The 108,052-nt window shown below is 45.3% G+C and overlaps 1 protein-coding gene across 1 annotated transcript; it reads left to right on the top strand.

The window, feature by feature from the left end:
* The first annotated feature begins 21,058 nt into the window (after positions 1-21,058).
* GABARAPL2 (GABA type A receptor associated protein like 2) lies at positions 21,059-105,590 on the top strand. Its single transcript, XM_078671440.1, has 4 exons — positions 21,059-21,208; positions 36,883-36,938; positions 98,583-98,755; positions 104,985-105,590. Exons 1-4 carry the CDS (start codon positions 21,175-21,177, stop codon positions 105,088-105,090), a joined length of 369 nt encoding a protein of 122 aa, XP_078527566.1. The 5' UTR covers positions 21,059-21,174; the 3' UTR covers positions 105,091-105,590.
* The last annotated feature ends 2,462 nt before the right edge of the window (positions 105,591-108,052 follow it).

The raw sequence follows: 108,052 nt of genomic DNA, 5'->3' as shown, positions 1-108,052 counted from the left end.
CAAAGCAGACGTCGAAGGCTGGATGGTGCCTGTTTGCACAGGGTGGTCACTCCTTGACCACAAGGGAGATTCTTCAGTCTTCTACGTTGAGTAGGATGTCGAAGGGTCCAGAGTTTCGTTTCTTATGTTTCATCAGGATAATCTGAAGTGCATTGGCACTGCTCCCACTCTTATTCGAATCTGGGGGGCTGGATTACCTGCTAGGTCCCCTCCTATGGGTGGGACCCAGGAAGTGGGTGGATACACCCCCTTCCTTTGATCCTGGCCGCGCTGGGACGGGGGCTGGAGTGCCCCAGAACCGGTTTGGCCGGATTATGCAAGGGGCAGCCTTGTGCTCCCCATGCAGTGTCTGGTTTCTTTCAAACCTCCCTGCTACAATCCACTATCTCCTGTCTGAGGGGGTGTAACACCACCCTGCGACAGGAAACCCTTTGTCCAGGCCCCCTTGGCTGAGTTTCGGTCAGCTGCAGGGGGTCAGACCTGTGTCTGTGGCAGAAGCATCCATTTTGTGGATGTGAGGCTCTTTTAAAATTAACCCCATTTCAGCAAAGTAACATGTCTTCTCCCTCTAGAGGGGTGGAATGCTATCCCCGTCGCCAGAACTGGCGAGGGGATAGTATTCCAAATCGTATGACACCTTACACGACATGTTTTGATAAAGCCAAACCCAAGTTGCTATATAACCGCGAGGATTATAATGAACTTAATAGTATATGGTATGGCATTATCCTGAAACAGCTTAGGGATTTGTTCCCGACCGCTGCAGACAGGCTCAGCTCATGCTAGAGCTCCATCTCACATTAAACCACGCACTCTGCCTCCAGGATTGATGAGGCCTTCCATAGGAGTGGCTCACAGGTTTATATGTGTCCAGATATAGGTTTAGATATAGGTATACTATATCTAAGCAAGAGGTGATTACACCACCTTGCCCCAGCTGAGTGATCAGCCAGTTGTGTCAATTTAAGAACCAGCCAGGGGTGGCAAAAGATATGCTGCAGCCCCGGGTAGGCCTTGGTGGCACCTATGCGCCAAGTGCACCTATAGTGCAGGGTACAGGGGCTGACAAGGAGTCCATTTCCAATTATGGTATGTACTTAGGGTACATGGAATCCATTTTACAGAGAGAGCAGATAGCCTGGGGCCCTGATTAGCAGGGAACCAGGCCAACTAAGTAAAAAACCAACTAAACACAAGGCAAAACATTTGGGGTAACCATAGTCAGGTAGCCACCTTCCTACAACCCCTAAATCTAGTCAGGTGGCAAATGGCTTTTGGCAACCACAGAACATGACACATCTGATACCCCCAGGAATTGTGGTAACGGGTCTAGATGCCTTTCGCTCAGTCACTCGTACTCTCTCAGAGAGATCTACAAGAAAGGGTGCGTTTTAAATATTTATTGAACCATTGTGATTCTTATGTAAAATACATGCGCTGCAATGGTCAATAGAAGCAGATAAAAGTGATTAGCAGTATAAGGACAGTGCACAGAATAAATAATTCCAGCATCTTGCTAAAACAATATATATGTGCAAGTATATATATATTATTTTTTTTTTTATTGAAAATTCATAGTTATACAATATACACTAGAAATAGCGATATATACAAATGTAGAAATAAATATACATAATACATAATATATAGGCAGGAGCAATTGATGTAGACATTATACAAAGAAGAACAGGGATAAAAAGAGTGGTGGGCATACCAAGATCAGAAATTTGAAGGACATTATGAGGCCCCACACCTCGACAACCTCCATGTAGCCACTGGCGCCCAGATCCGTAGCCCCATGTCTCTGGATTTAACTCCCTTTAAAGCATACAATTCTGACTCGATGTTGTGGATCCCTAACATCCTACAGATCCACATTTGGAAGGTTGGGGCCTCAACATCCTTCCAGCCAGCAGCAATTAATATTCTTAAAACAGCTGCTGATATAAAAACGAGCGCCTCCATCTCTGTGTTTAGACCCAGTTTAGCATCACAACCGATTATTAAAAGTGTCGGGGATAGGTCTATTCTGACATCTAGCAGCCCCTCTAAAAAAGCTTCAATTTCCTTTTTGATGGGTCCCAGTTTCCCACAGCTACAAAACATGTGCACGACATCAGCTGGCCCGTTCCCACACCTAGGGCAGTTGTTGTCCGCCCTCTTACCCCAATCAAATAATTTCGCCGGTGTGTAGTATAAATTAAAAAGGGTCTTAAAATGCTGCGCTCTTAGGTTTGTGGATCGCAGGAACCTTTTATCCATTAGAATAGCTCTATCCAAATCAATATCTGGATCCCCCAGTTTTGAGGCCCAAGCTGTCTCTGTCTTAACCATGTCATCGGGGAGCACTTCCAAGAATAGCCTGTATATTTCCCTAATTCTACAGCCACCCCCCTTCATGTAATCCAGTAGTGCACATCCTTTGGACATATTTATGCAGAGTCTTTTCGATTTTATTGTATTTACCAACTGTATGTACTTGAACTCTTGACACCCTTGCAATGAATACCTTGACCTCAACAGTTCGAGGGGCCTACATACATCCTTTACCATTACTTGACCCAGTGTGGTGATTCCCTGTCTTTCCCAGTGTCTCCATGGGCCATCAATGCTTAGATGCAGGAATAGTCCTGAATTCCAAAGTAGGGTGTTTTGATTATACCTTGGAATGTTAAAATTTTTCTGTACAGAAGACCATAGCCCCCAGATATCTTCCAATATTTTATACGCTGATGCCTTAAAGTAGCGTTTATCGAATTTCCTCAGCAATACCCCATATGCTTCACTCCCAAGGGCCAGCTGAAAAATAGAAGGGATATCCTCCTGGCTGTATTTAGGGTCATCTGGAAAACAGAGTATAGCCATTTCTGTAAGAAGACAAGACCAGTTATAAAACCTGAGATTAGGTATTCCCAACCCACCCCTTTCCTGAGGAAGAGACATGCGTTTACTTGATCTCCTCACCTTGCCGTATTGCCAGACGAAGTTCATAAAAATAGCTTCCATTTCTATTTTTAAATTCCATATATGTGCAAGTATATAAGAACTGTGTATAGCATACACCTACTATGCGTTCCCTAATCTAGTTGTGTAGGGTATGTGTGTGTTCTGCCAAGAATCACCTATTGGATGATCCACCCCCATTACCTGAAGGGAAAGTATGTAAGCCCCCATCTTGATCACAGGTTGGACATCCGTCCTCCCAGAGGGAACAACAATCAGCTGGGCTGAGATTTTAGCATACAGCAACCTCGCAATGACAGCAAGTGCTCCTCTGCCCAAACCCGGAAATGCTTGTTTATTTCTAACCCAAAGTATCCTTGCTACAGAGTCAAGACCTCAGCCAGAAAGACATTGTTTATGATATATTGATAGCTGCGTCACCTCATGGACGAATAACAAACAACCACATTTGCACAATGTATCTTCAGACCTTGTACAAAGTGTTCAAGGTGTTGTGATAGTGTTCTTACAAGGTGGAATGTTTAAGCAATGTAGTTTCAGAGAAACTAATGCTGCACTGTCACGCACACAGTGGGGCAAAAGATATTGTGTGGAAGACAAGGCAACTTAAGAAACGTGTAAATATTAAAATGGTAGTGTTTCTACCCGGGCCTAACCGCTACATGACAATTCCCCAGTGCCTGACTCCATGTCCTTGTGTGGACAATTTAAACACCAAGAATCTTAAGCTTCAGGAAGGTTTGGACCTATTTACTGAGATTCATATCTTGCCTCAGGCTGTGACAGTTTACCAGCCTGAATGATGCATCCTACAGGTAGTTTGGAGGCTACCTAGTTGCAAGCCACAGAATATATACAAAGAGAACTCAGAAAAGCTAAGGCTGAAAGGGCCATACTATTGTAGCTGTTAAAACAGTGAAAGATTACAACCTTCCAGTTCCTCCAGTAACAGTTAGTAATACCTTTGGCACAGTTGCTCCCCATAGATAGCCCTCCCAATATTGATAGAGCATCTTCTAGTGTCCCCCATGTGGTGCCAAACACTACAGGAAAGCATATGATACCGCCTGAAAAATACGGGGGTGATCCTAAATAATTTGTATTCCTTCTTGCACAGTGCCAATTACATTTTATACATAACCCTTTGCAGTTTTCTACAGGTGTAGCTATGGGTTCATTTATTCTATCTTATTTGTCTGAAAATGCCTTGTGCTGAGATACACCATTGATCCTAAAGAATGATCCTTGGGGGCATGGATTGGGGAGTCAAGATGACAGTCGCACACTGAGTGCTCCGGGCCCCTCCATCATCCATCACCATCAGCCACTTCACATCAAAGTTTCCCTCACTTCAATTTGCTCCTGAGAGGCATCCTACCCTCCTGAAGCTGCACCTATGCCAGCTAACGCCAACCAAGGTCTGCTGATGAAGAGCGAAGCAGAGAGAGTCCAGATCACCTCAAAATGGCAGCTCCTGCTTGGTACTGATCTCCCATCCAGAGCCGACCTGCTGACTAGAGTGGATGTCACGCATGACCTAGAGCTGAGAGTACGGCTGGTGGTCCAGCTGGGTGCTGAGATCCAGGGCCGTAGCCACGGGAGCCTAGCAGGACCGGGCCAGCCTTTATTTTCTGCCTGCCCCCCTAAAATTCAAGATTCTAAGACAATTATTTATAGTTGCCTTGTGGGGTTTTTTCAGGCGCAGACTAACGCTACAGTGCATGGGCCCCCTACCTGCACAGGAATTAAACAACATGTTACATCCCTCTCTCTGACCTGGTACAAAAAAGCAGAAGTCTGTCTTTTCTTCGTGTGTGTTCTCAGCGTGCAGAAGCAGACAGTAGCTGCACAGCTCATGCTTGCTGATTGTTAAGCCTGAGCCCTGTCACCACACACTGTGAGGTGGGTTACTTGCACTCTCATCCTGGTCACACCTTCAGAGTTCCTGTCAGACTGTCAAGGATTGTGTTAATTGTTGGGAAGTGTAGATGGCTGTGGGCCTTTTCTCCCAGACTAAGGAGATTCTCCCAACCACCAACACTGATTACTCCTGCTTATGTGTGTTTACCTGTCAAAGTCTGGCTTAAGCGCCCAGCAAGTGTTAGTAGTGATGCAATGACTATATGGATTAGAAAGAAGCAGAGCAAGAGAGATAAAAAAGGAAGAAAGAGGAAGAATGGGCTGAGAATAAAAATGAGTGGAAGAAAGAGGAAGAATGGGCTGAGAATAAAAATGAGTGGAAGAGGAAAGAACTATGGGGTCTATTAGGATGGCGGTCAGAAAATCACCCAGACTGTCATGGTAGCGGGAAAACTCCGCCCGCTAGGACCACGGCATAACCGGCGGTCCAATTAGCATGCTCCACAGTCGAAATCTGACTGCGGCCGTCTGATTGCGGCAGTTAACATTTCGGCAGTTACTGCTGCCAGCCGCACTGCTGCAATGTCCAAAAAAGCATGTCCAGCATAGCCCTGCACTGCGTGGCAGGCACTGCACAGTGCCTGCCACCTGGTACAGGGACATGTAGGGGGGTACCATGGGTACCCCTCCAGTGCACCCACACCCCCCAAACACATTGAGGCCCCGCAATGGGCCCCCGGAGACATCCTCCGCATGCCATTCCATGGCTGTTCCACAGCCTCGGAAAGGCTGGCTACCGCCGGCATCATAATCATGCTGGCGGAGCCTGGCCCTGCATCGGCCCCATTTTAGCGGTCCAGCTCCGCCCGCCAGGCAAGCGGGCGGACTGCTACCGGTGGAAAATCTCACCGCCACGGTCATCACCGCCATGCTAATGAGACCGGTGGTTTTCTGGGTTGCGATCGCGGGCAGATGACCACTGCCGGCCCAGCGGTTGCCACCGGAGGCAGTCATCCGACCGCCATCCTAATAGACCCCTATGAGCTGAGTGAATGAAGAAAAGGAGAGACAAACTGAGCAGAGATGGTGGCCAGGCTGTGGAGAGAGAGGTAAACAGTAACTCCGACAAGGAGAACTTTAACGCCTTTGAAGTACCTCCTTGATTCTCAACAAGGGGAGTCAGAAACAGGCAGTTTGAAAGAAAAAGCCTAGTTTGGATGGGGTGAGGTAGACATATGACATGCTTTTACTGTAATGCGCTTTACACACAGCTGTCAAGGTTGGAAGAGGAGTGAAAGTAAAGTGTGCTCCAGCCTAGGCACAGTTTAGACCAGGATGTGAAAAAACCTCTGGTTGGCATGTTACAGAGGCTGACACAAAACTGTTTGTCCCTGCAGTGTACTGGTGCAGGTTACTGCAGCACACAGCAGCTAGAGGTGATGAAATGGCATGCACTTACAGTGCACGTTACTTCAGCGGGAGGCAGCAATTACTTGATATGCAGGAGCGAAGGCATAGCATGTTCTGACAGTGTTAAACACTTTGATTCAGTTCCTAGCTCTGCACTACACAGGTGACAAAGCAGGCGTTGATGACACACAGGTCCCTTTGCCTAGTCCATTTCATCAGCAGCGCTAGTACCGTAGCTCCAAGGCAAATCTTTTATGATCCAACTATCCACACTCAAATGTTCTCTTAAACACACAACAACTTCTACATGTTTATAGATATAAAAAAAGGGGCAGGTTCAGTTCAGAATGACGTGGCTCGCAGGTAGGGTGAGGCAGGGGGTCACGCAGGGAGGGAGGGTTTAATAAAAAAAAATTTAATTTAAATAATTAAACTTACCTTTCTGCCAGCCGGGTCCCTCGTCTTCTCTGCTCCTGCTCTCTTGCCTCCGGCTGGAACAGGAAGCATGCAGCCAGGCTCCCTCCCCTAAGCCAATCATAACGCAGCATCATGATTGGTCGGGACACCGCATAGCCAGGGGCTTATGGGGAGGCCATGTTCTCCATGGAGAAGGTCAGAGTGTGCATGACTGGGTTGGGCGGCCCCACAGTGCCGACCAAACAGTCTTTGAACCCTGAGGAGTGGGCACACTACTCCTCCTCTGCCTTGGTTGCAGAGCAGCCCCGCCCACCCTCCCACCCACAACCAAACCTAAAATGGTGGGGCGGTTCTCCTCTGCCCTAGTGGAGGAGCTGCCTCTGGACAACTGGGGCAGTGGTGCTGGGGCCAGAGCTGTGAGCAGTCATCAGGACCCCAGTTATCCATTTTATTGATCCCACAATGAGTAAGGAGGTGCTGGTTCCATGCTTGCATTAGTTTCCATGTTACACTTGCTGCACGTTGAGCTACTTCACATAGGCTGATGCCAGAAAACAGTGCACAGGCTCCTGATCATCATACAGTGATGCACCTCTCAATAGACTACAACCGTCTGTACATCTATTAGGCTAACAGCTCTCACTCCTGTCACATTAACACCAGAAGTCCAGACCCATTTTAACTAATAAACAAACTTCCAAGGCATCCCTTGCGAAGTGAGAACTTCCTCATTGGTCGGACATCCTGCAGGTCTACATAGAAAAAGATGATTTTTTTAAAGTTAACTTCAGGGCATGAGCGTTCTTAATCTATGCCATGATGTCTCTTTTTATGTTACCAAAGCTCTTCTATCTCGCCCCTTTTTCTTTGTCTCCTTCTCTACCTAATTGTACATTTTCCTCTTGCTGTCTCAGCTGTCACTACCACACTTGTGTACCTCGCTTCTATCAATTTGCCTCTTTCTACCCTACTTCTCTATTCCTCTTTCACAAACTCACCTCTCTACCACACTTGGTGCCTTTCTCTACATTCTAACTTTCTATCCCATCACTGCTTCATCTCTCCCAGAACCTCACGACTCTGTTTCCATCTCACCTCCCTTTAACTCTATTCTGTCAATACTGCCTCTCCCAAGCTGTAATCTCTCTTCAACTCACCTTTCTGACATTTTCTCTCTCCATCTCGCTATATTCCTCACCTATCTCGATCTATCAGCCTTCTTTCTCTACCTCGCCACACTCTACCTCGGATGTATGACATTACAACGCATGCTTTTACATCGCATGCCTTTACAACGCAAGTATTACAACGCAGTCCATTACAACGCATAGTGCTTTGGGGTGCTGGATAGTGAATAGTTTAATTTACTATTCCAACTCTAGTCCCCGTGGACACTAGGGAAGGTTATTAGATAGTAAATTAACCTATTCCCTATCCTAGAGCGCCCCCCAGAGCAATGCGTTGTAATAGTTTGCGTTGTAATGGTTGCGTTGTAAAGGCTTTGCGATGTAAAAGTTGCGTTGTAAAGGTTGTTTACCCTCTACCTCACCTCTACCTCATTTCTCTCTCTATCTCACTTTTTTTTATGTTGTCAGACCTTATGTGATCAAAAACAAAAAAAGCTTTCAGGTGTACTACTGAATCCAGCATTTGTTCGGCCATATGTTGTGTGTTCCCACTGAAAAGCGCGTCTGTATTGTACTTTTTGCCTTGTGTCAAAGCTTATGCTCCATACAAGTAGGATTGAATTGGTTGTGGAGGCAAGCTAACAGTCAAGACCCAAGGCCTGATCTGTTTATTATGAAACATGTTTTATTAAGACAGTAGGACTGCCATATTTTTTTGTTGTGAAAAGCATATGATAAAGCCAATATGCATGTACGGGTAGGTTGTTATTGATCTGTAATAAAGCCTGAAGAGCGGTATTTTGTTTTCATGAAATCTTACCTATTACTGTAGTGCCTAAAGGTATTTTTTGGTAACCCCTCTGAAAAAAACAGAGATAGAAGGTGTGCACTGTGATAGTCCTTGTTAGGCCTTCTCAGGAGAGATGGTATTTGTCTTTCCCAATTGTAATTTTGTATTGATTTGTAATTTTATAACTGTATGCCTGATGATTACCTTGTAGGAAAGCTTATTCTCAAAAACGTCGGCCTGAGTTTGGTATGGTGAAGGCCTTATTGGTTCATTTGAGAAAGTTGTGTCCAGTGCCATAGATCTGATCTGTTTTTTATGAATAGGTATAACAAAGGCTGTAGGCTTGGCTAATTTATTTTGAAAAACAGATATTAAAGGAGTGGATTGTTATCGCACTGTGATATAGGCTGTAAACAGATTTTTTGTTTCAAGAAATCACACATTACTATAGGAAGCAAGGATTTTGGTCTTTGTCACCCACATCAGAAAAAAAATGAACGTAGAAGAGGTATAATGTGATACCCTCTTTTAAAAGGGCCTAAAAAGGTTATGTATTGTTTTGCATACTTCATGCATGATGGTTGCCAGCTTATGCGCACTTCCATATACCTTTGTTTCCTATGGTGTCAAGACAATGGCAAAGAATATAAGCCATATTGTTTCACTGGGAAATGTTATATCGGGTTCGATTGTTTTGATATATTTATTATGAAAAGTACTGGTAAAAACCAGTAGGCCGGATGTTTTGTGAAAAGCATGTGATAAGGCAGTAGATAAGAGTGGATTAGTATTGCACTATTTGAAAGCCAAAAATTTGGTCAAATAAAATCCGACAGATAACCTTAGTAGGCAAAGGTTTTGGTGTTTTGACCAACTTGAAAAAAAAACTGCGGATGGAAGATTTGTGTATAATAATCCATTTTGGGACCTCTTAGAGGGGATTTTATAATACCTGTGTACATATTTTTTATTTTGTTATGGTATACCTAATGTTTGCCTTGTGGGAAAGCGTATGCTCAATACAATAAGTCTGAGTTGGTTATGGTGACAACCCAGAGATTAAAGCTATTGACTTGATTGTTTCTTTGGAAGAGGTACTTAAGATGCCATCTGATTTTTCTGGTATGTTCATTATGAAATGTTTGAATAAAAGCAGTGGGCCTGATTTATTTGTTATATAACAAATATTAAAGCCAATAGACTTTTACGGGTGGAGTGTTATTGCATGGACTTAAAACATTTTATTACATGAAGTCTCACCAACTGCAATTGCAGGGAAGGGCTTTGCTGTTGATTAACCCCTTTGCCAAACCCTTGGGTGTTGGGGAAGATTTGCACTGCAATACTTCATGCTAACATTTCTTGGAAAGACCGGACCGGTTTCTTTGTCTGCCAGATTATTGTAAATAAAAACCTGAATAAAAGTCATATCTATACATACATAAATATAAATGTTCATATGTGAATGGGTTTGAGTCATCCCTCTTCTTTCATTAGTCTGTGTGAGTGTTATTTATACTCTGCTTCTATATACGACTCAGGGGTGTAACACGGGGGCCTCAGCGTAGGGAGACGGCTGCAAGCAAGCCTCTTCAGTCTTTGCAAATAAAATGGTGCTCCTGCGTGGCGCGCACGGCCTCCCCAAGTCAGTCACCTAAATTAAACTGTGCGTGCACGCCACAGTGACTGCCTCTAAGCCTCTCTTCATTAATTATGGTGCCGTGCGCACGGCCTGCCTGAGCCTTTTAATAAATTAAATAGTTGGTTCGCAGTACGCCCGGTCCTGCTCTTCATAATTAAACGGTGAGTGGGCGTGGTGGCGCGCAGTTGTTTATGCTTCTGCGCAGTGCCGCGGTCTTCAGAGCGGGGCTGGTGACTAATGCCTGCCATTGTCATGCACCTTGTAATTAAAAGTGTGTGTGACTTGTACTAGTACCGACTGAGAAGGGTGCGGCCGCCGTGCCAGGATGATTTAATTATGCTAGAGTGCTAGACCCTGCTTGGTGGCTAGCCTCGCCCAGTCATCTGCTGCCCGCTCACCTCCGAAGCTACAGGCCAGGCATAAAGGTGAGTGACTATGTGTGTGTCCGAGGAGGCAACCCGCCTTGTGTTGTACAAAAGTGGCTCTATAAAATAACCAGCGAATGGGGTGTGCAAACATACAACCTGCCCTGGGGTGTGCAACAAATGTATTACTAAACCGTTCATCCTGTGTACAAACACAACATTATACAGTCTCAAAAACAAAATGTGCACAGATGGAACCTGGCGCTGCAAACAGCGCACATGTGACTACAGTACAAACACGGCATTATAAAGCAGCGAAACGCTAGAGGCAAATTCCTGGCACTAACATGCATTAGAGATAGCTGTGGGCTTTTACCACTGGGTCTCTTAGAGAATGACACCTCACGTCCATACACAGGGGCTAAACACAGCACGTTTCTGGGTTCTCCGCACAACGTGTTTGCTATTTGACTCCAAACTTCTGCAGCTTGTGTTGAGGAAATTAAACATCCCCTTGTGCTGTATAAAACATAGCTGCCAAGTGGCATTGGCACCATGTCGTGTCCATTCATAGCTTTTATCCAACAACACTTTGCATGCTGGCATGTTTAACCTCTTACTTAGATGGTCATAGCACAACTACCAGAATGCAAGGCGCTGTTGCCTTAAAATCCAGGCCTGGCTGGCGGTGTTCCACTTGACGATAGAGCCATTTCGAGGCAATGGTGAATCTGTAATTTAGAAGGCGTGTCTATACTCTTAGTAAATTGTAAATACCGCCAGTGTTGACACACTGAGGTCTGAGGCCTCTGTTTGTTATGAAGTAAGGCCCAGTCTGGTGGTTCAGGTCAGTCCTTGTGAGGAAAGCTGCAGGAGTGAGGACAGGTACCTTCTTTGTAATTGGCTTTATACAGTGCATAATACCCCTGATGAGGCGTCAAAGCACTTTTCGGCGAGTAGCGCACTACTCCAGAACCCAAAGAGGATTAATGGTGAATTAGTATCAAGGATACTAAATTAATTTGAGCGGGGACATGTTGTAATTTCATAGTGGCCCTGTTTTGTCTGGGCTATGTGAAGGGAGCACCTCTCCCCTAGTCCGGGACCTAGAGACAGCTGGTGCTCAGGTTTACCGTACCAGCAGACTTCCCTTCTCCCCCAGCAGTCTTCCAGGCGCTACTCACGAGTTGCTGATCCTCCCCGGCAGTCTGTCCGGCAATTCATGAGGTCTCCCTGTTTCAGACGCTTTCTTCCTACAGCCACCCTAGGTGTTGCTCAGCCAGAAACAATCTACTGAAAAGTGCCCTGATCTCGGTGCCCATGTCGTATCTTAGCACCCTCCCAATTTCAACCTGTGCTAATAAAAATCTCCCAGACAATGCTCTAAGGTGTTTTTGAAGGCATACCCATCAATATCCTCCCAGAGAGGTCCTGACTCCCAGGTCTACCTGAAGCAGCATAAATCTCCTATGCAGTGCTCCTAGTTGTTCCACCACAGTAGAGATATCGCAGACAGTGGTCCCAGGTCTCCCTGGCTCAGCAACAGCAGTAGCATCCAACACTGGTCCAGTAGCATCCTAGACAGTGCATCAGGACTTTCTGATCCAGCAGCTGTCTCACAGCAATGGCACCGGATCTGCCTGTTCCAGCCGCAGTCCCAGCAGCAATATCCAAGCAGAATACCAGATAGTGAGACTAGGCCCAAGTCCAGCAGCAGACTCCCACAAAGTGCCCAGGTCTCCCTGCTCGACCAACAGTCTCACAGAAAGTGTCACTCAGGTCTTCTTGAGCCAGCAGCAGTCTCCAAGAGTTAATTACTCCCATTGCCCCTATAGTCCAGCAGTCTGGGAGACCATGCTTCCATGACTCCCTGACCCAGAACACCCTCACTGAACAGTATCTTCACAGGTTTCCTTCATTCTTCTGATCATTGGAGGAGATGAGGCCTAACTGCCAGAGCTGCTGAGTTTGGATCTGAGGAACGATGTTTGCGTCACAGCGTCAGCTTAGCATTCTGTGATTCCAGGCAAATCACTTGATTCCCCTGGACCTAAAAAATGAATCTGGCCTTCTGAAGTGTAATCTGCTGGTCACAGAAACCACTCTAAAGCCATTGGGCTAACTTTGCTTTACTTATAAGCCAATAGGCCTCATCTATGCAAGAGCTATTGGCTTGGCCAATATGTTTTAGCCATGTTGTACACTAGCGTGGCTTCTAATCAGCATGGATAAAAGTTAGTAGGGTAAAGGAGAGTGGCATGTAGTTTCATGGAGTGACATAAAGTGGAGTGGTGTAGAGTGGAAGGGTGCAGGGTGGACTAGAGTTGAATGGAGTAGAGTATTGTAGAGTGGCATGGAGCACAGTAGATTGACATCCAGTAGAGTGGTATAGAGTGGAATATTGTCAGAGAGTAGAATTGCACAGATTGGAGTAGAGTGTTGTAGGGTCGAGTGGCATAGAGTGTGATAGAGTGGAGTGGCATAGAAAAGAGTAGAGTTTATTGTGTTGTAGAATAGAGTGAAGTGCCATGAAATAGCATGAAGGGAGTTGTGTTGAGTGTCGTAGAGTGGAGTAGTGTTTATAGAGTGTTGTAGAGTGAAGTGACAAAGAGTGGAGTAGAGTTTAATGGAGTAGAACGTCATAGAGTGGAGTATTGCAAAGTGTAGTGTTGTAGAGTGGCCTAGAATGAGATGGCGGAAAAGTACACTGGTACAGATTTGATGGATGTAGAGCTCAGTGGCGTAGAGTACAGTGGCGTAGAGTAGAGTACAGTGGTGTAGAGTATAGTGGCATACAGTAGATTGTTTCAGAGTAGAGTGGAGTGGTGCAGACTAGATTAGAGTGGCATGGAGTGATGCGGAGTGTAGTGGCTTAGTGGAGAGGTGTAGAGTGCATTGGCATAGAGGTGGGTAGTGCAGAGTAGCATGCGGTGGCATAGCATTCAATGGCGTAGAGTGTAGTCTTGCAGAGTAGAGTGTTGTGTCATAGACTGCAATGGCATAGAGTGCAGGGTTGTAGAGTGCTGTGATGTAGAGTAGACTGGTGCAGAGAGGAGTAGCGTAGAGTACAGTGGTGAAGAGTAGAAAAGAGTGGCGTAGAATACTGTGACAGAGTGCTATGGTGTAGAGTGGTGTAGCATTTAGTGGGGTAGAGTTTAGTGGTATAGAGTGCAGTCCTGCAGTGTAGTTGGCGCAGAGTGCAGTGCCGTACTGCATTCGTTTTTACTAATGTGATGTTGAGTGCATTGGCGTAGAGTGCCGTGGTTTAGAGTACAGTGGCGTTGAGTAGAGTGGCGCAGCATAGAGTGCAGTGGCGTAGAGTAGAGTGGAGTCGAGTACAATGGCATACAGTGCAGTGGTGTAGAGTAGAAGAATAGAGTGGAGTGGAGTGGTGCAGGGTAGAGTGTAGTAGAGTAGAGGCTTAGAGCAGAGTGGCATAAAGTAGAGTGGATTAGAGTGGTGAAGCGTTGCAGTGACATAGATTAGATAGTTTCAGAGGAGTGAAGTGGCGTGGGGTATTGCAGCGTAAAGTGGTATAGAGAGGAGTATCATAGAGTGGAGTTATGCAGAGTAGAGTGGCCCATACTGGAGTGGTGTAGAGTGGAGTTGTGCAGAGTAGAGTGAGGTAGAGTGCACTGGCATAGAGTAGAGTGGCTTAGAGTAGAGAGACGTAGAGAAGCGGAGTGAAGTGGGATAGAGTGCAGTGGGGCACAGTAGATTAGAAATGCTTGAGCCTTCAAAAATGAAATTGTTAGTTTAAACTGGTTTGATTATTATATTGTGCTGTAGTTGTTGTTAATCACTTGCTCTGAAATATATGTGCCTTTATGCACACACCAAACGGGGAATTGTTTGACTAACCTGGCTTCATTTTTGCATACTGCTGGACTTGTTTTAACCATGCACTTTGAAAGTATTTTCACCTTGTTGCAAGAAGTTTGATTGTTTTACAAAACATGCTTGATTTTTGTATATTGCTGGACTGGCGATTGCTTTATTTTGCACTTTGAAAGTATTTGCACTTTTTCTTTTGCTTTACTAACTACAGTTTGTATAGATTGTCATTAGGTACTTGCTGATATGGTTTGTTTTTATTCTACATGCAGTGTTAGTTGTGGTGTTGCTTGCACTTGTCTGTAATATGTGTACCTTAAATCTTGTATTTAGCATTGTTTACACTACAGAAATGATGAAATGAAAACAAACATCTGCATCAATGTTCTGAAGCATCCAAACAGTTTTCTTCCTCAGCCTTGTTTCCCTACCTGTTTTGCAGTGCTTACTAATAAAGACATTATGATTGAAATTGCTTAGTCAGTTCACGTTCTTATCAGAGGCGCAACTAGAGTGGAATTTTGGGGGGGGGGCTAAGAAAAAATTTCGGTTAGGGCTGAAACTTTAGGCAATTGGCAGAGTCGAGCTGCAGGGGCTCTTAGAAGGGGTGAAACAACAACAAAGCACCATTAACATGCACAAGGTCTTTTAAAGACCTGTGAAGTGCTCGGGTGCGGCTGTGAGCGGCCCGGGAAGTGTCTCATCCCGGGCTGCCACACATGACGGGTGGGTCTGAAGCCCTTTGAGGCCAATGAGTGTTGCGCGCCTGGTTCTTATCATGCACAACCCTTGACTGTCGCTAGTGTGTGGCATGTAGATAATTCACCAGTCTATTTCTCTTGACTTTCGCAGGATACTGAGTTATAGCTTGCGTACTTCTCATGTATATTTTCAGTTGAGTTTTTATGGAATGTCAGGTTTGGGTTGGTCTTTCAAAGTTTCAAGGTATTGTCAATTCTATTTCAAACCCTTCATAGTTGTTCTTTGTTCTTCAGCCATAGGCCGTTCCTGAGACAATAGGATCACTCCTTGGCATTGGTCTGATTGCTCCCCCAGTTAAAAAATCTGCTTTTGACAGTATTGTTACAAATGGCATAGCTTGTATATAAGAGTGTTTCCCACTTTCTCATTAGAACTTCGAGAAAGACAATATAGAGGCATTTAATTTAAATGTTGGAGGTTTCAAATCAAAATATGCTAGATTTTTTCTGGGTGGTAGGGCAAAGTGGTAGATGGTGGGCTGCGCCGCCGGGGGTGGGAGGGGCCCCCTCCATGTGCTTTGCAGGGGGTCCCCCTCAAGTTTCGTTATGCCACTGCCACAACTATAGGACAATGGGTTAGCCCACTTCAGCCATTTGCTCTCTTGCTCTGTGGGACATAGCATTTAACTGATCACAATTGCACATTTGCCTGAAAATGTGTGTGCTTTAATGCCAGGGCTTGTCAGCCAGTTATTTAGTTTTCCATTTTCGCCTTTAATGGTCCCCATTTTATTTCTTTCCTTCTCTGTTTTCTTAGAGCATACTACAGTCCCTTAAACATTGCAAATGAGCCACTTGCTTGAGGATCTGCAGTGCACCACATCCCACACGGCCATTTTATCTTAACCAGATGATCATCATGGACTGGCATTGTCCATAGTGTATCAATGTATCACCATTCCAAGATGGACAACACATTGGTTCTAAATGTGGGAGCCATGCTGGAACTTTAACGAAAGATAAACTATGCACAATGCCATTTACAGAAAGCCACCTGCTGCTTTGTTTAATTTTGTTAGTTATTGTAAGCATATTTCTGCATGGTTTCGGCAGCAGCATGTTTTCTTTTTAGGTCTTGTCTATTAATTCCGCAAGGGATAATAGGCGAGAGTATTGAGGCCAAACCAAGGTCTGAAACCATTGCGGATTTCGGACAGTTTGTGTGGTGCACTCGGGCGGAACGCACGTCCACATCAAAGCCATCAGCCTCCCTCCCACAGGCATCTGAAGCTTCCCCTAGTGTGCGCTCGGCCTCAGGCATTTCTCCTCCCCCCTAATTATTCACCCCTGCTGTTGCTGCCCACGGCCATACTTTCACTTTCACGGCCTCCAGGCCGTGTCTCTTTCAACACCCTCCCAGTGTACTTTTATTTTTATTTTTGATCGTCCTGTAAAGGCTTCTGCTCCCCCTCACCAGGCTCTCAATGCTTGGTTCACGTTTGGCTACAATGCCCCTTGTGCGTTCACATTACGTTTTAGTGACTTGTTTTGGCATTTCCTACGGGCCAACACAGCCTCACAAACACACTGTACATCATCTTTAACAATGCTTGCGTACGAGTATGTTGCCCTCCGAGCCAGCATTGTTAAAGATGAAGTTTGGATTATGGGTGAGGATGTCTTGGCCATGTACATCCTTTGCGCAAAAGTAAAACATAAAAAATTAGCATGAATCCCGGCACTCGTCCATTAAGCTGCATTTTCCACCTTTTAGCGATCCAACCAGCCCGCTTCCTTCGTCTCTTCGTGTAATATCTCTCTTTCCGTCAATCCATCCCCTCTCTCTCTTCTTCTCTTCTCTCCTCCCTTTATAAGCCTTTCTCTCCACCTTCACTCTCCCGCCTTCTCCATTGAAGCCTCCCTGAGCCTGTTGCTATTAACCTCGGTGAAGGTGAGAGCGGCTTCAGCGGCGCTCCCAGGTTTTTAAGCCGCTCCAAGGCTCCAGCCAACAGGGAAATAACATTTCAACTGCCACTGTCCCAGAACATATCCCCACCCTAGGGCAGTATATTTCAGAAGCAATCCGGTGCTTGCCTTTGGTGTCCGCATCAAGTACCAATGTCACCCCTCCACCCCTGCTCCACCCAGCAGAAAGTCACCCCGCCTCCCCGTCTCACCCTGCATAAGGCGTCGCTTTGCCACCCAGGCTCAAAACAAATTGCGCTCTGTTGTGTCAGGCCCCAGAATCAATTACACCCCCTGGCCCGGCAGTGAGGGTCCCCCTACCGCGGATCTGCTCATTTCCACATCAAGCGTGCAACAGGCCGGTTGCAAATCAGAGCAATATGAAGTGATCGGCTCCCGTCTGTCCGCTGGGCGTAAATCAGGCCGACCCTTCAGGGCAGTGATTCACGCCGCTTGATCTTCCTTTCCCTGGGCACACTTGTGTGTTCTTTACTGCCCTTCTGTTGACACTGCCTGTCTCCGGTTGTCACAAACTGTTAACTCTGACCGTGACCCATTAAACGATTTCCCAGATTTTTAATCTCTGCACGGGTTTAAACCAGGAAATATGCGGCATGCGGTGTGTGTCATTATTACAACATATGGACTGCTCTCTAAAACAGGCCCCAAAAACCTAATTTTAGAAAGAAAATAATCCATTCCCCCTGGCTTCTAACAGTTTCACTATGGTGCCACTAATATTTATATATATACGCTCCCTTCAATGTCTTGCATTGAAAAGTATACTTTCTGCCCTAAACACTCTACACTGAGCACAGCGATCAATGACAACCGTTCTGCACTCAAGCGTCGCATTCTAACATAGAATCCGTATTTAGACAATCCACTTTTCTCTAAATATGAATTTGTAAGTAACGTTCTCCATCCTACCTTTCCTCTTTCCATATTCACTTTTGCCTACTCTCCTGCCCTCACAGTCCCTTTAAAGTTCGAGAAGTATCAGGGAAAGAGAAATATGCTGTAGAATTTTAAATGTTCAAGGCACTGTAGTAATTCCTGACTGCCACCTATAAAGTTGCACGAAGTCCCAAAATGATGACTAGCGGACATATTGAACTCGTGTTCCCAGTGATACCTGCACCGGGTTCAAAGGTTATCAACATTTGACATCCCTTGGTAACTATCCAGCCAGACTTTGTCTTGCATTTTTATGTATTGGAAAGGATAGTTATTTGAAGCATTTCTTTCCTCCCCTGCGGCTGCTTCCTTGTGTTGCATCTTCGGGCAGTGATCCATATCTACACATCCAAACACCCAGATGAGCCACCTGTCAGCCCCTGCCCTGAGTGTCTGGGCTGCAGACCTCAAGCATGGATTGTAATTACAGTAGAAGAAGCTGCAGCGCCGAAGCAAGCTCCTGCTAACGTGACATAGGTCTCAGTATCATTTACATTTGATATTGCTAGGGCCACTGCAATTATGCGGCAGGAGAGGGCCAAGTTATGCGGCATGGGTGAGTAAATTATGCGACAAGAAAAGCAAATTAAACTGCATCATGTGACACATTTTGTAATTATATTACTTCATTATTTTGTCATTTTCAAACTTGTTAACATTGTCTGGGCATTGGTTGCACCTCATTAGTACCAGTTCAAAACACAACTATAGCAATAAGCAACAAAAATGTAACTAGTCTACCTTTGCAAAGGGCCTTCAACTGCGTGACAATGCAGTTCAATGCATTTTTAGTAAGTTTGGAACCGTGTGAGCTACAAACCTTTTTTTGTTAATCTGCTGAATGTGGCAGATGATGGATTATGTGGCAAATGTGGCAAATTTAGAGTTATACAAAAAACGCTGTGGCCGCACTTCACATAATTCTAGTAGCCCTGGTAAGGCATGGGTGCATCCCCCTTCCAACTCCACCCTCCAACTCCACCCTCCAACTCCAAATCCACCTTCCAATTCCACCCTCCAACTCCACCCTCCAACTCCAAATCCACCCTCCAACTCCACCCTCCAACTCCAAATCCACCCTGCAACTCCAAATCCACCCTCCAACTCCAAATCCACCCTCCAACTCCAAATCCACCCTCCAACTCCACCCTCCAACTCCACCCTCCAACTCCACCCTCCAAATCCACCCTCCAACTCCACCCTCCAACTCCACCCTCCAACTCCACCCTCCAAATCCACCCTCCAAATCCACCCTCCAAATCCACCCTCCAAATCCACCCTCCAAATCCACCCTCCAAATCCACCCTTCGCTGTTCTGCATGGACTTCTTTTCTAAATGCCACCCTCACTTCACCACCACGACGAACCTACAAGCCGGAGGCCCAGCCCCCTCCCCCGGAATGGCTTTGAGGATAAACACAGCCCTGCGTGCCTGCCAGTTTCAGCACGCTAAGGTGTTTGAACACAGTCTACGGGTTCTCACAATCAGTGGAAATGACGATCAGATTAGGGGCCGTAAGAGGGATGTTTGTTTTCGGTGTTTGCCTGGCGCTCGTACAAAGGTCATTTCATTGTGGATGTGCCGGTGGTAGGGCCTGATCGCATTCGGTCTTTAAAGGTCTTTCCACACCTCTCAACCCACCTTGTTCCCCAAACCCCAGTGCGCTGCCCTTCCTACAACTCTCCTCCAAACCTCACCACGCTTCTCTTTCGTCCCTCACACACCCACTTACCCACCAGACATTATCGCAACAAACTAGTTTGCCCACAGTTCTGCTCCATGCTCCAACACAATGAATCCCCAAACTCTACTGAGTCTCACCACACCTCTCCTCCATGTCTCAACATATTGTCCCCCTGCCTCTTTCAGACCTTAACATATGCTTCACCACCGTCGCTCACTACACTGTTGTGTTCACTCTTCGCTACACTATTTCTCAAGCCCACTTGCCTCACCTTTCTTCTATTCTTCTACTTCTCTCATCTTTCCTCAGTCCTGCTGCGTTTCTCACCTTTCCTCAATCCTCCCTACTTTTTCTCTTCTCACCCTTCTCACATTCTTCTACTTCTCTCACCTTTCCTCAGTCTTCCTGCTTGTCTCACCTTTCTTCTATTCTTTTAATTCTCTCTTCTTTCATCAGTGCTCCTGGTGTCTCACCTTTCTTCTGTTCCTCTACTTCTTTCAATTTTCCACAATCCTCCGGTTTGTCTCACCCTATCATCCCCAGGTGTTATTGAATGCTTAATGAATTGGATTGATGGTTACTTAGGATTGATGGATTGATGGTTACTTAGCACCAGTTTACCTAGAGCTAAGCTTTTCACTTTATCGAGTGTTGCGAGACGTTGCTGTGTGTGTGGCTCTCTGTGTGTGTGCGTGTGGATGCAAATGCAATAGGTATCGCATTTGCGAGAGATTAAGCTATTGGCATTGTAAATGACAATGCCATTTATTTATGTTTTCAAAACCAACACATAAATAAAAAAAATTGTCATTTACAATGCTAATAGCTCTAACTTTTACAAAGGCGAAACCGTTGCATTGTAAATGCTTGTTTCTACTTGTTTTGTTATGTTGCATCACTTCTGGGACCTGCGCCCCCCCCCCCCTCCCCCCCAAATATATCATCCTGGCTACGGGCCTGCATGTATTTATTTATATTATCGACAGGCACAACATACCAGGGCGTGTGTTTGTATATTTTAACAATAACATTGGTCTTCAGAAATCTAGGCTAAAAATCTATTCCGTTGTTAGCCCCATCCCTTTTGGAGTTAATACCAGACTAAAATCAAATTAAAATACCAGACTAAAATCAAATTAAAAGATTGCCGTAGTCTACTACTTTTGGGCTCGGCCCCAGTTGACCACGCCCTCCTTCGTCCTTGCATTCGCTTTTCCATCCCTTCGCTTTCTGTTTCCGTGGCCACGCCCACTCTAAGCCGCACCCACTGGCGCAGTGGATAGCGTTGGGACAGGCGAGGCACCGCCCCGGCTGGCTACTGCTGGCAGTGACGCGGCGGAAGCCCGCCCCCTCCGCTTCAGCTGACGTCAGAGGAAGCAGGGCCCGTCTGTGTTGTTGTTGTCGTCGTCGCTGTCAGAGCCAGAACAGCTGCGGTTTCTCGCTGTCCCACCCGCACCATGAAGTGGATGTTTAAGGAGGACCACTCTCTCGGTGAGACGCGAGGGCATGACGAGGCAGCGCACGAGAGGGGGCGAGGGAGGGGAAGGCTGCTGAACGGACAGGTGTCTGGGGTCAGGGACGTGTAGGAAGTAACAGAGAAATTGTCTGTTTTTTTTAATTTTTTTTATTCGGGTCTGACAGAGGACCATTGTAGTGACAGTCAGCCCGGGAGTCTGACAGATTGTCGAGTGTGGGGTTAACGGTGGGGTTTACCGGGGTCAGATGAGAAGGTGATAGGCGCATCTGTGGGGGCCGTCGGGTATTTTTGCCGGATTCTCATTTAAATAGCTGTGGGACAAGCACTTGTTTACCAGGCCCATTTGGGGAGCGGACAAACGCTTATTTGAAAATGTGCCCAGGCAGAACGGCTCTATGGATATTCTCCGACAGCCATGTGAAGAACTTGATGGACACCTTGTATTATGAAGACCCACTGGGTCTGTCTCTCGGGAGGCAAAGAACACATAGGTTCAGACAATACAACTGAGTTATTGCACAGATCACTTACAGGCTCCGATATCGCAAACAAGCACAGACATTTCTTGAGCCACACACATAGAAATTAGCAGATCTTTTGTATCCTGGTACTTGTTGTTCTGGATAACCGGGCACGTAGAACAACTTAAAGAATGCAAAGAAAAAAAATCTTGATTGGGTATAGTGACCTTCTGGTGCTTGAGAGCAGCTTGCAGTAAGCGAACTAGAAAGTCAGTCAGCTGATAGTGTCACAACAACACCGGATAAATAACACCATTCGAAATAGATCACGTGAAACCAAAAGTACTTGTAAGTCCTTCAGTCTGTCCTCTGGCCAGGGTCTTTTGGGGGTAGTAATGGCACCAACTCCGCTCAACAGGAGGCTTGCACGCCGTCTTCCATTATAAGCATGTGGAGCCCGTCTACTTCTTTCTTGCACAGTGACTGCAATAAACATCGCTTGCATATCAGGCTGAAGCGGATATTTCCACTCCTTCAGTCGCTGCCCTTCCCATAGGTCTGCCCAACTCTTGACATACAGGCCCGCGGCCTACATGAGTGCAGTCCGTGGAAGACGCTTGGCCTCTGGTGCACTCATACCGTTACCGATCCCACTGATAAAGGATTGAAGTGTGATTGGTACTGGGGTACAGTAAAATGTCACTGAATGTCTTAAGACCCACGGGCCTGCAGCCTGGTGAAAAGTGGTGTAAGCAGAGGGCTCATTAGTATTCGGACGGGGGGATTATTGTATTTGACGGAGCTCTGATCCTAAAACAGACAGAACTACATGGAGATGGTAAAGAGGAAATACATTAGCTGCTGACATGAATAAGTTATGTCCAGCCTGGCCACGCCACTAAGCGAATCTGCCCCTTAAAGCCACCGCACATGCTGTCTCGCCTATATGGCCCGAGTTCGATTTGCGTGATAAATGTCAGACTCACAGCGATGATGATATACATTGAACCTCTACAATGGGTAAAGAGACTATAGCAACATTTAACCTCTCCTAGTCTAACCCGAGATACGCTATACTTGGCAGGGATGAACAAATACATGTTCTTAAGGTGAATGACTTGTCTGTTGGAAAGTTGGGTGTTCCACAGGGTCAACGTGTTGGCAGGCTCATCTAGATAATTGACTGCAGTATACTGAAGATGAGGAGTAATGCTAAGATTAATCTATGGTGGTGACATATTGGTCCATAGGGGTTCACAGCAGGACTGAAAAACCCACGTGAAGGGGTCTGACTGGCTTCTAGTGGTGAGATCTAATAAATGACATGCATTAAGTATTACCAAAGGGGACTAGGGGAGCTTATAGAATGAGATTGGGGCACTGAATGCCTTGGTTATGAGAAGGGTTGTTTGTGGCTTTCAAGACACAACCTTATTTATATCTTGGCGGTAAGGATATTCAGTTGGAACTGTGACAGAGTATCCTTACCACCAAGATAATTGTGCGCCCATCCAAGTTAAATGTGTGCCGACCATTGGTATAACCACGGCGAAGCCTACTCCATCTCCAGGATTTTATCACACAAAATCACGGTGGCAGGGAATATTGTGCTGCACCACTATCAGTGTTATACAAAAAATATTCAGAAAAAAACTAGTTATGGCTTCCCGAAGAGTCTAGCAAAATGCCCACCTCTAAAGACCAGCCACCATAAATAGTCTGAAATACACATCCAAACACAAAGGTAAGAGAGGCACAAATGCAAGGACAACTGAAGAACAATCCTTGGACCGAATTCCTGGGACAGAAAAGAATCACAATAACAGGGACAGCTTTCATAATTCCATTCAATGCCGTAATGAATTCTTTATTCGTAATTTATGCAACACAGCCAACGCGATACGGGCTTCTTCAGGGCACAAACTGCGTTCCCAGAAGCAAAAAATTCAAAAGATTCTACAGGGTATTCGCCCAGGTTAAAAGGTGAAGCTTGGTATGAAGTGCTGAATTTAGTTTTATTTATAGTCCACGCTTTGTCGCAGCGTAAGAGGATCCCAAAAACAATGGAGCTTCACGCTAAGTAGAGTCGAGAACCAAAGTGCTTCTAGTGTTGCGCTATTCTCCGGGACTATTTCTATCTAAGCTGGACTATTGCAATGCCCTATTTCTGGGAATTGACAAATGTCGTCTGCAAAAACTACAGTCTCTACAAAATGCCTCATCAAGACTTCTACTGGGTATCCCTAGAGGACAGCCAACCTCGGCTGGCATTAAATCATTGCATTGGCTTCCCATCAAACAACGCATTGAATTTAAAACCCTAAGCCTCGTACAGTACAATTTATGGTGGGGGTGCCGAGGACCTACAAGATCTTTACTCGTTATATGTTTCTCCCTGCAATCTTAGGTCAGCCAGTCTTGGTTTTATTAAAGCCACAAAGATCAGGAGGGCGAGATGGGGGGGGGGGGTAAAGCAATAACACTTTGCGGCGAAGCTTTGGAAGAGTCGGCCGCTCCCCATGAAGCTCCAACCTAACCTTCAGCTCTTCAGGAGTCGTCTTAAAACCTGGCTTTTCACAGTCATATAGGCCGTCACTATAATGATTCCTTTTCATCCACATGTCACAGCGCCAAGACGCCTCGGCAATCGAGCGCTTAACAAGCATATAAACATAAACATTAACGGCCGATAAGACTCCTAAAGCATCTTTTTCGAAGTAATGGTTACTGGTTACACCCATCCGATGGCCCGACAGAGTAAGCCCCTTCAGAAGCTTACCTATATGTTGACTCACCAAATTTAGATGGGCAGGCATACAGGTCAGTTTTAACTGCCCGTCACCGCTAGCAAAACCCTGGCGGTAAGGGGCAGTGAAAACAGTCTAATGCTCCCCCACAATGGGAGATAAATCCCAGGCAAGAAAGGGGGGCGGGCATTATTTTTTTCTTTCAAAATTAAAATCCCACTTCACTGTCTTCTTTTTTGAAAAGAAAAAAAAATGTTTGACAGATGCCTCTGTCATGTTAACAGGACTGTGCGTCAAACTTAAATCAGCATTGACAGGAACTATTGTGTCTGCAGCTCTTGCCAGTGCTTTAAAATGACAGCTGGCTTGGCAGTGATTTCTAAATTTGGCAAATGAGAACTCCTTCAATGCAACGGAGTAATTTAAACTCCGTCCGTCAATAAATAAATGAGGCCCTTAATCTGGTGCGACAGAGGCTAACATAATTGGGTGCTGTCTGCAGTGATTTAGAATTCACAAATCTAGTTTGCAAGGTTTAGAATATTACCATGAAACCAGAAACATATTTACAACCATTCACTCTTTCAAAGAATGATGCAACAAAAAATATGCTTCCACAAGTTTGCTAGCTTCAACTAAAACAAACCCTCCTCACCATATTGACTTTTGGTATTCTCCATCAGTGGCAATATATACACATTGTCTGTACCGGATGAAAATATCAAAGAACAAAACATACTCCACATATTCACCCTTCAAGGTACGCAGCCTACACATTTGTCTACCTTCAAAAGACCCCTTTCACTTGCCAGTGTCTAAAAACAGAGGTGCCTCCGATCTAATTAATATAAAAAGTTTTTTTAAGTTTTATAACATTCGTCTTCATGATAAGCTTGAGAGGCAAAAGTTCGTTCGAGTTTAGGGTATAGAATCTTTTACCTAACATGATATCCATGCCCATAATTTAAAATATGTAAATATTTATTTATTTAAGTCTTTTTTGTTCTCTGTCACTGGAATGATTTCCTCAGCCAGTATCTTAACAGGGGGCAATGTCAGTGATTGATAACAAAAAACATTGTGCACATTTCACAAGAGCCAGGTTTAGGGCCAATGTGTGGGATACATTTGCAGTGTAGCAAATCGTAGCTAGAGAAGATCACAGTCGCGAGATTAAATAGCAGCGTCCTCAACCTCCTTCATGAAATACAGATGGCCCCCTGCGTGTGTTGTGCCAGAACAGTCTCAAAAGAGGATATGAGGTGCTATATAATGTTACCTTGGATCATATGCATAAGACCTTTCACTGCCTATAAATGGATAACCCTGTTCATGTTTGACACTCAAGAATATTTTGAGATAAACTTCCACCATACAAACGACATTTATCCAGAATGCTATCCAAATATGGAAATGCACTCCTTCCCTAACAGGACATCTCATAATAGAGCTGTGATGCCCATCATTTGTTTGGAAGTAGGCATGTAAGTTTAGAGAAGCGAGGCCTGGTTTCGTGAATTTTACTACCAGTAAGATTTCCGTGTCAATATAATTATTTGCATGGGTTTAAAGTCCCATTGTAAAGGTTAATGGGTAGTTTAGAATCTTGCATGTACTCCATATCTAATTTTGTGCTGTGCAGAAGTATCCAATTTATTGATTTATTTTGAAGGTTTTATATAGCGCGAACAAGACCCTTGCGGGTATCGGTGCGCTTTACAATGTAGATATAGAAGACACATAGGCCTATGGTGCATAACATGTAGTTCCATACAAATCGAGAGGTGTATAATCACAAAAATATAGAAGATAAGTAGGCATATAGTAAAAAACATAGTTCCATACAAATCAAGAATCGTATAGTCACAGTAACCTTGGCTCAAGTGAATTTAGTAATGAGAAGAGATTTCACTTCTTTTTTGAAAGATGCAGTAGAGTCATTCAGTCTAGATTTTGGGGGCAAAGCATTCCAGATCCTGGGTGCCATCCCAGAGAAGGCTCGGTTGTAGGTTTTCTTCTTCATGAATCTATGTAGTTTCAGTAAAAGGTTATTGGCACTTCGGGACGCTCTGTTGCCACAGGAAGGCACCAGTTTCTGTGCCAGATAGCTGTGAGTGTTGTGATCAATGGCTTTGTGCGTAATGCATGCGATTTTTAGTTGGATTCTGGCTTCGAAAGGTAACCAGTTAAGGGCTCTTAGATCAGGGGATATGTGGGAGTTTCTTTTGGAGCCAATTATAAGTCTAGCTGCTGCGTTGATTGAAGCTCTTAGAGGAGTCGTTGAGGATCTGGGGAGGCCGCAGAGAGAGACACTCCCATATTCCACTCTTGAGATAACTAGTGCCTGTACCGCAAGTTTGAAGTCCTTTTCAGGCAGGAAAGGTTTTTAGTTTTCGCAATGTATTCATCTGAATATTTTCTCCTTTTGTTTAGTTGCTGATGTGATTCTGCATATTTAGATTTCTGTCCAGGTTACACCCAGAGATTTCGTTGAATCGACGATAAGAGGTTGTCAATTGAAGAGAAACTGAAATTATAGTGGATTTTGAAATCTTGAGGCGTAAAGGAGATAAGAAAATAATTAGAAGGTCAGTTTAGAATGTGCAAATCGGGAAGGGTTACACTGTTATTAAAAGAGGCAAATGTAGTGTTTCAGATTGTAAATTAACAGTCGTCAAGAATCAGAGCTCTGCTTTACAACTCCAGTCTCTGATACAGGCCTTACACAATCATAGAAAATCTACCCTGGCTCTATTAAGAGCTACAAAACAGTCTCTCAATAACATATGAAGTCCTGCATAGCATCATTACAGATACGTTTTTCCAGCGTTCTGAAGTGAGCCAGTTCCATGCGTGGGCCGCTCATCTGGTCCTGGTATGGAGGAGTCACGGGCAGGCCTGTCCTGCAAAGCAATTCAAAGTGTGCATGCTGAGGATGCTTTTTTTTATTCTTTTTGGCGTTTAATCATTGCCCTGGCCACAAAAGATTTTGATTATTTTATTTTATGGCGGATTGTGTGCTAGATGTTAGTCTGTAAGTGTTGTAGCTGGTGTTGAACGTGGTGCAGATTGGGAAAGTGGTGAAGTTCTCAGAAATTGATATGATGCTCTCATACTTTCATTATTTTTAGTCCGGCTCTTGCACGTGGTACCCTTTTCACAAGTGTCTGATGAGTGTTGGGAAGAAGGGTGTTGTCACCATTTAAGCGAGGGCCAAGGCTAGAATGGTTGATCTGAAATCTGCTTCTTTAAAGTGTGGCTTCACTTTGTGGAGTAGAAAATGTAGTGCGATGCCTTCTGGTTTTTCTTGACAGCTCTGTGTTCTGAGGAAAATGCTGTTGTCACTGATAAACCTGCATGAATTTTCCATAAGTGGTAGTTAGAAACTACCCAGTTTCATTCGGGCAAACTAGTAACGAGAGAAGTTGTTTGGTTCTGTTTGTAATGATGATGAGAATTTTTTTGTGAAAATCTTTTTTTTAATCTGATTTCTGGCTTTGTCAATTGTTTGATAATTGTTTTTTTATTGTGTTGCATTTGTTAGTGTCCTAATGTATTGTGGGTTATGGGGCTTGTTGATGCAATGTTTGACAGCTTTGAATAATGCTCTAACTTTGATGCCTCATTGATAGTGGACATCTTTTGCTCTGGAAATCAAGGGTTGGAGCCTGGAAGTTATTTTTTTTTCTACATGGAAAAGACCTCTTGGAGTAAGGGAGGTTGTTTGCCACAGAACATCTAGTCTATAGACCCTTCATATGCTGTCTTTGGGTTCTTTTGATTACCATGGCACACATGCTATTTGGCTTTAGAAAATGAGACTGTGGTCTTCAACACTTGGCACTGTGAAACCATCCAGTTACTGGACCAATTTAAAGGATGCTTTCCTTAAACCTCTAGCCGCAGCCTTGCTTGCTTCCGCCAGCATCCTCATGGCCTGCTTTCCCTACAGCTGCTCAACCTGTAGCTCACATACCCTTCTAACTCCGTACTACCACTCCGAGATTCTGCCCTTCAGATGCAGTGGCCCAGCATTACCTTTATTTGGTGTTTTTATGATGTGCTAACAAGCTCTCATACACTTTAGCTCGCTATGCAAGAAAAAATTCAGGCAAAAACTGCGTATGGTTTTATTCAAATGTAGACTAGTATATGAATGTCAATGACACTTTGATACCATGTTTGCATTAGGCCAGACGCGGAGCTGCGCCCAATAAAACTAAACTTCAGACTCATGATCCCCTATATGTACCCTCTTGTATTAGGATGTACTGATTTAGGTTTCTGCAGATACTTTTTCAATGGCTTGCAAAATGGGCTCACATTAGATCAGTGGGCATTCCGCCCACCTTTGCATTAGTTAAGTAATTTATTGATAGTTGTTGATTCACGTGTTTGCAAATGTGCTGTTTAGCGTTTCTCATATTGGTTAGAAAAAAATGTCCCAGCATGAGAAGGGAGGTAACCACACAACATCTTACCTATTGATGTCATCCTTTATTAAGTCCATAAAGCATATACACTTATGTATACCCATGTCACAACACTACAGACATAATTATTGTAACCCACAGGCAACTTGGTGCTCCAATGTGCAATACATCAATCTTCCATAAACTCCAATGCATTTCTCAGTACCCATTCCTTTTTAGTACAGTGTTAATAACTTGCTGTAGTTTTTCACAACAGAGGGTTTTGCTCTTACAGGGTAAAACAACAGAAGCACCAACAAACATAAAGTACTTTGCTCTCTGTCAGAACCCTGTTCAGCGGGCAATAGGGCAAGCAGGGGCTGGTGGGCCAAACCGAGGTGGTTCGGCCGTTTACTCCTGCTGTCCTGGGGCCCACCCAACTATGGATTCCTTTCAATTGGGTCAAGCACCTCCTTCTGCACCGGATTCTGAATTGGTAATGTAGCACGAGCAGTCAATGCTCCCTCTGAGGAAAGTGTAGATACAGATTTGTGAACAAGGCACATAACTCAACATGCACGTAGTGCCCACAGTAAATCAATGTCCAGTCGAATACTTATTTTGTATAAAAGAATATTTGAATTCCAATTCTACACATGCATAGTTACGACTTTCAATAACACAAGTCCCTTTGAGGTAGGCACCCTAGTAGATTTCAGTTCACTCACCGAGGGACTTAGTTCCCATTTAATTGGTGTGCTGTTATGTTCCACTCACGTACGGCAACATCCAGGCACTGTAAACTACTGAGCAAGTTAGCGGGCTTCCCCCTCTTAGAATCGGTCAATAAGATGTAGTCACTTAGAGTCAAGTAGGGTTGCAATTACCAAGGGCAGTATATCCCCCAGCGCTTGGTAGGCCCAGTTCTCTGCTGACTCGTTCCGGCGGTGAGAACCCTGGCTGTGGTACAGTGCCGTCCTGGTCCAGATCGACAAAGTCTGGCTGCACACAAGTTCAGGGGCCAGCTTTCTCTTTCTCTCCTGAGCCATACTTACCAGTGTCCTGACGATCGGAGTTGCTCTGGCTCCAACTGCATGGAGTAAGTCTTATTCCTCCTTCCTTGGGGTTGGGGGCTCTCTCCTTGTCCTGGTGGGGCTCTGACCGTGTCTCCTCAGTACTCCTCAGACACAAAGCCTCCATCGTCTTGGTTGTAGCAGCAATTTAGGGTAACGGGCAACAACCCAGACCTCCGACCAGTGTTTCGAGTCAACCCCCCACCCAGGCATACAGTGTCTCTCCCACGAACCTCACTGTCTGGTCATGCTGGCCTCAGGTCACCTCCTCTGCGGCCCCTCCTGGCACACGTGGTCACAGCAACATCCCACACTCGGGGGATGGCCTGATCGATGCAATACAGTTTCTTGGCACACAGCGGCCCCTCCTGGCTTACGGGGTCCCCACTTCAACAGCATTGCACGATCGAGGCAGCACTGCTTTTGTGACCTGCGTCCCCGCCTGGCATATGTGGACGCTAAAGTTTAAAGCGCAGCGCACGTGCAACGGCCCAAACAGTGCGGCACAGTTCTTGACAGGCCGGTATGTGTAACAACATTTGGCCCATACACAAACAAATTCAAAGGCATAATTTTGAAAAATTGGCATTTGATTTCAAATCACGAAGTCCCAATGCCCAAACCATTGTTCGCACTCAAAAAGAATAAGAGTGTAGGTCAATACATAGTCCGCGCGGACATTGGAATCAGCCAGGCCAAATCAGACCTCCGCAAGTTGTGGAAATTCAAACCTATTGAAGGCCACCACAAATGTGGCTCTTGTGTATCCTGTGCCAGCACGATAGAAGGGGTTACCTTTGAATTCAACAATCTGAAATGGTCCCATAAAGAACATACTAATTGCAAAACATGCAACGTAGTGTATGCCATAACATGCCCATGCCCAAAGTTGTATATTGGGAAGACCACCCAAAAAATCAATCGACGAGTGGCACAACACCGTTCTCGGATTAGACATAAAGTGCTGACCGCCCCAATGGTACAGCACTTCGTGGAATGTAAACATACTGAAAAAGATTTCAAATGGACAGTTTTGTCCGTGATCATACCGCCTCCCCGTGGAGGAAATATTGATGCCATGCTTTTAAAAAAAAGAGGCGTATTTAATCCTCAAGTTCAACTGTGTGACAAACGGGTTGAATGAAATATCTGAATTTCAGAGAGTAAGTCACTGAGTCCACTGTACGCACCACCGCAAAACGTAATCATTAGGAGTGCCTCCACAACATCACCTAAATGCCTGAGCCCATAGGAATCCAGCTCCCACACTCATTCACACTACAAATCCCAATAGTCTTCATTACCCCGGAGCAATAACAGCTCACTTCCGGGTCACGGCGGGACTCGATAGAGAAGGCGCGAGCACTCGGAAGCCGGCAGTCCGGCAGTGCGAGGGAGATACCGATAGATCTCCACATGGAAAGTAAGGTGAGGAATGCATCCCCCCGCTTCATATTCCACTCTTGCCCCTCTGAAATACAGGGACTAAAATCGTTACGCCGCTATGTTTAACTCCACAGGCGTCAGCGTCCCGCAATTAAAGAATGAAAGACGGACCCGCACCGGGAGAGATCCCTCCGCCGAGATTTTAAGTAAGCATCCATACTATTGCCCTGAGTTTAAAGATATGAGGCCACAAGCCTCTTGCAGACCAAAAAATTCTAAAAATTCATCCGTTTTCTTTAATACCACTAGACACTTGTGAAACAAAGAATAATAAGGGCCACTGAATCCAAACAGGGAGCGACGATATTAATATCAAGTAAGTGCCTACAACAGCTTAATGGCTCCCATATGCAGACCGCAGTCAATAATTCAAATGCTATAAGACTAGTCGTCCTTTTTTACATCCCATCCAGGCACCCCTACTGACAGAAAGAAAAAGACGCAACGCGCAAGAAAAATCCCAGAGAGTGTTAATTCCACAGACCAAGGTAACTTCTCCCGTCACACATCTCAAGTTCCTATCTAGAAAGGTTTCATCAAAAGATAAAAGGAGCAGTGCTTAAAATATTCCCAATTTCACCCTGTAGGTACCCAGCCCAGCCCTGAAGAAGAACCCGGTCAACACAGACAAGGGTTCAGAAACGCGTCGGCTGTTCCAAGGAAAATACACCTTGGCTGGCTTTGGAAATGAACTCCACTATACACACTAGGGCTTGTTAAGTCTGACTTTAACTCCCAAGCAACCAGCTATAAGTCACGATTATACATTGAGACAAACAAATAAGCCCACTGTGATAAGCTAAAAACCAGGACCACATTGAGACCACACTCTGGTGTACCCTTTTTTAAATTGGTTGTCTAAATAATGTGTTTATTATTAATTTGCTTCTTGATTTGTCGTTAAAATTGATGTAATGTTTGTTTAGACTGTTGTCTTCTATGTATAGGTGTGTTAAAACCTGTGACGTACAATTGATGTATGAATGTAAACAAATAACAAGGAATTGTATGAATTAATACATGTGTTTTGTGAATTAAAAAAAACAAAACCTGATGGCTGCTATGAAATAATAAACAGTCCATTTTGAAATTCGACCCCAGGTACTTGCTAGTTTTTATAACAGTTCTTGGTATACGGCAGCCCCTCCTAGCATATTAGGTCACCGAAGTTCACAAATCAGTACACGGGCAACAGCTGATCAGTGAGGCACAGTTCCTCGCACCTCGCTCAGGAGTCCCTCATGTCTGGACTCCTCTCTGGATCTTGCTCCCTCCAACACGCTCCTCTCCCTCACGGGCACACAAGTCTTTGTGAGCAGGCAGGTACCTGTGGTCCAGATTCCAGGGCAAATGATGTTGGTTTCAGTGGGTGATGACCCCTCAGCCAGTAGAGAGACTAGGCCTCTTGTCCCGATCAAAGGCAGAAGTTTTGCAGAGTTTCCCTTATTCATGCAGCTCGGCTAGCTGCTCGGCAGAAGACAAAGTATGGGGTCTCAGACTTCTTTTCCAGATACCAACTGTTATTTAGGGTCTGACCCTTTAAAGTTCAATGTTGGGGTTCTGCTTCTTTGAAATTGACATCACTTCCTTTCATCCTTCCCTCTGAAAAATGTTGACTCCGAGGCTGATGAACACAGAAAAGGATTCATGGGAGAGACCTGAATTCGCACCTGGATATCAGCCACAGAGATCTGTGCATCAGAGGTTCATCCCGGGACCTCAGTCCTACCTTTTATGATTCCCGTCTCATCTCCCACTTCCAGAGATGTGTCCAGGCCCCTCTCCTTGTGAACTATCACTCAATCAAAGAGCCATTTGAAATGCGTAGGGAGAACCTAGCTCCCCCTCATCCAGTGTTTGTTTCACCCAGCTTACAGGAATTCAGCAATATACTATTCTGTCTGGGGGAGATTCCTCTATTCGTCACGTTTTCACCAAGCAAGCCTGTGCTTCCCAAAATGGAACCTATGGCCCTCCTTGCAGTGTACCAGTGCAGGCATTTCTGCACTCAGCATACATTCACAGCACACTCCACTGTTTAGTATTGTTGTGCCCATGTCACCACCAGCACATACACTCCGTTGGCGCACTCTGTCCAATAATACAGTCTTTCTGTACTGATGTTGATGTTGAAAGTATTTGTAAAGCGCACTGTGACCAAGCGGTTTCCTGGCGCTGTACTGCACCATAGTGTCAATTTATACACCATCTGCCAGTGCGCACACATTTACCATTTGCCCACTGTTCCGCACTACACTCTCTGTGTAGTGTATTTCCTGCGTGCTCACATGCACTCATCACAATTTCACTTCTCACACACTTCTACATCCACCTAGTGTAGGCCAAGGGTGAGTTAAAAACATAGCAGTTAAAGTTTTAAAAAAGGTGAGTGAGCCGGTAGGCCTCACTTCAACGACACCGGGTAAAAAGAACCTGGCCACTACTTTTAATCATCACACAGTATGCTGTCACCACCACACTGGTGCTGTTTAACTTCTGGTGAAGACAGTAGCCTTCCACCAATATGAGGGTAGTGCTTTGGATGCCCTTCCTGGTGCAACAAGACCACAGTCCTTGAGATAGGCTTGTGTCATGGAGCACACAAATGATCTGTGTTTGCCTCTGAAAACAAAATCAGCAATATGGATCCAGACAACAAAACAGTTGGGCACTCAGCAGGGGTACATGTCTTTATCATGCAGAGGACTTTTCTGTCCCAACATCCTCCCAAAATCCAACTGATAAAAACAAAAAAGTGATCGGTGGAATACTGTACTCTAAGCTGCATTCCAGGATATTGGTTTTGCTCACTATGCCACACCAAACAGGGAGTAATCTCAAGCAAATCATCCTAGCGCTGGCTCTGCCATGAACATCCCAGCTGGAACTGCCAGGTCATGTCTCCTCAGTTTTGTGTCAGAAACAGGGGCGGCTCCTATGGAATAGCGAGGAGTATCACCCCACTGGCTCAGAGCCAGCAAGTGAAAAATAAAACAATATTTTACTATCCTTTTATTTTTCACTTGCCGGCTCTGAGCCAGCGTATGCAGGGAGGGCGGTGGCGAGGGAAGAGGAGGGCTATGTGCACGTCTAAATGCACGTCTAAGTGTATGTGTGTTTGGCCGACCATCTCAGGCCAGCAAAACACACATGCACCTTTTGGTTTCTCCAACCCGGCTGCATTGAGCAGCTGGCCTGGAGAAACTCCACAGACTCCTTGACTTGTACGGAGCGTCTTCTCAGCCTGCTCAGGCCAATCCCCATGCTGCTCTCATAGAAGAGCAGCGCAGGGATTGCACAGGGAGTATGTGAAGCTGTCCCAGTGCCTGCTGGGACAAGGAAGTTCACAGAGGTGCGATGCAACGCTGGAGGTGGGTGGAAGGTTAACCTCTTCGGTGCTCAGGATGGCCCCCAGCCGGCACAGAATACACAGACAATTTTAACAATAATCAAAAGGGGAGAAAAAGCGCAACAATTAGACAGAAAAATAGAAGCAGTACAGTACAAGCAAAATCAACAGAAGTAATACAGTGCAAGCAATGCTAACCTACGGCCAACCACCGGCCACCAGGGATGAGGCGCAGGTGGAAGCCTGCGGGTGGAGGAAGGCCTCGAACTAGCAGCCGTGCACAGGGAGCACGGGCACAACAGGTGGTGCTGTTGCGGCGTTGGGAGCGACCTGCCTGAAGCAGGGTCAAGGGTCACTTTCTCACACCTCTTCTATTTGAATCATTTGCTGTCATTCATCTTCCACCTCTGAAATTGCTTAGGTTTCCATTTAACGGGGACCTTGCATGGCAGTTTGGGTAAGACTGTTCCTATTGGAGCAGAACCAGATCTCTCTTGCATATGGGCCGTCTATGGAGTAGCAAGATCAATGGACTGAAATGCGGCTGCATAACTCTGTGGCTGAGATGAATGCAAGCCTTCCACCCATCATTGTCTTGCTTTTTAAAAGCCTAGGCATATCGCAGAAGTTTTGCATTAGTATCAGGACCTAACTGCCACCATAAAGCAATCTCCTACTGTAGGCCCAGTATTTGGGTAAATACTTCGAACGGAAAAAAATAGACAGTATCACATACACAGACTTCACATACACAGACTATTACCTGCGAAGCTGTTCAGTTCTGTCTTGTCACTTCAGTGGCAACATACAGTATGAAGACACTCTATTGTTGCTGCCTGATTTGAAGATCAGATTTAAGATGACTTTTTTTTCTCATTTGACTGAATTTCCAGCGACAAGTGTGGGTAACTCAAATTAAATATCTATGTTTAAAATGAAAAAATAAATGTTAAAATATTTATCTGCTATCGGGAACGAGCATTTGTTTGTGTTTTCACCAGGAAACTATTTTACTCTCCAACTTTTCAAATACAAGATTGAACGTCTCCTAAATCAAAATCTTATCAAGATCTAATATCCCATGCATAATTGTACATGCTTTTATCGATCTAGCATCCATGTATATGTATTTTAGTGCAGACTTGGCCCAAGGGCATTAGAGCACTTTACTTTACAGAAGATCAGATTAAGGTTTTTTTAGTCACGGGGAGATAAAGTGACTTGCCCAGAATCACAGGACTCGAACCTGACTCTGCAGATAGGAAGTCGGCAGCTCTAGCCATTGGGCCACATCGTCTCCCCATATGACTACATGCCAAGAATAAGTTCTGACGAAGGAGCTATGTATGGAAGCCTATAAATCACCTAAGATACTCTACACTCCATCTTGCTTTCTGCAGGGCTCTCTTTAAGAAGCCAGGATCCCAGACACGATCACCTATAAATAACCAGCCTCATCAAATGATACCCATTCCAATTGCACTGGGTTACAGCTTTAAACACCCAGCAACCAATAGCGCCGTAACCCTCTTTTTAAAATATTCACCTAAAGCTGAACCAGGTGTGAGCATGATACATTTTCTTGTGCCTAGGTCTCGGTATGCTCAAATTGACCCAGCAACAGTATAAACTCTTTAAAGGGTCGATGCTGCACCAAAGCAATTCTAGACAACGCCTTGTACACCATTTTGTAGGGTGTGCTTAATAGAAACATCAAACATAGATAATTTCTAGAAGAGGCGAGGAGAATGTCACTTTTCCGAGGTGTAAAAAATGCAAACAATTTCCCTGCTAATGGAGACCAAGCTACTGAAAAGACATGTACATCTGTAGGGATCACACAATGAAGAACGTAAAAGTATTATTTTTAGAGACATAGCACATTATACAGATTTGTAGGAGCTAGACTTTAGAGGGTATATAGGCCTTTTTTGAACGCTTAGGTACACATATTCAGTCTGAAAACCTATGCACAATATAGAACTGTTAGGAAGCTTGCATCATTGTCCATGTGTTGAGTGCGCTAAGCCCATTGTATAACTTCTTAAACAATGCATATCTTAATCGTTGCAAAATAAATAATTGAAATGTAAAGCTGTTGCTTACATCTGTCCGCAGATAATTGCTACACAGTTGACAATGTATCAGTGCAGTTGGGATGTGGAGTTCTTTTTTTATGTGTCATTGCATTTCTTTACAGAACACCGATGTGTAGAATCTGCAAAAATTAGAGCGAAGTATCCAGACCGAGTTCCGGTGAGTTGAAACCGTCGCTTCAAATTTTGTTTTTGAGTTTAAGCTATTGAAAACGTGAAATTGCACATTGCAACATTGTTTGAGATCGCTGTAAATGTGCTTCAGTCTATGTTTGTGAATGTAAAATGATGGTCCTCAGCAGTTGTCAGTAACAGGACATGAAAGCTTCCTTGCACTGCCTTTCGCTTAGGCTCTCACTTTCAAAATGTTAATGGCCTCAACACGTTAACAACAATCACTGTCATTTCAACAGGTCTGGAATTAGCTGCCAATTTTGGGAGTTTGTCAGTGCTTGTTTGGTCATGGTTGTTGTAAAGCTCTATTGTTGGCGGAGCTGGCAGCAATAAAAGGAAAAAAATGGCTAACAGCAAAACAATGTTTTGATCTCAGAAAACTCACATTGCATAGTTGTTACTGACACTGAAGGGAACTCCTTTGTGCGTATGTGCTTCTTGTGAAAAAACGGAGGGCTGTCCCTCACAGACTGCCCGATGGTGGGGTGGGTGGAAGAAAAATGTGTATGACTCTACAACAGATCAGTGGATGAAGAGGGATGTTATATATATCCATATATCCTCCTCCAAAGAGAACTGCAGGCACTCGCCGGGTTAGGTAAAGAATCAATTTGTCCTGCAAGCAAATGTTTTAGCCAGGTTACGTTTCTCAGTGCTTGCTTCGTTAAAAACATACAATTCAAATCATGTCATTTAAATCTGGCACGCTGTGCTCCCATTGGACAATTACATATAGACACAGAAGAGGGCATCGTCCAAGTCAATTACTTTATCTTCGCCCACCATATTAGCATGCCTGTTAGTCTTGTGCGTCTCCTTACAGGGCTGATTTTAAAAGATCCTTATGTTACCCCTTCTCCAGCCGCAGATGCATTTGCATGGAATCCTTCAGCGCATAGTTGCAAAATTTGGGTTCAGTAACCGCATATCCTTGGATTTTGTAATCTCCGGCATTCAAGCCAGCAAAGTACGTGCCTAATCCCTCCTACTGCGGTAGTAGTGGTAGCATTCAATTAAATACGCTCATAAGTTCCACCAAGCAGCAGCACCCGCCTCAATGATTTTGGCAGCTTGGAGGAACTTGTGGAATATGAATATATATATATATATATATATATATTTTTTTCTCAAGGTTAAGACGCCGCACTCAGGAATTGTCAATAACTATCTTTATTTGGCAAACTCCACAAACAGTCTGGTGTGACAGACTGTTTGTGGAGTTTGCCAAATAAAGAGAGTTATTGACAATTCCTGAGTGCGGCGTCTTAACCTTGAGAAAAAAAGATTTTGGACCTGTGGTTGGTCCCTCGCACGCACCCGCTGCAGAGCGCTCCAGCGCTAACCGCCATGGGTGGGTGGGTGGGTGGGTGGGTGGGGGGGGGGGGGGTGGTGTGTGTGTGTGTGTGTGTGTGTGTGTGTGTGTGTTTTTTTAACTTTTAAAGAACAAGGGGACCCAGCGGGTAGCTATGGACCATGGGTAGCAGTTACATTTAAGGAGACATAGGTCCTAAGCAAAATTTCGATAATCAATGTAGTATAGACCACAATAAGCTCTATATATTACTTTTCCTTGTCCAGCCGGACAGGGAAATTTTAATAGTTAAATTAATAACAATCTTATTTACAATACTACACAGCAACAAATCATTGCAGTACAGCACACTCCTGTGCCATACCATGGAGAGCAAGAAGGAAGAATAAGATGATAGAAAAGGGTGTATCAAGCAAAAGAAAGAGTGAACAGGTCACTATTTTGAGTCAAACTAAATCTTTTTAGTGTATCCTGAAGTGGCGCATACAACAATAAAATGTACAATGAATTTATTTATTTATTTGCATACTTGTATGGCGCTGGGAATCGACTCCCGAAGGAGTATCTCCGCGCCTTTGGCAGCATCTGAGAGATAGAAATGACTAGTCATGATTTCTTGAATACCCACAGGGACATCTAATAATTAAAGAAAAATGTTTTAAGCTTTTTCCTAAAGGAAATTGTTCCCTACATACTCTAATTTCCTTCGGGAGTTGGTTCCACAACTTAGGGCCAGCTACTGATAAGGCCCTCCCCCCCTTTCTTGCCTTCATGGCCCTGGGAACACATAACAATTCCTGATCTCCCGATCTCAGAGATCTAGATGGAACGTAAGGAATGAATTTTTCAGTTAGGTAACCACGACCTTTTCCAATGAGGCATTTGTGGATGACACAACAAATCTTGAACATCACCCTCTGTTTCACTGGAAGCCAATGAAGTTTAGTCAGCAGCGGTTTTGAGGGGGTACGAGCCGGGACATTTAGAACTAATCGTGCAGCAGTGTTTTGCACAACCTGCAATCTGGCAAAGATCCCCTCGTTGGCAGCTAGCATCAAACCGTTGCAATAGTCCAGCCTGCTCAACACTAGCGACTGGACCAATGTTTTCCTGGTGGTATCAGGTAACAGGGGGAATACTCTCCGGAGAAGCCCAATAACATGGAAACATGAGCTTACCACTTGATTAGTTTGTTGTTTTAGGGCAAGCTCCTGGTCCAGTTTTACTCCCAGATCTTTTACCACCACTTTGGGCTCAGGGACGGGGCCAAGGTCTTGGGGCCACCAGTCCGGAGTCCACAGGCGTTTGGCTTCCCCAAAAAACATAACCTCAGTCTTAGAGACGTTACACTGAAGGAAGTTTGCTGCCATCCAACGTGCCACTTCCTTCATCCCCCGGGCAAAGGAATCACGCACTTCAGGAGTCATGGTTTTAAAAGGGAAGAGGAGTTGGGTATCATCCGCATATGATACTGGAATGAACCCATGGGACCTCATGATGTTAGCTAGGGGTGCCACGTAGATGTTAAACAACGTGGGGCTCAAACAAGAGCCCTGTGGCACCCCCTTCGAGATCGCCACCTCCTCTGACTGGTATGGTCCCAAGATGACTCTTTGAGTGCGTTTGATGAAAAAACTCCTTAGCCAGGCCAGGGCCTTGCCTTCCAGACCGATGTCAACTAGTCTGGAGGTCATGATGTCATGCGACACAGTGTCAAACGCCGCTGACAAATCTAAAAGTGCCAGGACAACGGAGTAACCCTTGTCCTGTAACATCTGAAGATTGTCAGCGACGGACAGCAAGTTTGTATGCCCACTCAAAGGAGTCGACGTTTCGATCCCGCACTCAAATTAACCTTAGGGAAATTGTTAATTCAGATGGCAGCTATCCGGTAGCCCGACATTTTAAACTGGTACACGAAAAGAATCTAAACGATCTCAGTTATTACATTATTGATGCCGTACCTAAAAGCATAAGGGGAGGTAACAGAGAGAGACAACTCAGGCAGCTAGAGTGCAGGTATATCCTACTATTGGACACAAGGATCCCAAATGGGATGAACACAGGGGAGGACCTATACAACTTCTTGTAAGTGTCAATCTGGAAAGTTCAGAATACATGCATTAATGCAGACATCTGACAGTTACCATCTCTATGCATTCGCATTCGAGTGAACTTGCTGGGATATCTTGATTGTGTAAACCTCTGAGGCGGAAGCCGGAGGACTTGTATTTTAAAATTGTTGTTGTTGCTGAAACTTTTAAAATTTCTCCACTCACTTCACGGGCACTGTGCACCTCGCCGAGCAGTCCCCCGCAGGCCCCCTGACACAGCGGATATTATCGCTGAAACAGGGATTCCCCCTCTTCGCAGTCACTAGGCGGAGACACGCCCACACAGGAGGCCACGCCCACCCGACAGCCTACTTAAGCGCCGAAGTAAACGCGCGACGGTAGATTGTGTAAACCTCTGAGGCGGAAGCCGGAGGACTTGTATTTTAAAATTGTTGTTGTTGCTGAAACTTTTAAAATTTCTCCACTCACTTCACGGGCACTGTGCACCTCGCCGAGCAGTCCCCCGCAGACCCCCTGACACAGCGGATATTATCGCTGAAACAGGGATTCCCCCTCTTCGCAGTCGCTAGGCGGAGACACGCCCACACAGGAGGCCACGCCCACCCGACAGCCTACTTAAGCGCCGAAGTAAACGCGCGACGGTAGATTGTGTAAACCTCTGAGGCGGAAGCCGGAGGACTTGTATTTTAAAATTGTTGTTGTTGCTGAAACTTTTAAAATTTCTCCACTCACTTCACGGGCACTGTGCACCTCGCCGAGCAGTCCCCCGCAGACCCCCTGACACAGCGGATATTATCGCTGAAACAGGGATTCCCCCTCTTCGCAGTCACTAGGCGGAGACACGCCCACACAGGAGGCCACGCCCACCCGACAGCCTACTTAAGCGCCGAAGTAAACGCGCGACGGTAGATTGTGTAAACCTCTGAGGCGGAAGCCGGAGGACTTGTATTTTAAAATTGTTGTTGTTGCTGAAACTTTTAAAATTTCTCCACTCACTTCACGGGCACTGTGCACCTCGCCGAGCAGTCCCCCGCAGACCCCCTGACACAGCGGATATTATCGCTGAAACAGGGATTCCCCCTCTTCGCAGTCACTAGGCGGAGACACGCCCACACAGGAGGCCACGCCCCCATCACCCCATAAATGTGCCAGTCATGCAAGCGCAGCGGACGAGCGCAGCGGGAGCGCCGTTTGCGCGCCGAAGGCGCGCCTAAGGCAAGCCCGTCTGCGCCCGTCCGCGCACGACCGGGCTCAGGGCCAGACCCTTTGTCGGATCTGGCTCTTACAAGGGTAAGCTATTCCCGCCGAGACATACTCAGTCTGAGACCTTCTAATAATAGCACCTGTAATTACGTACACGATTTGGAAAGACCTTTTACGAGCTGCACTATATGCTACCCAGCTCAGCTACAACTCCCTAAACCCCCAGTCTCCCCCCCAGGTCTAAAACTAGCCGCATTAAACTGCAGGTCCTTACCCATGCATGCCCTGCTTATTAATCATCTTATAGCAGACCATGCTTTGGATATTCTGTTTCTTACAGAAACGTGGATTACCGACCACTCGGATGCGGATATAGTCATAGCCCTTCCTCCGGCTTTCTCATTCAGTCTCAACCCCGCCCCACTGGCAGAGGTGGTGGACTAGCCATCATTTACCGGGACTACTTTTTGTGCAGAGCCAACGATGCCCACATCTTGGATGCTGAAAGCTGCCTGTTCACCATCCAGCTAGCCCCGACAAGTTCGCTGTCTGGTCTACTGATTTATCGTCCACCGGGCCACTATGGCCCGTTTGCGGTATCTCTCCTTGATGCCATATCATCTTTAGCCCATCTTACCTCTAACTTCTCTATTTTAGGAGACCTGAATATACATTTTGACGATCCTCTAGACACAGGCGCAGTTGATTTGATCAATGACCTGGCAGCCTATGACATCCACCTGACCAATTCCGGAGCCTCACACAATAAGGGACATCTACTAGATCCAGTGTTCACTAATATCTACTCTCTGGTTACTAAAGAGGCCCTCCCCCTCCCATGGACGGACCACTTTATGGTCACCTTTCATCTACCAGGGTTATTCAGGAAACCACATAAACTAGCAACATATACCAGGGACAGAACATGGGCCAGACTCTCGGCGGAAGACTGGACTAGAACCCTTAACTCTTCAACTCCTACCCTTCCGGCTGATTCTGATATTGCCGACAAACAATTTAGGACATGGATCTCCACCTCTCTCGATTCCATCCTCCCTTTAAAAAATCGTGAGGAAAAAAATGGGAAAATGGGCTCTGCCCCCTGGTATACCCCCGAACTCAGATCTCTCCGCAAAGAGTGCAAAAGAGCAGAGAGATTGTGGAGAAAGGACTGGCTTCATGCCAGTAAGGAGGCCTATCGCAGGTCGGTGAGAGTCTATAAATCTACTTTAAAGCTCGCTAAAGCCACTCATTATGATGCCAGAATAAAAAACTCTACCAACTCGGCGAGAGAATCATATCTCATCGCCAAAGAATTGCTTAAAATCCCAGTTCCTCCCTCTTCGGACCCACCCCTGGTGGACAGAAGCAACGAACTGGCTTTGTATTTTAATTCCAAAATCACACGAATACTAGCCTCCCTTCCACCTCCTAGTCCATCTCTCAACACGGACAATGAGGCGACTACCAATATTATGGGTAATAGCCTACATCCTCAATTACTCACATTCAGAGCAATATCTTTGGATGAAGTAGTCTCAACATTGGCCAAGATGAAAAGCGGCTCTCCTCTTGACCCGGCCCCTGTCAGATTTCTAAAAACAGTGTCCTCTACCATAGCTCCTACTATCATGGAACTTATCAACATCTCCCTATCACAAGGTTGTGTCCCCCCGAGTTGGAAGAGCGCTGTTGTTAAGGCCCTTATCAAAAAACCACATTTGGATCCTGCAGACATGGCCAACTACAGACCGATTTCGCTTCTCCCTTGCATCAGCAAGATGGCCGAGAAACTGGTCAATGGGCAATTATCCCAATACCTTGAAACTAACAATCTCCTGCGCCGATCACAAACGGGATTCCGCCCTGGCCATGGTACGGACACCGCACTCCTCACTGTCATCGAGGAGGCAAGGTGCATTCTGGATTCAGGAGGGTCAGTGGCGGTGATCCTCCTGGACCTCAGTGCAGCCTTTGATACGGTGGACCACCGTGTGCTTCTCCATCGGCTGGCGAGGGCAGGAGTCGCGGGTAAGGCGCTTGCTTGGATAGACTCCTTTCTATCAGGCCGCTCATTCCAGGTGTGGGACGGCAGTTCACACTCTGCCCCTCTTCCACTCTCAAGCGGAGTCCCTCAGGGGTCTTCGCTTAGTCCCACCCTGTTCAATGTGTATATGGCCCCATTGGAAGACGTCATTGCCCCCTATGGAATAAAAACAGTGAGTTATGCGGATGACACGCAACTCGTCGTTTCACTATCTCACCTTGACAACCATCCAGAGAACTTATTGAACTGCCTCCAGGACATTCATCTCTGGATGTGCGAGTCATCGCTGAAGCTCAATGGAGCAAAAACTGAAATAATGCTTATGGGCAAGAAAAGGACATCCATTCCCTCGTCGGTCTGGCCAGACGTTTTCGGTGAGGTACCTACCCCGAAAAAAGAAATTAAGACACTGGGAATCTGGCTGGAACCAGAACTGACCATGAAGACCCAAGCAGCCAAAACAGCAGGCATCTGTTTTGGACTCATGCGATCCATACGTAAGATCCTTCCACTTCTTCCCCCTGTATCAAGGAAATTACTGGTCCAAGGCCTTATCCTTGCCCGGTTGGACTACAGCAATGCCATTTACCTCGGCGCGCCTGAATACACCATGGCTAAACTACAACGGACACAAAATGCGGCGGCGCGGCTCATCATGGGCCTTCCTTCCAGAGCCCCAGCCAGTCCAGCCCTCAAAGCCCTACATTGGCTCCCAGTACGTCAGAGGGTGGAATTTAAGGCTATGTGCACCGCCCATAAACTCATCAACGGTGTAGGCCCTGCCGTTATGGAAGACATGGTCACCCCCTATAAAGCCCCTAGACGTCTGCGCTCAGATAACGAACGCCTGGCCATTGTCCCCAGATTCAGAAAAGTACGCACCGGTGGTCGACGCTTTGCGGTAAAAGCGTCCTCAGGATGGAATTCACTCCCCCGCAGCCTCCGTCTGGAACCCTGCTACCCACTCTTTCGTAAAAGACTGAAAACCTTCCTTTTCCCCAAATAGTACCCACTACAGTATCCCCTCCTCTTCGGTCTACACTAATTTAACAGCGCGGGGATGCCTTCGGGTCACCAGGCGCTTTACAAATCGCTAAATAATAATAATAAATAATGTGGACATATGAGTAAGACAGTGGTTCTTTTGGGGCCTTAAACTTGTATGGGTATCTGCACCCCCAATTATTAGAGCTTAAAGCTATCCTCATGGTTCAGTCTCTGAAAACACCAGATTATGCCTAATGGATGGTAGCATTGATAGGCATAACACTAAATAGAACCATTGTAAATGGGGTGTAATAATTATTACAGCTTAAAGCTATCCTCAAAGTTCAGTCTCTGAAAACACCAGATTATGCTTAATGGATGGTAGCATTGATAGGTATAACACTAAATAGAACCATTGTAAATGGGGTGTTAAGTTCTATAATGAGGGATATGCCATCATGCGAAGTATTGATGAGTTTAGATCACTAATCAGTATTATCAATTCGAATCTGACAGTGCAGCTTTTGTATATTTTTGTATATATTTGTATATAGTATTGGGTCTGGTATTTAGACCAAGAGAAAACTGAATACTAACATATACTCAATTAAGATTATGGTTAGAATTCAACACTTGCACTTTGACTATTTGCACAATGCCTTCAGTACCTGGGAATGTAACATTTATGCAATGAATTTCAACACTGCATCCGCTATTGCAGCTTTTTTTATACATCACTTTTAAGAATTTTGTATATTATATATGAATTTTACCTTGGAAATCTGATATGTATTTTAATATCTTTTTATCCAAGACTGTTTACACTTTGCACCATTTTTTGCACTTAATTGAATTCATTAGCACTAGCACTTTAATCTTGCGAGCAAGGTTTACGTTGGGCGCAATATGAGAAAAGAGGACGTAATGTAGGAAGCCTGCAACATTCTGTTGTATTAGTTGACAGGATAATTGACATGAATAGAGTATGTTTACCTATGACAATTAGTAATCGGTCCAAAAACTGTCTTTCATTGCTGCTATTTATGTTTTAATATGTTGTGGTTACATATATAAGTATTCAGCTTATTTATATTTACATGAGATGCAACTTTGCATGATCATAATACTGTCATTATGCTGGCCTCACATTTAGTATGTCTTTTAGCTCTATGCGCCGGGTAACGTCCTCGAATGGGCATTCACACTATTTAAACACATCCATTGGTTTCGGATGGTCATGTGAACAAGGCTGCAGTGACGCAGCCGAAACGCGTCATGCTGGAGACTATGGAGGAATAAAGCACTTTATATTTACAACTTCTCGCGCATTGTGGTCTGTACCTGGGAAAGCGGTACTCTATGTGCTGTGGTTCAGGACTGGTTGGATATATATATGTATGTATGTTTGTGTGTGTGTGTGTGTATGTGTATGTATATGTATGTGTGTATATATATGTAATGTAATGGTGTCTTGTAAAGCGCCTGAATCACCCCACATGGGGTATCTCCGCGCTGTAGACCGCTGGGGAACCCGTCCTGGCTTTCCCTGTGAGATGGTCCCTACTGGGTATCTCCACGGTGAAACCAGGCATCCCCGGCGTATGTGGGGGGCCGTTGTGGAGATGAGGCAAGCTAATGCCCAGAGTTGTCGAGTGTGATCCCTGGTTAGAGTAGGCACCGAGGCGAGAATTATCGAGTCCGCTGACCCTGGTCCATGACCCTGCCGCGTCGGAAATTGAACCCTGGTCCCGGGCCGTCCTCTGCTTCCGGGTCTGCCGCCTCTAACCAGTGAGCCACACCACTCCATATGTATGTATGTATATGGTTTCCCAGAAAACGGGTCGCACTCCTCGTAGGTTGTTTACTTCATTCTTTATTTTTCATTAAAGCATTATTTTCAGGCTTGACATGAGACGAAAAAGAAAACCTACGCGTTTCGGCATTACCTAATGCCTTGCTCACGGTAACATCTTACCTATAGATTTTTGAATTCAGATGACATCATTTCCTACATGCCCACTGAGCCATCTGGCATTCTGGGACATGTAGTTTGCTCACGTAAATGACCAAACCTCTGTCTAACATTGTTTTACTAAAGTCGTGGCATGAAACTTGATCTGTTTACATCAGTATTTACACAATATATTTCACTAGTCTTTGTATGTTCATTATTTACATATGTTACAGTCTCTCCGGATTTTCAATTTGCGTAACACTTCAGGGCATTACATTTCGACAGTCGTTCTTGTTTGTGCTGTCACTGCTCCCAATTTAAATCAGATTCAATTTTCTTATGCATGGTATTGCCTCCCAAGTTTAAAGAGATAGTTACTTATGATTTTATAGTGATTTCTTAGTGATTTTTAAAACCGGTCTGCGTTTTATTTATTTGCACCAATTTGCGATGATTATGTATTCTAATATACTTTTTCAACACAGATTTCAATCAATTTGATTCGGAAAGTGCCGATTTTTGATCCCGTTACAGCAGTGCCCACTGAGTATTTCCATCCATGTTTTTTGTTCAACAAAGCTTCAACAAAAAACATGGATGGAAATACTCGTGTGTGAGCATGCAGTTAAACCTACTCGGATTAACTTTTGTTTCGAACTTGTGTATGGTGCTTAGGGGGTGCTATACAGGGAGTGCGAAGGTAAATCCGCGCGTATCAAATCAATTCGGTATTTGTGAAGTTGAAACTACTGACTCCTACGGGTCTAATGGCGTTGGGGGCGTAAGCTGAGCCGCTGACGGACTCTGGGTAAAGTCGCTGAATGACCCCTATCCGTCTGAAAGTGCGGTGTACGGAAATTAAGTGAGGTATTGCCTAGAGTATCATGCTGTTAAATTGAGCTGCTGCTAGACTCTGGGATGAAACCGTGAGCCTTAACTGTGTGTGCTATGCTGTGAAGTCATGTGCTCTGGGTGCTGTGCCACACCTGTCCAACTTGTATATGGTGCTTAGGTGGTGTTGTACTGGGAGTGCAAAGGTAAATCAATACAGTATTCGTAAAGTGCAAACCACTCAACCCTATGGGTGAATAGAGTCAGTGATCAAAGCGAGAGCTCTGTGCTGCAAAGTCGGGTGGTCTGGCCACTGCGACACAGCTGTGTGGAGAATACATTTTGGCGAGTGTCCGGGAGTTGCCGTTACCTGGCCCTAAAATAGCGGGCCTAAGTTGTAAGTTATAGTGTGGCTCTAAAAAAAGCCCTTGTGTTCATTAGTTGGAGCTACATATAAGTGCGGATGAACAGCTCCAAGTTATTCAGGAAAACTTGATTTCCCTGATCTCTGAAGTGGACTCCATCACTTCTGTAGATATCAGCCATATCAAAATGTATGCTGTTGTTGTAGATTGACCCCATTTTGTAGTCTCTGAGGTATGCAGACAGCTTTGTTGACTTTCTTCCTAGATTTTTCAATCTGAGGACAAAATTGTTTGGACCATTTCCACTTCTGTCTTTGGCATATATTGGAATATACAAAGACAGTTTGAGGCAAAAGTAACATCAATTGTCCAAAGGTGTCCTTCATAAGCATTTCCAAACCTACCCCAGTCAATGTGCCTAGGTCATTTCCACCACAGTGTACAATCATGAGGTCAGGGTGTTGGAGGTGCAAACAGGTTTTGACCGAAGGCAATAATTGGTGCTACTTCAATCCTCTCTGTGCAAACCATATAATGTCCACATGTTGTAAACCTATGTCTAAGTCAATAAGTCTCTGTTCTGCATACCTCTTGCACCAGGAAATATAGCTATGTCCTACGATCCACACTAGCATTTTGAAGGTATGGCTGGAAGGTATGGGAAGATGTCTGTAGCTCATGCAGTTCCTTCGTAGAATAGGAGATATGTTTAAAGATGGGGAACTACTTTTTTTTGCCATACAAAATGATACCTGATTGGGAGATGAAAAACATTGTTTTTTAAAAGTAGGGTGCACATTCGTTTTGTGGAAATGCATCTTTGTGATTGGTTCAGAAAATGCAGTTTCAACGTGGAGTACATATCATAGGATAAAATGTGCTCAACTCAACCACACCTGCTACTTGCATTTGGAAGGCACTGTTGGAACTTAAAACAATTGTGAATTTTTAACCTGCACTTGCCGTTAAATATTCAAGAAAATGTTGCATAAAAATATCGTTGAGTTTAAAAAAAATTGATCACCTTTTAACCTGCACGTGGTGTAGAATGTTCTAAAAAGTGTGTTGATAGAATACGTTGCACTGCTGACTTTGTGTCGTTGAATATGAAAAAAACTGTTTATATGGAAAATTAAAAAGAAACGAATAGAGAAGTTTTGAAACGTAAAAGAATCAATGAAGTATTCTAATATGTTCTTTACATGTAATTATGTGTGGATGAGCAAAATTATAGAAACAACAGCAGCAGGAAGAGGAAGAAGCAGGGAGTGGGGGGACGGGGGAGATGGGCACAATGGCACACATGTACAATCAAGTCCAGCACAAGTATAGACAAACAATGGCCAAAATGAAACACACCAACAAGGAGCATAAGTCACACAACCCCGCAACATCGCACCACTGAACGAGCATAGAAGTGAAAACCACGCTGCATTCATACAGAATGTGTGCAAAGGCCGGTTGTGGGATGTCTGAGACCGTGGTCATAATGGATGAGATGCCCAGCACGTGGCACATGGACGGGTTCACTGTGGTACGTTGCGAAAAAGCTGCTCCTCCCTCCCAGGAGCCCCCACACTTTTATACGGTGCGCTGTTGTATCCAGTGCACTCCGACACACCATTGTAATGCCTATTCTGGCTTGTACTACGGTATTCGAACTACACCATGAGAGTGCCGTTTGGTGATGGTGTATGCCACTTTACAACATCGTCTGCTGCGGCCCTTGTGGCAGGCCTCACCAGATCACAGAGACGCACTTCCTGCACACGGACATGTCCAAGACACCCCGTTTCCCTTGCGGATAGAGACACCCCTGCGCTGACCTGTGTACGCTGGAGCAGCACACGTGTGTTGTGCTTGCAGGAGGATGCGTGCGTAGCTACATGTCCAGGGTCACTGCCAATGCTGAGGTGACATGGTAACGTCTGCTAAAGACAGCACACTGTGATGTTGCAGGACCCGTGCCTATCCTGCTAACACAATGACCACAGGGACACACTTACTCAGACGCATGTTTGGGGGGCGTTGGTGGTCCTGGGGTTGTTGCGATGAGTCTTGTGACTCCCATGGGTATCCCTGTATCGTGCTGTTTGACTCTATGGCACCTGTGGGTGTTCTGGTGTGGCTCTTGGCTGTGTTTCCTTCATGCTGCAGGTAGTCATCCTGCTTAACACCAGCAGAAAGCAGGTGTAAAATTCCTGGTGGTAACTTGGGTTATCGCCGGAATTAATTTTGCATTGCAGTTGTGAAAGTTGTGATGTCATTTTTTCGTGTGCAGAACAATATACAAACTGGGCCGTGTATCCGGTCAAGATACAGCACCTGACGCACTATCCCTAATCAAAATAAATACAATTAAATTCCTTCATTGATTTTGTGTGTACACTGTAAGTGCAGGCACTACCTCAGTGCAATTCAATACAGGATTTTAGTATTTAGAACAAATCACAACGGTGCACCTTCTATCTTTTTGCACGGGCACAGCTACTCTGCATTTAATTATCAGCACTTTAATGCATCTAAAGTTGAGAGAAATCTAACACAGTATTCAGAAGTTGGTGCAAACTGCAGAGATCACCAGTATTCCTGCTATAAATGCTTCAAAATTTAACACCATGGTGGATCCCAGCAAATAACAGTAATATGAAAAAGAAAGAGTCACCCTATAGTTAAGAAAACAACCGAAAAGATTAATACTTTTTTTTGGTCAAACTTAATTTTTTTATAAAACATAAACTTTTTTAATTTAATTTTTTTATTAATATATACAAAAAAGAAACCAATAAACACAATTTAACAAACATAATAGAAAAAACAAGGTGGAAGACTCCTGTGGGGACCATGGATGTCGACGACAGAGCCTGAAAAATAAAGCACAAAATAAGGACGTGTGTAATGCGCATATCAAAGGACTGAGAGAGAGAAACAGAGAAGGAAAAACAAGCCAGAGAGAAAGAGCGGGAAGGAAAGAAAGGGAGTGAGAAAGGGAGAAGGGAGAGAGAGATAGAAGGAAATGAAGGAAGAGGGAGAGAGAGACTGTCGCCTCTGCGCATCCTTGAGCAAATAATTACCTGGTACCGGCGGAGTGTGCAGAAGTGGGCAGACTGCACATGCCTGTCAAAACCCAGCTGATCTCAAATGTGTTGCTGAGTCCTGAATGGCGGAGACCACATCAGATTCTGTGCGGGTTTTATAGATGTCGCTGAGTCCTGAGTGGCGGAGACCACTCTGGCTTCTCCGCGGCCCGGCAGATCTCACACATGTCGCTGAGTCGTCAATGGCGGAGACCACCTCAGGGTTTGGTGTCACTAAGCCTGTGGAACACAAGTTCGTGGCACATGGTGGTGGGTCCTGATGGCCACATGAGTTTGGGGTGGCACTAACCCTATGCATATGAAGTCCCCGCCAAGGGGATGGTAGGCCGCTGACGGCCATATAGCTGAGGGTGTGACTAACCTTCTGCGCAACTTTTCATGGACTCTTTATGGTTGAGAACCGTGGAGCATTCGCCAGCTAGTCAGAACCGGCAATAAAGGATGTGACGTTGTGACGTTGTCGATCTATTATATTTGCGTGGTCACATGGCCTGTGCCGGATGGGTGTGGTGTGTGTGCAAACCTGCCCTCAGGGAGTGGCAGATTTTGAGAACTAGACCACTGACCTGCACACCAACAGCGAGTACGCCTGCGGCAGGTAGCTATGTGGGGCCAACGTCGGAACGTAATCAGAGTAGTGTGGCGTACGACAGAACAGGGCAGGGATAGACACAATAACGCGGACGGCTTGTTGTACTGCGTCTGGGAGTTGAGCGGACGGCCGCAGCTGTCCCTCTGCAAGCCTGGGTGCGAACTGTTCATAACTCACAGTACATAAGTATTGAAAAAACATTTTGTGATTCAGTCCGTCAGCTGGCACCTGTCTGAGTCATTTGTGAAAAGATATCTGAGTTATTTCTGTGAGTGATACCCCTTTATGCTCCCTCTCCCCACATTACCAACATACCCCCAACAACCTTCTTGGGCCCGGAAGTGTCCCTGTGCGGGTGGAGAAAGAAGAATCTTAGTCATGTATAGATTTACATATCAAAAAAATTATTTAAAGAAAAGAACAACATAAAGACTGAAGGGAACTTGGTGCTGTGGTTGCTGCCACGAAGTTGAGGTCACTGAAGCTCAGGACACCGTTACACATGTGGGATTGGTTTGTGTTAAATAGGGTTAGTAGTACCAGAAGCATTGAGACTGTATGAGCCTGTGATGATGGTTGATGTGGACGGTTCGCACTGGAAGCAATGTGTCTTTCCTACTGGACTGCGTCATGTGGAATCTGGACTGTATCTGAATTGTGAGGCCTGCTGACCGTAGTGTAGGCCAGAGATAGCGATGAGGAAGGGCCCACAGGCATGTGCATACGTTGGTGGCCCCATCGGCCTATGTAGTGCAGGTTCAGTGGCACCACTTGTCGGCAGACTTCAATCTGTAAATACTCCTCACTAATCGAAGGGAGTGAGGTGCTGTGGTCGCTACCACGAAGTTGGGGTCGGTGCAATTCAGGACTGAGGACACAGTTACACATGTGGGATCAGCTTATGTTAAAGAGGGTTAGTGGGACTACTTGTCGCTGGCCTTGCATATCGAAATATGCCTCACTGATCGAAGGGAGTGAGGTGCTGTGGTCGCTGCCACGGACTTGGGGTCAGTGCGATTCAGGACTCAGCACACAGTTCCACATGTGGTATCGGCTTGTGTTGAACAAAGTTATTGGCACTAAGTGTCACCGTCGTTGCATATGAAATATGCCTCACTGATCGAAGGGAGTCTGGTCCTGTGGTCGCTGCAACGGACTTGGGGTCACTGCCATTTAGGACTCAGGACACAGTTACACATGTGGGATCGGCTTGTGTTGAACAGATTTAGTGGCAGCACATGTAGCCAGCCTTCCATAAGGCAATATGCCTTACTGATTAAAGGGAGTCTGCCTCTGTAGTTGTCTCACGGAGTTGGGGGTCACTGTTATTCAGGACTCAGGACACAGTTAAACATGTGGGATCTGCTTGTGTTGAAGACGGTTATTGGCACCATGTGTCGACTGTCTTCCACAGTGTAGGTCAGAGGTAGCGGTGAGCAAGGACCTATAACCATGTGCATACGTTGGTGGCCCCACCGGTCTGCGTAGTACAGGTTCAGTGGCACCACGTGTCGCTGGCCTTCCATATGCAAATATCATTCAGTGATTGAAGGGAGTCTAGTGCTGGGGTCGCTGCCATTCAGGACTCAGGACACAGTTACACTTGTGGGATCGGCTTGTGTTGAAGACAGTTAGTGGCACCATGTGTCGACGGTCTTCCACAGTGTAGGTCAGAGGTAGCGGTGAGCAAGGGCCCATGGCCATGTGCATACGTTGGTGGCCCCACCGTCCTGCATAGTACAGGTTCAGTGGCACCACGTGTCGCAGGCCTTCCATATGCAAATATCCTTCACTGATTGAAGGGAGTCTGATGCTGTGGTCGCTGCCACGAATTTCGGGTCGCTGCCATTCAGGACTCGGCAACCAGTTACACATGTGGGATCGGCTTGCGTTGAACAGGGTTAGTTGGCACCACGTGTCGCCGGTCTTCTACAGTGTAGACCAGAGGCAGCGGTCAGCAAAGGCTCACAGACAGGTGACGTTGACTTGAGCTGCACAGATTGGGAGCATTTGGTCTTCTTAACCCATTATAGTCTCTTACACAATTTGCGTCGCTACTAATCTTGAATTGTGAACAGTGTAACCCCAGTGTAGGGCACATAGCGTTGAGTTGAGCTGCACAGTTAGTGGCACCTGGAGCATTCAGCGTGTGCGCACCCTGTGATGATATGTGGTCCCAGCGGGCCGCACTGGGAGCAATGTCTTGCCTTGAAAACGCCATGTGGAGATGACTTATGGTGCAGTGAGTTAGTAGCAGTTGAAGCACACAGCGTGTGCGCATCCTGCGATGATGCGTAGTCCCGGCGGGCCGCACTGGGAGCAACGTGTCTTGCAAACTGGACTGCGTCATGTGGAATCGCCACTGCATCTGAATTGTGAGCCCTGCTGTACGTAGTGTAGATCGAAGGCAATAGTTAGCATAGACATCGAGGAATGCTTTGTCACTTCTTCTTAATAAAATCCGAGGACATAGAGTACAATTCTCTGTGTAATTAATAAATCAAGGCTGAATTCAAGTTGTGAACCCTGCTGTCCGCAGTGTAGATCGAAGGCAGTAGTCAGTACAGACATAAGTCTGCGATGCTGTGGTGCTGGGTTCGCAGGGGGCTTGTGTGGAGGAGGCCCGCGATCATGGTGGCAGCCACGTGCCAGGTGAGGGCCGCCGCTCTAGCAGACTCGTTGTTCTTCCCAGAAGTGAACCACGCCCAGGGTCTGGACTATTTATTCATACTCCTACGCTGGAGTTGCGTACGTTGGATCAGCCCACTCCGCTTCCGCTTCCAGGGGGGGACAACACAGCTACATGACCGAGATCTTCTCCACTGCCTGAGGTAACATGGTTGTGTCCACTGTGCACTACACTACAAGTATCAATAGTATATCTTCACATGGAGAGGTTTGTGATTTGCATAGTGAGGTGTGTTCAGCACATCAGCGTTACACTTGGCATTATGTGCATTATTATTGATGGGTGACTTGCATTCTTCATATATAGGTGGTTGCCACATCTCCTAACATTCAGCTATTGTGCGGCCGAGGGGCCATGGTATTTTGGGACGGTCCGTTGTCCTGTTTTGCGCTGCCTCTGTGGTAGTAGTGGGGGGAGGTTTTGGTGGTGGTGGTGGCGGCGCTGGGTGTTGTGGTCTTGTTGGGTGTTGGAGCTGCATGATCAGTAGCTCTATCTCGTGTTGGTCTTTAGATGTGGTTTATGCACAGTCACACCCCTCACCCACCCACACAGACACTCAGGCACCCATACAGATTCTCAGACAAGGAGTCAATAGCCCATATAGATCCTCATTTAGCTGCTAACCAAACCATGCAACCTCTTTCACACCATTTGACAACCTAAACTGTGTGAATGTCCGTATCAGTCGCTAACACATGCATTAAGTAAGACACAATTAATAACTCACTTATACAGTCAGTCACACACCTACTTAATCATGCATCCTGACTCTTATACACCCATTCATTCTTCAATATACCTTGGCGTGTATATATATATATATATATATATATATATATATATATATATGTGTATATATATAAAATATTTTGATTTTATAGAAGCACATAGTGACGGGATAATGTCATCAGTGATGTCATTTGAGATGTCAAAAGTCCCTGAAACCTATGTTTTTTTTCTGTGAATTTTCAGTGAATTTCGAAGGTTTTTTAAATGCTAATTCCTAACTAGAACGTCTGTAAAACCAGGTTTTTATGTTACCTAGCCAACTCGTGGGCGGTCCGAGATGGGGCCATCGGTAGCTCCCGGTCGCGGTGGCGCCGGCGCTCGGCCAAAAAGAGGTCTGCCTCCAGAACGTCTTCTTCGAGGCCTGCTCAGAAGAGGAGAGTGGTGAGGTCATCGGAATCGGAGTATTCACGTACCTACTCACCTTCTAGGCCCAGGACTCCTCCACCTCCACCGCTGCCTCCAAGGATGCCTCCTCCGCAGCTTCCTCCTCCCCCAGCGACTATTCCTCCTCCGCCTCCCCCTCTGCCTCTTCCACCGCCTCCTACACCGCCCCTACCTCCTCTTCCACCTCCTCCCTGACCCCTACAACCTCGGCCTTAGGTTCCGGCTCCAATTCCTCCGCTTCCGCCTCCTCTAAGACCGGTGGCTCCAGTGAGTCCCAGGAGATCTAGATCAAGGTCTAGAGGAAGGGATCGCACTCGCAGAAGACACCTCTCCTCCACAAGGTCCCGTCACCGCCATCGGAGGGACAGGTCGCGGTCCCGTTACACAGGCTCCTCGAGTGACCGGAGGTATTCTCCAACATTATCGGATTCCACTCCGACCAGTGTCACCTGTGGACGACATTGTGACATTTCAGGAGGTGCTGCTGAGGGGGGCAGCGAAGTTAAGGATCACATTGACGGTACCCACATCATCTACCTCTGTGATCTTTGAGACTTTGCACAAAAGGCATCTCTCTCGCCCGTTGTTGCCCTTGGTGCCAGGACTCGAGGAACCGGCCATGGAGCTGTTTCTGACCCCGGCTTCGGTGAAGTCTGCTCCATCTCAGCTGCAAAAGAAGTACAGGCCCGGATTCTGATCCGGCGATCTTGAGGTCCGATCCAGTACCGGATTTTATCCTTGTGACAGCAGCTAAAAAACAGCATGCTACTGCCCCGTCTTTTAAGGTGCCTCCGAACAAGGAGAGCCGTCGGATGGATTCAGCTGGACGAAGGTTTGCGGTACGGCTGCCACATCAGTGAAAGCGGCGAGTGCATCGGCGCTCTTGGGTCGCTATGACCGCGCATTATGGGAGTCTCTGCAACAGTTTCTCGAGCTCCTCCCGAGGGATAGGAAGGAAGACTTCCAGGAGATATTGAACGAGGGCATGATGGTCTCCAATCAAGTCATCCGCTCTGCGGTGGACGCCTCTCTCCTGGCGGCTCATGGTTATTGCCATGGCATTAATTTAAGACGCCATTCCTGGTTGCGCCTTACCTCTCTCAAACCGGAGGCGCAGCAGAGAGTCGCAAATTTGCCGTTCTCTGGATCGACGCTCTTCGGGACGCATGCGGATGAGGAGATGGCCCGCATGAAGGCGGAAGTGGAGACATTGAAGGCAGTTGGTTTGGAGAAACCAAAGGAACAACAGAAATCCTTCCGCCCATTCCAGAGGAGATATGGGTCCCAGAAGCGAGGACCAGGTCGTTAGGCTGGCCAGCAGCAACAACAACAGCAGCAGCAGTACCAACGGCAGCCTTTCCAGAAACGTCAGAGGGGCAGAGGCGGCCAGCAGTCCTCCTCGGCGAACAAGGGCCCGGCTGGGTCTAAGCCCTGAGGTGCTACTTCCCCCTCGTCCTTTACCCGCTCCGGTGGGGGGAAGCATACAAAATTACCTGGCAGAGTGGAGAAAAATTGCTCGGGACAAGTGGGTGCTGAATATTGTTTGCAATGGATACAGTCTTCGTTTTGTCAGCCCTCCTCCAGCAATTCCACCAGTTCGCTCGCAGTTCCAGCTGTGCGAGCTCCAAGCGGAGGCCGATACCCTGTTAAGAAAAAGGGCGATAGAAGAATTCCCTCTGTCTCAAAGGGGAAAGGGTCTTTACTCAAGGTTCTTCCTGGTGCGCAAGAAGGACAAGAACGAGTTCAGGCCCATTCTGGATTTGCGACAAGCAAACAAATGGATTCGCAGGGAGAAATTTCGCATACTGTCTTTGCACCAGATTTATCCTCAGCTACAAAGAGGAGACTGGCTTTGCGCAATAGATCTACAGGATGCGTACTTACATGTGCCCATTGCACGGAAACACCAGAAGTTCCTGCGCTTCCTAGTCTGCACCAATCACTATCAGTACACCGTACTACCGTTTGGACTGAAGTCTGCACCCAGGACTTTTTCAAAGTGCATGGCAGTGGTGGCAGCGCACCTGAGAAAGAACAAGGTGTTTGTCTACCCGTACCTGGACGATTGGTTGATCAAAGCCTCCACCTTCCAGGAAGCGCACTTGCACTTCAACAGGACGGCCGTTCTGTTGAACCAACTGGGGTTGCACATAAACATGTCCAAGTCTGTTCCGACTCCTGTCCAGTACCTACAGTACTTGGGAGCCTCCATCGATACTCTTTGAGCAAGCGTGTCTCCTTCGGAGGGGCGACGCTTATCGATCCTTCGGAAGGCTCAGGCTCTCATAGCTGTTCCATCTGCGACAGTGAAGACGGTGTCTTCTGTACTGGGGTTGATGGCCTCTTGCATCTTCCTCACGCCACACGCACGTTTCCACATGAGGCCGCTGCAGGAATGTCTGGAGGATCAGTGGGACTAGAAGCGGGGGAGCTGGGACGACAGGATCCGGCTGTCCCTTCACGCTCAACAGTCCCTGAGATGGTGGTGCTTGGCAGAGAATCTCCTCAAAGGGGTTCCATTCCACAAGGACATTCCCATTCAGACTATGGTCACGGATGCTTCTCTTCACGGCTGGGGTGCGCATTCAGACCATCTACAGATCCAGGGAAAGTGGTCCCCGGCGGAATCCACGTATCACATCAATTTCCTGGAACTCAGAGCTGTTCACTTGGCACTGAAGGCCTTTCATCCGTCCTTCCAGACATACTCCTTGCATGTACAGACGGACAATACAACCACAATGTATTACCTCAACAAGCAGGGGGGCTCGAGATTGCACACACTGTCACAAGAAGCGCAGGCGATCTGGCACTGGCTGCTAGCCAGAGGACTCACGATAACGGCTACCCATCTGCTAGGTGTGCAGAATGCTCAGGCGGACGCACTCAGCAGGCTGATGCAAGAAAACCACGAGTGGGTTCTAAACGATGAAGTGATAGGAAACATCTTCGACAGGTGGGGCACTCCGGACGTAGATCTGTTTCCCACCGCCGAAAACAGAAAATGCCGAGACTTCGCCTCGAGGTATTACCAACCGGGGACTCTGGGGAACGCGCTATGGATCAGCTGGTCGAACAGCTTTCTGTACGCTTTTTCACCCATTCCCCTGATTCCGGCGGTACTCATCAAGCTGTCTCAGTCCAGAGCACGGATGATCCTCATTGCTCTGGAGTGGCCCCGTCAGTGGTGGTTCACGGACCCGCTTCACTGGTCTCTTCTACCCCACCTGCGGCTGCCGTGTCAGCCGGACCTTCTCACGAAGTTCGGGGGGCAGATGGTACACCCCAACCTCTCATCGCTGAGCTTGGCGGCATGGCTCCTGAGATAGTGCAATATGGACACCTGAATCTCCCTGATGATTGCATGAATATACTCAAGGAGGCTAAGAGACCTTCCACCAGGTCTTCCTATGCCTACAAGTGGAAGAGGTTCTGTATCTGGTGCACTTCCAAGGACTATGATCCGACGACCTGCAAGGAAGGTGTCATTCTTCCATACCTTTTGCATTTGGCTCAGTCTGGCCTTAATTTTCATTCTATTAAGGTTCACCTCGCAGCATTAACTGCGTATAGGAAATGCCCTTCACAGACATCCTTCTTCCAGATCCCTGTGATTAAAGATTTTTTGGAAGGATTGAAGAAAGTGTTTCCTCCTGTTCGGCGTCCTTCGCCTTCATGGGAGCTAAATGTGGTGCTGTCCAGGTTGATGAAGGAACCTTACGAACCTATTCATAAGGCTTCACTGCGGCACTTATCGTGAAGGCGGTTTATCTCTGGCCATTGCATCGGCCCGCAGGGTGAGTGAAATTCAGGCATTGTGTTGCCAAGAACCTTATACTGTATTTCATGCTGCTAAGGTTGTGATGCGTACTCACCCTAAGTTCCTTTCTAAGGTGATTTCTAATTTCCATGTCAATCAGACTATAACTTTACCTACATTTTTTCAGAATCCTTCCACTCCAGCGGAAAGGTCTCTGCATTCCCTGGATGTCAGAAGGGTGTTTAAATTCTACTTGGATAAGACCAAGGACATTCGTAGGTCAGACCAATTGTTTGTCAATTATGGGTCGGTCAGGACTGGTCTTGCCACCTCGAAACATCTCAAGGTGGATTGTGTCCTGTATCCAGTTTTGTTATCAAAAAGCTAACAAGACCTTAGAGGGTAATCTTAAGGCTCATTCTACCAGGGGCAAAGCAAAGACAACGGCTTTGCTACGTAATGTTCCCATTGCAGATATCTGCAGGGCTGCCACTTGGAAGTCGGTCCATACCTTTGCTAAGCACTACTGTCTGGACTCTGATGCTAGAGCAGATGCTCAGGTTGGGCAGGCTTCGTTGAGGAATCTGTTTGCACAGTAGTGGTGTTGTCTTTTTCCTCCACCGCCGGATTGGTTGTTGGGATGGGCTTGCCATTCTATTCACTAGATTATGACTATACACAGAGATCCCTTACTACAGAAGGAGTAGTTTCTTACCTGTAACTCCAGTTCTGTAGTAGGGGTATCTCTGTTATAGTCGTAAGCGCCCGCCCTCCTCCCCGGTGGAGAAAATGATGATGTACTGTATGCTACAGGCCTTGCTTTATACACCTTCTAAAGGAACTGAAAGTAAAAGGACTTTGGCTGTGCATCCTGGGATACCGAGGGTCTCTGGAGAGTTCCTTAAAGGCACGGTATCCCTTTTCCAGACACATAATGGCAGCCTATGGGGGCTTGTCTGTCCAACCCTTCCTCTCTATTATTTCAAGGATTTTGGTGAAGGGAAGTTTCTCTATGGGTGAAACTTGGCAATATGTGTAAAATTTGATTTTATTTGGCTATCCTTTTCACTTTAAGTTGAAGTATTGGCCAGTGTAGCCTTGTGATTATAGAGGCTGCATTATTTGTCTTTAAATTCTCTCTTAAGTGTCTATGCAGGACTGCAAAGAAGACCGTTTAAGAGATTATTTTTGATTGCTCCGGGGTCCCCGCACATGGGCGGGACTATTCACTAGATTATGACTATACACAGAGATACCCCTACTACAGAACTGGAGTTACAGGTAACAAACTACTCCTTCTGTATTGGAATATTTTAAGGATAGCAAAGCTATGGCTCATTCCTTGTGCTTGCTTTCTTCCTCCTACCAGTTCCACCAACAATATCTGAAGTTCACAGGATATTCAAAAGGTTTTGCCTATCTTCGAGGAAGCCTTTGCAACCCGTTCAGCCTTTTAGGGACTCCACAGATAGCTGTAGGGGAAGAGGTCACCAACAGCCGCAGAAGTCTTCTTGCTCTTTCTTGCCTAGTGCCGCTGCCACCAAATCCCTTTAGTTTTTCCCTCCATCAGCTAATTTGGCCGGTTGAACCCCACACCCAGCACTATCTACTCCTCTGCCGCTTTATTACATCAGACTAGCCTGATGCAACAAAGTGGCAGAGGAGTAGATCCTTCAAATAGTTTGACAAGGCTATGCCCTTCCATTTTTGTGCACCTTTTTGTTCCTCCAGGTTTGCTTAAACAACAGCCCAGATCATGCTGATAGTCTGTCCCAAGAGGTGATTATGCTGCTTGCTAAGGAAGCACTCGAAATTTCATCTCGGGTGAAGAGGGATCTGGGTTGCTATTACAGGTGCTTCCTGGGACCCAAGACGGATAAGGACTTGAGATTCATCTTGGACCTCAGGTTCTATTTTTTATTGAGATTTTATATTTCATGACACTGATCAGTTCAACACCAAGAATCATTACATTCTAGAATTACAATAGTGTGTATCTATTATCATTCGAGAAATCACTTCCAGGGGGATAGAAGAAAACAGAAGTTATCACACATGACATGTTTCAGCGGATCAACAAGGCATATTAATCATCCCAAGGGTTCTCTCATGCCCAGTGTCTGCTTTGGTGCTAGGATATGTAGTAACTCTGTCGGGTGTGTCAAGTTTAGTCGGAGATCCTGGTGTGCTTCATTCGTATTCCCCTGTAGTGTACCATCGCTTGTTGCCCTACTTGTGTGTTCCCAGTGTGATATCATCGGAAACTGAACCTCTAATGTGTGGGGGATAACCATTAACCGTGGGGGTGAACTGGGGAAAAACTGCTGCGGAGTTGTTGGTATGATATGTTTGATTGTGGTTACAGTCTACGGTGCTATATCAAATATGTGGGGGGAGCAGGAGGATGCGGTCCTATGCGTTTCGTGGGGATCTGGAGCTGTTTCGCTGCGGTGATTTAGATGTTGGTGTCCAATCATACGTTTTCTTCTACCTGTCTCTGGGGGCATACAGGTGGAGCCTGTGATTGGGTGGACGTCTATGAGGATGGTTGTGTAGTTTTGTGAGTGAATCAGTGCATCAGTTGTGCCCATTCTAGGGAGATTGGGTGTTTCCGCATTCCCCTCACCTCCTCCTCCTCCCACAGTACCTCCTCTTCTGCCGCACCCCATTTCTTCATGGCCCCTATCCAGGCTGCCTCGGGGGGGGGGGGGGGGTCCTCCCGGGGCACGCCAATGCATGGCGATCCCTCTTTTTGCAAAGAGAATGGATAAGGAAGCGAAGCGGCATTGTACCTTCTTGGTTTTCCGATTGCGGAAAATGCCGAGGGTGCTGGCTTCCCACGAGGATAAGGTCAGAATATTTATTTATTTATTTTTATTTATTTTATTTATTTATTTATTTAGTTTATAGAGCGCGACAGATGCCCAAAAAGGGCTTCCCGGCGCTAAACAGAGATTTGAACTGGAGGGACAGAAAGGTTTAGAATGGGAAACCAAAAGCACTTATTAAAAAGCCAGGTTTTAATGGCTTTGCGAAAGTGTAGGTACCTATTTTCAAGACGGAGGGTTTGGGGAAGGGAATTCCAGATCTTTGGGCCTAGGTAGGAAAAAGATCTTCCTCCCATCCTGGCCCGTTGCATTTTAGGGACACAGAAGAGACCTTGGGAGGCGGATCTCAAGTCTCGGGCAGGCATGTAAGTATGCACAAGGCTCAGAAGGTATTTGGGAGCAGTGCCCCACTTTATCCTGTGCATGAGGCTGAGAGTCTTAAATTTAACCCTGTTGTCAATTCTAAGCCAATGAAGTGCCTATAAGTGGCTGGACATACGGTCTCTCCTGTTGCATTTACAGAGCAGCCTCGCTGCCGCGTTCTGTACCAGTTGGAGACGCCTTGTGACTGCCTGGGATGCCCCCAAATAGAGGACATTCCCATAGTCCAGGCGGGAAGTGACTAGTGAATTGACAACTGAATTTTGGGTGTCTCCAGGGAGCAGCCATATAATTTTTTTGAGCCATCTCAGGATCGTAAAACAGGTGGCTGAAAGAACGTTCACCTGGGGCTCCATGGTTAGGTCTCTATCAATGATGAAACCCAGATTGCGGACCTGTTGCGATGGAGTTGGCAGGGGGCCCATTTCAAGTGGCCAGTGTCTGGGGTTCCAGAGGTTTTGGTCAGGACCTACTATCAGAACCTCAGTTTTACTGCCATTTAGTATGAGTATATTTTTGTTCATCCAGGAGGAGATGTTCCTAATATTGGTCGTCTCCTGAAGTGTGTGATGTACCCGGTCCCAATATTGGTGGATTATCGGGCAGTCCCAGAACATTTGTTTAAAACCCACTTCGAGAGTTTGGCACCTTGGGCAGGCAAAGTGTGTGTCAGGAAAGAATCGGTGGAGACGTTGTGGGGTGAGGTATGCCCTATGGAGTATGTTGAATTGGATGTTGATAAAACGTCCATTTCTGGAAACTTTTTTGGGGTACTCTAGGGCTTTTTCCCATTCTGTGTCGTTGAACACTCGTCCTACTTCCTCTTCCCAAGCTTGTCGTAAGGAGTCTAGTGGAATTAATTCTCGAATAGCCTTGTACAACCATGTCACCAAGTGTCTGCCTACCCCTATATGTAGTATGGTGTGTATTACCGGATGTGTTGGAGGTTCCTCCGCGCTTAGATCCCAGAATGGACGGCTACTATCCAGTATCTGCCGATGTAGTAGGAACTGCCCTGGGGGGAGGTCATATAGATCTGTCAGTTGGGCATATGTTAGTAACTGTCCGTCTTCGAACAAAGGTTCTATCTCTGTGGTATCATGATTGGTCCAAACCTGAAGGGCGCTGGTGGTGTAATATTTGTCACTGCGAGGGAGTCCTGCCAATGGGAGTAAGGGGGGAGTACAGGGGTTTCACCCTGGACATGTGAAGTATTTTCAGAGTACACTTGCACGATATGGTCACCTGTAGGGGGTGTGTACGGAGGGGTTTGGTACCTGGTAGAAGTAATCTTCGAATGTCCAGGGTGGGCATCTGTCCCCCTTCAGTGATGGTTTCTCCCGTGTATCGTTCTGCAGTCCAGTACGACAACCACTGGAGTTGCGCCGCAAAGAAGTATGCTTCAAATGACGGGGCTCCCAGTCCTCCTTGGGTTGTTGGCAAGTAAAGTGTGGTCAGGGCTACTCTGTCTTCCTCCTCCCCAGATCAAGGTGGTCAGGAAGTGTCTAGTTCGCGAAAAAATGAACGCAGTGGTATCACTGGAAGGTTGGTGAAGTGGTAAAGGAGCCGATGGACCATTATCATCTTTGCAAGAGCTACTCGCCCGATTGGAGCTAGAGGTAATGTCTTCCAAAATTGTACAGACGCACGCAAGCTCTCCAAGACCTTGCGGTGATTTCCATTGTACAGATCCGTGGGGGAGTGGAACAATTGTACACCTAGTTGCGACGGCACTCCAGGTGAGCGTGTGGGTTCCCACCGATATGTCATGTGGGGCCAGGTGTGGGCTCAGTGGAAATATTGTGGATTCATCCCAATTGACCTTAAGGCCCGAGGCCGCCGCGAAGTTATTCAGTGCCGACCAGATGAGGGTGAGGTCACTTGTGATATCTCTGACATAAATCAGAAGATCGTCTGCGTATAGTGACACTCAGTGCATTGTGTCTGCTATTGGTATACCCCAACCCTCGCCATCCTGTCGTAGCCTGATCGCCAGGGGTTCTATTGATAGGCCAAATAAGAGGGGGGATAAAGGGGACCCCTGCCTAGTCCCTCTTTCCACTGGGAAGGGGGCGGAGATATATTTACCTATCCTCACTCGAGATGTTAGGCCCTTGTAGAGAAGTTTTGTGTACTTCCTCAGGGTGGGTCCCACATTAAACCTGCCAAGTACGACCACAGCAAGGTATCGAAAGCTTTTTCGAGGTCTAATATCAGGCATGCCGCATTCGGGAAACGCGTTTTCGCCCCGTCTTGGACGTGAAACAATCTGTGTATGTTCTGTGAGGTATTATGTCTCGGGACGAATCCACATTGGTCCGGGTGTAGCAATGGCGACAGAACCTGGGTATATCGGTCCGCTAAAACTTTTCCTAGTATTTTACAGTCTGCATTTAGCAGCATTATTGGTCTCTATGAGGCTGGGAGAGTGGGGTCCCTATGTGGTTTGGGGAATGTCACTAGGATGGACTCTCAAAGGGAGCCAGAAGCTCCCTTCTGTTTAGCGCACCCTCGTACATTGTGACCGCTCTGGGGACAAGGTGGACAGAGAATGTACTGTAATATTCGAGCAGGAAACCGTCCATTCTTGGTGCTTTCTTGCGTGCTAGTTCCTTGATGGCTTGGGTGACCTCTGGGGCTTTGATCTTAGCCTCTAACCATTTTTTGTCAGCTCACGGTATGCAGGGAATTCGTAGCGGGCTGAGGAACCGAGTGATATCATGTGGATCAGTTTGTGCCAGGGGGCGGTATATATTAGAGTAAAATTTAAGGTAAATGTGTAGGATCTCTATTTGCGAGTGTCTAGGGGTCCCTGTGTGGTCGCGAACATCTGTGATCGGTTTGACATCTACGTCTTGTTTGGCGAACCACGCTAACAGTGTGCCTTCTTTGTGTACACTAGCGGCGTAGGCCCTGAAGTTGTATTTGCGCTGGTCTTTCAATGCTTCCATAAGGGAGGTTTTGGCTGCTGCTATGTGGTCGGGGTTGGCTTCGGCAACGTCGCTTTGTTTTGTTAGGGCCGCTAGTGCCTCCTCTGAATTTTTTTGTGTTCTTTCAAGTATCCTACGCACTCCCACTATTTGTTGTATGCAGTGCCCCCTAGCTGCGACTTTAAACCCGTCCCATTCTATAAGCCTGGAGTCCGTCGTGTCTGATTTAAGAGCAAAGTGTTCCTGCAGATAGTCTCCGTGCTCCTGACGAAACACCTGATCTGTAAGACAGTCCTGTGGCAATTTCCAGGTGGGCACTGGGCGGTGTGGGGGCTTCCATCTAATTGTCAGTGTGTGTGCGTCATGGGGGCTTCCACCTAATTGTCAGTGTGTGTGCGTCATGGTCTGAGAGTAACCTACCCAGATAATCGGAATGTTGCACTCCCGGGAGAATGGTTGTGGAACAAAGGAATCTATCTAGGCTTACCCGTCGGTTGTGTGGGATGGAGTGGAAGGAGTATATTCTAGAGTCAGGATTCCTTTCTCGCTATGGGTCTGCCAATTTCCAGTGTTTTACCCAGGTTTGATATTGGGCTGACTGTTTGGATACCGGTGAGTGTGTCGGTGGGGATGGGACCTATCCAGGCGAACGTCTAGGACGCAATTGAAGTCACCCCCTAGGAGCCATGGGGCTGTGGTGTGAATGGTAAGTACCCCTGTAAGGCGCTTCCAATATTGATCTTGGTCTATGTTAGGGGCATATCTGCTGCCTAGTAGGATGAACTGGCCCTCCTGTATTCCCTCCAACAGGGCATAGCGGCCTTCCTTATCTATGATTCGTGTCTGTTCTTTAAATTGGATCCCAGGCCTGAGCCAGATTAGAGTACCCCTGGCAAATGCTGAGTATGTAGTGGCACATACAATTCCGCGCCATTTCCTGCATAAACGTTCTACTTCACTGTTAAATGCATCTCCTGAAGTAGAGCTACCTGTGCATGTTGTTTTTTTATACAAGCATAGACGGCATAGCGCTTGTGAGCGGTGTGCCTGCCTCTGACATTTAGTGTGATGACTTTTATATCTGTGTTGTGGCTTTATTGGACATTATATGCAGTGAATGTGGTCAGTCTTCACTCATGTGTTGCCCCGCCATCTCTCTCCGATTTCCTCCCCCACCAATATCAATTGCCCAGTTAGGACTTGTAATCTCATGAGTTTGCTCCGCTACGGGTATTGGGGGAACCTGAAACAAAGGGTAGTTAAACTTGGATATTAGGAACAATTCCCAACTGAGGGGACATATCGCCAGGGACGATGTGTCCAAACTGTACATAATGTACTGTCTTTAAATCGCTGTTTGCAGGGGGTGGTTGCGCGGTTGCGCCCATCTTCGGCATTCTGGCCGCCTGCTTGATGTTGCTGAGTCAGTGTTGCCAGAAAAAGCTTCCTGCCCCACTGGGCATACATCATGATCCAGTTCAGTGTGCTGTGTCATGTCTCTCCTGACTTCTGAACTCAGTGCTTCGCGGTTTCGAGGTCCCGTTCTTGTGTCGGAGATTTGTGCCGACATGTACAATGTGGAAAAGTAAATTTTGCCATGTTCTGTGTCCCTACGTGTTCCCCATCTTATGTTATATGTGCATGATTAATATGCATATGTATTCCCTTATGATCGATTAAAGACGCAATTCTAGTTGTGTCCAACTCTAGTATGCCAGTTTCCAGTTCTCGTGAAAGCTACGAGTATTAGGCCTATGTAAACCTATGTTGCCACGTTTCACAGTGTGCACGTTACTTCAGTAAAAGTCCCCGTTTCTAGGCCTCAAAAGGGCCCGGACACCAGATTCAGCTCCTGTCTCCTGAACCCTCGCTGAGGAGCGATACAGCCCCCACCTGCATCCCTGACCCTTCACTTACTTTCATGCCTCGCAGTGCCCGGCTCGGCCTGGCTCTGCCTGCCAGTCTGCCAAGAGTATGTTATGATTCTAGTTATCAGTCCAGCCCTCCTTCTCTGCATTCCTAAGCTACTGAATCACATCAATAGTTTCAGTCATCGTCTAGCCTTTACGTCTCCATGTAAGAGAAATACTGTATTAATGGTCATTTAATATTCCTCAGCACGCACTACATGTAGAATAATGCATGCACCAGTCTTAGTGTCTGTTAGCCTTTGCCCTGATAACTTTTGGATTCTATCAACATGTTCTCTAAACATCAGATACTAGATAGTGTTTAGGTACATGTCGCTCTGACACTCCAGACTTTCGTCTCCTCTTCTAGTGTAGAAGTCATAGCCCCCAGTTCCTCCTAGTAACACGTCATTGCCAGCTTGCGCGCACCACTAGGTCAGAGGTCCTGTTGTATAACTCCTATATATCCCTATATCGTGTTAAGTTAGCATAGGTACGTTTGAGATTTAAACGCCATTTTTCCTTTCTTGCAACTTCTGCACACGACCCTCATTTGTTGACTTAGCTTTCAACCTAGTAGTTTGCCGTGGTGAATGTGAGAATAATATGTTATTGCTCTGATATCTGCTTTGTTTAATAAAACATGTCTGCACGGAGAGTGCTGAAGTTTCAGGAGCAACACGATATGGAATTGTTATGAGGTCTGATCTCCACGCCTTCATAGTCATAACACAAGTGCAGCCTTTGCCAACTTGGGCTTGAGGCGGGATTGATATTGCTTTGCACGAGAATTGTTAACACACTTGATGCGGTGCACATGCAGAGAGAGCTGGTGTATGCTGATGTGATTCCTTCATGCTAGGACACTAAGGTATGGGCCCGCCCTAAAACAACCCAAAGAGACCTTCTTAGATAATAATATAATATATGTGTTAGGGAGGGTGAGATATAAGTGTTGTTAACTCTTATTCATTACAGCATGTTAACATGCTGTCACCATTCGCTTTTTATGTCTTAGTAACTATGCTGATAATTTTGCTACTGATAATAAGTATACTTGTATTATCAAAGATACTGCGCCTGAGAAGATGGCATTAGTAAATAAACATTTCAAATGCACATGTGTCTTCTTTACTCCATGTTCTGGTTTGTAATGATAATATAACGAAAGAGTGTTCATGAGTCCCACGTACCCTGAGGTACTGTAAGTTCATGTTCTGGTTTGTCTAAACATTGGGTATTTGATATGTCCAATGAGACACTGTAGCTAGCTCGGTAAGGGGTGAGTTGGTTGCTAAGGTAAGTTTTGGGACATCCTAATTTGCCGAGGTTCCACTCCTCTGTGCACAGTTCTGTGTGAGTACAGAAACCCTGCAACATGGCGCCCAACGGTTTCGGTGGTCTTATATCATGACACTCGAGTAGTTTATCGTTCATGCCTTAACCCCTTCACGTCCGTTTCCGGAAAACGGGGTGTCGGTGAAACCTACCTATTTTTTGAAATAGGTCTTTATTCAAGCTTGATTCTTTCTTAAACGGTTTCTTTGAATTACTACCCAGTTGTGCTACAAAGTATTCTTTGTGTTTTCTTGTTTCCAATTCTGTAATGGCGGCAGCGGTGGCTATTGCGCAGCATAGTCGCGTAGCGGTACGCAACCATCTTCAGACGTACCAAGTCCCAGTAGATGGGATGGCTGTGATTTTCGTGGTATGTGCAGATCCGGCGTTTCCTTACGAGTTGTTTTACTCTTGGGTTACGTTTCCGGCTGTGGACGCTAATTCTGGTTTGTTCCACTCCTACACCGCCTCGGATGTCCCGGCTGAATATACGCCGTACAGGGCATTGGAAATACCTATTGATCATTGGCAGCATCGAGTTTGGTTTGATGGCGCCCTCCCCCACTCTATGTCCCCTGCGAGGTTAGGCCCACTCTCAATTCCAGGTACTAATTGGCCTGCGTTGGGTGGCTTTACCCCGCACCCGAATCACGGGGCTTGCACCCTGGCAGAAATTCGCAGGCTGCATGTAGTTTCCATTTCCGTGATTCGTGCTTTAGTGCAATACATCGGTCGACATCTTCCTGGTGGTCCCCAGGGGGGTGCGGCCGCTCCCCTGGAACGAGGCGGAATGCGTCTCAATCCAGTGATGGTAAATTCGGTTTTTGGTGCGCGTCCGGTTGACAACGATGACTTCCCATTCTGGCTAGCAGAGAAGTTTGATCAACTGGAGGCGGTTTTTCCGAATTCTACTCCTGCTGATAAACATAGAATGTTGACGATTACTCTACCGAAGGATATTACTCCTGAACTTGCTGACTGTGACAGCTGGGGAAAAACATTTGCGGCAGTTTATACAAGGTGCTTCGGCACCCCGTCTATGACTGCCCTGCCTGAAATCGTTAGACGTGTTCAGAATGATCACGGTCCAGAGGCAGCGGTTGAATTGGGTATGCGCCTGTGTGGTTCTTTTGAGATTGTAAGTGATCTCATTCTCTCCAATGTTAAAGGAGATGCAGTTAACTTTCAGGTGTCGAATGCTTTGGCTGCTCTGCCCGATGCCGACAAACCCCGCCAGTTAGCAAAGATTGTGGTGGCCGCTTATAAAACGATTGGCCGCACAAGTAGAGGTCTGAAATATTTTCCAGTGAAGGAGAAAAGACAACCACAGGGACAATCTGCAGTGACAGATGTCCAGCCCAAGTCCAAAAAACAGAATTGGCCTAAAAAACAGACACAGGGGAAGCAGACAACGCAGACTCAGGGTACTTTTCCTGCAATACAGGCTCCTGCGCCACCCGAAAAAGTTTATGATTTGCGCGACCGCGCGATGATTAAATCGCCTGATCGTTTTCAGGGTTCTGATCAACGCTCTCCTCGTTCCTTTCAGGACACATCGGCCCCGAAGACCGGTGGAGGAGGAGGGGGTGGACGTGGACGTGGTGGCCAACAAGGACGTGGCCAGTCCCGCCAGACGGACGGCGCAGTGAAGCAGGAGGATTCTACGCCTAGGCGTCCGCAGTTTGCGAAAAAGAAAGTCGCAGCCTTAACAGCGCATCGATATGCCACAGATAGTGAGAACGCGGCTTCGGAATCTGACGTGGGCTCTGACCTTGCTGGACAGCGCGGCGGAGATAACCATAGTCAGAGAGGCGCTGCGTCCACTACTGAGGGTGACAGCGACTGATGTTTACGTTGTGATAGAAACAGCGGATACGAGACTTGCTCCCCCTGAAAGACTATATGAAATTGTCCTGTTAATTGAAGGTGACATACAGCGTACCGTTAAAGGTGTATTTTGGGAGAATCTGTCTTCTACATATGATATTTTACTTTCGGAGGCTGACTGGCCCCCACCTTTTGTGCTCGCGGCGCCGCGAGGGGAGGAGGTAATCCTACCCAGTTTCGCGAACACTGTCTCGAAAGAGCATGCGCAGCATTTTGCAGAAGAGTGGGCTCGGGCTCTCGCGCCGGCTCTGTACCGTAACCAATGTGGTTGGGATAAATTGTCGCCTTGCCACGAAATTCCGTTGCGGTCTCAGCCGCAGCCTCAACCTCAATATCCCATTCGGCGTGAAGCAAAATCTTCCGTCGCGGAAATCCTTGAACAATTGGAATATCAGGGAGTTATTGAAACGTGTGTGTCACCGATGAATAATCCCCTTTTTACTGTGAATAAACCTGACGGATCATATCGTTTGGTTTTGGATTACCGGCATTTGAACTCGCATTGCCGTAACTGTGCAGTACAGAATACCCACGGCTCTGCCCTAGTGGATAGTCTCGTGCGTAAGCGTTTCAAGACAACGCTTGACATATCCAATGGTTTTTATGCCCACAGATTGGACAGCTTTAGCTCCCAATGGACCAGTTTTACAAGCGCTGGAGTCCAAAAGCAATTCCGGCGTCTTCCAATGGGCTACAAGAATAGTCCTGGTGTATTTACCGCTCGAATTGTCTCTATTCTGGAGGCACTCGACCCTGATGCTTTTTCGTATGTGGATGACATATATCTCACAGACGACGATATTTGGGAGCATCTGTGTCGTGTAAATTCTCTAGTTTGCAATTTCGCTGACATGGGTTACAAATTCAACTTTGCAAAATCGCACATTGCTGAACACACAGTGTTGTTTTTGGGCTATGAGCTCAACAATGAAGGTAGAGGTTTGGCTCCTCACTTCTTGGAGAAGTGCGCACAATTGCGCGCACCAACAACTCTGAAAAAATTACAATCCTTACTGGGCTTTTTGAATTTCGGCAGAACTTACATTCCGGAATATGCCCAGCGTATCAAGCCTTTGTATGCTTTGATACAACCAACTTTCTCAAAATCATGCTGGCTGCCTGAGCATTCAGCCATTTTGCAATCCTTGCAGGCTGATCTGCTCGCTTCTAAATATTTACTGACTCGTGATAACCACACCAACCTGGTCATAAGAATAATTCCTGGGACGGTGGGTTTCACCTACCTCACTTTTAATGAAGGTGACACAGTACCTATTGCTTACAAGTCACACTTGTACACCTCGGCTGAGATGCGGTTTCCCACCATAGAAAAGGTTTTAACTGCTGTACAGATGGCAATTCTAAAAGAACGTGCTCTGTCACAGGGGAAGCGCATGCTAGTGGTAACACCCTGTCCTCATTTAGAGGCAGTCACGAAAGCCAGTGTACCAAATTCGAAGGCTTTGCACCCTCGGTGGATTCAGTGGGCTGCGTCATTGTCATCCGCAGATGTCATGTTTATTTTTGACGCTTCCTTACGGTCGCAGGAGTACTTGCAGTATGAATTCGTTCACCCTGCTCCTCTGGCGATGCGACCTTTGGAGGACTTCCATTGCATCATTTACACTGATGGGTCGGCGCAGGTTGCGCATGGCTCTAAACATGCCTTCGTTTCCGCATGCGCCATTGTGGTCGGTGCTATGTTGAATGATGAGTTCATTTCCAGGGAGGTACACACGTTGCCCCTGGGCGATTGCACCGCACAATTGGCAGAGCTTCGTGCTCTCTTACTAGCTTTGGAGTACGCAGATCCAAGTGTTACTACTCTAATTGTAAGTGATTCTTACTACTGTGTCCAGTCTTACAATGAAAACTTGTTCTTTTGGATTCAAAATGACTTTCATGATTCCAAGGGTAGCACAATAAAACATAAAATGATCTGGGTTCGAGTGGCAGAGCTTAAGGCTATGTTGCCACTCGTTTATGTGATTCATACTCTCGGTCATCAGCGCGTGGGAGTTCACGCTGTTGGCAACTCGCTTGCTGATGAAGCAGCGAAATCAGCAGTATCTACATACTTAGTTGCAGCAGTTACTAGGTCTAAAACCAAGATTGATAGCGACATCTTGGCAGCGATTGCTGCCTCTGAGAAGGGAAGTAAACATCCTTCGGGATTCCCTTCGAAGTATAAATACCACTTAAGTCCCGAAAAGGTTCCTTTTGTGACAATTCCTGATGTTGGGGAACGGCTGATTCCCAACTCGGATCGCAGAACAGACTTGATTACAGCGGCTCATGAAGGTGTGGCGTCTGCGCATGCGGGCGTCTCAGCCACTGTAACGCAACTACAACATCGTTTCTGGTGGCGGGGACTGTACAAACAGACGCGTGATTATGTCCTTCTATGTGACATATGCCAGCAGATTAAACCTTCAACTGCTACGCGTCCGCCTCAGACTCAGTTGTACATTTCTAATAAACCACTAGGCTGTGTTTATTTAGATCACTGCGGTCCATTTTCATCTGATACTGCGTATAAATACATCTTAGTAGCAGTTGACTCATGCACACGCTTTGTGTGGTTATGGCCACATCGCAGCGCTGATTCCCGGACTGTCATCAGAGATTTGCGTATCTTTATAGGGATTTTTGCCTGTGGTACCTTCCATTCGGATCAGGGTCCGGCTTTCGCCTCTAAGGCGTATAAGGATGCCATGACTTCGATGGGGGTCCAAGTCAAGTTTTCGTCACCCTACAGACCCGAGGGTAATAGTGTAGTTGAACGAATGAACCGTGATTTAAAGCAATCTTTGACAGCCCGAGTTATAGGCACTGGCAGAAATTGGCTGGCTCACCTCTATGGCGTGCAGCGTGCTCTTAATAATCTCCCTAGGAGGTCTCTGGGTGGGCGGACCCCATACGAAATGCTCTTTGGCATCAAGATGTTCGTCCCTGACCTTGACGGTCTAGACTCGGTGGTTCGCGCCACTTCCTTTGACGCAGATGAACATTGCAATGTTTTACAGAATCTACAAAAGACGAGAGACACTCTTGCAAAGGAACATTTGCCCTCCACGTCGGATGATGCGTTGCAGATCCCGGTAGTTGGCTGGCTACCCCAAGTTGGAGAACTGGTTCGAGAGAAGATCGACAACAAGAAAGAGTTTGGTCCTTCCTATCGAGCTCCGGTCCCAGTGCTTGGAGTGAAGGGCACAAGAACAGTCATTTTACCACCACTTCCAGGTCGTAAGGAAAACAGGTTTATTTCTATTGACAATGTCAAGATACACAGAGTGGCCGATTCTTCTTAGCATGACACCGGCTGTTTCCTGTCCTTCCATTGTGAGAAATTCAATTATGCCCACTGATTCTAATAATGAACCTGAGGTGGCCATCGAATTACCTGCTGTTTCCAGTCCATTATTGAATAATTTACCAGGAACTAACCTTGATGAGACAGACTATACATACCCCACTGATTTGTCCATGCCTGACCTGCAAGCTCGTTTAGCCACGGAATCCAGATTTTCATTTGACTCTGCTTCCCTTGCCTCGAAAAAACCCTCTAAAATTGCATTATATGCTAGCCTGTTTAAAAAACATTTTTTGATACCTCCTTGGATATACATTTGGCTGGTCCTTTTTTCAATTTACCTTTTTATGTCAATTGGTTTTGTGTTTTATTTTTTTCGGATTATGAATGGACACTATGTCGAGGAGAGAACTTGCATTACTCATTTGAATGGAACTTTGGCCCCACTTTCCTCTTCACATTCTACACACAGATTAAAAAGAGACTTGACTTTGGTTAACATCACAGCGTGGCCTGTTCTGGATGGAATCGCGTGGGATGCAGTTCGTTTTCAGATTCATGGCCCAACGGAAGTCGTTAATGTCCCTAATGTACTAAGAGTTAATATGGGGGATGTGGTGAAACAAAACATTCGTTCTGATGATTGGGATGTTAATGCTGTGGAAAGTTTGTTTTCTGATTTGAAATATTATGCTGCTTTTGATGCTGAGGATTTATATTTAGAATCTGCTAATTATGGTGAATTGTTCTGTTACCAACATTATGGCAATCACTTCTTACACAAGACATCTTCCCGAAGGGATGCGGTTAATTTTACTCAGTGGGAACATTGCCCAGCACCAACACAAGGGAGTTCAGAAACGTTTCTTAAAAAGTATACTTATTTCACTGACTTTAATCAGTCCAATCCCGAGTCCTTTTATTTTAAATTTCACAAACAGCCACTGTCCAAGGTTCGACTTACAAATACAAAATTGTTATATTCAAAGGCCTTCCTGGATCAATTAGTTACTGGAGGGTATGAGTTATGGAAGGATACCATAGACCTTAAATCAGTTTGGGGCTCAAGGGCCTGGCAGGTACAAGGCACTGAGGCTTTGCACCGTGCATGTCTCATCCCAAATCATATGTGGTTTTTAAATGAAACCATTTCCCAGACCACGTGCTTTGGATTGGCCACATCTAAAAGGTTAAACACCCCGTCTTTCCCGGAGTTGGAGGAATATGAGAATTGGAGTAATTTTACTAAATTGTCCATTAGAGAAATACAGGCTCTGCTTCTGAATTCCTCCTTTAACATTTCCAGTATGAATCCCAAGGGTTGGCTGCTTTGGCACCGTGGTGCTGATTCTTGCCAAAAGAGATTTTTAAATATAACTGACGGTTTTAAGACTGTTAGATCTGATCCCCGTTTTGATTTGAGTCATACTGTCACCTCTTACTCTGTGGGCAAGTTGTGTCAAGCTTGGCTGAAACATTCAACTTTAACTGCGGTTAAGTATCACCTTTCCAAACTGAATGCAGACGTGGATTTGAATGATTTCATTAAGGGCCCAGCTAGTGGCAGGTCGAAACGCTGGTTATATGGTGTTTACAATGAAATTTGGAAACTCTCACAGATTGAGGCTGCTTCACGCCTTAGGGCTATTGATCAGGCAAATCTTGAGAAAGTGCTTGCAGTGGTTGACAATAGCATTAACGTGCTTTCCTCTAGAATTTACACATTAGATAATATTGTGTCGTCTGTTGTTGATATTGTGCATGACGAAGTGTCTGTATTATACCATGGTCAAAATCAATTACGTTCAATCATGCAGTTTGCATGGACACTACAGACTCTAAAAATGGGTAAAGTTCCCTGGGGATACATGAACGTTTCCTCTTTATTTGCACCATTTAATTTGACAGACAAACAACGCTTGCTTTCAATGCGTGATGCTTCCTTTTCTATGCTCCATATTGAAAGATTGGAATCTTTACCTTTTTCTGTGGCAGAGACCACTGCTGCTACGTGGCTTATCCACGGTTTAATAACGCTGCCTTTTGCTTTATATAAGTTTTCAAATTGTATGAAATATGTGCCAATAGGTCGTTTTGAACCCTTAGGTAGCGGTTTTCTTCATGAGGTCTGGTCACTCCCATACACATACAGATGTTTCAAGGATGAACAAGAAGTTTATCTAACAGGGGATGAGTGTACTGAGACGCCAGATCATTCTTTAATGTGTAGACACATACAGTTACACGGTTCATGTAACAGGGACAGACCGAATATGGCTTGCGTTTTACAGGGCACGCCAGTTCCTGCTATCATCCCCACGTTTAAATTGTTAGAGAATGGTAGTTATTTGATGCTCAATAATGAAAACTGCTGTGGTTTAATTAAAGGTATAGCTTTCATAGTAACGGTTAGTGAGCGAGTTATTTGCTGCAGAAATGTTCTTTATCCTCCCACACGTGAACATAGGGAGTCTTCCATTTGGCCACAGATACCGACCTTGGGAGCAGAATTCAGCGGCATGGCTAGAATAAGAGCTCTATTGTCCCAGAAAGAGGTGGCCTTGAGCTCGGCCCGTGAAACTTTCGTGCTTCACATTGCTAACACCCGCACGGAGGTCCAGGCTCTTTTAAACACTGATTTGCCCTTGCATTTCGGAGCCATGGTCCGTTCAATCTTTAACGCATCCTCCACAACGGGCCTAGCACATTTTTTTAAAGTTGTTAGCGGTGGTCTCGTGACTTCCTTTGAGAAGATTTTTGGAGTCATCCCTGCTTTCTTCCATTCTATTTTTTCATCCTTGTTTGGAGGGTTCCCGTTTTTGCTTGCATTAGCGGCTGGCGCATTGGTGGTTTTCTGCCTTTTTAAATATGGATGCCCTTCCTGTGCAAGACCACGCACAGCTACTACTGACGCGGTTTCGCAACCGCATGCTTGATTACTATGGCACACTGCCGTTAGCGACTCTAAGCACGGCGTTTGGATTATCTTTTCGGTTCTCCTATTTCACCTGTGTCCAGCCTGTATTTCACTGTCTGACCTGTGATTTCCTTTGGGCCATTGATTTGTGTCTCTGCGGACCAGCATCTTCTGACGTCGATTTTGATCAACTGATGAGTCCTATCATTGCTCACGAGTTGGTTTGTTCTGACGAAAGGATTATGGCCTTGGCGGTGGCACATGGACTAATGGGTCCCTGGGATGTGTTGTCGGCAGCGCAAAATTTCTTGGAACGAAGTTTTCTTGAAAACCCACCGAGCTGTCCTCTGATGGTTATAGAGGATCCGGTGCTGGAAGATCACGTATGTTCCTTTCATCTTTTAAACTGGATGGCTGAACTGTTTTCGGATGAGGACAGTGACTTCCTCCTTGAGGCTGTTGCAGCTTACTTTTCGTATACGGTCTTATCTTAGACACTGCCTCAAATTGACATGCTGACTGATAGCATTTCCTTGATTTTATTGACTTTTGGTCAAGAGATGTTATTTTTTGCTTGCCTATTGGCTTGAGCCACAGTATATTTGTGAGCTAATTTTTTTAGCATTAATTTTTATATTCCTGCTCGTTTATAAATGGATTCTGCTCTCATGTGATGGCACTTCTGTTACCTTATTTAGTCCGTTCTCGGATCATGGGGGGGTGTTGTATAACTCCTATATATCCCTATATCGTGTTAAGTTAGCATAGGTACGTTTGAGATTTAAACGCCATTTTTCCTTTCTTGCAACTTCTGCACACGACCCTCATTTGTTGACTTAGCTTTCAACCTAGTAGTTTGCCGTGGTGAATGTGAGAATAATATGTTATTGCTCTGATATCTGCTTTGTTTAATAAAACATGTCTGCACGGAGAGTGCTGAAGTTTCAGGAGCAACACGATATGGAATTGTTATGAGGTCTGATCTCCACGCCTTCATAGTCATAACACAAGTGCAGCCTTTGCCAACTTGGGCTTGAGGCGGGATTGATATTGCTTTGCACGAGAATTGTTAACACACTTGATGCGGTGCACATGCAGAGAGAGCTGGTGTATGCTGATGTGATTCCTTCATGCTAGGACACTAAGGTATGGGCCCGCCCTAAAACAACCCAAAGAGACCTTCTTAGATAATAATATAATATATGTGTTAGGGAGGGTGAGATATAAGTGTTGTTAACTCTTATTCATTACAGCATGTTAACATGCTGTCACCATTCGCTTTTTATGTCTTAGTAACTATGCTGATAATTTTGCTACTGATAATAAGTATACTTGTATTATCAAAGATACTGCGCCTGAGAAGACGGCATTAGTAAATAAACATTTCAAATGCACATGTGTCTTCTTTACTCCATGTTCTGGTTTGTAATGATAATATAACGAAAGAGTGTTCATGAGTCCCACGTACCCTGAGGTACTGTAAGTTCATGTTCTGGTTTGTCTAAACATTGGGTATTTGATATGTCCAATGAGACACTGTAGCTAGCTCGGTAAGGGGTGAGTTGGTTGCTAAGGTAAGTTTTGGGACATCCTAATTTGCCGAGGTTCCACTCCTCTGTGCACAGTTCTGTGTGAGTACAGAAACCCTGCAACAGTCCCGGCTCCTTAGGTAGCCCCCTCCATGTTTCCGCCCCATTCATGACACTTCTGTTACGTTTACATCACATGTCTATGTACACGCCTCTTGTTACACCTACTTTCTGCCTTATCTTTCGCGACTGCTACAAACCCCGCCCACTGCTACGCCTACTGTATGTACTGCAATGCAATTGTTCAACTATATATACTAATGTACTGTTATTAAAAGTTATCCCTTATGCTCCTGATCCTGCCCCCGGCAGCTGCCATCCTATTCCCGTGCAGGTTGTCCTGTTCCTGTCCTTTATGCTGTATTAAAACCTGCAAACTCCAGCTACCTCGAATCTTGACTCTTATTTATTTGAGCTATCTGTTATTAGTATATCTTGTCAAAAATAGCACAGGTATTTAATTATTTATTTACCACATAATGGCGCCCGAATAGGGACTTGCCCTTTCCCCACGCGCCGGAGAAGCCACGCCAGCCCCCTGACCCTCTGCAGCCGTGACGGAACCATACCGTGCACGCGCAGATATTTCTGCTTCAAGTATCCCTCAGGCCCACGGAGGAGACGGAGGTTGCGGTCCAGCATCCAGACGAGGCGGTGGAGGAACGCGGCGAGTCCCGACCAGAGCCCAAGCCGAGAGTCCAAGGTCCGAGGTATCCGGAGGCCCACCCGTAACTGAAGTCCGAAGTTCGTAGTCCGTCGTCGTAGCAGTCCAGTCCGAGGCCTTCCGTTCTTGCTGCCCGGTGAGTACCGTTGCTGGGGTAGTATCTAGACAGGGTCAATTAATTTGTCTCTGGTCCGTGGGTTTGGGTACGCAAATCCAACACGAAGTGTCCACCTAGGTGGATGCGGGTCCTGACGTGTCTTTTTATGAGACCGGTATGTTTCGTACTGTTTCAGCAGTGCATCTAGTAATTCTAGTAAGTTCTGTTCTCGAGAAATTCATGTGTTTCTGTTTTCAAGTATTACAGGTAATGTTTCTGTCCGAACTGTTATTTTAAATGTCATTTCAATGTGTTTTCAATGTCGTGGTATGAGTGATCAGTCTCAAGTCATTATTGTGTTCATTGTGTATTGTACTGTGTCCAGATCCCAGCTTACGTCATGCCTCTGTTCTCCAAGTTACGTCAGTTAAGAACTAGAAAAGGTCTGCTCGAGGAAGCAGTTCCTGTCCCGCCTAGGGACAGTCCAGGTCATTTTATGTATCATAAGCATGGCATAAGTGCCATATTATATCTAGACTTATGGGTCGAGTACACTAAGGAATTAGAAGAGAAATATAGATGGCCTGTATCAGGCACATGGGATGCCGAGTGCATCATGCGAGTAGAAGAAGTATTATGGAAAAAGAAAGCCAGACAGTCACAGAAAGATGCCATCGAGTTATGGCGCAAAGAATCTCATAAAAGAACCGAAAAAGAAATCAGAAGGTCAGAATTAAGTAGAGAATCCTCAGAAAGAGCCCAAGAAAGGGAATTAATTGAAATAGGTGAACGAGTTAAAACCGAACAGTCAGACAGACAGAGGAATGCCCTTATTAAGGGTATGTACCCTCTTCTTGCCGAGGGTTTGCCAAAAGCAACCCCGGAGGCATCCAGTAATTTTCCGCCACCATTACTTCCGACCAAGCTACGTCACAAACCGACCGCAGCTGATATTTTTCTCTCGTCCTACTTGGACGACACAGTCCCCGAATATGCAAATCCTGCTCCGCCAGTTCCTGTAAATAATGTAATTCTTGCTCCTCCAGCCACCGGGGCACCTGTTACGGTACCCCCGGTCCAGCCTACATTACAAGTTCCCGCTACATCCGTCACTCTGCCAGCACGAAGAGTATCAGTCGACGATTCCGGTTTAGGGGCTGCGGGAGGAGGTCCCCCGGGAACCCCGCCGCCACACAAACGCGTAACATCAGTCGAGTTACATGAACGTGCGTTACAGCGCACGCCCAAACATCAGTCTGTTGCAGATATCAGACGAGCTCTTACTGAATGCTGTTATGATCCAGTCCCAGGTGAGGATAATATGGTTATATATTCCTTGCGTGTAAGACAGGTGACCGGGTATTTGGACACCCTACCGAATATGAAAGAAGATCTAGACAGAATGTATCGTTTCATCCGTACAGGAGAAGATCCAGAAAGTATTGGTGAAGTCATGTCTCTCAGGAAAGCTGAGACCCAGCTTATGTTATTAAAGTTTCTAATCAATTGTTTAATAAGGGAACAAGATTCCCCGACTAAAGATCCGACCGAAATGAAAGTTCTGACAAGGTGGAGTGATAATATAGCCGAGGGTAAACACAGGACCATCAGTAGTATAGAGAGTATGTACAAGAAAATACGTAAAGAAATAATAAGGTTACACGAACAACGCAAAGAAGCACTAGTAAGCGAGAAAGAAGACGACTCTCCTACCGAAGAGGTAGATGACGAGAATACCGCCAGAATAGCGTATGTAGGTAAATCTAGATTTCCAGACCGACATTCACGCCTAGAACACAAGAAAGTCTTTCATCTTCCAGCACCAGAACAAGGTTCTCTAGAACAAGTATTTCAAGCTACCGATCACATTCTGAAATTACGAATCGGTTATAGTGAATTAAGTACCATGCATGAACAAGAACTAGCCCGATCAGCAGTCCGATGGGCTACTGATTCTACCACTTTTCCAGACGAAATAGTGGCACAAATGTTTCTGAAACTGCCCCCAGCCGAGCAGCGACTGGTGGGTAAGTATATGATCCAGCACCTCATCATTCTGTATGAGGGTCAGCATTCTGATCCAGGTCCGTTACATGATGTTCTGAACGAGTTACTCCAGTATAAATGGAAAGGTTTAGGTACTGATTTAATTAGTATCATTCTAGAACAGCGCCACAAATATAGAACGTTCCTGAACCCGCACTTTGTTCATGTCTCACCCCCAGAAAATAAACCATTCTACATAGACAGACAGAACCCGTTACGAGAGGTACACCCAGTTAGGACAGCGGGTGGTGAAATGCAACGAGTATTTGTTTACACCCCGATTACAAAGATGGAACTCTTAGAGATGAAAAAGTTAATTCCCTGTCACGACAAAGATCCAGCAGGGTTCCATCGAGAATTAAAAGACATGCTCCGTATGGGAGAATACACGTATCCAGATATCATTAAAATGTTAAAGGTCCTGTTGCCCGCAGGGGTATATGAAAAACTCAAGGAAAAAGAATGGGAGGTGGGAGAGAAAAAGATAGATTGGGCAGCTCTAGAAGCTGAAGATAAAATACGAGTACCAGGTACCGGTCTAGGAGACAAATGTAAAGAATTGCCCGAACTGTTAATACAAGTTTTGCCAAGATTACTAGCCACGAAAAAGGAAGACTGGGATGCAATCTCAGCCTGTAAACAGAAACCAGACGAAGATACTAGTGATTTTTATTCTAGATTCGAGAAATGCTTTATCATCAACAGTGGTTTGAAGACGAGTAGTGAGTCATACCCTCATCTTTTTGTTACTAAACTAGTCGAGAATTCAAGTCCACAAGTTAAAAATAGAGTTTTGAAAGTCGAGAGTACCTGGCAAGCTAATACTCCGTCCCAAATGTTACAGATGCTCCAGTATCACCAGAATAGAATCAGGGAAGAACAAGAACACGAAAGGAAACGTATGAAAGACACGAAAATGAAAGTATTAGTTGCACAATCTGTTCCTCAAGACAGTCAGAAGAGGGGTCCGAATCAAGCCAGTCATCCTGCAGTTCCTGTTAAAGGGACCTGCAATTATTGTAAACAGCCAGGTCATTTTATAAACGAATGTGCAGTTCTGAAACATAACATAGCTACTGGTAAGACTAAAGAAAGACCACGTCCGCCTAGACAAGAACAAGTTTCACAGACTTCTCAGTTACCACAGAATGCACCACAGACAGTTACAGTACCGCAGCCTATAGCTGCAACACAGCATGTTACACAGCAGATGTACCAGTATGCACAGTCCGAGTATCCAGAGTACCAGCAGTATTCATGAAACAGCCTAGAGAGGGAGGTAGGCTTGCCTCTCATCGAGATACCTGTAGATCAAGAGGGTCCCTATGTTCACAGTCAAGTATTAGGGAAAGACAGAAAGTTTCTGATTGATACAGGGGCAAGTAGGACTACTATCAGTCATGACGAGGTTCCAGGGGCTCCGCTCTCAGGCTCTAGAAATGTTTCCCTTGGATTTTCAGGAAAGCCAATAGTTAACGAGATTTCCAAACCAGTTTCTCTAGAAGTAGGTCCATTGTCCCGAACTACTGATTTATTACTTACGAAGTCATGTCCAGAAAATTTGTTAGGCATTAAGACATTGAAAGAATTAGGTGCAGTAATTTGCTGCTCTCCAGAAGGAATACGTTTGTTTTTACGTGACTTCAAGGGTCACTATGTATTACGTGATTTTGATCCAAGATTATTGAACGTCCCCCAGCATCTATGGGCACAAGGTCCAACTGATGTTGGTTTTATGCAAATCACACCCCACCGTGTGACTCTAAAGCCAGGTGTAGTGTTACCACGAATCAGGCAGTACAGATTGCCACCTGAGGCTGTAGCAGCCTTATCCAAAATTATTGATGAGCTCATTGTTCAAGGAGTGGTTGTGGAAACTGACTCCAATATATGTAATTCTCCTATCATTCCAGTCATGAAACGTACTGATCCAAATGCACCTCCAGTATATTGATTAGTGATTGACCTTCGAGAACTTAATAAATGTATCATACCCCAGTATCCGGTAGTCCCAGATATCTCATCCCTACTGACAGCCATTGATTCCGAAGCCACGTTTTTCACTGTCATAGACCTCAAGAACGCATTTTTCAGTGTCCCCATTCATCCAGACAGCCAGTTCCTTTTCGGATTCTGTTTAAATGGAAGGAGCTATAAATTCACACGAGCTCCTCAAGGTTTCACAGAAAGTCCTAGTATTTACAGTCAAGCACTCAAGAGACAACTAGACAATATTCACATGCCAACTGACACTGCCCTGCTCCAGTATGTCGATGATCTACTGATCACAGCCCGTTCTGAACGTGACTGCGAGCGTGCGTCACTTACAGTTCTGTATTTCCTAGCCGAGATGGGGCACAAGGTGTCCCCTTCGAAGCTTCAATTCTGTGTCCAGCAAGTGATCTATTTAGGCCACTTACTGTCCAAGAGGGGTAGGCAGTTGACACCTGACCGTATCCAGTTAATAGCGAGTCTTCCTCAGCCCAAGACCCAGAAGGAGGTACGAGCTTTTATTGGCCTCACTTCTTATTGCAGACAATGGATTCCTCAGTATGCATTTCTAGCCAAGCCACTGATACAGTTAACGACACAGGAGGCAGCCGTATCGACTGTTCTCCCTTGGACATCTGAACATACACTTAGTTTTAATGAGTTAAAGAAAGCCTTATGTCAAGCACCTGTTCTAGCTACACCGAACTACAGTAAGCCTTTTACACTTTTTGTCACAGAACGCGAAGGTACAGCATTATCTGTTCTCACACAAGATCAAGCAGGACAATACAAGCCTTGTGCTTATTTTTCGAGCACATTAGATCCAGTAGCCCAGGCTCTGCCTGCGTGCCTCAAGTCAGTTGCAGCCACAGCTCTAGCTATCAGACAAAGTGATTCCATAGTGATAGGACATTCCCTGACAGTACAAGTTCCACACTCCGTGGAGGTTCTTTTACACCGAACACAGACTCAGCACTTGACAATTGCACGTTTAACAGGTTATGAATTGACACTGTTCCAGCCACACATAGAAATCAGACGCTGCAACGTTTTAAATCCTGCTACACTGTTACCGTCAGTTACTTCAAATCCTGCCACACATGACTGTGTGGAAGTTGTTAACACCATGACAAAGCCAAGACAAGACCTGACAGATATTCCGTTACCAGATCCTGACCTGACACTTTATGTGGATGGTTCATGTATGAGAAAAAGTACAGGAGAACTAGTAGCCGCGTATGCAGTGACTACTGACACTGAAGTTATAGAGACACACCGTATTGACACCCTGTCCGCTCAAGCAGCAGAGCTAGTTGCTCTGACCCAAGCCTGCATACGTGCCAAGAACCTGAAAGTTAACATTTACACAGATTCACGTTATGCATTCGGAGTCGTACACGACTTTGGAGTGCTCTGGCAAGAGAGAGGTTTTATGACTTCTCATGGAACCAAGATTCAGCATGGTCTCCTCATTCAGGCTCTGTTAGAAGCAATACATTTACCGACAGCTATCGCTATCATGAAGTGCAAAGCACATACGAAAGTCACTGACATCATTTCCCAAGGTAACGATCTAGCAGATCGAACAGCCAAGCTCACAGCCCAGACTCCAGACATTCCAGGTAACGCAACACAGACACACACTCCAGATCCGACTACATGTATGACAGTTAAGGACCCCACTCAAGATGTCATAGATATCCAGTTACATGCCACTCCCGATGAAATAAAGAAATGGTCCGAACAAGGAGGGGTCCAGACAGATCAGGGATGGTTGACGAAGGGAAAAGCCACATGGTTTCTCCCCGACTCAATGGTTCAAGTCATTATTAATACCGCACATAGTCCTGCACATTTAGGAGAAAAAGCCATGTTAGACAGTATCCAGAACATTTGGTTCAACAAGCATTTACGAGCTGCAGCCAAGCAGAAAGTCCGTACCTGTATGATATGTTGTCAATTCAATCCAGGTAAAAGTGTCCCGGTGGAACAAGGGGGATTCCAGCCTCCTGACCACCCTTTTGAGGTCCTCCAAATGGATTATATTCAGATGGAGCGATGTCGAGGTTTCAAGTATGTCCTTGTAGTTGTATGCGCTTTGTCCAGGTGGACAGAGGCATATCCAGTCCCAGATTACACAGCCGCGACCACTGCCAAGCAGCTGGTTCGTGAATTTTTCCCTCGTTATGGACTCCCTAGGGTCGTGTATTCAGACAACGGCCAGCCATTCTCATCAGAGTTAATGAAGCATGTGTCCCTTCTGTTAGGGTACCAGTGGAAGTTTCATTGTGTACGCCATCCTGAAGCAGCAGGTCTCGTAGAGAGACATAACCAGACCCTGAAAATCCGCATCGCCAAAGTCTGTAAAGAGAAAGGTGTAGACTGGCTAGTAGCTCTGCCAGTCGCCCTATTTTTTATGCGCATGGTCGCACATTCCAGATCAGGTCTGTCCCCTTATGAGGTCGTATTCGGCCGCCCCCCGAACATGTGGGGTACACCTAGACCCCGAAGTATTACCGATGTTTCCAGTAATATGCTGACAGATTACCTAGCTTCCTTGATGTCTGCCCTACACTCTTGTCGTTCACAGGTTGCCGCTGCATTTCCAGACAATACTGAAGTCAAACCGCATGAGGTCATTCCAGGCGACCTAGTCCTTGTGAGGAATTTTGATCGTTCAAGTCCGCTGGAGCCCCGCTGGAAACTGCCTCAACTTGTCCTTCTGACCACCCGTACGGCCGTGAAGTTGGAGGGCCGTAAGGGATGGGTCCATCTGTCTCACGTCAAGAAGTTTCATGGACTCCGAGAAAAGACTTTTGCCAAGAACATTTTTAAGGACTGCCAGAACTTTAAAAATTGCCCTATTCTCAAGGACTGTCCCGCTACAAACTTTGATTCCAAGCCTCCCCTGTTAGAGGAAACTCCGCAGCAGGAGTATAAACAGAAGCTCCGGTCTAGTAAAATAAGTCAGCCAGTTTAATTGTCTAAGTCCCCCTCGGGTGAAACGGTTAGACAGGTTTCTGACATGTATGAGATAGACCCCCACAGTGAGAGAGTTAGTCAAAACTCCATCAGATGTATCGTTATTCTATGTTTTCTTCTATTTCTGAGTTTGATGGTTACCTGCACAAGTTATGCATTGCATTTATGTTTTCCAATTTCTCATGTAAATAAGTTTTCTAATGCTACAGTAGAGCACACATTTAGTGATCTGCCTCCTCACGAGCTATCCTATCGTCTTGCTATGAGAAATAATACGTTCATCAGAATGCTACACTATTCACACCAGACCAGCAATGCCACTAATTGTTGGGTGTGTGGTCGACTCCCCCCTTTCCAGACACCAAAGGGAGTTCTGCCACTCTTTCCTTATCCGTTTTCACATAATGGTTCGTGTGGAGCATGGTCCATGTTAACGTCATCCTCAACTGATATGTCCCTTCTGAACAGTACATGTTTTCCAGACAGGCAAGGTCTTTCCCATAGAACAGGGTTAGATCTAGAAAATGAAGTTTATAATTTAGGTAATTATTCTTCGAATTTTATGGTCCTGAATGTTCAGTCTGATACTACTCCAGATTTGCCTGCTATTTCAGTACTACCAGTCAAAGGCGAATTATGTGTCCGAAAGAATGGTTCCGCACATGTAGGACATAGTGAGTGTACTACTATTGTCGAGTATAGTGACAGTGGGAAATCTATTTTCAAAGCCTCACGTCATTCATATTTTGTTTGTGGTCAGACCGCATATGTTCGTCTGCCCCTCGATTGGGATGGAACCTGTTACATTGCCTTCCTACTGCCACCAGTTTTCCTAGCCCCATCTGATTATCACAGAAACACACATCTAGTACACATTAGACATAGAAGGGAGATCGAGTCCCCGATTGTCGATCAAACTGAAACTACTCTAGAACAGTATACAGACTTTAATAAAGGATTCTTCTTCTTTATAGGCCCCATCCAGAATAGTAAGTTAATACGTAGGTTAACCAGAACTCTTGAAGCAGTAGTGAATGAGACTACTTCTGCTCTAGGTAACTTAACCGAAGAGCAATCTGCTATGAGATTTGTCGTGCTCCAAAATCGTCTCGTTCTTGACGTCATACTGGCCGATAGAGGAGGAGCATGTAGAGTCATCGGATCTAGTTGCTGCATTTTCATTCCTAATAACGCGCCGTCTGTTTATTCAGCTATAACCAGACTTCATAAAATTGCCCATCAGATACACCAGAATCCAGGCACCTGGACATGGTCCGGTTGGCTCTGGAGTATTATTTCTGCCTGGGGATGGAAAGTATTGTCATTCCTAGGTATAGCAGTAATGATCGTTTTCAGTTGCTGCCTCTGTTTACAATGTGGCCCTGCGATTTGCGGCATTTGTGCTACATCCTGTATTCCAAGTCCTGGTCCTAAGTCCCGTTCCAAGACAATTCGAGACGAGCAAATGATGCTATATGAAATGATAGATGGTATCATGAATATTGATGTTTCCTGATGAAAACGTAGTGACAAGGAGGGAATGTGGAAAAGTAAATTTTGCCATGTTCTGTGTCCCTACGTGTTCCCCATCTTATGTTATATGTGCATGATTAATATGCATATGTATTCCCTTATGATCGATTAAAGACGCAATTCTAGTTGTGTCCAACTCTAGTATGCCAGTTTCCAGTTCTCGTGAAAGCTACGAGTATTAGGCCTATGTAAACCTATGTTGCCACGTTTCACAGTGTGCACGTTACTTCAGTAAAAGTCCCCGTTTCTAGGCCTCAAAAGGGCCCGGACACCAGATTCAGCTCCTGTCTCCTGAACCCTCGCTGAGGAGCGATACAGCCCCCACCTGCATCCCTGACCCTTCACTTACTTTCATGCCTCGCAGTGCCCGGCTCGGCCTGGCTCTGCCTGCCAGTCTGCCAAGAGTATGTTATGATTCTAGTTATCAGTCCAGCCCTCCTTCTCTGCATTCCTAAGCTACTGAATCACATCAATAGTTTCAGTCATCGTCTAGCCTTTACGTCTCCATGTAAGAGAAATACTGTATTAATGGTCATTTAATATTCCTCAGCACGCACTACATGTAGAATAATGCATGCACCAGTCTTAGTGTCTGTTAGCCTTTGCCCTGATAACTTTTGGATTCTATCAACATGTTCTCTAAACATCAGATACTAGATAGTGTTTAGGTACATGTCGCTCTGACACTCCAGACTTTCGTCTCCTCTTCTAGTGTAGAAGTCATAGCCCCCAGTTCCTCCTAGTAACACGTCATTGCCAGCTTGCGCGCACCACTAGGTCAGAGGTCCCGGCTCCTTAGGTAGCCCCCTCCATGTTTCCGCCCCATTCATGACACTTCTGTTACGTTTACATCACATGTCTATGTACACGCCTCTTGTTACACCTACTTTCTGCCTTATCTTTCGCGACTGCTACAAACCCCGCCCACTGCTACGCCTACTGTATGTACTGCAATGCAATTGTTCAACTATATATACTAATGTACTGTTATTAAAAGTTATCCCTTATGCTCCTGATCCTGCCCCCGGCAGCTGCCATCCTATTCCCGTGCAGGTTGTCCTGTTCCTGTCCTTTATGCTGTATTAAAACCTGCAAACTCCAGCTACCTCGAATCTTGACTCTTATTTATTTGAGCTATCTGTTATTAGTATATCTTGTCAAAAATAGCACAGGTATTTAATTATTTATTTACCACAACAGTATGCTGGTGTGGCGGTTTCGCTGTCAGTCGGGGTTTATATTCGCGTATCTGCTGTTTGTGGGATGACTATTGGGGGCGTGACAGAGCCTTCACTGGAAGAGCGGGAATCGCTTACTACTTCTTCTGACGTGAACAGGTGGGGGGCTCCCTCTACATCCAGGTTTTCCTCCGTCGATCTCCTTGCAGCCGCCGCTTGCAGTGCTCTCCTTTCTTTCTGCTATGATTTGTTTGTGTTCCGGGGAGCGTTGCGTGAGGGACTCTGGGCGTGAGTTCATCTGTGTAAGGGTGATTTTCTTGTGCTGACTTCTTTGGCTGCCCGTGGGTCGGTGACCTTGCATGTTACTGCGAGCGTCTGGTCCTGAAAGCTGTTGCTCCACCCAATCGTTTGCTTCCACTGGTTCTGTGAAGAAATGTGCAACTCCGTCATGTAGGATTTTCAAACGGGCCGTTAAAAGGAGAGCATACTGTACGTTCTTTTGTCGTAGTGTTCGCTTGACTGCTAAGAAGGTGGCTCTTTGTTGCTGCACAGCACGAGAGTAGTCTGGGAACAGCATTACTTTTTTATCCTCCACTTGGAGCGTCCCCCTTTATCTGGCTGCTCTGAAAATAGTGTCTCTGTCCTGATAGTGAAGCAGTTTCAGAAGAAATGGTCACGGTGGTGACTTCCGGGCAGGTACTCGATGCTACTTTATATGGAAAAGTATGGAGTCCAATCCGCTGTTCGGGTGAATGTCTTGATTCACGTTTCCATGTGACTGATAGGGTTAGTTCCTTCCGATCCTTTGGGCAGATTTAAGATACGGATGTTACTCCGTCGAGCACGGCCTTCCAAATCGTCCGTTTTGCTCTCCAGGGACTGTACCCTTAGTTGTAGATCTTTTATGGCGTCTTGATGCGTCTGTATTTTGGGCTCCACCGTTTGAAGTGTCTTCTTGCCCTGTTTAACTTGGTCCGCTAGTTTCCGATGGTCATCCCTGAGGATATTTAGGTAAGTGGCCAATTCTCCGAATTTGTTTTCTATGGTAACCCTGGAGTGTTCAATCACCGCGAGGACTTTGTCCAATTTGTTGGACATGGATTCTGCATTGGTGGGCTCCCCTTCTGCGAGTGCGCTAGTGTGCTCTGGGGAGTTCTGTCTCCGATTCGGCACTTGTGGCGTTCCCCTTGTGCGTTGTCGCCCCATATTGCTAGAAAATGTCTTGTGTGAACCGCCTGTGTCCCCTGGCTCACGCCTAGAGTCCTAGCGCCGTGAGCGAAGGGGTCGGGCATGATCTTCCACTCTCCGGGTACTCTTTTTTTTTTTTTTTTTTTTTTTTTGAAGTTCATGACAATCCTTTTATACAATTAGTCCGAATAGTGTAAAGAAACAATAGAATACATTTCCAGAAGAGCATATCCTCAGGAGTTCCGACATCTAAAGTCAATTTTACAAATCATACTCAAATAAGTCTAATCAAAGTAAGATTCCCAAATTTTTGTACATTTCCTCAATCCTCCAATCCTTTGAGCATATATAAATTCATTTTTTCTGACTTTCTTAATTTTATGGTACCACTCATCTACTGTTGGAACTGTCTCTGACCTCCAATACTGAAGTATCAATGATCTAGCGACAGCTACTATAATATACATTAGTTTCGCCAAGGATTCGGGTAATTTAAACTCTGGATCAAATCCAAAAATAATTAGGTTAACGTAACAAGGAATCGTAAGTTTTAGATGGGCATAAAGAAAAGTAAATATTCCATCCCAGAATACCCTAATTTTGGGACAGTAAACAATTATATGGGACCAGTTGGCTAATTCCAGTTGATTACATCTAAAACACGTAGATGAAATATTGCTATACATTTTTGCAATGGCTGCTGGAGTGCGGTATAAAAGCCACTTACTAAAAAAAAGCATTTGTTCGCCAGTTGGCGCCTCTAAGAACACTAAAATTAAACTTATTTAATATAGTCCAAGAAACATCGGTTAATTTAGAGTTCTCATGTTTGTCCCATTTTTTAATTGCTTTAACGCTTAAATCATCCTCCCTGCTTTGCGCTAAACTACTTCTCCATTTTCCAGGGTTCTTAAAAAGTGAAGACCAAAAAAGATCATTGGTTAACTGGAAGGATTGATCTATCAGAGTTAAATCAATTTGGACTAAAGACTTATGCAACAAATTATATGAGTTTATCAAAAGAAAATTTCCATATAATAACGTGGCCATTTCATTCGGCGTTAACCAAGATCCATTTTTCACAAAATTGGAAAGTGTTGAGAACCCCGATCTGTTCCAGTTAGCTATAATATCTACTCCCATATTAATCCTTGAACCAGAAATAGCTTCGCTTAGTGGAGTCATTGAATTCATCAGAAAGAGTGAATACCTTTTCAGCATACCATCACGTTTTTTAAAAAAACAGTTCAATATTTTATATCTAACTAATTTGGGTGATTTAAACATCGCTAGTGAGAAGGGAATCTTAGTCTCTTTACAGATTAAATCAAAAAAGAAATTAATAAATAATACCTGACTTGGTACAGGATGTTTAAATCTTGATAGGTGCTGGGCAAAGTGTGCATAGTAGTAATCTTTAAGATTCGGTAGACCAAGACCTCCTTGTTCTCTATCTGCGTACAATGTACTAATAGCGATTCGGGGCGTCTTTTTTGCCCAAACAAAGGCAGAAAATAAAGACTCGCATTTTGGGAAAAAAGGGCCGGGGAGGGAACAGGATATAGTAGAGAATAGAAAATTGAATAAAGGAAGTACTGACATCTTAATCCGTGCCACCCGACCTAGGATAGATAAAGGCAGGACATTCCAGCGTGTAAACCTATCGCTAACTTTTTGAATTAAGGGTTCGAAATTCAAAGTATATAAATCCCGTACTGAGGAGGAAAAATATACTCCCAAATACCTTTTAGGTCTATTATTAATACAGCCCTGAATATCAGGATGCAAAACGGGATTAGTGCCACCACAAATCAAAATCTCAGTCTTCCTTTTATTAATTCGATACCCCCCCCCCCCCCCCCCCCCCCCCCAGTGCTTCAAATTCTGGAAAAACGGAAAAAGCCTGTATTTGCGCATGCATCTCAGGTTTCAATAATAGCATTATGTCGTCCGCATATAGTTTAATTTTAGACATAGGGGCAAGAGGTGGAGCAATATCAGTGCGGTTCCTAATTGCCACTGCTAACGGCTCAATAAAAAAGGCAAAGAGGGCCGGCGACAATGGGCAGCCTTGCCTCGTCCCACTCTGAACGAAAATCGAGCCTGCCATAGATGCATTGACAAGGATATGAGCTTTTGCACCCTGATATAGGTTTTTAATTAAATTAATAATTAGTAAGGGGATACCAAAACGCTGTAAAATAAAAAAAAAAGTGTATCCCAAACCACCAAATCAAAAGCTTTTTCTGCATCTAAAAGAAGAACTAAAGCCGGAACCTTTCGTATTTCAAAATAATCGAATGCCTCTATGAGATAATGTGTCCGGGTACTCTTGACGTGCTGAGCAGTGGATGGCGTCTAGACCGCGACTGCTGAGTGCCTAGTGGCCTTGCGTCCGCCACTTCAATCCTCGTTGGTGAAGCTGGGCACCGCCGTGAAGCATCCTTCCGTTGACGCGAGGTTGCAATGTGGGTCGCTGTTACTTGGATGCCCCTGGGGGGATGTTTCCCCGCTGATATGGAGTTCACCGCCGTCGGCCGCGTCCCCAAACCATAGAGCGGCCCTGTTATTGTCAGTCGCTTGTTCGTACGCGTGATATTCTAGTGCCAGCGGTTGTTTTGCCACAATCCCTGGTGGTCTAGGGGCCATCCAACATGCGCCTCAAGACTTGGCGCCGAATGAGAGGGAGAATAGGGCAGTGAACCGCAATGGGGTGCAGTTTATTCACTGGCAGTGATCCGTTGACTGACGAAATGCTGCCTGCTGTGGTAGTTGGCTCGTGTTCAAGGCCTTAGGTGGCCTCCAGCAGTGAGTGTTGTGGCCGTGTTGCTAACTAGCTCCGCCTTGGGAGCATATTCCTCTGATTAGGAAGGGCACTTGACCAGTAGCACTTCGGGGCCTCCCACCGCGCACTTTGAGCGCGGGTGCCGGACAGGGAAAGGCCGCTGTGATGGGGATGTAAGTCGCGGAGAGGCGCAGTTTCATGCAGCAGGGGGCACCGGTCGCCGGGTCTCCCGCCCTTGGCCAGCGGCAAAGCATGTCCTCCAGTGTGAAGACTGTGTGCGGGGGATTTCACGTTGTCGCTCCCAGTCTGGCCTCCCTCCTCGCGCGTTGATTCCCGGCGCCAGGTGAGTTGGAGATCGCAGCGTCGCAGCTTCAGTGACTCTTTGCGGGGATAGCTTGTTGCTGGCTGGGGGATGTGTGCTGGATTTGCGCTGGATGTGCTGCAGATGTTCAGCGGGGTACCCGGTGCTCGGAGCCCTGATTCAGTCAACCCGCTTGTGACTAAGAGCCAATTTCGGGGGGGGGGGGGGGGCAATGATGGAGAGGGGGGTGATGGCTGCTGGCAAGGTGGATGTCGCACTGCAGGAGGGTTGGTTTCAGGCCCCGGTCAAGGTCCCCCGGGGGCCGCTGCACCGCGTTCTCACCTTTGGGGTGCAGCAGTCAAGGAAGTGTCCATGCAGGTGCTTGCAACTCTTCACCCATCACAGGGCCAGGGGGCATCAGGAAGTGTCCTTGTAGTGGGCCGTCGGTGTCTGCTCTTCCCCTCCTCAGGGCGCCCAACACTCGGCGGGTGCCGCCATTTTGGCCTTACCGCAGGATCGCTGGGATGGCGGGTGAGGGGGAGACCACAGCGTTGCGACTTCAGTGGGTGGCGATTTCAGCAATTCCTTGCGTGGGCTGCTGGCTGGGGGATGTGTGCTGGATGCACCGCAGATGTTGGGCGGGATAGCCGATACTCAGAGCCCCGATCTCAGCAGCCCGCTTGTGTCTAGGCGCCAATTGTGTGTGGGGGGGGCAATCATCACGTCTGGTGACAGCCGCTGGAGAGGTGGATGACGCACCGCAGGAGGGTCGGCTTCAGACCTCGGGCAAGGGGGTTGCTTACAGTGCCCAGGCCCCCCCGGGTACGCCGCATCTTGGAGCCGCGCTCTCACCTTTGGGGCTCAGCAGTCGAGGGAGCGTCCATGCGGGTGCCCACAATTCTTCCCCCGTTGCTGGTCCAGGGGGCATCAGGAATTGTCCAGTGTGCTCGCAGTGGGCCGCCGGTGCCGGCTCTTCCCCGCCTCAGGGCGCCCGACACTCGGCGGGCGCCATCTTGGCCTTACTTCAGGACCGTTGGGATGGCCGCACAAATGGTGCAGAGTGCCGCTTAGTCTCTCATTAGAGGTCAGTGGAGGGGGCTGGGGGTTCTGTCAATGTGGGCATCTGGGCCAGTGGGTTTAGGGAGGATTCTGGCATTAATGATCACGGATGGCGCAGGCGGCCGGACGGAGCTCTAGAGAGGCATGTCTGCCATCATAGTCGGCCAGGCCACGCACCCCCTTGGACCTCAGGTTCTTGAACTCATTCTTCAAAATGGAAAATTTTAAAAGAACAACGCTCACTCAGGTTTGGTTGGCTTTGGATCCTGAGGAGTAGATGGTGTCCTTAGACCTGCAGAATGTATACTGCCATGTGTCGATCCGGCTGGCCCACTGAAATTACCTCTGCTATAATTGGTTGGACCACTTTATATTCGCTGTCCTAGCCTTTGGCTTGACATCGGCATCTCAGATATTCACAAAGGTCATTTCAGTAATGGCTGCCCAACGTTGCAGGTCGGGAATCCATGTATTCCTGGTCCGCAACAATTGGCTGTTGAAGGTGGGTTCGCCTTAGCTAGTCTCAAACTACCTTCAGACAGTGACGTTGTTCCTGTCAAATCTGTAGTTTTCCATCACCGAGCCCAAGTCCAATCTTCCATCTACTCGGAAGCTTTCATTTATTACAGTCACCCTGCATACAGTTGCTGTGAGGGCAAAACCATCACCTCGGAGAGTCCAGGACATTTGGGTTAATATTGCAATGTTTTAGGCAAGAGTTACTGTTCCAGCCTGGAGGATTCTGAGACTGCTTCTCTCCTAGCATCTTGCATTCTTCTGGTGCCCCTCGTTCCATATCGGTTCTTCAATGCCATTTATACCTGCAGTGATCCTAATATTGGGAATGCCATGTGTGACATGCTTCAGATCTCCGATAAGGTGGCTCTGGACCTTCAGTGGTTGATGCTGGATGCCAACCTGACATGTGGCAAACCATTCTCCCTTCTTCCTCTGGAGATAGTGTTGATTATGGATGCATCTACTTTAGGTTGTGGTGGTCACCTGGACGATTTGGAGACCTGTCTCCTATGGAGCAGTTCTACAATTGCCACCTTCCCCCAAGGGGAGGTCGATCCAGGTGCTGAGAGCAATACAACCGCCATGTGGTACTGCCACAAGCAGTGGAGTCCCATGCCCTCTGTCTGGAAGCTATGGCAGTGGTTTAACCTTCACAAGTTCTCTCTGACAGTAAAGTCACCATCAAGGTATCTCGGCGCCAGGGCAGATGAGCTCAGCAGGTGTCATCAGGCAGATTGAAAGTGGCTTCAGGACGTGGCACCGGATATTTTGTGTGATGGGGTGTGCCTGCCCTGTATCTTTTACCTCTGAATGCACTCAAGTGTCCTGCCTTTTGTTTATAGACGTTCCTCCTCAAGAGTCTCTAGAGGACATGTTTACGCCTTTGTGTGGATTCAGCTCACCTGTATGCAAATCTGCGAATAGCACAGCCTGTGGGTCCTAAAGACAATCAGACAGCACCAAGCACAGCTGATTTTCAGGGCTCTGGATTGAGCCAGAAGGGTCTGGTACTCAGAACTGCTGACACTCAACACCCCACCTCCTCTTCGGCTTCCTTTTCAGGATGATCTGTTGTGTCAGCAGTAGGGCAGCATATTGCATCTACATCTCTGCAATCTGCACTCCCATGAATGGAGATTGAGAAAAACCAGCTGAGTTTCCATCGGTAATGACACAATGCCTGCTCGCTCCCCTTCCACAAAGTCAGTCTACTCATGCCTAATTTCTTTGCCTTGTACTAGAAAAGCAGGTTGATTCTCTGCAGGCTAAGATGTCTAAGTCCTTTTGCTTGTGTTACCTTGTCTCTGGCAAAACTTGGCTGAGGGTGCTATTAAAGGTTACTAGTTGGTCTTTCGGCCTTTCTTGCTTTGCCTGAACAGCTCTTGTTACTCAATTCTCCCCTTGCGATGACACTCTTTATACTGTAACAACACAGTCAGCTGTGCGCACCCGGCGCAGGGGTTAGGGCTCCAGGCCCTGCGCCCAACCCCTAACTCTTCACCAGTGGCCAACTCAACACCTTGCAAAGGCTGTTTGCTGCATGGGTTTGGCTGCCTGTGGAGTTTTGGCCAGGCCCTGTGTTCAACCTAATGCTGCTCACAACTGAAACCCTGTGCAGTGTGTTGTTGATGTTACATATGGTAATGAAATATTACTTTGTTATAGTTTGGTATGGTAATAATATATTACTTTGCATTAAAGAAAACCCTTAAAATAAAAAAACAAAGGTTGAAGGAACGTTATAGTTGGGTGAAAATGTCAGTTAAAACATACTGTTTTAAACGAATAAAACCACTGAAATCATCCAGTTACAGTTACTTTCTCAAGTAACTATAACTTGTGGCCTAAAGTAACTATAACTATCTTAAGTGGTATTTCATTTTTATTTGGTTACCTTAAAGTGCATTTAAATGCACTTTGTGGTTTCTATTTCCATTGCATTTCTAAGTTTTTGTTTAAACATACAGTAAGTTCTTAAAACAAATGCTAACAGTATTTCCCACTCCATACTAGTAACTCAAATGCAGCCTTTTCCCGTCTGATTTTCCCCAATATAAGTGTACTACCTCTACCTCTCTTGAAAACAGTGGATAAGGCAGAATCAGAGGCTACTGGCCACTCCCTTCCAACTGGAAAAACAAGCATTGAAAAATACATTCGGTTTTGCCTGTGTGATTAATAATAAGCTGTTTTTTGTTAGTTGTAGCTTGCTGAGTAGGTGTACAATATAAGTTACAGAGAGTCTATTAAAGTGTTATGACTTGTTTACATCCAAAAGGTTAATATATTGTGCTGTTACTAGTGGTAAAGTGCGGGTAAGTAATAGCAACATTTTGAAAGAGGGAAATAATAGAATACATTGATGTAATAGCAATATTATGTGTTTAGAGGAGTTATGACAACGTTTGGGCCCTGTGCCTCTGCACCTGCTGCACCATTAAATCATGACCCTATTGCCTGAAGGTAACTGCACTTGTGACACTCTGTTTAGTAGTAAAATATTGCAATATTTGGTGTTTAGAGGGGTTCCTATAGCTTTGGGCCCCGGTTTCGCTGCACCATTGAAATCATGACCTTTGTGACTGCTTATATAGTAGTAAAATGTAGCGATATATGGTGTTTAAAGAGGTTCCTAGAGCCTTTGTTCCTAGTGCTACTGAACCTGCTGCACCATGAAATCATGGCCCTAGTGCCTGCTAGATAATTGTACTTGTGACTGCCTGTTCAGTAGTAACATTTAGCAATAGTCTGCATTTAGTAGGTTCCCTAGAGCTTTTCGCCCCAGTGCCACTGCACCATTCAAATCAAGCCCCTTCTAACTGTAAGATAACTGCAATTGTGTATGCCTGTATAGTAGTAAAATATAGCAATATTAGGTGTTGGGAGGAGTTCTGAAATCTTTTTGGCCCGGTGCCACTGCACCATTTAAATCATGACCCTGATGTCTGAAAGTTAACTACACTTGTCGACTGCCTGCTTAGAAGTGAAGTATAGCAATATTAGGTGTTTAGTGGAGTTGTTACAACTTTTGGGCCCGGTGCCTCTGCACCTGCAGCACCATTTAAATCACGATCCTGTTGTTTGCAAGTTAACTACACTTGTGACTGCCTGTTTAGTTGTAAAATATAGCAATAAGCTGAGTTTAGTGGGGTGCCTGGAACATTTGGGCCTGGTGTCACTGCACCTGCTGCACCATTGAAATCATGGCCCTGTTGTCTGCAAGCTAACTGCACTTGTGGCTACCTGTTTAGTAGTAAAATATAGCATAGCTCTTGTATATTAACCTTATTTTTAACATCCAATGTTTATTACAGCAATTAGAATTTGATCATAATGACCAAAATAGATTGAGTTGAAAAAATCAATCCGATAATGCCTAAAAAGTGCAAAGAATAGTAATGCGGCATGAATAGGGAATGCCACAAACGTTCTAAGGCTATCGCTTCTGCCTTACACAAGTAAGTAAGAAAAATCAAGCATTACAGCATACTGTTAGAAGCTGTTTGCCTTTTCTGTGGGAAGAGATCTTATCTTGACAGTAAATGGGGCTTAAACAGTGTGGACCACTTTAGTAGAAGTTTCGTAAATGCATGCAACCTGGGTACGTACAAAAAAAGCTCCACACAATAGCGAGTGAACACAGTAATTCGGCTATGGGAACTGATAAGAGCCCCCTTTGAAGATATATTAAATGGAAGAGATTTCACAACCACAGCGCAAGCACTGTGCAGGTGAACCCTAACAAAACTGGGGCTGATGTTAAAAAAAAAAAAAAAAAAAACTGTGGGCCATATTGAAGAACAGGAAGGGGCTGAGTAGGAAAGTGGAGACAGGCGCCCGGGTGGTGAACTGGCAAAGGGAACAATGAGCAGGCCACAATGGCAGAATGGCTCGCTGCTTGGTAGGGGAGAAATGCGCTAAACTGACGTTCTAACAAAAACGCAGGCTAATTGAGGCTACAGAACAGAACTGCTTTTACCTGTCCTTGTATTAAAACTGGGGAGACACGCATGGCTGACAGCGAATACACTGACTTGGATCTGCAACTGTGACTCCCACACCTCTACACTAATAAATATAGCGTGTTTTTTTTTCTTCAATTTACAGGTGATAGTAGAGAAGGTCTCTGGCTCACAGATTGTAGACATTGATAAGCGAAAGTATCTTGTTCCCTCTGACATTACTGTGGCGCAGTTTATGTGGATTATCAGGAAACGGATCCAGCTGCCTTCAGAGAAAGCGATCTTCCTCTTCGTGGACAAGACTGTCCCCCAGTCTAGGTGAGGAATTTTAATCTCCGTTTCTTTGCTAGTAATGACTGTAATTATCCTTGGCCTTTAACTTGCATGGCATTTGACATTGGCTATTACTTCCTCTATTTGTATTAGTTATATGTGAGTAATTCGACCGTATTTCTTTGCAAGTATGTGAAAATAAATGTTTGACGTCTTTTCGGTGTCCAGTTACCTGGGAATAACTTGGACAAATAAAAACATGGTGAGCAAAAAAAATTAATAAAAAGGACCACAGGTTAGTGTTAAGATAGTGGAAAGGGTAAAATATAAAAAACGTAGGGATGTTGTAAAAAAAAAAGTAAGGAATTAGATTAAAAAACTGAAACAGTATTATTAATCAAGGGAGATTATAAATGGGTTAAAGGAAAGAGGTGGTAGATTTAGACCTCTGCCATTCACCTATAAATATGTTTTCATTAAAATAGCATGATTTAAAAAAATCCAAAGTTAACCTCAAAATTACCCAAAATATGCATAGACCATTAGAAAAAAACAAAAAATATGGCTCCTACATTAACCAATCCAAAATTAACTCAAGAAAAAATGAAACCATCACGTGCTATTTATCATGTCCACGTTTCCCTTCTATCATCTGGGTTGACACCTTTGTTGATTATATCTGAAAATGCATTCCATCCTCGATTGACCATCCCGTCTCTTCTGCCCTGGCCCCTCAGAGGTTACTTTTGACTCACCTTGCCCAGCTAGTTTTCTTCTAATCCCGTTCTTTTCCTTCTCTGCCTCACCCACCTTTATCTCCTTTTCTCTTCTACGCCACCCCACCCCTCCTCTTCCTCATTGTCACTTGATGAACAACGCCTGCGTTACAGAGGAATGTTTGCTGTTAAGTGGTTCACATGTTGTTGTTTTTTCACTTTTCCCTGTTAAATTGAATGTCTGTCTTCCGGTATTCACATGTATGGTGCGCTGATGCCCTCGGTGGAGCGTGCTTTATAATATATAAATAAAATGCATTTGTTTTTCATTATTCACAAAATCTATATAGTGCAGGCTGTTCATCTTCCACCTACCAAATCAAAATAAGCCTAGCAAAAATAAATAGTATTCGAATGAAGAAAGCAAGCATGAAACTCACTGTGCTACATAAAGAAACAACCGATCTGAAAAAAGCAGGCAGAAATAAAAGGAGACAGAGACGAAAGAACAGATCAGTAGAACTGGTATTGACATGTTCAAAAGGGAAGGATTTCAGCACCTTTTGAAACCTTGCTGGATTAGGAAAGTCTAATAGCAGGAACCGGAAAAGGCCTGCATAGCAAGAATCGCGAGAATGTCCACGCTTAGTAAAGTCTTAATTCTAGTCTCACAACTGGCAGTTCAGCTGCCAGGTAAAAAGGTTGTCCCGAGGGGTAAGTCCCTCTTACTTAGTGCACCCGAGTTTTAAAATAATCTACAGTGCAGAGGTGACCAGTACAAATGGAATGAACATTATGGGATCGGATTTGTGAACACTGGGGATAACGTGGGCCACAGACTGGAGCGTGACCTTCAGAGGACAAAGAGACTCCACTAGAAAGAATAGCACCGCTCCTGTCAGTGATTCGAGAACATGGCTTTTGGTGGTTGTGCAAATATCAGCAGAGGATGCCAGAGGTTCACTGCTGCAGAAATAGTTCGAAATAACGTGAGGAGGCTGATTTACTGATGTGAGCTTGGAATAGAGGGGCTTGTCAATACTGAAACCTAAATAGTCAACCTATAGTGGAGCGATCAAGGAAGATGTCAATAAAGCATGCGGGGAAGAGAAAAGTTTAAAAAGAAATGGGTGCTTACCTGTAGTTCTGTATCAGAGGAATCCTCACTGAAAGTAATAATCATTAGAATACATTCTTGCTGCATCCATGAATTCCCAGAGCACCTTTCATAGATCATAGTCTGTTGAAATATGACACAGAGTGTCAGTCTTTATCTGTCCTCATGAGGAGCAACAACTTGCAATAGCTTATCAGAGGTTAAATTGTTTTCCTGGAAATGAACTGATGAACTCTGATGAGCAGGTTCGAGCTGCAAAGTGTATGAAAAGGAAAGAATGCAGCCCAGTAGGCTTACATTAAGAAGTCGAGAAAAAGTGTCCTGTCTCTTTAAGAATCCAGGCCTTCCTGTTCCCATGATGCACTCTGGCAGGTGCCTCACAGTCAGTTCTTTTTTATGGAGGTGGGTGGGTTGTTTAGGAGTTCAATAAAGATTTGTATGATGCCGAACTGGGGCTACAAGTAAGTAACCATTTCTTCTGCATCATAGAATCTTCATTGATTGCCATAAATATTAGAATACAGTTGTAAGCTTGTCTTATCCACTAGAAGGTGGCTGTTGGACAGTAGGAATAAAATAAAACAGTCCTAACTGAACAGTGTAGATTGACAAATCTAGTTTCTCTATTTAAAGATATTTCTTAGGGTTTCCTTGTCGATTCTGACATCAGTCTGAGTGTCTAAATCGCCACAATAGTGTCTTTTGAATGTGTGGATTGATTTCCATGTTGCCGCCTTGCCAATATCAGCAATTGGTATATTCCTAATCCAAACTGTCGTAACTGCTTTTCTTCTGGTAGAGTGAGCCTTAGGTTTCCCGGTCAGAGATTTGTTCGCTAGTTGGTAGCATAACGTGGAACAGGCTATTCTCCATCTAGCAATAGATTGCTTGGATGCGGCTAGATCATGCCTTATTTGGCGATAATTAACGAATAGCTGCCCGTTCTTCTAAGGTTCTCTGTATTGTGTAGGTAGAAGTGAAGGACTCTTCTAATATTTTATTTTTCACCTTTTTATTTCTGCTTTTTAAAACCTACACTAGAAACAACATTTATATAGGTCATGTTCAGCGAAGTGTACAATCATAAGTGGCAGTATTAACAGAGTGGTCACAAGTGAAAGTCAGTGACATGCAGCATATCTAGAAACCTATTGTATCATGCAGCTCTATATGAGGACTCCATAGGGTCAATGTTTTACAGAACAACTCTGGTTTGCATATTGGCAATTATTCACTATCAGTATTCGAGCTCCCTTCTTTCATTAACAGGTATTGTTGCCTCAAGGTGTCCCAGGTGTACTTAGACCCAAATTGGTGCTCCAGAGTTGCATATTTTAGGTCTGCCACTGTGTATTGCCCCAAACCAGATCATGCACCCTGTCCTCACTACTGGGTGATCTGCCGCTAACCCTACATGGCGTCACTCTTCATTTCACCATCAATAGTGCTAATGCTGTGAGCTTTCTATTTGTATTAGAAATGTCCTGTACATAGCCTATCAGCGCCAAAGGTAGTATCCAGTCCAGCCTGGTGCTAGTCACATCGCTAAGTTTTTCAAAAACCTTAACCCAATATTAATGCACTCCCATGCCAGGTGAGTAAAAAAACACATCTAGGGTCCTACATCCCTAGCATCGTACATCCATCACAAGTCCTCTCCAGAACATCCTAAGATGTGTGAGTAGGAGTTGGCCTAATTTTCCCTAGCCGAGATATTGATGTTGACCTCAATATCATCCTGGAAGTCAACAGCTGTAAAGGAATCTGAACTGGGCCCTCAAAAGTGATTATTGGCCTGGGTGTTCTGAAAGGAAGTGGATGAGGATCCAGTGTAATAGGACTATGCATAGCTTGAGGAGACTCAAATAAGCACCCTGCTCTCTTTTTCGGAGTCGGTGACAAGGAGTAAAAATATGGTGTCATGGCACACCTTTCGATGGTGATGGGGAGTCCCATAGCATCGCTTTTTTGACGTTGAGACGTGCAGTATGGTTTGGTGATCAGTCTTTGACATCGGTACTGGGGATTCTGCTAAAGTCACTAGTAAAGCCTATTTAGATGTCACTATCACCCACCATTTTGTTGATGTCAAATTATGGGTCTTCTTTGATATAAAAGGTCTTTCAGGTTGCAAATGTTTGACTTATTTGTCATGACATTGATGCAGTAGATGTTGAACCCACCTTTGATGTAGAGCAGGTCTGATGCGTTGCTGCCGGCATCAAGACCAATATGTTAGATCCTGTTCTTCGGGAAAACAATGACAACGTCATTCTCAGTGTCATTCAAGATCTCCTTTCTCTGGCTCTTCCTCTGTAGGAGTCCTTTTCATGAGCAGGCTTTTTTCAGAAGGAAGCATGACCGGATGACTTTCCAACATTTTTTGTTTCTTCCTTCACTCCAATGCTCTGCATTATTCCTCTGAGTCTAATGACCTCTAGGTCTTTCAAAGTTCTTTCAGGCATTTTTTCCAGGTGTCACCGTCTTTGTCTGAATGTGAGATCAGTAGAGACAGCCTTCTTCCTCCCATAAGAGGGACACTTCTCAAAGAGAAGGCGTTTCTGAGGTCGAAATCTGTCAGGAGAGAGCAAAAGATCAAATGTACTTGCCAGAGTAATGGTAAAGATGTCAAGTGAAAGTGAAAAAAGCAAAGCTATATATTTTTAGTCAAAGAATAGGTGTGAAACCTCACATGTGCAGTAAGATCTTACTCACTGGGCCCAGAAAAAATAACAGACTCCCTGGGGCACTGCTACTAGAGTGCGCCATGGGTAGGGCAAGCTTCAGCACTCTGAAAGAGATGGGACACTTTTACTCATCTTTCAAGATAAGGCTATCAGGCTGTATTTTTTCCTTTTTTCCATACGCTTTCACACCTGACCTGCACATCAGATGCCACATTGCAGACTGAAACTGCTTGTTAGGGTTCATCAGTTTATTTCCTGGAAACAATTAGCCTATGTTAGGCTGTTACGGGTTCTTATTCATCATAATGACAGATGGACAGTGACACTCTTTGTTACATTTCAATGAACAATACATCTACGAAAAGTGCTCCGCGGTCCATGCTCACAGCGGAGGATTATTCGAACTTTTCCAGTCATCAATGACAGAAAGACTCTCAGGTAGGGCACACCCAGAAGAAACGATACCTTGAGATTGGCAGTGACTGGCCACTGCACTAACTGTACATTTGTAACTATGTGTAAAGTGATCCAGTACCTTGTCCTCTTCGCTGACAGTTTGCTCATGTGTTAGCCACTACTATCTTTGTTGTGCCATCAAATGCTATCCATTCGTATATATTGAACCAGTTTTCGGCCTCTTTGTTTACATTTGCAAAATGTTCTCCATCCTTAATAAAGATATATATATATATATATATATATATATATATATATATATATATATATATATATATATATATATATATATATATATATATATATATATATATATATATATATATATATATATATATATATATATATATATATATATATATATATATATATATATATATATATATATATATATATATATATATATATATATTACACACTCCCAAGCCTTTACACAATCTGAGATCTCTGAATATTTTGGTTCATATGGCAAATTAAATTACTCGTGTCCCTGTTGCCACTTGTTCACTAGCATGACTGCATGTTTTTTAAATTTGTAAGATACAGTGGAACCTCTTCTTCTTACCCAACTCCTGACAACATGTTTTACTCTAATTCTATGCTCTGCTCACTTTATTTACTATCATCCAATGCCCTGGCCACAGCGGTTATACTCACCAGTACATGGTTGTACCATTCTTTAAGGTTTTTGTGCACCATAGTTCAACTTAGGTAGGCAAAGTAAAAATGTGATTTACAGATTAACAACTGCAGATCTTTCCCCTTGTAAGTTTCCCCATATAGAAATGTATAATACTGTGGAATTTCGATATTTGCACACACAGCATACAGTTCGAGTTTGTGGGTGTTCCGGGGCGGGTCCAAATGTTAAAGTTGTTTTATTACCTTCAAACAATGGCAACGTATTTACTCTCAGCTTGAGCAAGATCACCTACTATCAGACGCTGACCATGTGTCTTATGCTCAGCCTGTGCCCATCAGGACCATCTAGTTCATAAGCCATCATTGTGCTGCTATATATTTTTTTATAATACACCAGTGGTTTGGTCCTTTAATCTACACTTGGTTACTTAGTTTACACTAGACCAGTACTTTGAGCTCATGTGGCAGGAAATGTATGAAAAGAGAAGGCGTGCCTTAATTCTGGAATATTCTCAATAAACTCCAACAAATCTCACAATTATGCTTCAAACTTAAATGATTTCTGAAACAGATCCTCGTGTTCTTTACCCATAACCATATCCAGTGACCTAGCCTTTTTTGGAATTGTAACTGATTTTCTTTTTGCATTTCCCAAGCTTAACCATGGGACAGTTGTACGAGAAGGAACGAGATGAAGATGGGTTTTTGTATGTGGCATACAGTGGAGAGAACACATTCGGCCTTACCCAACTGACGCCTTGAACTTGCTCTTGCACATTATACTTCAAGATCGTTTTTGTGGCTTGTAAATAGATTGTCCTTTTTTCTCCTGGTCCTGCATTGTCTCTTAACGTATCCATTCATTTATAACTATTTATATACAAATTTATTGGAATGTCCTGTTTTATTAGACTGATAAAATACCTTATAGAATTTTAGTTTTTCTTCTCTGGTGTATGTTTTCGACCTGTTCGTCTCGGATGCTTTGCTATTCTGAAGTATGTATTTAATGAAGTTGTTGAACATTGAAGTGAGGTGGTTGGACAACTAAACACGCTTATTATAAGCCCTCATTCAGGATAATGTTTTCAGGTAATAGCCTAATCGGTGCCGAAGGTATAAACAACTGCTGATTGTCACTCTGTGATCCCTAGATCACATGGTGCGGTAGGACACTGCCCGTCTTGCACTCTGTTAATTCATTACTCATTCACAATTTTAAGATGGAAAACAAAAATATTTAAATAAAAACCCTCCTGTGATGTGTTTGTCATGATTTTTTTTGTCAGGGACCAATCTCTTTTCACTTGTAGTGCAGTTTGGGCAGTTACGTATTTCTAGAAGCGTCTAACCTCTAACCGGAGTGAGAGACTTGCAGGAGAATTACTATTTCTAGATATTCTAGAATGTTTTTTGATTTCTGAAGGGCCGATCCGAACCTTTGAGTATGCATGTGCCAGTCACATTCAGGTGTCCCTTGCTCTACTCATGCACATGGTTACTTTAAAGTTCAAGTAAAGGTTTATTTAGAAATTAAAGGAATTACAAAAAACAATACTTCATACAGGCAATCATTCATAGATGCATAGTAAACAGAAAAGGATATTTAAGAATACTATTGATATATAAAAATCTTCAAGGTAGTAATAAAATAACTTAAGGAATGATATGAATACATTCAAAGGTTCATAGAGATTGTAAATAGTAGTACATGTTAAAAAATATACAACTGAAAGGGTGTGATGGGAAGTGACAAATTGAGCACAATTATGTAAAAATGAAGAGTAGGAAGTCAGGGAGGCTTGGTGAAGGAGCTGGTGAAGAAGTGTTCTTTGCTGTTGTATTCAGAAAGTGTGTAAAGCCTGTTTAACCCCTCCCTTGCGGGGCTAACTCCACTGCTGTGCGGGGGGCGCACGCAGCGGTGCTCATGACGAGCTTGGCTCGTTATGCAGCACTGTGGCGCTGTGCTCATGACGAGCTGAGCTCGTCATGACCACACCTGTTCCAATGGAACGCCCAGCACAACAGGGGAATTATCCCCGCATGGGCGCGGCGCAACGGTCATGACGAGCTCAGCTCGTCATGAGCACAGCGCGTCCGTGCCTCATGACGAGCTGAGCTCGTCATAAGCACGGAACGGGTTAAAGTAACCATGTGCCATTACTCTATGGCACATGGTTACTTTAAACAGGCTTTACTGGTGAGTGTAAATCTTTTGTGTTTTTATATGCATTGTTTCAGAACCACTTAATATTTCAGATAGAAGCACTGAACTTAGATTCCAGTGCGGAGTGGTACACATAAACCATCATCATCATAGTGGCTGGACGTTTGTGCAGTGCTCTGAAATGGACTGCACAGGGACAGCATGCCATACTGTATAAATGACTTCGTTCAGGCACTTCCTTGCTTGAAATAGAATACTAGTTCAATATACCGATAATTGACTCAATAGCAGTGACCTTCACCTGTTATCCGTTCTCTTTTATGAATTAAAAATGACTAACCTCAGACACCACCAGCGTAGTTGAGAGACAGATATTAAAAGAAAGGGGTTTAGCCCTGAAGAAAGCTGCTTAGCCCATCCCAGGACATTTCTAGGCACACTGAAATATGTCGACTTCTTAAAATGTTGACATTATTCCCCTACATTTACATTTTTGAATCCTAAAGCTAGTGACCGAAATACATCGTTTTGTCAAGGAGTTAATTTCATCCTGTTTTCCTCAACTTCTGTCTGCAGTTGATCCCTATCAGGGTCAGAAAGAGCTCTGCTAATAGGTTTGAAGCCAGCACTGCTAGTAAATTATCAACCAATGCAAGGAGGAGCCATAGGATGAAGCCTCCCGCCTCATGGTGGGTGAAGCCTTTAGTAATAATGGTAGCTCTTAACATGGTGACTTACCTTGGAGGCCTCTCCACATTCTAATATAAGGATTAGAAAAAATGTGGGTGTATATCACACTAGGTTCCTATCTCTTATTCCCAAAGTACTTTAGGTTTCTGTAAACCTAACATTAAACAGAATGCATAACAAACCGCAGCAGCACATGTGATACAGCATCAGTGTACTTTTACATATGTAATGATTTACAAAGTACAACTAAGGCACAGAACCTCCGCACTACCCTTATTAGTGCACAACCATGAAAGAGCGTAGTTGCTATATTTCTTGGGTTTAACGGTCTACAACTTCTGGTTTTTGCCAAGCAAAACCGCGAATTGTATCACGTAGGCAAGAGAATCACTTTAATGTACAGGATTCAGACTAATCCACGTCAAAGTCCAATTGATAATTCTCCATTTAACGACTAAAGTTCCTAGCCGAAACAAGATGTTTGCCACATGATTGCTGTTGTTTCAGAAGAATCTTTGATATTTTAATAATACAATTGAGACATTGTGGCTAAACGCCTATACTTGAGGATCAATAACTAAAAGACCTATTGTCAGCACACTAGAAGATACTGACGTGTTAACATGATGCCATGAAAAAGTTCTCGAATGAAAAGCGTTGGCTGGCTAAATTTGATCCATTGAAATATTGAAATAATAAAGATTCTTTTGAATCAAGAGCAATTGTGTACCGAACACCTTGTTTCTACTTTTGACCACAGTTGTTAACGGACGAATCATCAGTTGGATTACTACGAATACTGTATGTTGGAGGGCTTTTCCTGCCTATATGATAACCTTTTACATATGTGCCCGTTTGCTTACAAAT

This window comes from Lissotriton helveticus, chromosome 12 (genome assembly GCF_964261635.1).
Source record: "Lissotriton helveticus chromosome 12, aLisHel1.1, whole genome shotgun sequence".
NCBI classification, from domain to species: domain Eukaryota; kingdom Metazoa; phylum Chordata; class Amphibia; order Caudata; family Salamandridae; genus Lissotriton; species Lissotriton helveticus.
The sequence above is the reverse complement of the archived record's forward strand: the minus strand, read 5'-3'. Positions and strand labels throughout refer to the sequence as shown.

Excerpts from the sequence above, each read along its gene's own strand:
- GABARAPL2 (XM_078671440.1), top strand. The coding sequence starts at position 21,175 with ATGAAGTGGATGTTTAAGGAGGACCACTCTCTCG. Across the intron at positions 36,939-98,582 it reads AGTATCCAGACCGAGTTCCG|GTGATAGTAGAGAAGGTCTC; the intron begins GTGAGTTGAAAC and ends TTCAATTTACAG. Across the intron at positions 98,756-104,984 it reads AAGACTGTCCCCCAGTCTAG|CTTAACCATGGGACAGTTGT; the intron begins GTGAGGAATTTT and ends GCATTTCCCAAG.